Here is a 122,218-nt window from a genome sequence, read left to right on the forward strand (position 1 = left end):
CCAAGAGTTTTGGAAAACAGCTCCTAATGTGAGGCACAACATTTGAAACAATGACTATTACTTATTAATACAATTAATAGGTAGTTTAGATATTTTTACATTAGTTTTGCTAGGTCAAAAATTCATATTCAGCTAAAAATGCAATCATTGCAATGCATGCGCTCAAAAATGTCAAGATACCGTTCTTCAAGTTTCAACACTAATGAGTTGCAAAGGAAAAGTATTTATAGGTAATTTTTCAACAAAACCATAAAAATTATTGGTCAGATTCTCCTGATTGAGTCACATGGAGTCACGCATCACAGCAGATTAGCGATGTTTAGATGCTGAACCTCCACACTCCGCGGCACTACAGCACACACTGACCCTAGTCGCAACTCGCAACTTGCAACTTGCAAGTCGCAACTCGCAATGCCGGACACTCTGAGTCTCAGACTGAGCCTGACAGCTCACGACGTCCCACTAGCTCCACGGCGCATCGCCAGGCGTAACCTTCTTTTAACGTAAGGATTAATACGAGCACCGACGATGAGAATTCTGAATGGAGTCTTCTACATGAAATTCAAAAAGGAATGTTTAAGGGAAACGTTGGAAGTTGTTATAAATACTCATACCGCGAGTCCGAACTGTGCAGTAATTGTAGTATTTTGACTTCATCTACTCCGACCTGACTTCATCTACGCTGCTGACTGTATATTTACTTAGCAGTGTCAATAGGATCCCACAAATATTGACGTCCGCTGTCAATTTGCTACTATACTTTAGATAAATACTATAAAAGCCTAAGTAAGCCACAACTAAGCTATTCCTCGCTAGCAGATCGGACCGGTCCGACACTTCAGCGAACNCCGCCGACTATTAATATTGCAAAACCGATTCATTTCGATCTTCAATTCCAGTAAAATAGGTCGAGAATTCGCATTGACGATCAATTTCAGCCTACAAGCTGCTGGTTCAGGAGTGTAATACAAATTATAAATGCCAACTAAGGGAATATATAAATATAGTATCAATCCGTAAGTTGTCATGTTCATCAACATCTGAGTCGAATTTACTTTCAAGCGTTTCACTCGACAGAGATCCGGGTGACAGATCCCGATGCAATAATAGACCATGACTCACAATCAGTAGTTATTGCGTTTCCATATTCTACTCGAACTACCAGCCAGACTCGCCGAGCTATTTGAAGTGTGCATTATTTTCCACCACATCACAACGAAGCGGAATTTCAAAATTCTCTCTGTTCAAATTGAATCAAAACCATACCTTGAGCCGGAATACACCAGGATGCCAGTTGATCAGGCCGATGCTCTTTATTACGGAGACTAGAGTGAGCTTCACCTATCGGTAAATGTATTATTAAGCATGACATGGTGGTACTCAAGCTCTCAGGCTGACTCCATGCCTGTTTTGGCTGTTGCGTTACCGCTGGCAAGACGCCTTCAACGCGACCCCCTCAGACAACGCTTCCATATCCCGCGTTCAATTTATACCTATAGTTTGCTTTTTCAAGATTTCAATTACCAACCCAGTTCAGATTTCGCCATTTTTATCCCGAAAGTATTAATATCTAGAAGTTCTCAACTTTTCGCATCAACGCACAGAAGATTAAACACATAATTCATTCCTTCACAAATAAACTTTTCCTCCGGCCTTTTTCTAGACTTGGGGTAACTGCACAGAATTTTACTAAAAACTGTGTAAAAATATTCGTAGTTGGAATCAATACAAGATGATTAAACACTAAATAATTTTTTTAAAAATCATTTATTCCTTCCTCAAAACAGTAAAAGTTGACAAAAATAAGAAAGCAGCAACAAGACATAAACGAGCGCAACCATTTGATAAAGACTAACACTACAAACTTCTCAACGTGACAAAACCAGAGATCTACTTAGGAATGTAGGTGTGACAATTTCGTAGATATATTATGAGAGAAGCTTCAAAATGTCCTTTATGACACGTTATAAAAAAAACTGGGATCGATGTTAACAATTTTTGAATGGATTCAAATTTTTCACCTAATGATTGAAGACTTCAAAACAATTCAACATTACCAGAAACCCTCACGAATAAAACCCTGCAACATGTAAAAATTTTTTACCTAATTCTATCTCGTAAATGGATTTCACTATAAAATTAACTAACGAGCCGGCGTTATAAATACTACTGTTTGAACTTGACGTGCATCTTATGAGCTTCAAAAAACTTTAAGACCAAATTACAAAATTTAGGACTTAAAACTAGCGGCAAATAGGACGAACAAATACGTCACCTTTGAACATATATGAATAAGTCGATAATTTGTTCAAACTACTCACAAAACATCATTTTCCTTACTCCTATAAGTTTATTGCATACATTGAAACCACTGCAAAGTTTTACTTGAAAGACTGAGAATACGATGAAATCAATGCATTATAAGATATAAGTAAACAAAATGCTTCCTGTTCAAATTATCGCAAGCGATCTCGCTAAATGTTCTCGGTGACCTGCATCATACCCAGGATACAGCAAGGGGTTAAGAGAGAACAGGTCACCAGCGTGGCACACAAAAAGCACGAGCGTCTGGGAGAATAACACTAAATGTTCTTAATAATTTGCGCTATTCCGTCTTCCAGCAAGACTACAGGTAAGACTTTTCATTTCAGAATACTTGATATAAAAAGTATAAGATGAAGTTACGCAGTCACCACACAGATCATATCAAGCAAAGAAAGCCCAAGGTCGGAGGATGGTACAAAATTCACAGGGTATAAAGTATTACAAACCATCTGCATTGAAAATACTATTATCAAGGGTACTGAAAATCAGATAGTTCGCCGAAAGGTCCAAATGTGAATAATTGCGCGAACTTCATTCATTTGCGTTATTAAAAAAATCTATCATGGCCACGGCTCCAGAGAGAAATGGATACGCATTTTTGAAGTGTGATCATTTATACAGCATTAGTGCATTCAACTTTTCAAAAAAATTTGTTTGGTGGCGCATATCAATTAAAATGTTAGAATCCTTGCCTTTCAAAACATTCTTCAATAACATCGTCTCTCTACAGATTATTCTCTTCAAGCAGTTGAATAACAGCATCTATTCTCGCAGCCCATGACGGCGAAATGTACTAGCCTAAAAAACAGGATTAATAGGGCAAGTATAACCATGAATGCTTAACATCAGGTACAATGTTTTCGTGAATACACAATATGCTAAGGCACTAGGTAAGGTATCAGGTAATGGCTTTTGTACAGCATTATGCACGCCGAGACAGACGTCGGGGCAGCACCGACCAGGCAGGCGAAGCCAGGGCAAACTTCTTATTCTCTGCATCAGTGAGTGGAGGGAACAGCATCAGTAAGTGGAGAGAACAGCATCAGTGAGTGGAGGGAACAGCATCAGTGAGTGGAGGGAACAGCACCAATGAGTGGAGGGAACAGCACCAGTGAGTGGAGGGAACAGCATCAGTGAGTGGAGGGAACAGCATCAGTAAGTGGAGAGAACAGCATCAGTGAGTGGAGGGAACAGCATCAGTGAGTAGAGGGAACAGCATCAGTGAGTGGTGGGAACAGCATCAGTAAGTGGAGGGAACAGCATCAGTGAGTGGAGGGAACAGCATAAGAATGTGATAAAGTAGGATAAATTGTAGGAACAGAAAAAGTATTTCCATTAACTGGTATCAGCATAGAACTGGAAGAAAATCCTTCAAACCAGAATTGCATAAGCGGGTGATCAGGTAGACATATTTGAACTAGTTTGTGCAAACTTGAAAAAAGATGGAAAAAAATAATAACTGACATTTCTTTTGATTGGAATATTTAAAACTTTTAAATCCAGCCGAGCTTTGCATCAATTATTTTTATGATGTTGCATATCACAAAGTTTAAGCAAGTGTTGGCATCAGCAACATTTTGGACAAGCATTGCATTTTGATAATGAAGATTTGAAAGCATTTTCAAAATAAAGCTTCCAGCGATTAAGAGCAGCAATAAAATATTGTTCCCACAAATAACACTTTTTGAGTTTTTGTGCATGACCTTTATTTTCCCATACAAAAGAATTGAATAAAATCATACTAAATGTGTGAGAAAATCAACATTGCCACTTAATACTAAATTAGGGTAGTAGAGGTTTAAAATAAATGGACAGGAATGGAAGAGAGGCGGCATCATTCAGAAAGTAAAAATGTTTGGTAAAATACACTATCTTTACCTTAGAGAACATGCATTACGTTATAAGGGAGATCGAACATGATAGTTATAACCTCCTCAACTGTTTCTTTAAAGCCTTGGACTGTTTGGCTGTAGTCTTAAGAGACTTCACCGGGCTCGCATCGCAGGAGATAATGTGGTCAACTTTGTTCAAAGAAATTACAGAGCCAGCATTCATGAGGTTATTAGTAGACTGTGACCTGTCAACTAGCGTTTTAATAGCATGGTTGAGCATGTTACACTTGCGCAACAGAGGAAATCCACCGCTGTTGTTTGCCGAGTCTTTTTTGTTGTGACTTTCATTGATCTTTGTGACATCGCCACCAGAGACTCCATCGTTTCCCTGTGAAGACAAATTGCACTTTAATATATGGCTCAGCATCCTCAGGCTAAAACAATGTTTTTACAAAATTGAAGTTATAATTTTGTAATAACAAAAAAGTAGTACTTAGTATATAATACTATAGGTACATGATTTCATAGTGAAAAAACAAACAAATTTCACACAGTATGAATTAAAAGTGATATACCCTCAATAATTTGATAAATTTAATACACAGAGAACAGTAAATAAAAGTCAAAGTGATAATTCTGAAATACAACAAAACTATAAAAATTATTTCAAAATAGATGTACATAATTTTTTAAAATTTACCACATTTTTATCAGGAGCAAGTTTATTTGGTGAGCGTTTCTTGGGCGAGACAGCAGCCTGAATAGATGAAACAGCACACTGAATAGCACCCAATATTCTTCGTGGGGGGCTAGTGATGTGCTGCTCAACAACAGCGTTGTCAAGTTGCTCACCTACTGAGCAACTTGCACTCGGACAATTTGTCATTTTAATAGTCAAACTCTCCTCTATGACGTCATCTTTCCTCATTTCGGAATTGTTTCTACTCTGCTGGCATGGCTTTGTTTTGGCAGTAATATGATTGTTGCTTGTAAGTGCACGTTCTTGCCACACAGGCGCCAAATTATCTCGATCAGGATGAGGTTGCACAAGTGGATTAGGCTGCGAGTTTAGTGTGTCTGCGTTGTTGCTGTTATCCTGTAGCAAATTTGATCTTGCAGGTGGAACATAGAGTGACACAAGACTTCTGGCAGGATAATTAACAGCTCCTAAGGCTCGTCGAGACATGCCAGGGTCAGAGAGGAAATTTTTACCACGATGCACAAGATTCTCCTGAAAAATAATAGAAACCCTTTAATCTCTTATAGCATATATTTCATTTGTAAATCACACATAAGTTGGGTAACAAGTTGACAGCACAATTTGACAATAAAGTAATGATTTGAACACATTTTGTTGAAAACTACTAATCAACTATATATCATGAAAACATTTCCTCACCTTCCCAATAGATGAGACAGCAACAAATCGTTTATGTTTAAAATTCTTAACCATGGTTGATAAAATTTGAGACTCGTTAACAATTTTTCGGCATTGCTTGTTGACTTGACTGAATGAAAGGATGTCCTCAGGGGTCAGCTGTAGCAGAACTTGAGGCAGGATGAATGTGGCTTTGTTTAATAGTGATAGTAAAATATTGCTTGTTTGCATTCGGTCAGCTTCAACTCTAGCCAGATGGTGAATGAATTCAAATCCAGACAACCCAGCAGGACCAGATTCTTGGTCATATTGCCACGATGTTTTTGCAGGAGCTGTTATCTTTGAAGATGTTTGGGGTTCATTGAGAACTGGCTTCTGAAGTGATGCAGTGTTTTCACCTTTAAAATTTGTTCCACAATTTTGAGATAATTCAGGAAGGAGTACTTGTTTAGATGATACATTAAGTGCGCTTGGCTGACTTTTTGTTTCAGGTGGAGCAGATACAGCTACCAAGTGCTGTTTCTTTTCATCTGTTTCCTTGATTACAGTATCATCCAATGTAAGTCTTCTTTTTGCTTTTAAAGCCTCAGTCAATGCTTTTTGCACAACAGTGCCATCTGAGATCTTTGCTTCAGTTTCATGAGCAGCAAGTGTAAAAGCTCGAGGAATGTAAGATTTGTCAAAGGGTTTTAGAAAGGAACATAAATCAATCTGCTCCTCAAATTCATTGTTTGGAGACAATTCACTCGAGTCACATTTTTTCTGTTGTCCAACACAATCATCTTTGTATGATGCCACAGACTTTTTCAGAGGCAACACGTCAGGTGAGGATGTAGACAATTTTGCATGTTTAGCGGAACGTTCCACAGGAGAGTCAAACTTAAAAGAATCTTTGTAAGTGATATCAAGAGAATACTTTGATAATACATTGGGAACTTTGCAAGGTTTATCTAAACCGATAGGAACAGAACTGGAAGAAAGTTTCTTCAATCTTAGGGCATTTTCTGTAGCAGTAGATTTCTCCAAGTAATTTAAATTACAATTTATTTTCCCAGAAGTCTTACTATCAGATAAATGATACAAGAACTTTGTGAAAGGAGTTTCAACCTTCCTCATGTCATGGTATATTGGTACCTCATGGCACTGAATCTTGCCTTCTGACAGCTGTGTTGAAGAAACCAAGTCATCATGAGACCATGACCGTGGCATCTGCTGATGCATCAACAGGCTCTCACTTTCACAAGGAATTGCTTCTTTTAAACTCTCATTCTCATGTTCAAGAAGAGCATTCTCAGTGTCTGATGCTGGTTTTATTTCTAACAAACTTGAATTAGAAGCACTATCAAAACTAGTGCCACTTTCATAGCCAGAAGAACTGAGAGATGATTGCCTCTCCCGACTAGAGACAGCAATGTTAAGGGGGGTTGAGGTCCATGTTAAGATTCTTGGTCTGAGACTCATGGTGCTAGAAGGTCTATTGAAATCACTATTATGTGTGGCCAAAGGAGTCCATTGAACAGGATGATTGTTTCTAAGAGTGGATGACATAGGATTTCTTTTGGTGAAAACACCTTGGTGTTTGGGATAAAATTTTTGCCCAATTTGATTCATGGTCTTTTTGAGATCAGTGTTATTTTGATGGTTACAATGTTCAATTGTATTTTTAGAATTGTCTTGAATTGACAAGCATTCCTGAATGGAGCCAGCTGAAGAATCTATTGGTGTGAATAACAATTCACCAAGATTACTTTCATATCCCATGTCAACATTAATCTCAGGAATTTGTAGATGGTTGACATCAGCCAAGTTGTTCCCATAAGCATTTTTACCAGAGCACATTTTGACACAGTAGTCAGGATTTTCAGAGCTCAAGTCAGCCATTTTGTTGATCTTTGATGTGTGGTTTCCTGTTGTACCACATCAGTACAACACACCTGTGAAAGAAAAAGGATTTAAAATTTATCCGATATACTATCACTCGAGTCATCAACAGCTCATTATCATCAATTAAACATTTTGATAATAAAAAATAGCCATATCATATGCTTTCATTAAGATGGAAGACCTCCATCTTCACTACACAATGCACACTACTCAATACATTTTTCAAAAATCATAGATTATATATTTCATCAGTATTTCATTCAATTTTCAATAGAGGCATTCAAGTTAAGTGAATGAGAAAACTAGTGGCAACTTGTGCATCATTCATGGCCACTATAATATATTTGAACAGGTATATATATTGTCACAATATGCAATATGTATATACATGGCATATATACTGGGTCAAAAAATATGAAACTGGATCTTTGTTTATATTGAAAAATCAAACTTTCACTGAAATATTGAAGATATAAAGTCAAATGTTGGTAAATTGAAAATCTTGCAGCCAAGCAGGCAGTTTATTCACAATTAAATAGGAGCTAATTTAAATAGCAGGAATCTTACAGCTCCAAAATGGCAAGAAAGCTTTAACATCAATGCCACTCAAGTTATCTTAGCACTTAAGATAGATTAAGAGATTAAGATTTAAGACAGATATTGATAGAAGTGTTCTATATATTTATTAAACAATACATCAACATCATTCATGTAACATTAAAACAGTTTTATAGTCAAGACCATGTAATTTTTACTTATTGCAGAGATTTAATGGCCTAAGAGGGTCGTATTTTCAATAACTTGGGAATTTTTTGGCTCATTCAGGCATTTTTGTTAAGAAATAGAGAGGAGATAATTCATCTAGCAGGAAATTTGCAGCTCCACAAATGGTAGAATAGTTCTAGTCGCAGCTTGGGAAATAGAAATAATATGCAACCATTCATAATTATTATGGTGTAGTTGAAGACTGCAATTTGTATTTCTGTCCATTATTGTAGTTTTTAGAGACAAGAGGCAAGTGAGGTGCAGTATCTGATACATGGCAATGCAAGTGTCATTGATGGTAGCAAGCGTGAAAAAAATCCTATTTTTACTGAACTTTCACTGCTCTAAAATCATTTAATTCAGGTGGGTACAAAATCTTGTAGCTCAGGATCTATCATACCATGAAATTTCAAACTTCAGACATTTAGTGACATGCTTCAGCCAGAATATCAGGGAGGGCAGCCAAAACTTTTTTTATTGCTGATCTGATAGCCCATAGATGTTATGTAATGGTTGACTCTACAATAAAGAAAAATTGTTTGGTCATTAAGGTGTTGTGTCTGGGAGACTACAGCAGTAGCCAGTAAAAATGAGCATCTTAGGAACAAAGGGAAAGTTGTCATCCATATATTCCAAATTGAATGACAATGATGAATGAATGGATTTGATAGGTTTTTTATAAACCCCCATTTATATATAAGAATGGAATGTAGCTTCTATCTCAGAATCTATTCAATTATTCAAGAATCTGTCCTTCAATACACTTGTTTAAAACTACCATAATAGGGTTAATGCCATACTACTGTAAGTCCGTAACCAAACTGTAATAGTGCACTAAGTGCAGTACTTACACACTGTAATATTATGGTTAGGGTAAACGCGGTATATTCCGACATCGTGGGTCATTCCGTCACCTCTCTAGTTTTTCCTTTATATTAAGCTTTGTTTTAGTTCTATGCATTCGTTGATGGTTGAAATGGTGACGTCATACATTTGCGTGTCGAACTACTGCCAAAACACTAGGTCTTGGCCATTTAGCAGGAAAATATTGAGATCCAAAGAGAGACAATGCATGCTACCCAGTGAGATCATTAAAAAATGTGTCAAATTTGACAGTTGACCTTGCTCTACCAAATAGTGAATAACTGTTTGTATAGGAAGAATATTATGGTTTGAGACTTTTAAATACGTCTGTGAATAAAGCTATGTACAAAAATTTAAATTTGCTTAATTAAAAGCTTAATAGTTGTTAATTAAAAGCGTAATTAAGTAGTGTTCAATATTCATTAGTGTTCTAATTCAAAGCCGTGTTGTATTCCAATACAGCTCACACAGCAAACGGAATTCGAACACGTGGATGACGGCATTACGTATCAGTAGACTTTGAAGCTCGGACGGAATACGCCTCACCACGTGCCGAATATTGCCACACACAGTGTCGGAATATAGGGATTTGGTAGGTTTGCATTCTAAAGGCTTTTAAATAAATATGGCAACATTTTGTGACGTTTCATCGTCGCTGGCGCGTAGTAGTAGTACAGTGTTTTGCAAGTCACATAAAGCAAACAGAACTCAAGTAACGCATACGGTTATTTTTTTATAGTTTTTCATTTCTCGATGCGTCCTTAATGTGTCGTGTCGGAATATACCGCGTTTACCCTAATGATTGGCAATGCTGGACTACCAGCAAATTTCTTAAATAAGAAATGATATAAGCAGCACATTTTTGTCCACAATTTCAAAAATTGCTGAAGAAACAATTGCTTTTACCTATGGCTATTAGAAAATTCAGCTCAGTATTTCAGATTTAGGCAGGATATATGAAATATGAAGAATTTTCTAACCAGTGGCCGTGGGTTATGAATCATAATGAGTAAATTGGGAAATTGAAAATGAACTGATTATAAAAAATATCTGGTTTGGCAGTTGGCACTTAGCTAGCTACAATCTTACAATTGAAACTGTCAATTAATATAACTGAGATTTTTATAGCATCAACTTACAATTTATGAACTACCAGACACCAGTCTTATAATATAATTTTATAGTAAAAAGTTGAGGGTGCACTGACTAAATTCTAAATCTAAGAACAGGAAGAATTTTTTTAGAACGTTTACAGTTTACATGGCGGTTTTTAGCTCGAAACGACTGATAGAACTTGGATCATGATGAATTCAATTTTTACTTTATTTATACACAAACTAGAGATATTACAGTTGAAACTATCAAAAAAGGGATCGTAAAATTTTTCTGATAAGTGGTAAACCGATTAGTCAATAAACCAGTGTATTTACCTCAGTTTTGAAGGAGTAAAATCAACCAAACCTAGCGCCAAAACATTTCGGAAATACCGCCCGAAATTCAAACTGAAGATGCTGATTTCAAAATTACCCCTGTTTTTTGTTTAAAATACCCCAAATTGCGACATGCAAGCAGATGGTTATTCTCTCAAACAAAATATTTTTTAAAGCATTTATTAACCGAATATCTTCACTTCTGATAGCAAATAATAATCATATTGAAACTTAGAATTTATTCAATTTTTGTCTGCCATAACAACAAAATTTCAACGATAAATTAGTCTGCGCCTGGGGCATGCTGGTGTTAACGCTCATCTGGCCAGATTCAAGTACAGTAATTGTCCAGTACGCAATGTAGAGGGCACAATCAGACACCTCATCCTGCACTGTACGCTGTTCATCAACCAACGAAGGGAATTCCGCATAAAACTGGAGGCCATGTGGTTGAACTTTAAACGCTGGTGGCCTAGTGGTTAATTAATTAATTAAAGTTCAGAGTACCAAGATTGGAGCAGAGACGCGCGGGTTTGATCCCAGCTCTGTGCGGTTGTTTATGGTCAGAATCGGCGAGGAGGCCGGGCGGTTAAGCACAGCAGAATTGTAGCAGTGAGTTGCGAGTTCCAGACCTCAAAATGCTGTGAAAGTTCTGTGATGTTAAGAATCGGCGACAGGCCTACGGCCTAATAAACGCTGAAACCGCTATTCTATGTCTCATCCGTGGGAGCTTTCCTCAGCTCTTGGAGGTGGTGATGCCCCAAGGAGAAGACGCACTGCTGCCATCCGTCTTCTTGGTCAATATTTGCTTAGCTACAATATGGTGACCAGGCTGTGAATGTTCTACATTTCCTAATTTTATTTTTTTTTTCTTTTCACAATTTACTGACACACTGGCTGCTGGAAGTGCTAAGAAGTAAAGAGATCTGTAACTGAAGTGAAGTGTCCAGAACCCCAGTTGTGCTCAGGCTGCGAGGTGTGCTACGTACCTGCAATCTGCATACCCGAAGCCTTCAAATCAAATTATAAAAAAGAATGATAAATTAAATGATAGAAACTTGTATTAAACGTTTATATCAACGACAGAACTACTAATCAACGGCACCTGACAGAAGTGCATTTTAATAAGGAGTATAAGAAATTCCAGGCAAATAAACGTAAAATTGACAAGGCTATGTACTGGCGCTTTCGCGCAAAGCACGTTTTTGCGCTGATTAAGCTGCCGAGTCCACCAGTTAGTTTGGAGAAATGTTATATGTTAAAAATGTTATCTATTTTATAAACCGGCGCACGCGAATGCGCAAATAGCACTCTTCAACCAACGTAGGTAATCATGATGCGTAGCTCGCATCTGGGGTGGCCCAGTGGTTGCAGTTCAAGTACCGAAATTGGAGCAGGAGCTGTCGGTTCGATCATAGCTACGTGCGACACGACAGTTCTAGTCAAATCGGTGAGGTGGCAAAAGAACTCACATTAAGCACAGGAGCAGTGAGTTGCGTGGTCGAAATACGCAACAAGCTGTTAATATTCTGCGATGTTAAGAATGAGGCACAGGTCAGAAAGCCCAATCAACGCTGACACCATTTCACAATACTATCAGTTAACTACGTTATGACTTCGCATAAATTCGACATCCGCTTCACATAAATTCAACCTCACTCTGCTTCACGGCTGTACGCCAAAATGCGTTGGATTTCATAATTATAGCTCAGAATTTTTCTGCTTAAAAATGTAGGCTTCAAAATTTCTGAACATTTTTGACAAAAACCTCGACTTTTTTCGATTGAAATTGATTATAAGAGGTATTACTCAACTTTCTCATTCATTATCAAATTTAGGAAACTATTTCATCAAAGTAAATTAATATCAACTTTTAACTATAATTTTATCCATAACGTAAACAACTGATGATAGGATAAAGGGTCTATGGAATCTCCAAATGAAATCTGGTAATTTTTTATTTTACTTATTTTATAAATAAATTAGATTATCATTATTATTACTTTTTTGCTTTCTGAATTCCAGATGCATTTGAAGTTTGCTTGCGCAACGATTTTACGATGTGCGAAATTTACAATGATGTCTTAATGTCTCTAATAATGTCCCAATGTCAACAAAACGTCCAGTCTTTGTGGTTGTGAGGTCTGCACGCCTTCGGACAAGGCACTATACCCTTCTTCTCTTCGTCCCTCAGCACGCCCCAGCTGACGAAGTCTTTGCCTTGTCTTCGACTTGGGAACGCAAGACTCCTGTGGTTCGCCATGAATAACTTCGCCCTGCAGAAATATGAGTCGTGGATAGCCTGTGGAGAAAAATTCATCGAATCAATTTATTTCGAATTCATAGTGAATGCCAACAACAATTTTTATACAAATGTTAAGAGTTCGTTTAATCACATCAATAAAATTGAAAAATTTCATTCATTCAATACACAGTCATCTGGTATAGTTCACCATATGAAATTTTTTTGTCAATGCACGAACATAATCAGGGAGATTGACAATTAAAGAAAAAAGCTAAGCTATCTCAATCAATCGTCAGTTATGGAAAGATCGGGTTCCAAAGGTCGGATCCCTTTTGAATCAAGTCACGAAAAGTTCAAGAATCGGCAACAGGCCATGGGACTATTTCTTCAGTGCAAAGACAACTTCACCTCGAGACATTCCTTGACTCGACTACCCTAGTCTTTTGATTGCCTCACCACAGAATCTTTTATCTCCGGCCACACGACGCGCTGCAGGAGGCGCTGGTCGTAGTCCCAGAGCTGCCGGGGCGGCCAGCGCACCATCTTGACGAACAACTCCTCCAGGAGGTCAGCACCGCGCTCCCTTGACCCGCCCCACATTCCTATTCACCCCGCAAACCATCGTAAAAATAGTGAAATATTATGATGATTATTTTTGTATAGTTCTGATATTTTTATAATGACCGTAAATTTAGTTGAATATCAGTCGATAATTTGACGTTGGCTGGAACAATTTACCTAAAAATTATTTAATGTAGTTCGGTTACGGATCAGGTCACCGTTAAAGTCTGTTGGCAATATTTCAAACTTTTCCGACTAAATTATTACCCGTGAGGCTAGTCTAAACTTATTCTAAAGAATAAACAGACCTGCTAATATGACTCCGTTGTGGCTGGGATGGTCCCGCATGACATGCACCATCGCAGTGGTGTTAAGGAGCCACTGTGTGACGGCGTCGACCTCTCGAGGGAGGATAGTCGAGTCGATGTCCCTCACTAAAAACTCCGACACACTTGGGTCAGCCATTGGTAAAAAACGCCACATTGTTGGCACCAAAAGCTTACCATAGCTAAGCTTGGGCTCTTTGCCTTGATGAATGCGTTCATCCATAATTTTCCCGATTATATTTAGAACCATTGGGGATGTACTTACTTCATGAGGTTTGGTTTGTGTACTTCCATGTACTTCAGCTGAAGCTTGACTAGATTTGGGATCTAATAAAGAGATTTCAGCATCAGCCACTGCAGAGTAAGTTGAGCTCGACTGAACAGCTTCAGTGCTCGAGCCAGCAAGCATTGCCGGCGAGACCAAGAAGCTTTTCTTGACGTAGTTATCGACCTTCTTGTCTACCGGATATATTTTTTCTGCATTACAGAGGTCGAAGTTCGAGTACTGACAATAAAGCCGACATAAAAGTTCATGTTGCTCTTTTTCTGCAGCAGTAATGTTGTGATATAGACGCATGATCCAACCTGTCATGGAATTTAAATGAAATTAATCGCAATGTGTGCATGAATATCATCATTTGAACATTACTTGGCATTAATAATGACAAAATCGATGATGAATTCCATATGCATTTTCATTGATAAGATCTGGATTTCATAATATTTCACGCAACAAAATAAAAGCCATACTCGTGCAGCAGCCATAAAGAATTAAAAAAATAAATAAATAATACAAGCTCGCATGAACTTTGTGCAGTGTTTTATACTGTAGTTTCAATTGACAAAATGTGAAGAACTTGAAAGCGTCAGAGATGCATGAATATTTCTTTGAAAAATTAATAAATATTTTTATTTCAAGCAGCTGAAATTCATTGACGAGATCACTTCTTTGCAAACAACAGTACGAATTTTGTAGCGGGCATTTTTGTTGGTGTTTTTTTTTTTGCAAATTTCTGAAATGCGTTTTATTTAGGGATCCAGACCTAATCTTTTATTAGCGATCTAGACCTAACTCCAGATTGCAGTGGCTAGTCATAACCTATTCTTGACTAGAATAATGCATGTGCACTGGACGTTACAGGTATTTTCTATATAGGTTAGTGTAGTTATGTGTGAAAACTTAAATTAATAAAAATTATTATCTAATGAAGCACATAACAATGCGCTGTTAGACAATGATTGGGTTATGTAATTCTGTGTTGGGCCCGGCATGCTAGGTTCTTTTGAAATCGAAAATTAGGGGCACTATCATGTGCATATATAACCATCTGCATAGCTGCTCGCTAAAATTTCAAACGATTTTTCAACCCATTATTGCAAATGGAAGGGCTTCTTGAAATTTCTTGTCAATTGAAAAATTATTAGAAGCTTAGCTTTCAAATAGAATCTTGATACCTGGATATCTCGTGGAGACGTCTTTGATTCTGTCTTCAATTTGACGCCAGTATTTCTTGTAGTGCAGCTCCGTACGGTACGGACCATACACGCTGAACGAGACCACCTTCTGGCCCCGACCGCGGGCAGACGCTGCGGCACCACACAGCGACGGTGTCCAACGCGAACGTGCGTAAAATCTAATGAAATGATATCATATGGTAATAATCACTACAAATATATGTTGAAATTATCTCTACCGAATATGTTGAAATTATCTCTACCGAATATGTTGAAATATATCTCTTGGCAACCTGCTTTTTGATCTACTAGCTACGAATATCGTTCGACTCGTTGAAAAAGCGAAGTCGAAAATTACTTACTAATTACTCCAAGCATAATAATAATAATAATAGCGGTTTCAGCGTTTATTAGGCCGTGGGCCTGTCGCCGATTCTTAACATCGCAGAACATTCACAGCTTGTTGCGGTCTCGAACTCGCAACGCACTGCTACAATTCTGCTGTGTTTAACCGCCCGGCCTCCTCGCCGATTCTGACCAGAAACTGGCGCACAGAGCTGGGATCGAACCCGCGCCTCTCATCACTGACCTCACTCACTCACAAGAAGCTGTAGCACATGCACCCTTATAGTTCACTGACCTCATACAGCCGCAGCTGAGCTCGTCGTACGGAGTGACAGTTTTAAGTGAGTTAGGCTTGTTGCTATAACGTAACGGAAAGCCAAGTATGACGTAGGTGAGAAGTAGGAACGTCATAGCTGTTAAGTAGAACAGCTTACGACGTCTGTCGTTTTTTGTTAACGTCCAAACGAATTTCTGACGGTTGAATGTTCGTCCGTGAAATAACATTTTGGACAGCATTTTCTTTTAGGATTTTCTGTTTTGCAATTCAGGATTGTCTCTTAACTGGTAAACTGGTGACTGCAACGTTTCCAAGCAATGTTAAATTTTTCAAATTTTCAATGTTAACTGCTTTCAAGTTAACTTTTAACTTGAACGGCTCTTCCTATTATCTTTTGCAATGACAAATTTTTGTCGATTCGAATAAATTTGGAGATTTTTATGCGGTTGCTGCGCGTAAATAAGATAAATCATATTATTAGAATTCGTCGAGATGTGTCAACTGTCTAGGACCTTTTAAGTAGTAACGTTTAATTTCCAGGGATGAAATTTCATCAGTGCTAATACGCTCACACAGTTCCGTGAATCTGCCTCCTTACCGTACACGAACCACTATTCGCGAGTCTCCACCGAGACTCTCACGAACCCATTCTAACAATGACGCTGTAATAGAGAACGAATACTAGGGCGTTGCGGCTGATGAAATTTTCTGAAAAAGACTCCAGAAACCAGAGCTCTATAGTTTTGCGAGGTACAGTTGAAAGCCGTGCTACTTTTCAATTACGGTTTATCGATTACATCTAAGAAAACCTTGCAACTGAACAACTGGCATGAAGCGAGCTTCTGAATTGATTGTGGTTACAATTACGGAGAAAAAAGTTAAATGCAAAATCTTTACAACAATTTTTTTTAGAAAAAGTTGAAGCTAAATCTTTACATTTTTACAGAATTCTTTGTCGCATGCAGAGCGCCGTTTGTCTCAAATACAACGGCGACTCGGACTAAAGTGAGGCCAAAGTAGAGCGCGTCAAATGGGAGGCTACCGCGAGCGGCGCGTGGTGCGAGCGGAACCAATTATTTAAATACCGTTCAACTCGACGCCACACGCCATGCAGCAAGAAGATTCTCTAAGAGATATTCTCACGCAGTTCTTGACGGTAGAAGTTGAGCGCATGCTTTCCTACTAAGATCAATGTCTGATTGGTAAAATCTTACAATAGAAACGTTTCACGACTACATTCTAAATGATTCTTTCGACTGGGAAGTTTTACGATGCAATCTGCCAAATGACGACTATCAGAAGAAACTTTTGTCGATATTAGATTTTTTATATATAATATGCAATTGGATATATTCATCCGATGTAGAATGAAGACGATCATACATATATCGGTCGACGATCTTTCATGCCAGTTATGGGTCTTTTAGTTCCCATTTCATATTGTTTCAATACCGATGAAAGGTAAATTTTAGTAAAGGCAAATAATTCATACAACGGTGCTTTAGTCAGCTATGCCAGTACACCGACCGATCCCTTTAACTCTCATAAAACTACTTACTTGAGCTAACGACTGCACATATAAACCATGGCCCCCTGACCATTAGGTATAACTATTGTAGTTATTAATGCGGGTTTCTCTCACTCAGTGTTCAGAGTCGAAATTATCAATATCTAAATAATTAAAATAGGCTACAATTTTTCCCAAACCGGCACGGATGTCTTAGAAATTATATCTATCAATTTTATCTCATGGATATCAGTTTCACAAACACAAGTATCAGAAGAGCAGCAACTAACGACCTGCCTACCTCATACAACTGTTTCTTGACTACTACTGGCGACTGCTGCTGCAGCCTGCAGTGCGCGTCACTCCCGCTCTTGGTAGTGCAGTCGCAACTGACAGTTCGCTTACATGATGTGTTCCCGTTTTACCTCGGTGCTCACAATGCATTATCGTAGACATACGGTACCGTTAGACGGTACACCTTTAAAGCATAAGTTTTACGACAATGAGATGTCTAACAGTAATAAGTTTGCACAAAGCTATCTAAAGAATATCATGTGATTAGCAGATTATACAACGGTTAAACTGCTCCTTGTTTTGTTGAAATATTATCAAATTATCTTGACTATTGCATTGCGAATGTAGGCATAACTCATAAGATATAAACGCATTTGTAAAATATGTCACTGACCTCCCGGATATTGTTCCTGGAAATGTGTGCAAGATGCTCATGGCAAGGTGGCCAAGTGGGTGAAGCAGATTTGCAATAATCAACGCTGACACCACAATAACTGTTGCAATTACTTCACGGACAATTAAAAGATTTGCAACTAAAGAATGCAATATTCCAGCAATTTGAAACGTATTTAAGTTAGATCTATACACACAATTGTGCTCCCGCGAGTTGTATTTTCACGATTGCTTTCCTCTCTTGCGTTTTTGGTCAATATAATATTTCTGTAGGTATCAGTGTGTAACCTGAGGGTGGCTAGGACCTGAATATAAAAAATTCAACAAATTAGGAGCGTGCATCAAAGCGGTCACACAAACTGACTTGTCTACAATGGGATTCCATCACAACATCTGCTTGCTGTAACTCCACTCGAAATGATGAAATCAGTCAGAAATTTTTAATGCTATTCCAGGGTATGTAATCTTTGTATGACAACTGTTATCGTGAAGGAAAATTTTGCATTCTGATGATCGTGAAGCGTGCGAATTTTATGCAGTTTTCGAGATACGGATTGGTTTTATGATTTATCCTGCACTGATCGTCATGCTTAAAGTGAGATGATGGTCCTACGTGAGTAACAGGATTTAATGGTTGTGGTCGAGTTGAATACGATTATTACGGATACAGGTGGTGAGATGTGCACTAAATTTATTAGTGTCAGGAGTAAACAGCGTGACAGATTACAGCCAATTTCTTGGCGACTGACCACCACGTCATGGCGCACACCAATGAGGAACCCACCACAAATAGCGGTCCCCAGGGTGGCATCAACGCCCTTTAAAAAAAATATGTAGCGTCTTTTGAACGTCATAATTTTTTTTTTTTAAATCTCCTAGCACGTTTAACACCACTTTTGTGGCTTCATGTAACCTTGTTAGCTAAAATTCAACTATTTACTTCAATGTTTAAGAATGGTTGTAGAATTTATTACTGTATGTAATAGCTCCTAATCTCTTTGCAGACAAAATTGCAAATAATTTCAACCTGCGGCATTAGACCGGTGACAATAACTTGAAGTCCGTTTTCGAAACTTTGCTGTAATAAAATATTTTTGTGTTGAATATACATAGTTTCATGCCCTTGTGTGAATTACTGTCAGTAAACGTGAAGACCATTACTAGAATGGTACGTAACCATCTTGGACTGCAAAGCAGCGGTTACAAATACTTTTGCGTTCTTATAGTCATTCAAAAATTGTGAATTCTATTTTGAGCACGCCAGAGGCCGTGCAGAGGCGCAACAATCGGCAACATTAGCCAGGCCAGTCATGCCTTATAGCTATTAGCCACATTAGTCATTAGTTATGTCGCCGTCCTGCAAACGAAACTATTTCGTTAACACAAAGCCACAACTTATTAGCGTGATCGAACGAATAGCTTCATAGTTGTTAGTTGGCAATCGAATCCTACAAATCGTCGTTCTGACATGTATTACACCGTTTTTTATTTACGATTGATGAGTAACTTGCAATTCGCTGCTAGCTGGCGGCTTATGTGGTGGCATTGGCGGTTATTCTGCCGAGAGGTGTTATTCTGCGTAAACTCAGTAAACTTAGTGCGCTTTTTCTTTTCTAGGAGCCTAAAGAGTAAATGTGTACAATGCAAATGATTTAACTACATTGCATTTACTTTTTCTAATCAATTTTAAATTGACCGATTTTGGCTAATTTTTTTTATCTAAGTTGGCCTTTTCTCTAGCCTCCATCTGGCAACTCTGACTGAAGACGATAATAGTTGGCAAGGTGACGAACAACTGAAGTCAGTATTCATACTATTGCAATGCATAAAAATAGTGGCCTCTAGCGGATGAAACTTGAAGCAAAGGAAATCCGTGTTCGGTATTCATTTTTTTATTGATGATTCACTAGAGTGAATAACTATCATTATAACCTACACTGCATTTTAAAAAATTTATCCCAGTATTACATGCAACTACTGACAAACTCAGTATAAAATATAACAGGTAAGCAATTTGAGCGACATGTTGAATGGTAAAAAATGGTACGTCTAAGCGCACGTTGCAATGAAAGTAAACTAAAAAAAATTATAGAGTATAAGTAGAGTGCAAACCCGCTGTATGGTCGCGGTTGTCCTACATCGTTGCAGCTTGGTTGATGCATGCTAGACGTGTCGCCAGCAAAGCGATATAAGTTAGTGGCATTGACGGTAGAAGATTAATACGTACAAGATGAAAATCGATTTATTACAAAAAAATCATTTTGCGGTATAAAGATGATGTTGTGATGTGTAGGACTGTAGGTGATGTAGTTATGTAGTAACTGGATGTGAGTGAAGCATCCCTGAGTGAACAAGGTTGAGCTGAGCCATGGTGCAACCTGCAGCACTCGGCCTGTGTTAGTGTTACTTCCTCATCCGAAGTTTTGACACAGTTACATGTCGAAATTTAATCGTACTCGTCTTGTGTAAAACGAAATTTTGAGCGGAGGACAAAAAAAATTAAAAAAATGGAGAGTAACGTAATTTTTATAAAAGGCCAAAAACGTCACGGCCCAAAAAAAATTTGCCAGGCCAATGCATATGAAAAAAGGCCACATTTATTAAATTTGGCCTGAAAAAGGCCCATCTGGCAATCTTGGAACAGCTGAGACTCTTGGTGCGATTTGACCGTGGACTGTGCTGCTGCGCATGCTGGCGCTGGCTGTGTAAGATTTTTTTCGTGGAATGCTGCTAGTACCTAATCGCTAGGCAACTAAATTGACTTCACCGTCACTTGTAATTTATAATTGCCAATGCACGATGAAACTTTCAGCACAGCAAGCTGAGTTGCAGCGAAGTGAGCGTAGACTGCGTAGTACTTAATTGCAGACTGCAGTAGAGTAGGTAGTCAGTAGACGAAGCCCTGCAGGACCAGGAAGATGCAAAATTATATCTTGTGTCTGACAGTCTGTGTCATGATTGATTGGGTAAACAGATCAAATTTTTACAATAGAGACTGATTGGAAGTAAGAACTGAGAAATTCCATCGAAATGTACATTTTAACTATTTTTAAGTTGATCATAACAGCTTCTTATTTTTCAAGCCATGACTAGTAGAGCTTTCCTGCTCTTTTTGAGCTGTGAAATTCATGCTACATGAATCATAATTCATGAATTATATCCTATTTAATTGTTAATGAAAGTGTACAATTGGGCTGCCACCTGCAAGAATAAAAATGTATTAAAAATTAGTCACTTAGAAGCTGTGAGATTTTATAGGCTACATGATAAGTGAGCTGATAACATAACATGACTATACTTAGTAACTTACTATAGGAAACTAGGAAAGTTCCTATCTACCTGTTCTACCAGTAGGCGGCAGAGTCTCACTACTGACTAGGCTAGTGAGTAGTGACCACTGCCAGAGCTGGACAATGGACTGACGGTGACCGTCAGTCCAGTGAAGTGATGGTCACCATCAGACAGCATATTATTCAATTATTGGTCAGTCACTGACCAATAATTATAATATGCTGTCTTTAATACTGGGCCAATATAAGCCAATTTAGAACTATTAGGCAGATGCCAGATGTGATTTTCAAAAATTGCAGGTAAAAGTAGGCCATTGGATGGATAAATTGGGAGAAATCCACAGAAATGGGTGAAATTGGGCAGATTCACAACCATTCATGTTTAATTCACAGGTGGCTTTTGCCCAATTTTCTTATTAATTAGAGTACTGGGCAGAATTTCCAAAAATTGTGGTTTAAAACTATTGTTTAATGAACGATTTTTGAAGGTTGCAGGCAAAATTATGCATCATTTCTCATATTCTATGAATTAAATTGAGCAAGGGCTATGAAACCTGGTGAAAGTTACTGCAAGTACAGGATTTTGTCTCATTAGAGGTGGGCCCTGGCCTCTGGGCTGGGCATCTGGCATCTGTTTGATTTTCCAGAATAGTGTTTTAATTATAGGGTTTATATCAAGGGCCTGTGGCAAGTCAAGTGTTTGATCTGTTAAGTGGCAACTCATGTGTCCTTCAAGGCAGCTTGCCAATCTGAAATACTAGGCAGAAATTGCCTGTTTAAACTATCATTCTACAGGTAATTGCAAAGAATGGTGCCATTTGCCATTCAACTTATTTTTCATCATAGTTAGCCAAAAGCTAGTAATGGGTGAAATTGACTGCAGCATGGGAGTTTTTATTTAATTTTTGGGTGGCGCAATTTTCCTTAATGGGCCAATATCTTGTAAAAGGCTGGCAGCAGCATGATGCCATCATCTAGTTAAAGGCTCAGAGCACTAGGATGGCATTATCTAGTAAAAGACTGGGAGCAGCAGGAAGCCATTATCTATTAAAAGGCTGGGAGAAGCTGTCAGCCATTATCTAGTAAGAGGCTGGGAGCAGCTGTCAGAGTCAGCCATTATCTAGTAAGAGGCTGGGAGCAGCTGTCAGCCATTATCTAGTAAGAGGCTGGGAGCAGCAGGAAGCCATTATCTAGTAAAAGGAAGGGATCTGTACAAGGCCATTATCTAGTAAGAGGCTGGGAGTTGCAGGAAGCCATTATCTAGTAAGAGGAAGGGAGCAGTAGGATGGCATTATCTAGTAAAAGACTGGGAGCAGCAGTAGGCTATTATCTAGTAAAAGGCTGAGAGCAGGAGGTCATTATCTAACATATACCGTAAAAGGCTTCGAGCAGAAGGTCATTATCTAGTATATAAAAGGCTTGGAGTTACAGGATGCTATTATCTAGTATAAAGAAGGGAACAGCATTAGGTCATGATCTAGCATAAGGCTGGGAGCTGTGGCAGGGCATTTTATACATAGTAAAATGTTCAGAGAAGCTGGAGGCCATCAAATATTTATTTAATCAGCATCATTCTTACTATTTCTATTATAGAACTGGAGTAAATTCACATTTCTGTTGAGAAAATATTTATTTTTTTGTTTTATTAGGTACATTTAAAATGAATACAGCATCAGTATATTTTTTAATCAGCAATAAAATTTGAATATTTCTTCCAAACTTGTTGTAGCTAATACTTGTATATCTACACTGACAGGTTTCTGTGCTTCATTTTCCCAGGAATTATCTTAATGTAATCACATATCATTCTCATATAAAATTATTTGCAATTTGAAGTATTTTATGCATCCATTGGAATAGTTAATTCTTTTTGTATACTGAGGAGAATATTTTGAGTCCATTAGACAAGCTAAGATAAAGATGCTATATTTTTTGAAGTACTTGTGAGGATTTTAGCTTTGTTCATTATTATTGGTAAGAAGAACCTGTGTCATCATGGATATGTCTGGGGACAGTTTCTTCAACCCCAGCAGTCTTCTATGGCCAAGTCCCAGAGATGATGAGGTAGCTAAACTCCGCCGATTGTTCTTTGAGCTTGTTCAGCAAATTAAAGAAATGGGACCAGATCAAGGCCTGAGCCACCTTCTACGGCGCAGAATTGAGAGCTTCTCCAAGCAAAGCAGGCAGGAATTTGTAAATTGGAAATCGTCTGGCTGCACCCCTCTGTTCCTGGCGTGCCAGCGCGGTCTTGCTGAGGTGGTTGAGTACCTCTGCTCTACATGCGGTGCAGATATCGAGCTCAAAGGCATCTACGAAGTTCCTGAAGACCGTTCTAATCATTTTGTGACGCCGTTATGGTGTGCAGCCGTCGCGGGACAGTTGGAAGTAGTCAAAATGCTCATTTCTAAAGGTGCCTATATCAATAGCGAATCTGATACCGGGTCAACTTCAGTGCGCAGCGCTTGTTACATGAGCCACATTTCAGTGGTCAAGTTCCTCGTGGAATCGGGAGCGGACGTTCAAAAATCGAATTTCAATGGAGGAACTTGCCTCATCAACTCTGTGCAGAATGTAGAGTTGTGCAAAATTCTACTCGACCATGGAGCGAACATCAACGCCAAAGATATTAAGAGCAAGACAGCTCTACATTACGCTATAGAAGAGCACAGGCTCGAAACAGTGAAGCTCCTCATCAAACGCGGTGCTGACCCGTTCATCAAGAGCTGCTTCAACGACGACGCCGTGCAAATTGCCTGCATTAAAGGAGCTCTCCCAATTTTTATGTACTTGATTACCGAGCTTGAATTGCCCATAGAACGAATAGCCGACTGCCACGAAGTCCTGGGGTCGACTTATCTCGACGAGCGAAATAACGTTCAAGAAGCCATCAATCACTGGCGTATATCAGCTCAGATCAGAGAGGAGGCTGGTATTGCAAAGAAGATTAGCCCGCCTCATATGGACTTCAATTACGTCGCAGAGTTCGTGTCGCAGGCCGATCTTGATAGCATAATTCTGGACCAAGACTCGCTAAGGATGCAAAGTCTTTTAATTTGCTTGCGGGTGTTGGGCGGCGCTCACAAAGACACGATATACCGACTCATGATACGCGGAGCTGCATATGCTGATACATTGCAATATCAACGCTGCATCCAGCTGTGGTTGCATGCTCTCAATATCAGAATTATCAATGACACAATGCTCAATACAGAAGTGAACTTGAGCTCAAACGCTCTCATGAAGCTCATGCTTGATATCATTGAAGCTTACCCTCCTGCGGAAGTCAAGAGGGTGATCGTGTTCGAAGATGTCTTCCGTGCACTCACCTTGATAGGTGATCAGTTCGAGCAATGCACGGAGTTACTCTCGATAAAGCCTGAATTCCGACGTCAGCAGTGCGATTTTGACCAGTCACTCACTCTTTTCATTTATTTGATTTTCGTTAATTTACTCATTGAGCCCAACAAAGATCAGATGCAGAAGCTTGTCCATTACATTACCAAAATAGTTCGCTTGAACCCTGTCACGACAGACAACCAGTTCAGCTTACTTCATCTGAGCGCGACGAACGGCAAACTTACGTTCATGTCTGGCAGTGCGCCCAATCAGTTCACGAGCTCGCACTTCCCTGATCCTGCGGTGACATCACTCCTGCTCGACTGTGACGCTAACGTCAACGCCAGGTCTCGAGATGGCTGCTCGCCGCTCTTCTTAGCTTCTCACGAGAGGCACTACAAGAAAGAGGTGAGAAACTTGTTGCCAGGTTTCGTTTACTTATATCATGTCATGAGTGTGTACGTTAGCTTTCTGAAGTAGTACGTACGGTCGATATACTATTTGAGTATTTTCTTTGTATCGAGAAAATTGCTTCCCTTTAAATTGAACAATGCTCCTGGACTGTGAATCATTTCTTAAATGCAGCTGTTGTATGCAGATCTTCAAGATATTGCTAGAGCGTGGCGCCCACTTGGACCAGGCCAACTTTTGGGGCGACCACGCAGGCGTTGTGCTCCGCGGTAACCGCGCATGGCTGATCGACCCTCTGGCGCTACCCGTCCCGCCCCTCAAGTGCCTCGCCGCCAGGACGATGCGGCGTCACCGCGTCCCTGTGCTGCCAGGCGACCTTCCGTCCTCGCTTGCCGCCTTCCTCGCCATCCACTAAACACGGCCTTCTCGTTTGTTTTCTCCACGAACAATAATCGTTTTCTTTTTAGCGCATTTTCTCATTTATGGAAAAAAGGAGCTATTGTGCTCGCCATGTCCGTCTACCTGTCCGTCCGTGACTTCATGTTTCGTCGACAAGAAAATGCGCTCTCTGTCACTCACTGCAGTTAGTACTGAGTTATATTTTTTTGCCTGTTTTCCCATGATTTTATATTAACATCTGGTGCTATTTTGCCATTGGCTAAGCGTATTTTGTTACTATTTTTCAAGATTTAATGTTCTATTGATAAAACTTTATGTGTAAACTTGTAAGGTTGCTCTCTCTTCATTGTGGACGTTTGATCTCGGATTGTGTTCATTCTAATTAAAAAGTTTAGATTTCTAATCTATTGCTATTGGCATAGATCATAGATTTTCTGGATTGTTTTGACTGGTTCCATTGAAGCTACGAAATGTTGCCTAGTCTACGCATACCATAGAACTGATAATAAGCTAAAACTCATCCTCGGCTAAATGTTAATTTGTTTAACTAAAAATTAGATTAATGGAATATATTTTAATGTACATCTTGTCGGTGCAATTTAAGCTTCAATTTACTATATAAATTTAGCATAAGATCATTGAAGAAATGGATATGTATTTTAACCCTCGGTTCCTGATCGTACTCTGGTTATAGTTGTTTATATTACCGTTGGTTAAAGCTAATCTCTATTTTTTGATGAATTGGTTTGTTATAAAGCGAAAGAAAATCCTCGCCTTCTACGCGATGGCGAGGACTAAGACCAAGTTTTTAATTCACATTTCGCGGGCTTACGCCCGCGAAATTTGCTCGAGTTCTCCGCATTGAACGAGCATAAGCACAAGAATTGCTCATAGTCGGGCTCATAAAAGATGAAGAAAAAGGCACAAACGAATAAAAAAACGATTTTCGGATAATCATGTGTCCTGTAGTATGGTGAATGTTGCGGTTACGGTAGATGCTTCTCTAAACAAACTGGCCTATGGAACCCCGCTCGCATATGTTAAATTTTGAGGTTAGTGTAATCGTGTTCGATGTAGAGAGATAAAATGTGTGTTGTGTCGTTATCAACACGGGATGAGTGGCAAAACTTCTGGTGCTTTGGAGTTTCGCTCCTCGCATAGTCGACTTGTACAGCAACTTACTTCCTGTGGGAATTACGCAGCTAAACAGTATGTCTTTAGTAGTTTTCCTTGCTTACCACCGTCGAAATTTCAATTCTTTTCCCAGTTTACAATACTTTTCTAACTGTACTGTTTCAACCTGTCCACGTCCATGAACTTGACGCATAAACTCAAGTTTATGTTGTTCCCTTTTTGTTGCATTGAACCCTTGGTATAGTTTGCAACCTCTACTAAGAGGATGCGACGAAGTCGATGAATTCTTAAGAATGTTAACTATATTTGTAAAATCAGTTCTGCATGACGTCAAAACAGAATTTTCAGTTACGCTCAATTTAGCTAAGAACATTCCTTATTGTTCTCGATATAACTTCCAATAAATGTTATGGTTCTTGGTTGAAATATGGGCATGTTTTTAGTATCGGCTACGAAAATTTTCAAGCCTTAGCTTAAATAAATGGAAAATGGCAAATATTTCTAGAGGTAAATTTTAGGCGAGAATCAATCTCGTATGTCGATTTCAATGGCAAATTGCTAGCCGACACAATATTTCTGTTTATTTGAAAAGAATTCGCACTAAACCGTTGATGAATTCTTGTTCTCTAAGTATGTGGGTAATGATTTAATTATCTGAATAAATAGTTGTGCTACAAACCCTCTTCACTCTCCTCGTGATCTCTCCAACACTATCAGATCGTATATCAATGTTTTGTTAACTAGGACTGCGACTGAAAGGAGTGTGTATCACGACCAGTGAGCTGCACTCTAACTGAACGGTAGAAATGGTAGCCAAGATGCCAACAAACAATGCGTGGATAATGGCTAATACTGTAAAGAAAATTCAGACAGAGTGAGCTTAGAAATATTGGTTTGGTATACTACACGGTAATTTCAGCCCTTGCAAGGAAATTTGGCCAAGACTTGCAAGTGCTGAAATTACGCTGATATGTGGCAGCGTTAGGAGTGAGACAACGTCATGCCTGGCCGTCTGTAGCGTACTAAGTTCGGTTGAGTGAAAATACAACCAAGTTAATTATAATCAACCAAGTTGACAAGGGCGATGAACATCGGTTTTGTGACTGAGCGTAAGCAAGTTCGGCTAAGCATAAACGAACAACGAAGTTTGGTAAAATTAATATGAGCAAAAAAGTTTGGTTGAGTGAAAAAGAATAATCAAGTTCGGCTGAATTGTGGAGAGTAACAAAGTCCGCACTTTCGAGTATGTCTTCTGATAAAGTATGAAATTGCAGCGATATAAATGGATTTATATTCAATTTGGAATCCATTCGAATCCATTACGTTAAGATTTGCACTTGTTTCCAAATATAAATTTAGGAGTCAGCAGTATTTCATCGGAACCCTCTCTTTGTACTATATTATTGTAGTATTAGTGCATGTTCCCAATCAGACATATCCCATCAAATAACGATTTATTAAATCAAGTTTCATTGATTCACCTACATCAGCCTCAAAATTCATAATTACGCTGATTACTTCACTCATGGCATGCTTGACAGCGATTGTCTGCCAGACACTAATTCCTGAGAGCGGCCTGAGCGCCTTTGCAGGCACATATCGTGTTGAGAGACTTCAGTAATAACTAATTATCTACCGGCCATCTTCGAATGAATTCCAAATTGCCATCGCTGTGGTGATTAAAAGCATTTGTTAATCGTTTCCAATTATATAATTGTCGACCAATCATCGGCCAGTGCCACTAAGCTGTTTGGTAAACGACCCGTGCTCGCCTGTCAAATCTGAGGTATTAGCACTCCACCTGAAGTCATTTTCAGCGTAACTGGTGCCTCCTTTTTTGTCGTTAAAATCACCAACGAACCCAAGTAAAACGAGCTGAACTTTGGTTAGAGTTGATATTTTTCAACTCAATCGAACTTTCTTAATTAGGTTTAGGTTTATTTGCTTTAATACAATTTTTGCAGACACGCGTGTAACAAATCTGCAAGTTCTGACTTGCTGATCATTGGAGAACAGTGAAACTCAGGGACACCTCGAACACTCAACATCGAATATTTGCTAGTGCATACTTTTCCATAACCGCTGTACGAGTATAAGTTCCAATCATGTTAGGATATTGTTGAGCACATCTGATAGCATTTCAGAATTGTCAAAAAACAAATGCATCAGACGAATTCCTAACCGCTTTAAGAAGGTTCAGTCACGACACACCAAATAATACTCCACTTTATTGAAAAATTAAATTAGTATCACATCGCATATAGAAACACGATCCGAGGAATGACGAATGGAATGAATTATATACAGCAGAATTAACCACTAATATAACGTATGATGATGATAATCATGAAAAATTATAAAAAAAACGGCTACTATTCAACATAAGCTTAGTCTACTTCCTCCATACGCGAGTCATCGGGTTCATCTCCCTCGAGAGGCGGCATCTCTTCGCTCGCTGGCGCCTCGCCCTCGACAGCCTCGTCCTCATCCTCGACTCCGAGTCCAAGCTTGATCATCCTGTAGATACGAGAGGCGTGCACCGTAGGATCCTCGAGGGAGAAGCCAGATGACAGCAGCGAGGTCTCGAAGAGCAGCATTACGAGATCCTTAACAGACTTGTCGTTCTTGTCGGCATCTGCTTTGACACGCAGAGCTTCGACAATGCTGTGATCAGGGTTGATTTCGAGGTGCTTCTTAGCTGCCATGTAACCCATGGTTGAGGTGTCACGCAAGGCTTGAGCCTTCATGATGCGCTCCATATTAGCCGTCCAACCGTACTGAGAGGTAACGATGCAACACGGTGACGACACAAGACGGTTAGACACGACCACCTTCTCTACTTTCTTGTCCAGGACATCCTTCATTACCTTGCACAGGTTCTCAAGCTTGCTCTTCTTCTCCTCAAATGCCTTCTTCTCATCGTCATCCTCAGGAAGCTCAAGACCTTCCTTGGTCACAGACACCAGCTGCTTGCCGTCGTACTCCTTCAGCTGCTGTACGCAGTACTCATCGATGGGATCCACCATGTAGATCACCTCGAGACCGCGTTTCTTCACGCGCTCCACGAAAGCAGAGTTCGCCACGCTGTCCTTGCTCTCGCCTGTGATGTAATAAATGTGCTTCTGCTTCTCTGGCATTCGGGACACGTAGTCCTTCAGACTGCATGCTTCTTCACCGCTGGCAGATGTGTGATAACGCAGGAATTCAGACAGCTTCTTGCGGTTGGTCGAGTCCTCGTGAATACCAAGCTTCAGATTCTTCGAGAAGTGTGTGTAGAATGTCTTATAACTCTCATTATCCTCTGTGAGCTCGTCGAGAAGTTCCAAGACTTTCTTGACAATATTCTTACGGATGACTTTCAAGATTTTGTTCTGTTGCAACATTTCACGAGAAATGTTCAGTGGTAGATCCTCAGAGTCAACAACGCCGTTGACGAAGTTCAGGTACTCGGGAATAAGATCCTCACAGTTCTCCATGATAAACACGCGTCGCACGTAAAGCTTAATCTTATTCTTCTGTTTCTTATTCTCGAAGAGATCAAAAGGCGCTCGCTTGGGCACGAAGAGAAGGGCACGGAACTCGAGCTGACCCTCGACACTGAAGTGCTTCACGGCCAAATGATCTTCCCAGTCGTTGGTAAGGCTCTTGTAAAACTCGCCATATTCTTCCTTGGAAATATCATCGGCGTTGCGCGTCCACAGAGGCTTGGTCTTGTTCAGTTCCTCCTCGTCAGTGTACTTTTCCTTAATCTTTTTCTTCTTCTTCTCGTTCTTCTTTTCGGCGTCTTCATCTTCACCCACATCCTCTACTTCAGGCTTCTCCTCATCCTTCTCTTCGTCTTCCTTTTTCTCATCTTTCTTCTCATCTTCCTCCTCATCATCAGACACTTCCTTGTCACGCTCCTTCTCCACCAACAGTCGGATGGGGTACCCAATAAACTGCGAGTGCTTCTTAACAATTTCCTTGAGGCGACGCTCCTCGAGGTATTCAGTTTGATCCTCCTTCAGGTGCAGGATAATCTTGGTACCGCGACCAATAGGCTCGCCGTTGTCTGTCTTCACTGTGAACGAGCCTCCTGCTGACGACTCCCAGATGTATTGTTCGTCGTCGTTATGCTTCGAGACGACGGTGACCTTGTCAGCGATGAGATATGCGGAGTAGAAGCCCACACCAAACTGACCGATCATGGAGATGTCGGCGCCAGCGTTGAGGGCCTCCATGAAGGCCTTGGTGCCGGACTTAGCAATGGTACCCAGGTTGTTGATGAGGTCGGCCTTCGTCATGCCGATGCCACTGTGGATAAAGAGGATATTAGTACAAACACCTGAGTGACATGACACTGTTTCAAAACCGCCAGCGACTATAATACAATTATTAGCACAATGATCAAGATCGCCATTCATTAAATCGAATACTCGATAGAATCGGAGCGATGGAAAACAGACTTACGTTCATAACCAAGATCTTAATTAATTCAATCCACACTTGATAAATAATTGATAAGAGTAGTAAATTACCTGTCGTAAATTGTGAGCGTGCGATCGTTCTTGTTTGGCTCGAGTTTGATGAAAAGATCTTTTCCCGATTCAAGCTTGCTGGGATCCGTGAGAGACTCGTATCTGATCTTGTCCAAGGCATCAGAGGAATTAGAAATCAATTCACGGAGGAAAATTTCTTTGTTGCTGTAGAACGTATTGATGATGAGCGACATAAGCTGGGCGATCTCCGCCTGGAAGGCGAACGTCTCGACGCCCTCCGTCTCCATTTGGGTTTCTTCAGGCATCTGAAATGTAAAAAAAAAATGGAAATATGTTTAACGTGTAACAATGCAGATAACAACAGTAGCTATTCATTACCTCATTCAAACCAATTCTAAAAGCAATTCTACAGCGGGGCGTAAGAATAGTTAGAAATAATTAGAATACCTTTATGAACTGCACAAGCACATGACCAATATAGTATTGGCAAAATATGTGCATATTTAAAAATACATTTAAGATATAACGATACAGAAAACTACACCTACTACATGTAAGTGGTGATTTTTCAACAAACTGGTTTCTAGATTGCAATGAGATATTTGCGTCAGCACTCAGCAGTCAGAAAAAATAAGGACTGCTATTACCCACCCTCTCGTAGGCAATGGGCCTATTTCTTCAGTGCCGAAACTTCTATTCTATTCAATAGTCAACATTTATACATTGGCATTGCTCATTGCTGCAACCTGCAAACAAATATTTACCGCATTATATTGCAAATGCAAAACAATACGACGTTTAAAAAATAATTTGGTATTTTTTCTCAAGATCGCAAGCCATCATTCTCATTGGCCTACTATCAAAGTATTAGTATTTAGTACTGTAATTCTCATTAGCGTACTTTCTGATTGGAATTTATAATTTTGCCAATCAAGTTTCCTTGACGTGAGTTAAGTAATAAGTATTAACTGCGTTATCAACATAAGGCATAAGACATAAGTGATAATCGCATTATTGATTATAGATGATCAATTGAAACTTGAAAGAATTGATTATAATACTCAATAGCGTACATTCAATTTCAAATAATGATTCAATATTATATACTAATACTAGTAATAGAACATAAAAAGGCATGTAGAATTTTAAATTGCGCAAACATCTAATAAGATGAATAAATACCTTTGCGAAACTCAGTTGGCTGTCTGAATAAAATTACAGGAACGCTAGATCACAGGAGCAGAGCAATGCAGCGCACACCGTTCTTCGAGGTTACTCAGACGTGTCTGGTGGTGGTGGTGGTCGGTCAGCTTATATACTGGCAGACGAATGCCTTCCAGATCATTCGAGAAACTTCTATGGGCGTGGAATTTCCACGAATGCTTCTTATGAATATTAGGGATACATATAGACTGTATATCTTGTTATTGTCCGTTTGTGCTCATTGAAGCACTAGCTATGATTCTTCCAACTTCAAAATTACGGGACGAAAATTTAGATGGTTAAATTATTTAGTTAGTTTAGTGGATATTCCAGATTTATATGCTGGATTACCATGAAGCTGGGACTTGAGTCGGTGCTACTGCTAGTACAATAAGTGCATCATGCCCATGGCGTGGACCCTGTCATGAGGAAAAGGCAAAGTTGCAGTAGATCGCATTAGGTTTAATTATATTACTATTTGAATTTATGATATGCTCCTGAATAATTTCTTAGTAAATAATTAGATAAATGCTCAATTTCAGAATAATCACTTTCTACAGGTATTTCACTTCAAGATGCAATTTGATTTCAATATACCCATTCGGTTCAAATGTGGACTTCATTATTTTATTATTGTTAAATTTATTACCTTTTTTTAATTTAACGAGGCATTCAATCAAACTTTTTGTTGAATTATCAATGTTTTCCTAACACTGCATTCATATCTGCCCCATGGGACATTATTGTATTTAAAAATTTGCCCTTCTATCCAAAATAGAATTTAAAATGTTCAAACAGTGTTCTATTTTTAAGACTATTCAAACCTTGATTTTTAAGAAAATTCTCGACCAAGAAACTTCGTGAACGCGGATAAGCTCTCCGTGTCGTGGCGTGTCGTGGCGGGAAGCGTATCGAGCTGCAAGACGGCCATGCGGTGGTGGCATGTATAGTGAATTATAATGGACGTTTCTTATGCAGGGCTGCGTCCTCAATCACTTTAATATTTTTATCAACTCATTAACATAATATAGCTGATAGAAATTTATCGACCGTTTCACTAGACATCCAAGTACTACACTGTGAAAGCTCATCAGTTCGAATATTCATAGACAGAGGTACAAATATTCATGAATATTCGACTCCTGTTCCGCGGTAAATTTTTTTATGTTGAAAACAACATTCGAGATTAATCAAAATATGTAAAATAAAACAGAAACGACCCTCTCTTTGCTTTGTAATGCTATGTTCAAGTAGGTATAATGGAATAAATTCGTATTTGAAAGCTCTCATTTGCATATAAACATCATTATTGATTTTTTAAGCACAATTGGCGATGAAAAATTCTTTTTTTGTATTTTGTTAGCTTTTAAGCACTTGCAACACCATTGAACGCCGACAGAACTGAAAGTCTGTTTCATGCATTTTATTCTAAAAAAGATTATTCTTTTTTCCAGTTGAAACATTATTGACTTGTTAATTGTCACCCACTGATTCATTATTTCTTATTAGATAAAATATTGCAAACAATGAGGCGTGCACACACACGCGGATGTTCTAAGCGGCAGTACATTGGTACGGTACTTACTCATTTTACATTTCAGGCATTGAAGAAATCGGCGCTCCCAGATCTGCCCTGCAATTCTTCTGACTTCTTACTTTAAATTACTGAATATCACCACAGTGCGTTATCACATTAACGTCTATCGAAATTAGTGTAATGATTGAACGAAACATACAAATTTGATTAATTCATAATAAATGAGTGAGTGCATGCATAAGAATTCGATGAAATAGTTGTTGTTGTTGTGATCGTGGAATGAAAAGTAGGCATCGATTAAGAATGTTAGAAAATGTTGATAGAGTTTGTGATATTTGGAAGTGCAGGAACAGAGACGAGTCAGCAAGCGTCAGTTTACACGCTGTGCGGCCGGCCATTTTGATTGCACGAGGTATTGTATAGTTTTACACCACCACGTCACACTTACAAGCAATACAAGCCTTTAATTACATTAATTTTGCTGAAAATAAGCTTAAAAATCGAGCAAGTTGGAAAATTTCGTTTGTATCATTTATTTTGGTTTCTTCGAGTTCGAGGAATGAACACAAGAAGGATCTTCAATGGATGCTCGAATAATTATGGATAATTTAGCAGTTTTTCTATGCGGATCACCACTCATTCGACCGGGTAAACTTTCAGTCGCGCAGACTCACGGACTTTATAAAAAAATTTGTCATGCTACAATAAATTCTCCACCTCCGTTGCAGAATAGACTTCCAACAAACATGCAACAAACCGGTGAATCAATCCAATGTATTCTATTTCTATTTAACGCTGGAATCAGACACTACTTGATCCGATACATGAGTGAATATTGCATTCTAAATTCTAATACGCGAGTATATGAGAGATTTTTGTTTTAACACCAGCACAAACATTGTGTTGGGAGGCCAGTGAGAGAGAATAATCGATACCAGCCAAGCAGAAGATACCAGAACGTTCTAGAAGGTCTGCCGCCGAATGTATAAAAGCTCTCCGGATCGCGAGCCGGGTTATTGAAGCCGCAACAGGCAGTCGCAGTGTACGAGTGTAACGCCAGCTGCGCAGCGAAGAGCAAGTCCGAACTTGAACTTGAATTGCGTTTGTTTTTACTTGATCAAAAAAGGTAAGACACTAATATTTGTAGCGACATGATTTAACTAAATGTTTGGTGGAAGGTTCCATGGTCGGTTTGCACACGTTTTTCATCATCGATATACTTTTATAATCTAAATAAAATTCGGTCATTATGCAGGTTCGATCATGATTAGTATGTTTTCTAACCCTCGCGCATTTTAATGTGACTTTTAGCTTATTTCTAATTGTATTTAAATGGGCGAAAATTATTTTAGTTATAATAATGAAATGACATGATTAATTTTCATGTTATTTTTTTCGCTAGTTTCCTATGGCGATTTCACGAGTTGGGGGTTGTCGGATTTTTCAATGATTTTGCTGCTAACACTCATAAGGGGAATATTTGTCCGAACACATCGATAAGTCAATTTCTATGCTACTAAATTTTCATTAGGTAATTTATCTAGAAACATTATTGAAGTGGATTCTAGTCTAGTATCTACAGTTGAGTGCTGAGAAATCAAAATTTCTTGTAATTAATGAATTTCTCTAATTGATAAAACATATACGTATTCACTATTTAAGTAGTTGACCAGTTGCCTGATGAGCAAAGTGGGTCGTTTTCTTATGAAATTTATAGCTGCCTCAAAGGCTCAAAGTTTGTCTACTTATGTGTTCCTATGTAGTAAACGTGCATGGTAATTAATTTAAATATCTGTCAGGCTGCTCAGGCATTCGCAATTTTTCAAGGTAGCTAATCCTACAACACGCTTAAGTCTTGGTTTTTAGAAACTGAATTAATTGATGTACCAAATGTTACTGTAGTTCTCCCACTCGTGTCACGTTTACCATAATGTCTCCTTTCCACTTTACAGATGCCTGAAGAAACCCAAATGGAGACTGAGGGCGTCGAGACGTTCGCCTTCCAGGCGGAGATCGCCCAGCTTATGTCGCTCATCATCAATACGTTCTACAGCAACAAAGAAATTTTCCTCCGTGAATTGATTTCTAATTCCTCTGATGCCTTGGACAAGATCAGATACGAGTCTCTAACGGATCCCAGCAAGCTTGAATCGGGAAAAGATCTTTTCATCAAACTCGAGCCAAACAAGAACGATCGCACGCTCACAATTTACGACAGGTAATTTACTACTCTTATCAATTATTTATCTAAGTGTGGATTGAATTAATAAAGACATTGGTTATGAACGTAGGTCTGTTTTCCATCGCTCCGATTCTATCGAGTATTCGATTTAATGTATGGTGATCTTGATCATTGTGCTAATAGATGTATTATAGTCGCTGGCTTTGAACCAGCGTCATTTCATTCAAGTATTTGCACTAATATCCGCTTTATCCACAGTGGCATCGGCATGACGAAGGCCGACCTCATCAACAACCTGGGCACCATCGCCAAGTCCGGCACCAAGGCCTTCATGGAGGCCCTCAACGCTGGCGCCGACATCTCCATGATCGGTCAGTTTGGTGTGGGCTTCTACTCCGCATATCTCATCGCTGACAAGGTCACCGTCGTCTCGAAGCATAACGACGACGAACAATACATCTGGGAGTCGTCAGCTGGAGGCTCGTTCACAGTGAAGACAGACAACGGCGAGCCTATTGGTCGCGGTACCAAGATTATCCTGCACCTGAAGGAGGATCAAACTGAATACCTCGAGGAGCGTCGCCTCAAGGAAATTGTTAAGAAGCACTCGCAGTTTATTGGGTACCCCATCCGACTGTTGGTGGAGAAGGAGCGTGACAAGGAAGTGTCTGATGATGAGGAAGAAGATGAGAAGAAAGATGAGAAAAAGGAAGACGAAGAGAAGGATGAGGAGAAGCCTGAAGTAGAGGATGTGGGTGAAGATGAAGACGCCGAAAAGAAGAACGAGAAGAAGAAGAAAAAGATTAAGGAAAAGTACACCGACGAGGAGGAACTGAACAAGACCAAGCCTCTGTGGACGCGCAACGCCGATGATATTTCCAAGGAAGAATATGGCGAGTTTTACAAGAGCCTTACCAACGACTGGGAAGATCATCTGGCCGTGAAGCACTTCAGTGTCGAGGGTCAGCTCGAGTTCCGTGCCCTTCTTTTCGTGCCCAAGCGAGCGCCTTTTGATCTCTTCGAGAATAAGAAACAGAAGAATAAGATTAAGCTTTACGTGCGACGCGTGTTTATCATGGAGAACTGCGAAGATCTTATTCCAGAGTACCTGAACTTCGTCAACGGCGTTGTTGACTCCGAGGATCTACCACTGAACATTTCTCGTGAAATGTTGCAACAGAACAAAATCTTGAAAGTCATCCGTAAGAATATTGTCAAGAAAGTCTTGGAACTTCTCGACGAGCTCACAGAGGATAATGAGAGCTATAAGACATTCTACACACACTTCTCGAAGAATCTGAAGCTTGGTATTCACGAGGACTCGACCAACCGCAAGAAGCTGTCTGAATTCCTGCGTTATCACACATCTGCCAGCGGTGAAGAAGCATGCAGTCTGAAGGACTACGTGTCCCGAATGCCAGAGAAGCAGAAGCACATTTATTACATCACAGGCGAGAGCAAGGACAGTGTGGCGAACTCTGCTTTCGTGGAGCGCGTGAAGAAACGCGGTCTCGAGGTGATCTACATGGTGGATCCCATCGATGAGTACTGCGTACAGCAGCTGAAGGAGTACGACGGCAAGCAGCTGGTGTCGGTGACCAAGGAAGGTCTTGAGCTTCCTGAAGATGACGATGAGAAGAAGGCATTTGAGGAGAAGAAGAGCAAGCTTGAGAACCTTTGCAAGGTAATGAAGGATGTCCTGGACAAGAAAGTAGAGAAGGTGGTCGTGTCTAACCGTCTTGTGTCGTCACCGTGTTGCATCGTTACCTCTCAGTACGGTTGGACGGCTAATATGGAGCGCATCATGAAGGCTCAAGCCTTGCGTGACACCTCAACCATGGGTTACATGGCAGCTAAGAAGCACCTCGAAATCAACCCTGATCACAGCATTGTCGAAGCTCTGCGTGTCAAAGCAGATGCCGACAAGAACGACAAGTCTGTTAAGGATCTCGTAATGCTGCTCTTCGAGACCTCGCTGCTGTCATCTGGCTTCTCCCTCGAGGATCCTACGGTGCACGCCTCTCGTATCTACAGGATGATCAAGCTTGGCCTCGGAGTCGAGGATGAGGACGAGGCTGTCGAGGGCGAGGCGCCAGCGAGCGAAGAGATGCCGCCTCTTGAGGGAGATGAACCCGATGACTCGCGTATGGAGGAAGTCGATTAAATATAGAAATCGCTAGTCTTTTTTTTAATTAGTTACAAATTTGCGTCAATATCTCTCGGTGATGTATATATTACATTCCATTTTTCATTAGTTATAAGCATTCTTGGATCAATCGTTGAATGTATTTATTTTTATACATAAAGTTGTCGGAAATTAATTCCGCTTCTTCATTTCCTTGTATCGTCTTCGTCGTTACAGGTCGCGCTAATTATTGTTTTTGCTGAATCTTATAGAGTGAAATTCAGTTCTCCTGATTCCTTTTCAATGACATGTGTTGTAAATATAAAATTAATTCGGCAGTGGCTCCAAAGCTTCGAGTTACGTTACTCGCCCACATTAAATTTGAATAATTTTCCGCGATCAGCCCCCCCCTCCTTGGCAGCAATGGATCAATACATTTCAAAGTTGAAGAAGATATTCAGTGAACCTTGATATTTTGAAAGGAATTCACTTATCTGAGTCAAACGTGAATAAAATTTTGATTGTGCCAACAGAATTCTTTAGCCTTTAACATGAGTCAAAAAACTAAGTTGAAAGGACCGAGTAAATGTGCTTTCTTCGAGACGGAGAAAAAAAATTGTATAATCGAATTTGAAAGTTGCAATGAGCATGTCTTGCACAGAAAATTGCTCCAGACTCGATTAATGCCCTCAAACTGTAATTCTTACAATTATTCGTAAATCATTGAGTGAATTAACCTGAGGACGTTTGAACGCAACAGAGAAGATTTTTAAATTGGGCGTGGCGGCAACCATCTGTGCAAGTCATTTTGCGCTCACTAGAACGTATCTTTTTTTCGGGAAGTAGGCTTGTGACAATATTGCTCCGGTTACTCATGTCAAGCGGCAGAGGGGACCTAGTCCTGAGTTAGTAGTATCACGCTGAGAAGCCTTTATTGCATTTAAACGTCAAGAGATATCGGTCATACAAAGCTCTCGTATACAAACTTGTAGAGCATTGAAGCCATAGTTTCGCTGTGTATTAACAGCAAACCTCAGACTCAAGGGAGTCAGATGCCGTTACTAAAAATTGGACCGTCATCTCTTCTCTCTTTCTATGCCCAGAGGTGGCCAGTAGCGCGGTACATGTAGCCGCCGCTACATTTTCAGTAGCGGTAGCGGCGTTACATTTAAGCAATTGTAGCGGTAGCGTCCGCTGCATATTTAAGTAGCGATACGAGGTTTTGCCGCTACAGCGCTACCGCTACATTTATGGATAAAGCCTTTAGATTTTACTTAATAGTACTTTTTAGCTTTTACTTTATTTAATTTTTAGAATCCTAGATTTTACTTGATAGATTTTACGAATCTAAACTGAGAGAGGTCAGGCAGAAAATGATCTCTCTGGTTGATGGGAAGCTTTCTGACACAATTACACAAGCTACCAGCAGCAGCAGCGATGAGGAGAATGCTGATTCGTTCTTTAATGAACTCCAGACAACACGAAATCACAGTCACGTCAATGAAGGAGATCGACTAGTGAACAATTAGTCGACTAGTGAACAATTAGTCAACTAGTGAACAATTAGTCGACTAGTGAACAATTAGTCGACTAGTGAACAAAGTCCGCTAAGCACCGCTTTACCTGCTCCTGAATCATTTCCCTGTAACCCGTTCCGTGAGATTTTTGTAGAGTACAATACTCCACTCCCTTCTAGTGCTGCGGTGGAGAGGATGTTTTCCTTGGGATAGGATATCCTAAAGCCAATGCGTTTAATCTTGTCGGATGTTCATTTGAAATGCTGGCATTTTTTAAAGAAAAAATTTAATTAAATGGAAATATTTTTCCGTGTTGTTTGCTTGCGAGTCAATGTTAGTTATTTTTATATTTCACTTTGCTTACGACTTGCGAGTAAATGTTACAGGTATTTATTCATGTTTCAGTTTGCTTACAGTTATTTTTACACAGTTATTTTTATGTTTCATCTTCCCTACATGGATGTCTACTTAATCTACCAATCTCAAAAATTATACAGACAGATTTTTTATATGTATGTTTATGAGATTGGTAGATTAAAGTAGACATCCATGTAGGGAAGGTAAAACATAAAAATAAGTAAATAACTAACTTTTATTTACTGTATCTATCCAGTACTAAATTGGTTAGGTTAATTGCAATAAAGTTGCATTGATATGTTTTGAAAATGTTTTATTATCATTAAATGTTTATGAGTAAATCCCAATAGCAGAACAATAAATATTTAGAGATTTCCAATAATTTTGGCAATTGTAGCGGCGCTACATTTTACTGTAGCGGTAGCGCCCGCTACAATCTAGTGGGTGTAGCGGTAGCGCTCGCTACATATAGAGCATGTAGCTGTAGCGGCGCTACATTTCAAAGTAGCGCTGCCCGGCTCTGTATATGCCTTATAATTTTCTAATCAGCATCGCGCATTTCAAAGCATTCCCTTATTATTTGCTAATTAATATTCGTGTCTATTTGCTCAGACTTGGCAGTTAAATAATCTGTTCTGATTGAAAATATTTTCTGTTTTGTGCATTAGCTCTATTATTTGATATCTAGAAACAAAGTTGAACTTGATCGCTGAGGTAAGCTCTATCATAAAGAACTAATATGTACCTAGTGAATTATTTGGTAAAAATTAAATCGCATTAATTATATTTCTAAATTTAAATTATTAGTTACTTCTTGTTTTATTCAGGTTTAGTATTTGAGGAATAAATCGCTCACCAAACATATTATTCCTGCTATGCAAGCTTCACCAGTAATCCAATTTCGGTTGTTGAAACTCGCTCGCTAAATTTGAGAATATAAGCGGTGATAGGAGATGTAACTCTGTATAGTAATTCACCAATAGCAATGGACGAATGTTGATAACGGAGTTGGCAGTGATGAAACACACGTCTGATGTTTACAAGTTTAACCTATGATTAATGTCAATAGCGTAGTTATGGCTAACATTTTTTTATGTTCAGTAAATGCGATTATATTACACAAATCAGTATAATATTTTTTAAATGATGTTATGACTCGCCGGTTTTCGCAATTTTTTGTTAGTCGCCATCGCGGCGCCCCCTGTGGAGTAAGCATATATTTCGTTTATATCGTCTATACGTATGTGTTCTGATTATTTGTTAACATTATCTGCCGAGGTGACCGATATGTTTCGTCTGTATAATACACAGCACAAATCATATTTTATCTTCATTTTTAGATAGAGAGGGTGTTTTTTCCTGGATAATTATCATTCAGGAACCTCTGTCGACTCGGTCGTCACATCAGCTAGGCTCATATGGATAAGCACACCTATACAAGTCCAGGCTTGGATTTGGTTTTCAGTTAATCATAAACGGAATATTGGTATTATTTGAAAACATTTATTTTATATAAATGTTGTATTAAATTTTATTTTTACTAGTGAAACTACTCTTAAAGGTACAACTGAGATTGATTTCATTTTACCCATATATTCAACTGCTGTAATTTTTTTTTATTATCTGAGCATTGCGCTCTAGCAAGAGTATGAACACTAGAGTTTGTAAGGCTACTTCTGTGATCATATGTATTACGAATCAACGATAAAACACTTGTACATAATGGTTTTAATAACGGTTACTACAAGTTAGCTACAGACGCTCAAGTGAGGCGTATCCAAACTCAATTGATAGTAAAAGGAAGGTTAATCACCGTAGGTGTAAATAAATTATATTGGCCGACAATACATACTATTCAAAAATAATATATCTTTAATATTTTGCAATTTAGAGAGAGTGAAACGTTAGCACGGAGAAGGTTCTTCGCCGGTTTAATTTTGATCACAACTTCAAAAACTTTTTGGCTACAGCGAGGCTGGATTTAATATACTATAGAGGTCAGGAACAGACGCAGAAGAAATTACAACACCGCGCTCCATTTATTTTTTCGATTCATAAAACATCACATTTTTAAGTTAGAAAAATCAAGGACCTCTAGTAAGGTTCCATCACACGGAATAATTGCATCTTAGAGCGTCTTGGATATTATTGTAATTGACTCAACCATAACAGAATGACGTGTCGTATAAACGAGTAAGGTTTATAGCTACAAAATTCAAAGTTTGAGAAGGACACAAAACTTAAAAGAAACTTTACAGGATCAACGGTTCGTCTTTCCGTTGGAATCTCTTTCCAGAAACGCTTGTCTACTATAGAAAAACTTTTATCACATGGATCCACTATGCAGTGGATACATGCATAAATGTGTCTAAATCAAATTTTCAACGTTGCTACAATCGAAATATTAATATATATTTCGATAATATACAATCGAAATATATATATATAGTTATTTTACGTTCTAGAACTTTAAATTCAGAACTGTGGTCGCAAGAAGCAGTCATACATGTTTCATTCTGAAATATTGTCTTTATTTTCAGTAAGATAAGAGACGTATTACGCATACAATGATATGCAACTGAGAAGATATTTATACTCTCTTTGAATACAATGAAACCGATGTTTTAACAAGATGAATCATAGTCCTAACGAGTAAAACTTGGAATTAAATTTTATACTTATCACGTAAAACGAAACATTTGATAAATAATTCTTTCCTTCGGTCAGTCTGTCTTTTTCTTCTGCACTGTTAAAACACCACATCCGGTGCACGAATAGGAAGAGAGGCAGACAGACTGCCAGCCGCCAGACAAAGTTGAGAATTTTAAATAAGAAAAAACATAGCCCGTAAATTTTTCCATCATCTCCCTGGGAAGAAGAGAATATTGTTGGTACAGACTAAAATCCGGACCCGGACATATTCTGGTTATGTTTTTTTTTAGTCAGTACAACAATATCTATTTCGTTTCATATGTTCCGGGAAATCCTGAGCACCTGTCAGCTCTGTGCTGCTCAGCTGCTGTGGGGTTACAGCCACGGTTGAAGACAGGCGTAAGTTATTTTGCGCCATGCCCGACTGTGCAAATCACAAATCTGTATATATAGTTGATAATTTGATATTGATAGAATAGATAGGTGTGTGAACTTATTAAGCAGAAGCTTGTGGCTAGACTGCCTAGAATCTCCTCATCTTAACTTTCAAGGATGCTGGTGAGCGCGGGCGTTGCGTCGGCGTCGCCAGAAGCAGGACGGCATGAGCGGCGTAAGGGGGGGGGGCACCGAGACCGGGGCAGTTTGTCAATTTCTGATTCAGACTGGGACACCGCCCACTAGCCACCGGCTGTCCGGCTCTTCTGCGACCGCAGAAGAGCCGCTTCAAAGAACTTATCTAAAACAACCAGAGCATTCACAGGCTGACTCACATGCCATGCCCATGCCCATCCCCATGGCACATCTGACGCACATGCAACATACACATAGAAAATCAATCATTTACAATTGCTTATAGTGATGGGTCACACCGTCACTGCCTTTGCTAAACTGACCATACCCAGGATGGTGCCGTTTTCCGCGGATTAATCTGGCGTAAACGAGGCTCCAAGCCCTTCTACTGGCGTACAAAGAGCTAAAATAACGTTATTGGCGCACACGCAAATTAGTTTTTATGCATCTAAAACCATCTCTTAACTTCTATTAATTTTTTTACCACTTGAAATCAGCAAATACAAGTGTACTGAAAGGATTCCTAATACATTCACAGACGTATTTAAAAGTCTCAAACCATAATATTCTTTCTACACAAACAGTTTATCACTATTTGGTAGAGCAAGGTCAACTATCAACTTTGACACATTTTTCAATGTTCTCACTGAGTGACGGGCACTGCCTCTTTTTGGATCTCAACATTTTCCTGCCAAACGGCCCAGACCTAGTGTTTTGGCAATAGTATGGTGTGCAAAAGTATGATGTCACTATTTCAACCATCAACAAATGCATGGAACTAAGAAAAAGTCTAATATATAGGAAAAAAGTCGAGAAGTGTCGGAATTACGGTACCCACAATGTCGGAATATACTGCGTTTACCCTATCCATTATTAGACACGTTCAAAAATGAAAATTCAGTGCACATTTTACAACTATAACTTTGTTAATTAATATAATGGTTCTGGGTTCACCATCACAAATTCCCATTCCTGTGACCTGTTAGGCTGTTTCGAAATTTGAATTAATTCAATTACAACTACAACAATATGTTGTGTTGGCTCTCATATTTTCTATTATTCAGTTATGATTTGGTATCAAGTTGGTAGCATCTTTTTACACTGAGACCTTTGATTTTTTTAAAGGCGCTGTAAATTATTTCATTCGGGTTCTTTGTCATATCTGGGGAAGTTCTGAATCTGAACACAGAAAATGTTTGGCGATTGACAATTGTCAATTCAATTGGCAGTCTTGGCCACTACTGATTAGCCAGATTAGCTATTAGAAATCTGCGTTTCATGCAATGCAGACGCAGAAGGGGCCATGTACTAAATTGATGCTTAGCAAGAAGAAAATTAAACTTCAAAATTTTCATTTAGCTTCATTTCCTAAAATACAGATTTTTATTGTGTGACAAAATCAAAATGGTGCTAGACTGAAAAGGTTGATCTCAAACTTCAGTAGTGATTTATTTACAAATATTTTATTTATTGTGTGCTCCACAAATGTTTACGTCTTTTTGGCCTCTAGCAGGGTAATCTACCTTTTATCTGGGTAATCTACCTTTTAGCAAAAGTTTAATTCTAGGCAGTTGTACATACCCTGCAACAGAGCAATGCACAATCTTTTGCATCAAAAACTGTTAATAGTACATACCTTTTAGTACCTTCTTATATCAGTATAATAAAACCAAAATTAAGTCTGTATTTATAATAACTAATATTCTTATCAATATAATTGTTCTTTCAGGTACATAATTTTCATCAGGTACATAATTTCATTAAAAGCTATCAAAACCCATTTTATGATAAAACCCAACCATTGTGATTCTAAAAAGCAATGCAATGAAAGGCTTCTTAACATAGTCTCTATAGTATAACTATAGAGGTATTCTAGTACTATTTCTATTCCTGTCTTATTCCAATGGTTAAGGTCACAGCACCCATCATTGTAGTTGCATGCATAATTTACTGTCAAACAGGGTAATAAGGGACGGTTTTAACTTTTGAGCATTTCGTTAATAACTTCTTACCATTGAACATTTCATAAACAAGTTTAAACTCATTTTAAAGCTCTTTCCATGGGCTATTGAATGGCATCTCCAAAAAAATTCCATAGGCTATTTGTAAGGTGCCACATGCAAAATAAAAGTGTCCCAAATTACCCCTGGGAACGGGGTAGTCTGGGACACTTAGAATAAAACTCTATTTTAAAACATTTGACGCATGCTAAGTGTACTCCTCCATTACTAACAGTACTCTGAAGTCCTCCTCTTCCTTTGTAGATGTAGAATAAATTATATTTTTTTGTGTTTTTTTACTCGTTTTTCCATTATTGATATGATTTTACCATATCTATATATTATCGTATTATTGATATGATATTACTGTATTCATGGACAAGCCATTGTGCATTTACAACAACCCTGAAACTGGATGGAATATTTTAATGACAACCATAATATTTCTTGGAGAAATAAATCATTGTTTAGGTAAATTACTCTTCATTCAATGTTGCCCTGTGCACAATTCTATCTATGATGTTCTATGCACAATTTTGTGACGACTGATTATGCATTAATTTTTTGTTGAATGAAATTTTTTTCCCTGAGCAAGGTAAATGTAATCATAATTATTTGTTGTTAATTGATTTTTTGATTGACTGGAGCCTTTGCTAATCAAGGTTCTACTGTAAATGGGTTTTTAGGGGTGTCCTTTATTACCCGTTGCTCAGAAATGGCCACCATTTTTTTTGGAATGAGATACGCAAATTCCGTCAATCACGTTTTTAAGCCAACTCCTGTATGTAACTTTTATGTAAGCAACATTTTTTAATATGGCAATATTTTTTTTTTTGCTGCAGACCTTAGCAGAGGTACTTTTCCAAAATCTCACTTTTCTCACATTTTTCAGGGATTTTTTAGAGGTAGTAAATGTATGATTTCTTAATTTGCTTTATGCTACATAGATAGTAATAATGTTGAACTTTATACCACTATTTTTAGTTTTGCAATATTTTGATTAGTTCAGCTGCCACAACACTTCTACAAAATGTGGGACGACTGTCTCTATTTACCCCCCTGTCCCTATTTACCCCGCCCATCCCTTATTACCCATTTGACAGTATTTACCCTGTCTGCTTAACAGGTTAAATGAATGGTTTTGATATGAGAGATCCCATGCAGCGCTATATTAGCCTATCAGCAACGACTTAGATTAGGTTTATTCCAATAATCTTGCTAATATTTTCTGCAAAACTTGTTATTGTTCAAATATGGTCTTCCTTGCTTAAAAACAAAACTTGAGGCTCAGAATGTTTGTTTCACAACTGTAAATTAATATATTCAGTGCTACAACAGTCCAGTCATGGCTCAAAGTAAGGATATTTTACACGCTATAGTGCAGCTCCATTCAATTGAAAAATTAGGTTTTCTGTTTAAAAGTATAAATTTCAATGTATAATGTATTTTTTCAGGTCTAAATCTATCAGTTTTATCTATAAATTCATAATCATAATGGGGAAGAAAGATAAAAAGAAAGGAAAAGGAGCAGAGAAAACAGCAGCGAAGACACAAAAGAAAACCAATCTAAAGATAAAGAAAACTTTGCAATCAAAGGGAGAGGTGAGTCCAACAGCAGATGGCCAGAGCTGTGTGCATTTATGAGGTGCACAATTTATTGTTATTTTATTTACTTATACATCTATTTTTTTTGACTGAGCAATTAAATAGCTCAATACTACAATGCAGTAATTAAAAAACATATTTGTGCTTTTGGTAAGTAAAATTTAACAGTGTTAACTATTAGTGTTTACTATTAATTGAACTTAACTTCTGTTATTTTTATTCTGATTCTTATGTTGATTTTTCTATTAACTGTTGAATTCACAAATGGGCTTACAATAAATTGTGTAAGTTCTAAGAATCTCTGTCATATCTGTGAGCTTTGAGACTGGTTGTACTTATTTCTAAGCATTTTTTCACTAAGTTCATGAAATGATATTCCAGCAATTTATTTGGCTAGGGTAATATTTGTCATCATTTTTTAATAGCAAAAAAATTATAACAGCTTGGGAATTATTATTTACTGCAGTGGAAATTCATGATGTTGATGCAGTGTCTTTTACAAATTTTTGATGCCTAAAGGTGGTAGCAATATTTTTCTAAAATAATTACCAAAGCTGTTGTTCCATGATCAACATTGTCTTAGTAGTTTTGAACTGAAAAACAATTTATCCTAAACTTGGGGGCAAACTTTATTTGACATGAAATTTCTGGTAAGAGATTTCTGTCAAGAAATGTGTTTATAGACAACTTATCTAAAATACTTGGCAGTTGGCCAAAGACTGATTTATTGGGGCGAGTGAGAGTATATAGTAAAAGATGGTGTGCAGACAGTCAGAGCCAATAATCTCCAACCAACTGCTGACCTGTCACTGGCCATATGAAAACCACCTGTTTCCTGTAACCACCTGCAAAGTAACTTAAACTTGGTTTTTGTCTAGATGAGATTGAGGAAAGATAATAAATATACAATTCAGCTGAGTGTCTGATTCAACAGCATTGCCCTGTTTGTTGGGTCTCAGTTTATGTGCTACTCTGATGCCAACTCTTAATACTGATTAGAAATTAAAATGATCATGATTGGATGTGTTGTCTGACCTCATTTTATCTTTTTTCAGGAAGATATAGACACACTGCTTGCACAGTTTGCAGAGGCAGATCAGAAGAAGCTGCAAGTTGTCGTGGAACTCTGCAAAGCTCCACCTTCTAAACGATCTGCTTTCTCATTCACTATGCATCCTGAGAAGGATCAGCTCTTCATGCTGGCTGGAGAGTACTTCAATGGAATAAATGTAAGTGCAATTACGTATATCATGTTATGCTTTGAAGGACTCTGGTTATGCAATATCTAACACTGTTTGTGTACTGTATATTTTTGTGAGGAAAACTGTAAACTGTACGTTTTTATGAGGAATAATCAATGCTTTCAACCATGTTACCTATTTGCTCCTACAACAATATTTACAATGGATAATTTTTTTATTTTGTTCACAAGTAACTTATTGTTATGAGCTTCCAGACAATGGTGCACAATGAACTGTACAGCTACACAGTCAAGCAAGATCGTTGGCATGACATACGATGTCCTGGTGGGCCACCTCCGAGATGTGCTCATCAGACAGTGGCTGTTCAACAGGTCTGTTATTGGTATCAATAACACGAAGCTCCACAGAATTAGCCATTCAAAACTTACACTCCTGTAGTGACATCTGTCAATGTTTCTTTGATACTATCTTCTTTGTTACAATACAAATATATTATATGATAAAATGTGGTCAAGTCTCAAGTGAAGTGATTGAAGAGAGTATGAGAGTCCTTTTTTGCCTGAGCAAAGAAGTGTGAAGCAATATTCATTAGAACATTCAAATAGTACCTGCTGCAAACCGTGTATTAGATATTTTAGGATGTAAATTGTTCATTTATTGCAATTATAGCTCATATTTATTCAACTTTCTCAATTTTGTCTTGCATTTAATATTTCCTGGATCCACATCCATGCCTAATTTTAATATATTATATATTATATTAATATATAACTATGTATGTAATTATAATTTCAATATAATTCATGTAGAATGGTGGAGAGCTGTGGGTGTTTGGCGGCGAGTTCACATCCAAGTCCCAGTCACAGTTCTACCACTACAAGGATCTCTGGGTCTATTCCATTGCCAACAAAACTTGGAGGAAAATCACGTATGTTTTCAAGTTCATAATTTTACTTTTTCTCTGAATGATAAAATCAAATAAATACAGTAGAATAAAAAATTTGTTGATTGCTGAAGCTTTTTGTTTCAAATTTTTAGTTCTTAGATTAATGCTGCATTCATGTATTTATGAACAAGGTAATGTAATATTTTGTTCTAATTTTATTTCAGATAGTATTGTAGATTTCATAGAAGAGATAAGAAGAGTTTTTATGGAGATTATTTTTCAAAACTTTATTTTATGGCCTATTATACTGTCATAAATTAGATAATGTAAAGCTATTACGAAATCATCATCTTATTTTATGTTACAGAGCAAAGGATGGTCCTTCGGCCCGCAGTGGCCACCGTATGGTGCTGTCTCAGAAAAAACTCTTCCTTTTTGGTGGCTTCCATGACAATGGTTTCGACTACAAATACTTCAATGACGTACATGCCTTCGACTTAGAAAATTATCAGTGGTTAAAACTGGAAATTTCAGGTGTGTTGGTCATTGTTATTTGCTCCTGTCATTTATGTGCAAAGGGAATAATGTAACATCACTTATTTCGCACCGAGCTCACTAACTTCAGTATAATAGTATTTCGTTTCATTCGCCTGTATTTGTGTTCTTACTTATCTCATTTCGCTGTTCATCTTTTTGTTTACTTTGCTACTGTGTTGTTCCTGAATATTTTGCTCTGGAAAATGTTTGAATATCTCATAATGTTTTATTCGCCTGTATTTGTATGCTTACATATTCCATATCACTGTTCATCTTGTTTACTTTGCTACTGCGTGATTTCTTCAATATTTTGTTGTATAAAATGTTTGAATGTGTCATAATGTTTGCATATATTTGGTGTGGCAGGTAAATTGCCGGATGCGAGGTCTGCATGTGGCATGGCAGCTCTCAATGATGGCCGCCTGCTGGTGTATGGGGGCTACAGCAGACAAAAGCTGCAGGGAGCCAAAGACGACTCAGGCGTCATCCACACGGATATGTTCCACTTGGTGCCTAACAGTCAGTATTATATTTTAAATTGTTTGAGCCCTTCAACACAACCACGTTGATGTTTTGCTAGTATTCTTATCTGTTCGTGCTCAAATATGATAACGCAGAAGGAGATATTTACGTACAAGTCAATAGCACAGGTGCGCGCATTGCAGCTAAGAATATAGTCCATTGATATGTTTAAACAGTGTATTGTTGATTTGTTGTATCTTAGATTCATGTTACTCTCTGTTAATTATATTCACAATGAAATTCATGTACCTCTGTTTCTTATCCGTCAAATTTCAGACAACACGAATTTTTTAAGTTATGAACATTAGCATGACTACGAATTGAGCTTCCCTGGGCAAATTTTTACTCTCCTGCTCTTTGTTGAAGTGTTTGTCACATCTGAGCAGAGATCACGGAATAAAAATTTAATACCGATATATTCTACCACCTAATTGAAATGCCATGTTTATAGAATTTAAATAATTGTTTAAGAGAACTAAAAATGCGAACATGAAATGTTTGTATTTTTATCAAGAAATGTTTATCTGAGCAGAGCATGACACCACGGGACTGCAGTACAAGTGGGTGCTGGTGAAGCAGAGTGGGGACGTTCCCAACCCTCCTCGCTGTTCCTTCTCGTTCAGTGCGTGCTGCTCCCTCGGCCAAGCCGGCACCTGGCAAGATAAAGCTGTTCTTTTTGGTGGCGTCAATGACATTCAACCTCCTGATGAAGATGAGAAGCTCGAAGGAGAGTTTTTTAATGACCTCTTTTTACTTGACATGACCAGAGGCTCGTGGGTCGAGTGTGAGTTGTTCCTTCTTGACACAAACTCTACGCAGTCACGATGAAGTACATCATTTCTATACCATTCTATGATCATTAATGTGAAAAATTCGCTGCATTTATTACTTCGCATCTTGCTGCTCAAAGTCAAACAACAATACATATATACGTTAGCAAGAGCAGCAACATAACCATATATTTCTAGCCTGTGTTGGTGCTTGTTCCGATGGGGAGACGCGGCAGCGAAATATTAGGGGTTTTTGATCTCTTAGAATAGTGTTGATGGACTAAAAATTCAGAATAGAAATGATCGTTTGTACTAAGCATTTACAATTCAATGTTTCCATGTCAAGTATTGGCACTGAAAGTGCTGACATTTATAATGTTGCAATAATCAAAATTTATAATCAATTTTATTAAATTTATAATTTATTTAATTTTTTTTTAATTAATAAAATCAATTCTTTTTTTTTTGGTGGAATGGTGAGTGTGCGAGGCCTTTTTAAAAAAAAAATTTTTTATTGTATCAAAATTTCTGTTATTTGAATAGCTTCGTTTCATTTCATATTCAGTGAAGTATGTTGATAAACTTGGATTATCGTTCAGTGCAATTGAGTGGCAAACGAAGCGCAGCGGACGAAGAGAAGAAGAGGAGAAGAGCCGAGGAAGATAAGGACGACGTCGAGATGCCGGTCAGTGTTTTACGCACACTGAATCATGCATCAATGTGCCCAGTGGCTTTTATTTGATCAAATAATAGATGGAAATTAAATATCTGTCTTTTTAAAACTTATCTCGTGTTCTATAAATTTTTTTAAATGATTATAGAGTATGAATGCATTTTAGATTGTTTTATGTAAGGGGTATTGACAGCTTATTAGATATCATTTATTATGAGCGTGCATCACAGCGGCTAGCTGCCACGCAGTCCAAGTTGTCACCTACGGGAATTCTTTGACCAAGTCTGTTGGCTAAAATTCAACTCGTAAATAAGATATCAGGCTGAAAATTTGAATGGCATCCTGTCTATTCATTTCCAAACATTGGTCTTTAAGATAACTTGTATGAACGTTGTATTACTAACGTTATCTTAAAGGATAGAAAGCACTGCAGAGATCGAAATGTGGTCGTGGCGGTTACGAGATTTAATGAAGATAGCGACTCACTCCACCTCGTGCCTTGTTGATGGTTATACAGCTTTGTCATTCTCTTGTGTCTCACTGAGTTTACGCCTAGCTCATGCTCGCTCTTACGTTAATTTCGAAAGCAATACAGAAAAACTTAAAATTTGGAACTTTTGATGATAGAGTAATGAGGAAGAATAACAAATAAGCGCTCCTGTTGACCTACTTAGACCATGCATTCAAAAATTAATATGCCCGGGAAACCAAGTTAGTAAAGATACTGTCACTGATGTCCCAAAAGTTAGGAAAAAACAAACTAGTAAAATAAATAATTTGAATTAAACATCCACGAGGACCAGCTAAATTCATCAAGACTAAGTATTGACGATCTCTGGCACATTAATTCCTGTAGAAGCTCTTGTTATACTGTAGAAGCATTAATGTTATATATTAATTCTCTTGTTATACTCGCCAGGAATTTGCATCAGTTGACTGAGAATTCATACTTCTGAAATTATGTTCGGAATTGTACTCTTCTAAACTGTTATTTTTAACAAGATGATTGTTTTCCATAGGACGTCCAAGAAGCTGATGATGCTGCAGCAGAGCTTACAAAAGCATCTTTGGAACCACAAGTGCACACGGTTGTCACGGATGGAATATTTACGGTAAGATGGTACTTAATGTTACTTGCAGCTTATCCATTTTACTCATTAAAACGGCGATAACATAAAGACGTTGGCTATCATTGTGTTATCTTCGTGACTGCAATCATTTATTCCTATTTCTTTGGCGTGATGCTGTATTCACTAAGAATAAATTCACATGTCATAAATTAAGTATAAAAGTTGTGGTAAAATTATGTTTCTTTTCATGAGAGCCTCTTGAATGCAATCGAGAGTTCACTCGCTACTGTCGAATTTATGTTTTCAGTTGACAGTTGACATGAGAAGCAGCACAAGTGCTGCAGCCAGCAACGAGCTGGGCTCGTCTCTCGTGGCTCGTGCGGCCGATAAGAACGTCTTCTGGCCTCCGCCGAGAATTTCTGGCGGCCTGTCGGTGAGGAGCGGCGTGCTGTACCTCTACGGCGGACTCTACGAGGAGGGCGACAAGCAACTCACGCTCAACGACTTCTATTCTTTAGGTTAGCTAATACGAGATTGTTTCGAACTTTGTTTTCACATGATTGTCAGAACTAATGACTTCTGCTCAAACCCTTCGTCTATTTACATTAACTTGGGGCTTGTAGATGAGAACAGCATTGACGTGGTCTTAAGTGTTGAAATTCTTATCACGCGATAATTATCTCTTTTCATGAGCTAACTGCGTGACCGAAATGAACAATTAGTCTTTAAATCAGACCCCAGGATGCCTAATTCTTCCAAGAATAATTATATTAAGCCTAGTAGCTACGATTACTGAACTCTTGATCTCTCTTATCAGCGACATGAGTGTGTATTGAAGTATTGAAGATATTCAATGAGTATTGAAGCTATTATGTAGGGCTAAATTGACCACACTCATGCCGCACAAGCCAACCGCCTGCTCACCTCATATTCTTTCTTTATTAGTCTCAGGTTTGGCCCTGAGATTGTGTGTAGTCTATAGTGAGTTTTACGTAGGATGAAAATGTGATTTGTACTTCACCATTTATTCATTCGTGTGCACAGATCTGAACAAGCTGGAAGAATGGCGTGTCATCAAACCTCTCGATCCTAAAGACTTGGAATGGTTTGACTCTGAAGATGATGAAGATGACGATGATGATGATGACTCAGATTCAGAAGATGGTAGCGAAGATGATCATTAATGCTTCCTCTTCAAATTAAATCTACTGAAGAAGAAAGTATTTTAATGCCCTTCAATTCTGATACGGAATCTTTTAGGCAACTTGTCCTTGTCATACTCAGTTACAGATTTGATCTTAGATTCAGGCATCTGGCCTAACTCAAATTCTAAATTTTTCCATGGTATGGCACTCCAGACGAGAGACGTTAATTTTCTTTTGCTATCTATGATATATTTATAGTTTCTCGAGCTTGACAAGTTCAAATTATAAAAGAAAAAGCAAGTGGTTTATTTTAAATTAGCAGGTTAGACCGATATTGCCCAGGATCGATAATTCTTGCAGTTTAGAATCTCGTCATCACGAATCCGTTGATATAAAAACTATTTACTATTGTATGCTAATGGAAGAAGAATTCCTGTGGAAGATATAACTTACATTTGATAAAATAAGAAGTGAATAATATAAGAACAATTAAGGACTGTGTACAAGCTTGGAGTTCATCATACCAGAAATCCCGGAAGATGGAGGTAGTACTGTGCAGGCTAAGGTCGTAAGGATCGGCCACACGCGCCTCACTCACAGCTACCTGATCGAACGCCGTCCAATGCCGTATTGCAATGATTGTTTGGTCCATGGTTGAACTAGTAGAATATAGTTCAACCATGGTTTGGTCAACCATGCCCCTGACGGTCTTGCATATTATGGTGGCTTTCAACCAGATTACGATCGAGAAACTACTCATATTTCTTCCGACGCATGGTTGAACTATATATACAGTGTACTAACAAGTTCCCAAAAACAACTAATTCTATCGTGTTGGAAGGAAGGAGAAAGTTATAGGAAGATTGCTAGCCACTTGAATGTTCCTTTTAGTACAGTTGATTGAATACTATGCGTCTCTATACATAATTTAAATCACTTTTCCTGTTAAGTTTGTGTACTTACATACATTAAAATACGATTTTTCAAGTGTACGAATATTTATTTCCCCCCACTCAGCCACTGTACTTGTTCAACCACGTTCCGACGATCTAGCTGTAAAATTCTAAAATCGAAGGAAGTACAAAAATTCTATCAACAAAGGATTTGTCATATTATTATCAATTATTTGTAAGCATTTACGAAAAGATCATGCGACAATACAGTTCTGAAAAAAAACGCTCATTAACCGCGGCCGATGCCGGAAAATTATGGAGACCTGCAAGCGCTGAGCTTGCACAGGTGTTGCCAACACCTGCGCCTCCTGTACCACATCCCTGCTAACATGCCGTTGGAAATTTAGCATTATTCGCAAGTTTTAATTAACTATCTCGAAAAAATCACTGTGTATTAAAAAAAATACTTAATCACTGTGAAAGTAATAAAAAAAATAACTAGCTAATCCCTGTGGGAGTACTAAAGGAAGCTGTTCGTAATGAAACTGCCTAAATAAACGCAATAAAGAGGTTTTTCACTTCTCTTTAGATTAAAATTTTTACAAGGTCATCATTTAGTTAGTGGAATACATTACAAATAATGGTTCCTTATTACATTTGTTTCTGTCATATGAAATCTAAAGTTTTTGATAAGAATTTATAACAAGTTACTCACATTTATAGTAATAAATATCGCAAATTTTGCTAATATGGTGCTTCAAAGTAAACGCAAGGGTTCATTCTACATATTGAACAATTCGCCTTCGGTAGATAGATGGGCATATCGGTCTTTGATGAAGACATATACAAATATTTAACCAATATAATTTTGAGGAAGGCAAAAGCGGCCTCCTAAATGCAAGAGCCTTTTTTAAGATGTTATCGCCTCATAGAAGCAAGGCGTGGAGTCACTGGAGCGGCCTCTTAAATCAGTTTTTTTTAACTTACGCTTAGAACTACTACGGAGGACCGATTGTTAATGTCATGTTATTATCTACTTATATTTCAAATTTGAATGAAATCCGTTCATAATTGAAGGAGTTATGAGTGCCACAGTTGAAAATGAAGTTAGGTTTTCCGTATTAACAAAAAATTTATTGATATTGATGAAGTTAGGTTTTGCATGCGAGCTCGCAGGCGAGTTCGCAGGCGAGTTCGCTGAAGTGTCGAATCGGTCTACGGAGGGCTTCAAATATAAACGTGAGAAACATAGTGAGAACCTTTAAACTCACACAAGTAAAATACAATCCGTGCAATGCTGTAATGAATTTAAATGGAAAAGATGCGAATCTAATATTGTTTAACTAAAACTTATGGTCGTTTTTTTCTATTTTTTTGCCAAGACTGGCAAACACTAAGTAAGCCACCTCATTGCAACACGACTCGTGTAGCAGAAGTTGAGACGTCTTTTCAGTATCGAGGCGACATGAGGTACGCGGTCTAGAACTCGTTCAATGGGTTAGTATTGCTGCGGCGTCTGACGAGTGTGGTTGTGAGCGAATTATCGGATGCTACTTCTCAATGTTAGGCTGCCATTGGACGTATTGAGAATGCGCGAAACATGCCTTATTTTCTTTTCCGATTTATTTGTTGTATGATAATATGTTCCAATTGTTACGTTGCGACAGTAGAAATATTGTCGATTGGGTACAGAACGAATGCCACCAGTGAAGTTAGCGGTGGCGAGCTGTTATGACAACTGAATATATCTCTCTCTTTGCAATGCTTCTACATATTCGTGTATTTCTTTGTTACTTTGTATGTTGCTGACGCCATAGTCTCGGTGCAATCCAACAACTTAGTACGTGAAGTTGTGTTTTTTTATAGGTGTCTACAAAGCTTGCATTCAAGCTGTCTCCAGTTGTACGTAGAACATGATTACGACTCCGTTGACTCGCACCTAGACTTGTACGCATGCAATCGCGCAAGGTGCCCTACCGGTTATGATTCAACATCCATTTGCTCTCATGGCGGGAAAGATCGCCGATTTAAATTAACGCTCCTGAATTATCAACACGAAAACTGAAAGCACGCTTGGCCATTATTGTATGTATATCTATTATTATGGTAATTGTGGCACTGTTAAATTGTTAATTAGGAGGAAGCATAAACGAGCGAGTTTATTCCGACTAGATTTCTAGTCAAGTGCGACATTAGACGATTTGTATTCTATTGACAATCATCAGCTCCACAGCAAGATTGTAGAGGCGATGCATTGTCCATTAATAAGATGAGAACTGCCAGACAAATGCGTAGTATTGCACATTCATTTAATAAATGATCACATATATCCTCAAATCAAAATGCTGAAAGTGGATGTTTTCCAACTTTTAAACGCTAAATTGTGCATGCTATTATTTTAACCAATATACCATGTTGCAGAATTATTGATTTCTTTGTTGGGAAAAGTAGAATCCTTTTGACATTTTCCCTTCAATTTGCCTACATAAACGTTTGTTTGAGTTAAGTCTTAAGTTGTTGTTTAGTAACATGTAACGTGACCTTGCCGAGAGGAAACATTGCACAAACGTACGTAAGTTTCGGTGCTGCAAGCACAACATTTTTGCTATAATGAATTCATGTTTTGCAATAAGGCGCCAAGCCCGTTCGTGTATTGGCGCGGATAGTCGCTCTTTCTTGACTGAGTTTTGTTGGACCGAAAAATTGCTGTTTTGAGCCGAGAAAGTTCGATATCCCGCTTTGACGTTGATTTAACAGTTTAGTTTACAATGTTTCCGCCAGTGTTTAACTCTGTTCTTCCTAATTCTTCAATAGCGTGCACGTACAAAAGTTAAGTTAGTTTACCGTGAGTGCTGCTATTTTCGAAAAGAAGTTTCCAAGAATACAAGTTTTTGCTCGTTTGCTAAGTTTATTGCAGCATCACGATTCCTGGGAAGTGTATGGAAACTTGATATACCTACTAGTGTGCGTTCAGGCATCTATCAGATCCTCACGTCTATGTTTCGCTTAACACAGATTATATGTTTTTTTCATTTTCACTACAATAAAATAGCAGATGTTTTAAATTGAACTATCGGGAAGTAGAAAGCCGTTCAACTTTTTATTTATATCCCTTGTTCACCGTGCTAATAGATGCGGTCGCAGTTGGAGACAAGAATTGAATGAGTTGTTTAATGTTTGACATTTATTTACATGAAGTTTGCAACTTGGTTTGCCCGGATTGGAGAGAAATTGTATTTTTTGAGGTGAAGGCCGACGAAGGCGAAATTATTTACTAACCAGGATCTGAGTTACTGGCGCCGGAGAGACTTCATTTAGCCGTGACCTTCCTAACACGAGCTCGCAGCTATACAAGAGCGAGAGTGTGTGGGGACATGTGCATTTCGATAACTGACACTGCGGAGTGAGGCATAGTAATGATTCACTTATTGTGCAAGTCTAGATTATCTTTAGCTTTACTTTGCTTAACTAGCTTTATTATGACCTAACTAAATTCTTAGTCATGATGTTGTTCAGTCTTCTTTCAAAAATTCTGCTCAAGTAACCAACGTTGTTAGTGAAGACTGTAAAGCATTAGCCTCGTAATGGCCGCCTTTCCACTCACGAATGAAGTCGAGATCATCTGTAATCTGTATTGTGTATTTTAAAAGTTCGTTCTTAAGACTGAATTAAAAATATTAATTACCGAAACGCGTCATAAATTGTCATGAAAATCACTGCATTGCAGATACTTTCTAATCCTCATCGGAATTATCGAAGAGTGGCACGTTTACACGTTGTAATAATGTTTCTCGTTACATCGGTCATGTTTAGTTCCTGAAATGCGATGTATTGCATTTTATTCATTCCGTTGTCAGCCGTACTAAAAGATGCATTGACAATAGCTGTTGTGGATACCTACCGAACATTGAAAATACATACAGGTAAAAATAATCGTAAAATTTAATTGTCTATCTCATCTTCATTAATTGAAGAAAAGGTTATGTGTGAAACATTCCTAGTAATAAGTAAAAAGGCTTTGGTCAAATGTGTAATTTTTCTAGGTAATCATAAATATTATATGATTGAGATTCTTTCCCCTTACGATGTATCAACACCTCACTTAGAATATTTTCTTTGTATCGCCTATTTGAAGAAACGCTTTAAGCAAGCATAAACTCCGCAGGAATTTCACTTATTCCTCCTTTAGTACGAGAGTTTAGACTCACACTTGCCATTTTTCTTTTCATCACAGAGGTCATGGAAATCTCTGTACAAGATCCATGTTGTTGATAATTTTTTTTATCGTAACAGGGTACAATCACCATCATTATTGACTATTCCTCTGCAATGTGCCACTTTGGTTATATTAATTTTCTTGTAAACTAACGGACTGTATGCTAAATATTTCATTACGTTGCAAGAATTGTTTGTTGGTGCAGCGATCTCACATCCGAGGTACTGCCAGCCTATCGAGGCCATGCTGAGGTCACTGACCTTAGCCTCTGGCTGAGCGCGTACGTACGAACGCACGCCGCGTGCCCTACATCGTCCCGACCCAGACCGTCCCCGCCGCCATCACACTCTTGACTCTTCCAAGCTTACGAATAATACTTTCACTAAGTCTGCTAATCCACGTAAAATTTATATTATGATTTGATTTAATTTCTATTAATTATATAATTTACTGTTCGTGTAGTTTCTTAAGTTTTTAACATTTCTTTATTTTCTCCAGTCGGCGAGTCTGCTTGACTCGTTTTTAAGCATCGCGAGCACGTGTATGTAACTTGGTTTGATTAACATTATTTATTATTCATCATGTTAGATTTCATCTGTCAAACGACTCTAGATTATTTCGTTAATTTTCAAGGGATAAATATATTAGCATTGATATTTTTTTCAACATTTGCACAACTGTAGTCGCTTGTGTCTAGCTGGAGATGGCGTGCAATGTGAGCTCGTTGAACTTCCATGGCCGGCTTGCCGTGTGCTTGATATTCTCCGGCCCGTTCATTTCCGCGAACTCAAGCCCACTTACGCACCTCACAGCAGAGGTTGCATTAACACGTTGACTCCGAAGTGGTACATATGCGTACCACGAAATGTATTTCTCTAGGAAGTAGTGGTACATAATTCAGGTTGCCTAAAATAAAGTAAAATTGGCCAAATCCGAGAACAAAAAAGGCCAAAAAAGGCCGATAACTCAAAGTATACTAGTTTATTTGTAGGTTGCACTATAAAAATTCCATTTATTTTCTTTTTGCAGTATTTAAAATTTCATTAGGAAGTACCCCTATCATAAATTTCAGCCGGCCAACGCAATTGAGAAAAACTAAATCACGGAATTTGTCCGGAAAAAATGACCGTCTGGCAACCCTGCTTAAAAACAGTACAAAAAATGAAATAATAGTACAATATGAAGCAATCGTAGTCAACGTGTTAAGGGTACATTAATTGAAGTAAAATAATACCTATAATAATTATATGATTATATATAATAATAATAAGTAAATTCAGTGAGAACAAATGGTTCTCACTGAACTGATAATATGGCTCAAACATACAACTATAATAATTATAGTATGAATCGTTCTGTATACCGACAGCAAGATAAGAAGAATGTGCACTTGTTTTGAAGTTGCGAACTTCGTGTTGATTATGTAAAACTGATAATAAACTCAACAACAGCAGGATTAATTTGATCCAAAAAGCGGGGATAAAGTAAAACACATTATATAGGTTAATGAACTTGGATGTGTTGTTCTTACCTTCTTACCACCGCAACTTTTCGTTCTCATCGAAACGTCGCCTCACTCTCTTGTATATTAGTGTGCAGTGTTTTCCATTGTTTCAAAATATCCATTGTCTGTGCGAGACTGTAAGAAATTATCCAATATCTGAGAGAAGTTATCTTACCTGAGCCAGATTGTTGAGCAAGCCTTCGTTTGTTCACATGATATGTGTCCTGAGTTATCGCTGCGCTGGAAATGTATTTCGGTCTCCCAAATTTATTCAGATGGACTCCGATAGCTGACATGTGACGAGTGGCCGAGTTTGTGCTCATTACCATACAATGCGGCTTCTTGTTACAGGTCATTTGCAAAATATCTCGCGAGAAAAAGCCGATCAGGGAGAGAATGACGCAGAAAAAATTGTTATTTGCATTCTGGCGAGATTACAAGTCGAGATGTTGGCTTGAGCATTATTTGTTGTAATACGAGACGATTGGACTCGGTTACTTGGAACCCGAGATTTACATCCAGATTCATCAAACATCCCAATAAACATGCTGTGACCTGGAGTATATAATAAGCTTGTCTGATGCTTACGGTTATCATTTCTGTAGTTCGTTTTGTTTATTTTAACATCTTCGTATTTATGTATGAGATAGCATCTTCCTAATATACCTGCGAGATTTTTCATCGGGTTATCAAAAGTACTCGCGCAGCAAGTGTTATACATATTGAAATTCATGCCCACTATAATTGTCTTTGTTTCAGATTATTATTTTTAGAGACGATGAAGGTACTATGATGAAGACTTGTGAAGATGGTCGTATTGAAGGAGTTGCTAGGACATGAAGCCGTTGGACCAAGAATGTAACCTTTGAGATTCTTAGTATTGCACATTCACTTCCAGCAATTATTTTAATTCCCAGAGAGTTCTTTCGTGAATGTTTCCCAAACGCTGTTTTAATATCACAATCGCTGTTTGAAAATATATTATAATGGAGAACCCTCAGCAAGTGCCCGTGCCCATCTATAATCCTGTACCAAAGACGCGAGAGAGGAAAAACAATGAGTGCGTCAACAGAAAATTGATCGTCCCTAAATTGCTGCTGATGACATTTTATGGAGGTAAGTCTCGTTCTGTGCAGCTGCTTAATTTAATACTTTGCATCGGAGCTTCATTTGGCTCCGGTGATAAAATTAGTGATTTTGTATTCTTGTGGACGATCGCTTGTGTTGTTTTGAACAGAAATATTTTTCGTTGTAAACAATGTTAGGTTATTCATCGTATATTGCAACATATTTTATTAACGGTATTTTCAAGTTTTCGAGATTTTATTTCCCAAAGCACGCCGGATTAAGCTGGTACGAGGCAATAAAATTGTTACGTGTTATATATACTGGTTGCATTTAATCACTTCATAATATTTCATCTCACGTAACGAAATAACCGAGGAGAGCGGAATCAAGCTCATTATTCATCGTACGTGCATGATATAGTAGCGTGCTTGGAATGCAGCGTGGGTGACTATATAATGCTGGCTGAGGATTGGACTGGAATGGATTCGACAAAAAGACGACCGGTTCATCATGTATTGAGCAACTTGTCACAATTCAACAGTTTTTATGAAGAATTTCGATTGTTGTTTTTGCCGCGCTAGTCAGCGCAGTAATATATACATGATGTCCATATAAGTTAGGAGCCCCTTTTTGGGACTAACCAGAAGCAAATCCAGATCGAGATATGTAATGTGGGAGGTACGAAACGTCTTTCAAAAAGTGTGAGCTAAATCATGGCAAAGGAGTTTTTTGCGTCGTCTTCAATTTCATCTCTCGATATTATATAGAAACAAAAGTTCGTCTGGTTTTCGATTGCAGTTAAAAATGCAAAATCGAACAAAAATTATTTTCAGTTCTACAAATATCGGTAATGAAATCACGAATGTCGTCTTGATAAACCGTCTGTATTTGGCGCGGCAGCCTTGGGTTGCCTGCTGCCATTCCTGACGCTGCACATGAAGCACCTCGGCCTGACGCACGATGAGATCACCTGGATTAACTCTGTACTCCCCCTCACCTCCATCTGGGGTCCCCCCCTTGCCGGCTTCCTGGCGGACCGCAGCGGACGCCATAAAGCCATCACTATCCTCGCCATGCTGCTCGGTCAGTTCTTTACTAGACTTGTCTCATTATTCGAGAAAATGTCATTTTCTCGTGGAATAATTGCATGCAAGTTAGCTTTGATGTTGTATCATTGCGAGTGTTTTTCATTTCAACTTATATAAATTTGAAATTTATGTCCAGTTTCTTAAGATATGTAGTTCAGAATCAGAGCTTTCCGTTATCGGTGTTGCTTTATTATCGTTAATTTGCAAGTCTGAAATCTAATACGCACCTCTCTAACTACTATATAATTAAATGATTTTACTCAATATTCGTTTGAATATGCTCTTCGTTGTTTCTAAATAAAAAAAATATTTGATTTTACACGCCGCAGCGGCGCTATTCCACATGCTGCTGCTGTTCGTGCCGCCGTGCGACCGCGTGGCGCCTCATCCGCCGCCGCTGCAGTTCTGGTGTAACAACGAGCGCTCTCATCTCTCCCTAGTGCCTTGTGACGCGCCCTTCTTCGGCAACCCCTGTGATAAATACTCCGGCCATCTCAGAATGCTGGCAAACTTTAGGTCTGGTCCATTATTATTCTTCGGCAACATGATTGATAATAGTCGAAAAATTATGGTAGAAGTAAATCATTATCTTGGCTTAAATATTATGCTGTCATTGTTTAGTCAATTATCAAACGCGTAGGTATTCTGGCAGAACATTTCGCAGCACCAATTTCAGCTTTTTTCGTTACAGATTAAACTTTTTTCATTAAAGATTTGACTTTTTTTGTTACAAATCAGATTTTTTTCGTTACAGATTAGACAACTGTCGTTATCACTGCAGCAATGCAACGACAGCCTTTTTGTTCGACAATCCTGAGGATGACATGACCATGGATAGCGAGGACTCCTTACAAGGCTTACAGCTGCCCACCATCGAACAGTCGCTACCAGCATCCCTGCCGATGGTTTGCTTCGTGGACGCGTCTGGTCGCCAGGAGTGCCGTACGATGGCCACCTCCGAACACTCGTTGACCTTCCGACGGCCGCTTGTGCTCGAGGATGTGACGCGCGTAGCAGACGCCAGGATACAAACGTGTCAGTTCGAGCAGGGGGAGTCAACGTATGAAGGCAGTGCGTTTCATAACGTCGTGTGTCCCACCGACAGTCAGTGCAGCGTCGTGTGTGATGCTGCCGAACAGGTGAGCATGCTTGTATGTTTTGAATTTGTAATGTCATTTAGATTGTGAACGTCAATTTAATGCTACCTCGTAGCCAACCAAAATACACATGTTTATACTGCACGTCAAAAAACACAGTAAATTTGAGGCGGAGAGAAGACGATTAAGATTTTTAAATTTGAATACCATTTCATAATTCTCTGAGGAAGCCTATGATGAATTCACTCAAGGACAGGTTACTGTAACGTAGGATCAACGGTGTTTTTATTTAATTTTCTCGCTCTGTAGTTTGATATAAATGGTTATCACCATTTCCATTGCTCACCGTGAGCATTTTTTTTACGCTAGGAACACCGTCAGCTGGCGCTCCTAGCGTAAAAAACTCATGTAAATCGTAAACATTGAACTGTTCTCTATAATGTTTTTACGTGAACCTGGTAAAATTGCATTGTGAAACTTTTTTTTCTGCTTTGTTAAAAATTGTGTTACTATATGTATCATATTCATTATTTCATTGGTACCAATGGCTTTTATTACAATGAAGTAATAAAAATATTTGGCTGCAATGTCTTCACATCATTATACACTAGATGTTACTTGGATGTCTTCCAAAAATGTCTCAATTTAGTGTAGTTTGATAAATGCGCCCGTTAGAAATTTGCTTGATCAACATACGACGTCGAAGTTTTTGGCGCTGTCAATGAAATATGATAGTACCTTTGAATCTAAACCAGAACTATAGATTACTTTCTCTTACATGAATAGATGACTATCGGTTACTCCTACTTACTACATATGACTCTCAATCCCATTGATATACGACTATATTACTGATATACGACTAAAGTTGACTATACTACTACTACTAATAATAATAAACTATAGAGTACTTTTATCTATTGATGAGAGAGCATGAGTAATACAGCCCTTGTAATGATGTGCTTGGACTGGCCGGTATTACAGAGCAACGGGACGATGTTCCTACAAACGGGCGTGTGCGAGAGCGTGGAAGGCAACCCGCAGGTGACGTTTTGGGTGTACTTCGTGGTGAGAGCTCTGGCCGACCTCTTCCCTACGGTGCTCATCTCGCTGCTCGACGCCATGGTGCTCACTATGGTCACGCAATACAATGGAGACTTCGGCCGCCAGAAGATGTTTGGTCTCGTCTCTGTGGGTGCGTTGCTCGGATCTTAAGCTCTGGATATTGTGGTGGCGGTCATTCTGTAGTATTGATGTGGTATATACAGAACATAGAGTTGTTCAAGAGTTGGTTTCACCGCTCAGTTTTATTTCTTGAGGACTAGTATATATTTTTGCGTATATATATGACTATATACACAAGAAAAATCGATAGAATTATACTTAGCTTACCTTCATAAATACCCGAAAATTACTTAATCCTTGTCTACTTGATGTATCAGTATTCTTATTAAAGATGTATATCATATTCTTCATCAGTACCTAATTTTTTATTGTATTTTAGTCATACATGTTATGTCTTAATGCAATTCCACTAATTAGACGCTTGATTTGAGTTTTAGTTTGCTGTGTGGGAGTAACGAGTATTCACATGTCCTCCGTGGCATCGCTTGTTCTATAAATAAATTGAATCCGCAACGTATTCCCCGAAAGATGCACATGTCATCTCTGATATGCTCTACTTCAAATCTAAATAAAGTGGTGAACTTCGTCATCATATAAATTATTTCATGCATGATTCTGAAAGTATTTTCGATTTGAAATTATGGAAATCAGTGTTTGACAGACATGGTTGTGCACAAGAATTTAGTTGACACTTTCTACCTGACAATAATATATTAACAAGTCCTTCATCGGTGAATTTATTCACAGAAGTGAATAATTTCCCTAATATTTGTCAGGCATAACTGCCCCTCTGGTGGGTATCCTGATGGACGGACGCTTTGGGTCGTACGGTAACCTGAAGTACGGTCCTGTGTTCTACGTCTTCACGGCCCTCATGCTCGTGTCGGCCGTCATCACGCTCTTCCTGCCCTTCCAAGTCGAGCTCCGCACCAACAGCCTGGTGGGGATAACTATTGCTCTATTATATCACTATTACTATTAGAAATTTAAAAGCGAAGAAAACGCCACAAAAATTCAGCATTTCTCTATTGAAAACGTTGACACTTTACCATCAGAAATGCTGAATTTTTGTGGCGTTTTCTTCGCTTTTAAATTTCTAGTGAATTTGCGTATCAAGCAATCTAGTGACATTACTATTACTATTACATTACCATTTATTGGCATATTAAAGCAGTATTTCAATATTATAAATTATGCAAACCATTTACATCCTTATGATGAGTATAGGACTTCTTAGTCCACGGTCACGCTGATGCGCCGCCTTCGTCGTATACTCTTCAATTCAGAATCAGTCGCGTATTATTGGCAGCTTTTTGTAGGTATCGATAGTTGAAATAGAATTTCATCAGAATGCCTAACTTAATAATGAAGCCGGACTTAATTGCGCAATCAACACTTCCGTGACTTCTTCAGCTTCAAGTCATTATATTCTACGGTAGTTTCACTGCATAACCGACTGAGTGTTTGATGCTCAGGTGTACACACTATTGACGGATTGAAATACTAATGATGGACTCGTCCAATTTGATTTGGTAAGCTAATTTGTGTACCTTTGATTTAATTTTTTCCAGTTGAAAAGCTTGTCGCTGCTCTTCAGAAACGGAGAACTCGTCGTGCTCTTCTTGATCATGTTTGTTCTGGGGTCATTCTGGAGTTACTTGGAGACTTTCTTCTACATTTACCTGGAATCTCTGCACGCTCCTAAACTGCTCATCGGCCTCACCATAACCATCGGCATAGTGCCATCAATACCGTTCTTGTTCAAGAGTGAAAGAATAGTCAACTATTGCGGCCATCACCACCTACTCATGCTCGCTTTTGTGATGTATTGCATCAGGTTCTTGGGTGCGTTGCTATCACTCAACTGATTGTATTAGTTGATAACCATCTGACAATATATTTAATCGAGGACTTCAAGTTATCGTATTTGGCTTGGTTTTCGGCATCCATTTGACGAATATTTCATTCAGCTACGTCAACCTGTTTTAATTTTTACCAATGCTGACTAAGTGATTCTCTTTTGCTTACTCTTCCTGGAGATAAAAACCTATACCCTCAGAATGTTTTTTGCACCGACGCCGTACATACCAAATTGTAGTGTTCGGCCATCACAATTGAAGAGAGTGAGCAGGGTTTTGAACGAAATTGTGTTGCCAACGTGAGTGTGTCAGTGGCTCTGATGTGTGTCAGTGGCTCTGATGTGTGTCAGTGGCTCTGATGTGTGTCAGTGGCTCTGATGTATGTCAGTGGCTCTGATGTATGTCAGTGGCTTTGCCTGTGTGGTGGAGAGCTCGTGTCAGTGGCTCTGATGTGTGTCAGTGGCTTTGCCTGTGTGGTGGAGAGCTCGTGTCAGTGGCTCTGATGTGGCTCGCGAATGTGTCAGTGACGTGTGCCTGTGTGGTGGAGAGCTCTGATGTTCACGCTTTTCCCGATTAGGTTTCGCGTACATGAGGAACCCTTGGTGGAGCATGCCGCTGGAGGTGCTGGAGCTGTTCACGCTAAACATGCTACAGGTCGCAGCCTCCACTCTAGCCTTCGTGCTCGCACCCAAGAGTCTCGTCGCTACGGCTCAAGCTTTCGTCTTTATTGCCCACTTCACTTTTGGTGAGCCTGGTGTCCGTAGTTCGTTGGACAAATAATAATTAACTGTTAACGGTATGCATATTGGCTTGAGTCAATCAGGTCTTGAGAAAATCCATCACACTGCATAGAATAACAATAAAAAAATGAATACCGTATTTAGTTAAGTCATATTCACCTGTTTTATACGTTTCTTGTATAGTTGAATTATGGTGCTGTGGACAATTAATTGACGTTTTTGTTTAACTCACTCGAGTCTTGATTTTACCCAACGCTCGATACTTGCAATCGTCTCTCAACGTATAAATAAATTTTTTTCTCCTCAAATCCTGGCTTCATCGTACGCATTGCATGCATGGTCACGTTTGCCGTTTTTCATCTCGTGCTATTTTGGTTCGCGAACGGAAACAATTGAACCCAAATAAAAAATATAAGATTTTTGCAATTACTGTTTCTACGGTAAATGTTATCATTTATTTCTTATTTGCACTTATTATTGTATATCTTTAGTTCGACTTGCTCCCACCGATATTTTTCAGAATTTTTTTATTAATTTTTTAGATTTTATATATTTATATTTTAGGAATTATTTATATTTCTAGAGTTAGCCCTGACGTCAAGCTCGTTAAAAAAAAATAAGAAAAAACGTCAAGCTCGTGTGTGCAGGTCGCTGTGTCAGTGCGCTCGTATCAGGCGTTTTATTAATTTTTTATTAGTATGAATTTTTAGAATTAATATTTTTCTATTGTTGAAATTATTTATATTTTAATGTTTAACCCTGACGTGAAGCTCGTGTGCGCAGGTCGCTGTGTCGGTGCGCTCGTATCAGGCGTCCTCATCGACGCCTACGGGATGATCAAAGTATTCCTGGGGGCGAGTGCGGTGTCCGGGTTACTGGGCGCCGTGTACTTCATCTCTTATTACTGCATACGCTGGCGCAACAAGAAGACTGGCAGGAGCTCCAGACAAGCCGGCAAACAAAACAACAGTCAGCTCACGCAGCACAATGCCAACGGTGATCAGACTGCGCTCATAGGTCTTATCTATAATATACTTTAAGTATGGCATCTTCTTTGCAATGACGCCGGCAAACAAAACAACAGTCAGCTCACGCAGCACAATGCCAACGGTGATCAGACAGCGCACAGAGCTCTTATCAATTATATACTTTAAGTATCGCATTTTCTTTGCAATGACGACGGCAAACAAAACAACAGTCAGCTCACGCAGCACAATGCCAACGGTGATCAGACAGCGCTCATAAATCTTATCTATAATATACTTTAAATATGGCATCTTCTTTGCAATGACGCCGGCAAACAAAACAACAGTCAGCTCACGCAGCACAATGCCAACGGTGATCAGACAGCGCTCATAGCTCTGATCAATTATATACTTTAAGTATGGCATTTTCTTTGCAAAGACTACGATTGATTGGTATAAATTACATAGGCGTTAACAACGCATATTTTTTAGAGGATAATCAGTATTCTTGTTATTTTGCTGTTGGAATCTTTCATTTGTTCGAAAATTGGGAAGGTTTATTTGAAAAATCGTCAACTCTTGTTGACATTTTAATGCCAAGACACATGCTATCTTTTATTGGAGTTAAAATGAAATTTTGATGACCGCAACTTGGGGCAAAATTAGTGAAAAAGGATCAAGTTTGTCAAAATTCACTTTCACAAATAGCTTATTCCGTACATTTTATTTCTTTTGTTGATTCCATCATTTACTATACTATTATTTCAGGGACTGTCTATTCTACATTATTTTCAAAGATATTGTAAATTACACGCAAGGTGCATCTTATGTATAATTCACTAACCTATTATCATTCATTTCAAATTAGGTTATTGCGAAATATTCACGATTTTTCCTTAGATGTTGCTAACGTTATCGTACTCCTCATGAAGCCGTTGTTTTGTGTTTCCGCAGGCAACGTGGCTAACGGCACCTACAGGCCCATCCCTCTGAACGACAGAGTATGACCCTTCACTTCTCGTGGATCTCATCCTGTGCACGCTTCTTATCCTCAGAGCCGTGATGCCCAGCGATCAACATCGCAGGATGTTGACAACAATGTGCAATATATGCCCGTCCTCACTCCAAGCCTAAATGATTTACTGGAAGAAAGATTTCTTCCTGATGGGCATTTAGTTTCAAGTAGAAAAAAGGCAGCTCCAGAAAATATTACCGATCGAACGTTAGAAGAACAGGAGGGAGAGGTAGCTTCCCTTGCGACAGACGCTCCTGTGTTCTTCATCAAATGGCTAGATAGAAATTTGGCTGTTGAAGAACAGTTCACTCCTCCACTTTTGAGGTCCAATAACAGCAATTGAGAATCAAATAAGTGGAAATATTGATCATGCTAGAACAGGGGTCTCAAACTCATATTAGCATGGGGTCAGCGGCCGCGCCATTAAATTTCACGATTTTTATTAAGCCTGATTATTTTAATTACGAATTTTAATTTTTTAATTTTTCACGCACAGGCAGTCTAAATTATTAGCTTACTCTTTCAGGCACTGTTGTTCAAACTTTGTGCTCTTTACAAAAGAGAAGTGAGCCAGGTTTCCATTTTTCAGCTGAGTGGCCCATTAATTCAGCTTGCATCAGAATGATTTGATGCGGTCAAACGGTAATTAGCTGCTTTGAACCTTGTAGTTGTGAATATAGTGTTGAGATGTTGTGTGATGTCAGTAAAAATAGCAAGATATGGCAATAACAATGGGCCTCTGAGCTGAGGTATGTCTCTGCCTTCCTTTGCCATGAACAATTATATTTCCCGTCTCTGTTCAAAAATCTCTGCAGCGCTTTTTTTACGACTCAACCATCTCTCGTCCGTACGATTTAAGAACTCCCCATATTCCTTTTCCCAGTGCAGTGAAATATGCTACAAAGTCTTTTGCAGCGGTAATCAGTTCTTGTTGAACATTTGTCGCTGACTTGGTGATCCTGCTTGGCTTGCAACTGTCTTCCCAGACAAACTTATGCCTTCGAAGAGCTTCGTTTTCTCGAGGCTGATAATGTCACACGCCTGTCCTTAGCAAACTGGCCTTCAGTGAATGGTCGTGATGCCTTTGCTACCATCTCGTTAACAAGAAAGCTTGTCTTCATTGGCTGTGTTGATGCTTGAAAAAAGGTTTTTTGTTTACTTAAAAATACTTTCAAGTGATGGACGCTTTCCCCGCACCGTTTGGCGGACGGACAGCCCATCATAATGTTCTCGATGCAATGTTTCGTAATGTCTATGTACGTTGTATGACTTGAGAACAGACATGCACTGCAATCATACAGCCTAGTTTTTTTCCTCACATCATTGACAAATTTTAAATTTTCCAAATTCTCCTGGAACACTTTTTTTTTCATCTGCTATTTTTCGCTTTTGGAAAGACGATGACATTTTTAAGGCTACTACACTACTACAGTAAAGTTGAGTAAACAAAAAACTCTCCTCCGTAACTGGAAAACCTGATGACAAAGCAAAAACAAGAATATCATATGTATGTTTAATCACCAAGCACAACATATATATTTATACATTTACACCCCGGCCGTGGCCGCGTGTTTGAGACCCCTGTACTAGAATAAGATATTTTTCAGTGGGACCAATCTGCTGTTTAAACGTCTTGTAGCTGCTCTTTATTACCCTTTTGTTGTGCTGTCAGATAATCCTTATGCTCGCCATTTCACAAAAAAAAATCATCAAAACGACCAATGAAGATGTAATCTCTTCTGGAAAGTGATTGAATCGGACGTTTAATAATTGACCAAAACCACCTGTAGCCTTAACTTACAGACAAAATTTTCCTTCTTACGATTACGTCTTTTACCCGATCTCGTGTCGAATGTTTATGCCCTGTAGCTGTGACCAACTTGTGTTCTTCACAATCAAAGGGAGTGAGAATTAAAAACGAAACTTTCCGGTGCTCTCCTAATGAACCAGTCATGTTTGGGAGCTGTGCTCCACTGTTCATGGTGCTTGCTGCTAGTGAGTCGTGCCCTCGGCCCGCCAGCTCTTGATTCGGTTTGAATGAGAATTTGAACACCGACGTGATTACCAAATAAGGCTCTTTGTACTGTACGTTTTATATCAAGTATATTCAACCATATTTTTACAAAGTTAAATGTAGAAATCTTAGAGAGTAAGTTGTTTGAATGAGTTGTGAAGTTTGATCTTGCGCAAAACAGGGAAGGATGGTGCAGCTTTTTTTGACAATGCCTGTGTTTTGAGTTTAATTTAAAAGAAGGTGCAATTGCAGCTTAGATTTTAATGAGGCCATAACCTTGTCAATAATGTTATTGTTAAGCGTTTGGATGTTAAAGGGTGTACATTTAAAGTGCTTCTGTACATTTTACGTAGAGTTCAATTGCGGACCAAGTGTCAGTTTAATCAAAACTTGTTATTTTAGCTTTGAGATAGTGAAATTTTATTAGCAGAATTTTTATTACTAATTAGAATTCCTTGTTATCCCTCCATAGATGTTGTTCGTAGATAATATCCCTGAGGATTAATCCTAAATTGATTAGATTTAAGTCTGCTGAGCTATTTCTTTGCTTGATGTCGCTCCTTTCCCAAACCGTCCACGAGGCTGCGTACAGCTTAACGCATTCTTCCGTTTTTAGGCACAAGAGTAAAAAATATATATTTGCTCGTTTCTTAGAGATCTCTTCTGACTTCTAACTGAATGTGCTTACAATTTGATAGTTTCTATTTTCGATTATGGTTAGCGCAGAGTGTACAAAAAAATGTAAGAATTGCTTACGTTATGGAATTATAACCGTAAAACGAGTTTCGAAACTTACTGTTCTAATTAATTACTGGTCGAGTAACTTGACCAGTTCCGGTTTTTTTTTGCCTGTGAGTCCAGCACAACTTTATTTGGTCACAACCCTACAGCGTGGGTGGCGAAAAAAAATATTGCGCTATGAATCGAAGATGGTATGTCCTCGATTGTGCAGATTCGTCCGAAATCTTGTAGCAGGTTCGGCATAACACTCAAGATATGGAATATTTTCTTGTATTAACTTGCGTTAACAAATTCAAATTCAGCAAACGCATCACAATTTTCTACACATGGTGTTCTTCGTTGCATTCGTCACGATGTCTCATTTCAATGCCGGCAACAGGGTTCAAGTATCTTATAAGTAGAGCATCGACAGCGATTCTTCCGGTTGTTGTTTATGAATGGTTACCATTAAATGAATTAAAAGAATTCATTATATTATTATCAAGTCTCAGAGTATTGGAGATGAAATACATGTCCTACGTCGACGACTCGTTTGTATGTGCATGCCTGATGGAATTAATTAACACGGCTACTTCTCGACAATTTTATAATACCGACCATTCAAAAATTAAGTTTAGCATCGTAATACTACGAATAGAAGTTGCCGACACCTGTCGAGGCGAACGTCGGTAAAACCAGTTCATATATTTGAAATTCAAGAACTTGCCAGGAGTCATGGCTACACTTGGTGTGTTTTCGTTGCTGTTCTATCACCCATCGCAGCAATTTTCTACTGCGACGCTTTAAACCAACATTGAAGCTAGAGCTCCATATTTAGGATTCGTCGTCCTATCGAACTCTGCCGCTCAGCAGACAATTTTGACTTCGGTCTAGCCCAATTTGATAGGCATGGCAGCTTGAGAGCGTGAAACTTGAGCATTAAATGAAGCTTTTAGGAGTGATGTTCTCAGTTACAAATTAACGATGTGGTATAAAAGATCTATCTTACGTTAATTTTAATTGTGATACGTAATGTATATGTTCATGGCTTAATATATAGAATTTAATGATGGTAATCTTTTCTCTCCTGCAACTTTTCCGTTTCAAGCACATTGAAATTTATACGAATGTTGGTACTGATTCGAATTAAATTTCCAATTCCTTTGTTAATTCGTGTAAATGTCAGGCCTTATTTTGCAACAGAAGGCACCAAGAAACGTATCTTTATGTTACTAGAACAATTTCACTCGTTTGACCATCCAATACTATTTCCCTGGCCCTGTTACATGCAAATTTCCGAAGTGCTAACCCAATTAGTTTTTCAACTAAAATGACAATATAAGACGTTCACGTCGAAAACAAGGAGGTGAATGAAAAGTCGCGTGCACCAACGCCTTTACGTGAGCAAACTTCCTTTAGACAGAACTAGTCGACTGTCTGCGCGAAGACTTGCGTCGCTTGCTATCTGCTTTGCGTTCCTGCAACTCCTTGTATCGCAGAGCAAGCATCTTCTCGTAGTCCTCCTTGAGACTGCGTGCTGTCTCCCTCCTCTTCTTCTTGAGCGCGAGCCTACGGCGCTTATGCTGCAGCACGGCGGGGGTTACAAGACGCTGAATCTTGGGGCAAGCAAACTTCTGCTTCTTGCCTTCCTTGAGAGGCAGCGGGCGCTTCACCACAAACTGACGAACGTCGTCTTCCTTGCGCAAGTTGAAAAGCTTGCGGATTTTTGACGCTCTCTTGGGTCCGAGTCGGCGAGGCACATTCGTGTCTGTGAGGCCAGGAATTTCCTGTAAAAAAGGCAGAAAATTATAGAAGTGATTACACACCCAATGAATCTCGGCATCTCTACCCTATTGGGAAACGTTTTCTAGCCCTTAGTTCATCAATCATTATTAACTTGTCCGATAATATTTATACTAATGAGTAATGACAATCCTTGAGCTAATAATTAAATTATATAACTTCATATGGACGAGAATAATTTATCAACAGTTTTCGGAAGAATTCAATTGCAATAAAATAATTCACATGAAAATGAAGTAAAGAATGTGAAGGAATATTCACCACCGTCTTACTAAGCATGCATTTAGCCATCAGAGGCGAAGCTAAACCTTCAAGCACTCACTCCTTCTACCTTCTCAACACGTAGGGGATCAAGGGATGAATATCAAAATAATAATCATCGGTCCCTAAGAGAAAGCATTGAGCTGTAAGAAGCAAAGCAAAGACTTCGAGTACTCACTCCTACCTTCTAAACAAGTATAGCATGAAGGGATTAATATCAAATAATAATCATCAGTCCCCACGAGAAAGAAAGAGCAGTAAGAACTAAGAAGCACAGCAAAGACTTCGAGTACTCACTCCTACCTTCTTAACAAGTATGGGATCAAGGGATGAATATCAAATAATAATCATCAGTCCCAAAGAGAAAGAAAGAGCCGTAAGAAGCACAGCAAAGACTTAGAGCACTCACTCCTTCTCTCTTAACAAGTATGGGATCAAGGGATTAATACCAAAAATAATCATCAGTCCCCACGAGAAAGAAAGAGCCGTAAGAAGCAAAGCAAAGACAGAGTACTCACTCCTTCTCCCTTCTTGACGACGACGAGGGCGAGCACAGAGAGGTTGTTGTCAACAATGCAGCCCCTGACTGACTTGCGGCGACGCTCACCGTCGCGTCGTGGTCTGTAGCACGAGTGACCCTTCGACAAAAGCAAACGGACGCGATCTGAAAAATACAACATTGTTATCGCCAGTTAATGGAAAGGTGAATGAAAGACAATTTAGGTCAAAATTGTCTTTAGTATTCATGACAAAATTGTCATAAATACTTCTCAGAACCAGCCTTTTGCAACACACGAGGATCGACAACATATTAGATAACATTACATTTGTTCCCCAGAAAACACAGGCTACTCTGGTTGAAAGAAAGGAGAGTAAACCCATGACACTCGGTACCAAGAAATTAAGTATTCTAGAATATTTGATTACTATTTTTTAATATTGGTCCAAAATAATGTTCTGGATAAACACTCACTTGTAAAATCATTACTAAACTCGTTCAATTAAATTGCTGGAATTTCACACACAAATAAGTATTCAATTCTAACATGAAGTTCTCGTGACAATACAATATAATTCTGAAACCGAAGAATGTAGGATTCCACAATTTGCAGGATTTGTCAGCCAGTCTCAGCAAAAATAATTGAACCAATGCACATAGCCAAATGATTACAGAATGAAACGAGGTGTGCGCATCACTTGTCAGAATTGCTTTGAAAGGTTTCACGGAAGAATTATCAACTTTCAAAATGTGAAAAATGTTTGCAAAAAATAATTACAAACTTACTGTTAGTGAGGACTCCCTGCTTCATTGGGAAGCCTTGTTTATCATTTCCACCAGAGATGCGCACAACATAGCCCTTCCATTCATCACCAAGGGAGTCAACTTCAACCTCTTGACCCATGCGCTTTTCATAAAAAATGCGCATCTTCTTCTCATCTTCAATTTCAATGAGCTTCTGACAGCCCGTGGCAGGGAATGACACGTTCAACTGTAAAATAAAATTACTCATGAGTATTTCCAGAATAAAATTCATAATAGGGATGGACACAGAATACAAACAACGTATCGTTGAACATTTCTCTAACACATTTAATATTGTCTTAACCTGGAGACCAAGAGTTCCAAACCATTTTTCTACCATGCACCCAGAAGTAAGATTCCAAGTCATGTTATTCCGAGGAACAAATTTCAAGTGAAAGAGAAAAATTCAACAAAAATTTTCTAGTAATAAAACAATAGGAAAATATTAGATGTAAAAACACCACAATAAACCATGAACTTTATAAACTTCAATTCTGCCAAAAATACATGCCCACTACTATTTTTAACAAGAGCAGTACTTTTTATTATAGTGTACATGAAAAATGCCCATATTTGTATCAGCAATTTGATGAATAAAATTAAAGAATGAATAGTTTTCTATAAAAAGTCATGAATTGTTTTCTAAAAAAGCCATGAATTGGCAATGATAAAACAGAAAATGAGAACAAGGTGAAGAGGCAATGTTGTTCATCACGATTGTAATAAAGGATGTTAAATAAATGCATTTCTGGATTTTCAGTGAATAAAATAACAATTGAGAAGGAGCAGAGACAGTAAAAGTTAAGAGTACAGAGTTTGCATGTTTGGTTAATGCTGTATTCCACTAATACTATTGAACTTGGAGAAATTCAGTTACAAGCCTATAATTATTGCATATTCAACAATTCAGCTGTCTTGTTTAAGTGTTAGAAATCATAAAATATACATTTTTTCCATTGCAAGTTTCTTTTTGCAAATCTTAGCAAGACTAAATAGATGAGGTGAAGACCAATTTCTTTACGAGTGCAGCTTGTGTGAATCTACTGCAGTGCCAGCACTCTAAAACAGCACAGGCAGATTACATTTACTATTTATATTGAGCAATAAAATTTTTTTTTCCAAGTGTCACAGGAATAAATTTTTATTAGTCGTTTGACCCCAAATTAGAGTAAATTCATCCTTTGATTTTTGATACTTCCTTCTAGCGACTCCCAGAAATTCAAATTAATACACATTTCTATGCTTGCTGTGATGAAAGTTACTTCATTCTATTAACAATTTAACATGATATTGATACGTAGATACATAAAAAAGCCCTACTTAATACAGACATCTCCAGGCACTCAAGTGATATTTAAAAAAAAATTGGGAATATTGTAGTATGATCATATACTTTCATTAACAATTTGATAGTGAACATTTCATCTAGCAGGAATTTCGTGTCTCCATAAATGGCAAGTAAATAACCTAGTTGTGGTCAGGTGTGGAATATTTCTACCTTCCGAGCAGCAACTAGAACAATCTTGGCATTTTTGGAGCAGTTCAATTCCCGCAACTCACAAGATGAATTACCTATTTTATTGTTGACAAAAGTACAAGATAGGGCAGCAAGATTCTATCTAATTATTTAACTGTACTGAATATTTATCACTTTAGAGCTGTGAGATTTCAGTAATAAGTAGGATAATTCCAACCCTTGTTGTAGTTAGGAATGGAAAATTCCCGTTTATTTCAATTTTATGGCTCAAATATCATATACATAATTTTGATGGGTACAAAATTTTGTGACTCTAAAGCAGTGTACTAAGATTTGATCAGAAATATCACTGTCCACAAACCTGTCATTCCACAACATCTCTACTCATTGGTCTTGGAAAAATTTACAGTCATCAATGCTATTTGAACCTATTGGCATAGGGTCAAAAAGTCCCATCAGTTACAAAAGAGTCCAGCTAAAACATCCTGCAATACAACCATTGTAGAATTCCAGGAAGTGTTTGGTCATTTAGGTACACTGTACAACTGCACACATTTTGTTGCATACATAGTTGCAGTCCTATCATGGCTATAAACCTGCATTAAATTCTAAAAATTTAAAAAATGTACCACATGCAGCTTACTAAATGCCTCTAGTGAAGAAAACTGCTCTTGTTGCTACTTCAAGTAAAATGTGATATTTACAATATACAGATCACATTTTATTGGAAAATGAAAAATCTTGCATTTTGGCAAACAAGTTTGTGGCTCAAAATTGGCTTTACACAGCTTAGAATAGGAATTACCAGCTCAAAAAATTAAATCACAGCTCAGAAATACAAGAGTTCAGGGTTACAGCTTAGAGAGTAAAAATTGTTACTCTAAAATCCAGTTACAGCTTAGAGAGTAAAAATTGTTACTCTCTAGCCTGCATTTCAAGTCAATCTCCCTTGTTCCTATATAAACTAGAATTTACACAAATTTTCTCATATCAAGGGTAAAATTGATTGTTTCAGGTAATTTAAAAAATACAGGTGAAAATAAGCAGTTTTTTTGGTAATACTTTAGATTAAGTGCATCCAAAAAAAGGGTGTTTTTATTTTTTAATTATATTTTTTTTGGGGGTGTAGATCAAGAATCTGAAATCCATTTCTGGCAGTTGGCATCGGAAATTTTCAATGGAACCTAACTGGCCCTAACCTGCGAGGTTTTTCTTGATTGGCTAGGTTTTTCCGGCTGCCGGACGGACTCCAAACATAGAAAAAACCTAGCCGATCAACGAAAACCTCACAGGTTAGGTCCAGTTAGGGACAGGTTCCATTAAAAATTTCCGATGCCGACCGCCAAAAATGGATTTCAGATTCTTAATCTACACCCTAAAAAACATAATTAAAGAAAAAAAAAAACACTTTTTCTTGGATGCACTTAATCTAAAGTAATACCGTTTTTTTTTTTACTGGGGAAATAACATATACTGGAACTGGGGCAGTTCATTTTATTTGGAAAGAACCAAATGCAGGATTGAAATTTTCCTACTTTTTTTCTGCAATCACTCAGCTCTGACATGACAAATTTTTAGTATATTTGGAAACGCACAGCCTGATTGTGCCCTTTTGTTAACAATTAGATAGGAGGCAATTCATCTGGCAGGTATCTCATGGCTCAGGAAATGGCAGCAGGATGGAATTCTAATATTGACGGTTCATATATTATTCCCGATACACCTACACCAGGTTTTCGATACAACATTATTCGAGGCAAAAAAATGAACTTCTTATAGGCTTAGAACATGTATGGGTATGCTAAGTTTCTATAAGGTAATTCACTTGGAAATGTTGCGTGCCAGCAAGGCTGCAGGCACAGCTTTCACTCAACAATTAAAATTATACAAAGTATTAGTTCGTTAAAGATTTGTCTCTTAATATGACTGCAAAGAAGTATTAAGTAATTACAGCTACCGTGACTACGCTGTCAAGCAGACTTTTTGATGATGCACACACTAAACATGCAATTCATGGGAGCAAGAATACATAGAACAACAAAAGCAGTCGCCCGGAATGCAACTGCAAAAACAAATGACGATCGTGGCAGCGGCAGCACGGATCATAACGTTAATATAGTCAATGCAAGAGAATGATTAATTATGATATTTCTGATAGAGATTTGAAATATTTTTGGAAGCCTAAAACTATAACAAATTATTTCGTTACTTTGACATAGTTGATTTTAAAATAAATATTTTAATGCGAATTCATGAAAAGCGTTTAAAATAAATTGAATAATGTTCATTTATATCTATAGGCCACTATGCAGAGAGTGGATGAATATTGCAAGATCTTTGGCGACGCTTCAGTAGCCAAATTTTCGCCTTCAGAAGATCTTGCCAACACATTTAGATTGAAATTCTTGCATTTAATATATTTCTCAGTCTTTGGCCAACTATTTAGAAAAAAAGATATCTAATCAATTTCCTTGTAGTGTACTAGGCTAAGTACAGAATCATTATGCGATGATTATGCTATTAGTATCTCCTTATCTAGCTTTGCAGTGATGAAATTTACAGCCTAGGCTAAGTCTGGTCCACACTCTGTCTCTGGCTTGTCTAGTGGATACCTACAATCGCCAATACATAACACAAGCTTTTCATGAACATCACGTACCAGATTCGAAATACCATGACATTTCATTACATATGAACATACGCAATGTTTGATTATTATTAGATTAGTAATTGAGAATAAAAACACATGTATAATTGCTTCATAAAATAGCTAGATGCTGAAATTGAAGCAAGACAAGTTTCGTTTTGAAAACATCAATACAATAGCCTAATCAATCATAAACGTGCCCAGTCATCATCAAAATCAAGTAAATCCATAGCAACTCCAAAATAATATAAAGAACTAACCTTCATGTTGATGATTAATTAAATATTTACGCACTCATTCCAACACTATCCCACATACACGAAAAGTTACAAGGCCCGCAACCAACACAGAGTGTTGCAGTCGGGTTCTTCAGAGAAGTTTGATTCAGAGAAAACTCAGTGAATTTAAATTTTTGCAAGCTGAAATATCAAATTTACTTGCATGTAACGTATATAATGATTCCAATTCGGTTATAAAAATTTAAGAATTTTCTGTTTCATGTTTAAATAAGTTATTCGAAAACAATGTTTCGTTATGGATCAAACATTTCCGCCAGTCGATTCTTCACGAGCTACTAAGATTTAAAATTTGTCTGAGAAATCTTTGTATATCACGCTATATTAATATATTTTTTATTATTATATTAGCATCTGCGTGTTTTTTTCCGTTTCGACTTCATTCACATGTCACGGCCATGAAAGCTGAAATTCCCGATGGCGAAGAAATTTCGGCTGAAAACCTTCATTTCAGAGTTATAGAGAGGAATGATCGAGTAGTAATAGTTATAATCCTATGATTAATGCCGGTAATTCTGAGTTTGACCCCAAGTACAAATGAAAATTACCACCGAAATCAGCTAGGTTGCCGGGTCGTACGTCTGGGACAAATTTACGGCCGAACCCGCGTCCCAAATTCAAATCTCAAGCTAACTGTTGAAATTTGGCCATCCCCAGAATTGGCGTCTAGCCAGAGTTGGGCTAATACATAACTGAAACATGGTTTTAATTGTCGTTGACCGCGTACACTACTAGTTTTAAAGTTCTTGACCGGCAACTGAATTTGGAGTGAGTCGACCTAAAACGACATGCACTATCAGTACTTTGAACCGCACAGCGGCATACCCATAATCATTTGATGTTGACGACTGAAGAGAAAGACAGGGTTGTGGTTGAAAAATGTTACAAAAGAAAATATTAGGAAGCTAAGTATTTACTTGTAGAAAGTGATGTGCGCCCATTCGCACAATGGGCATAAGCTCTTGAGGTCCCACATACCATGCGTTCCCACTCTTACAACCATCATACATGCACGTATACTTGGACATTTCTTTCATGTGATATAGTTTTTGACTACCATTTTTCGAATTTCATGCACTCAGGAGAAACTCTTGCACTCTCATTTCCATTGATCTCTTCCATTTTCATATAACACACTCATTGCACAGCAACATGAGTCAACATAAACATGAGTCATTTTATGTGCTTCAGCCTCCTGAAATCGCATTTAATTAGATAAGATAAGCATTAATATTACTGACGTAATATGAGATCACGGAAATGATGGGCTTTGGTATTTCAGGATTCCGAAATTGCAGCCATTACCAAGCCTTACCGACGTCAGGCTAACATGCTACCCTACGTTATAAATATAACGGTGTCAGTATTCATTATCCCTTAAGAAGTTAAGACATACCACCGATTTTTAACACCGCAGAATATTTTCAGCGTTATGTGGTCTCCTACACGCAACGCACTGCTTCAACTTCGCGTTGTTTAATTAAACGCCCGGCTTCCTATAGTTGATTTGATCAGAACTGTTACAGGTAGGTGGGATCGAACCCCTAGCTCACCGCCCCAATAAAAAAAGTCTGTAACTCTGATCTGTAGCCACTGGGCCACATTGCCATCGTATTAGTTCACCCATATTAAGTGACAGCATTCGTACTCCATCCGTGGCGTATAGCTCAGCATAACTCTCATGAAAAAACTATCTGTTCACTACAAGTAAATAACCAAGCAAGTCAGGTGTTCAATACTCAGTTTATTGTCAATAAAATAAACGAATGTATTATCATACTTATTTTTTCTAAAGTATTTTGCGCATTCATGAAATCATGTCTGAGCTCACCGTTAAGCCTGCTTCCTTAGCGATGTCTTCAAATTTGGTTTTGAACACCAATTTGAACAGTTTTGGTGAATTTCGTCTACATTACGCGCAGAATTTACGCACTGTCATGATTTTTAATGTAGAACGCCTTCATTCATTTAGTGTCAGAAATTTTGTGAGAAAATTTGAATTCAATGTATTAAAATAAATTTATTTAGATGATGAATTTATGTATAGGAGTTGTTTTCATTGTTCTGTCGCATGAGGATTGAATTTCTATCTTATTAGTTAATGTACTTAAATAAAAACGAATACACGACCGATGTATAGATGCATTTTATAGGTTTTTGTTTGCTAAATCTGATTATATGAAGGAACACAACAACATATAAAATTCGTTTTCAAGCGAAAACGTAAAATGATATAGTTCGTATCCGAGAAGTCATACTATGCTTGAGGCACATTTTTCTTATTTTAAAGCCTCTGAATGTCCGCTCGGATACTTTCATTTAAATATTTCATACATATTAAGTAGCTGTTCTAATTCTGCAATGTCTAGAGTCGGCGATTAATATTATATAGTCAAAAGAGTTGGATCTTCAGTAATAGTTTGGTCCATGGTTGAATTAATGAATACATGTATTAATTCAACCATGGTTTGGTCATTGCGAAATCGGAAACCGGCCGTATGACCGGTTGACAGCAAAATGTCCGGTGTGTGATTCAGTCGCAGTCTGATATATTGTTTAGAAATTTTCTATTCTAAACTATACTAAAATTACTCGACGTAAAAATGCCTTATTTACGTTTAATATTTTTGAAAGTGTTAAAAAAATCCTGGGTTGAGATCAAATTTAAGGCAGGTGTCGCGCATTGTTGAAGTGTCACTTACAAGTTGCACTGTTATGCCTTGCACATGTTGTGATGTTGAGTGTTGACATAATTTTTGAACGGTGATGGCGGGTTGCGGCCTGCGAGTGTCACGACTCTCGATTCTCGAACATTGCGGCGATTGCGCAACGTTAGAGAATAGAGTTTAGACTAATTTTTAAACTATAATCAGCAAGTGCTCAGCATAACGGGCTATGTTCTTAGATTTCTTCATCGATTGATTTCCCTATCCTGAAAGCGTGTCAATAACAATACCTATGTTGATAATAGTTGATTTACTTGATTAGCTTCATTATTTTCACCAACATTTTAGACATTCAGAGATTATGAGAGATATTCATACTCCTAAAGTCCTAAAAGTAGTCAGTTGTCTTGTCACTGTCTTAGCCTCTTAGGTACTCTTAGTGGAGTCTATGGCTTTGACTACGAATAAGACAATGACTCAATCTCAATGAGACTAAATGAGTCAATGCCTCATGGTTCCCTTCACAGCTGATGAGTTATCTCTAGCAATTAAAGCACTGAAAACACAGCAATGACTCAATGTCTCAAATCTCAATTATTAACATTTTCTTTGCTTCAACATTTTTTTCTATCTATGTTAGACTATGTAGCATAAAGGAAGTTGAGAAATCATACATTTACATATTTACTAGCTCTAAAATATCCCCCCTGCCCCCAAAAAAGTTTAAAAAGTGATATTTCAAAAATGTACTTCTGTCTTATGTTAAGATCTGTAGTAAAAAAAAGTATTTACTGTATTAAAAAAATGTGCTTGAAAAAAAGGTGCAGAAAGGGAAAGATGTTGGCTTTAAAACTTCATTGATGAAATTTTTGAACCTCAGTCCAAAACAGAATGGCAGCCATTTCTGCACAATGGGCTGGGGTATTAAGGAAAACCCCCCAGGCAGGCTGGAATTCTAAGAATGGAAGTTCACTTATAAAAATGCTTTCCACCCAAGGTGAAAAGCTTTCCTTGGATACAGTGCCCTGCCAGCCTGCCCGGAGACTGACTATAAATTTAAAGGAGGATCAAAAGTGGACAAAATGTTACAATTGTATAGTACATTAGATTTGTAATAGAATTATTTGGACGTCTCTTGTTTGATTTATATTTTTTATTTGTCTTGTATTGTCTTGTATTTAATGGATTTTTAAAAAATTTCCAGGCCTTTTGTTTGTAATGATCAAGTTTCAGTTAAGTATTTAGTTAACCAGTACTGTAGTACATATGCCATACTTGGGGGTGGGGCNTCACTTATAAAAATGCTTTCCACCCAAGGTGAAAAGCTTTCCTTGGATACAGTGCCCTGCCAGCCTGCCCGGAGACTGACTATAAATTTAAAGGAGGATCAAAAGTGGACAAAATGTTACAATTGTATAGTACATTAGATTTGTAATAGAATTATTTGGACGTCTCTTGTTTGATTTATATTTTTTATTTGTCTTGTATTGTCTTGTATTTAATGGATTTTTAAAAAATTTCCAGGCCTTTTGTTTGTAATGATCAAGTTTCAGTTAAGTATTTAGTTAACCAGTACTGTAGTACATATACCATACTTGGGGGCGGGGCTTATGGGCACAACCAATCACAGCATGAAAGCATCCCCATCAACCAATGGTTGATGAAATAATGGACTGAAAGTGTAAAGTTCCTGGCCTTTCCAAGCTTACAGGTCCTGCTTTCCAATATGCTATGTGTACTGGTTAATTTATTATCCCTCTAGAATTCCACACTGCCCCCAGGGGCCAGGGCCAGTCTGCCTGGCCAGAGCCCAGGGTAATACAGGACACCCCTTAAAATGTATCAACAGTGGTCAGTACTCAGTGTCAGTGGAACCATGGTTAGGAAAGGCTGCAGTTAAATCAATAACAAAGTTTTTAACTACATTTATGATGCTCAGTGAAAAAAAAAATTCACTCAACAGTCAACATTAACAAAAAATGAATGCATCATTGCTTCATTAGTCATCACAAAATTATGCATAGTATATATATATGTCAAAGATAGAATTGTGCACTGGGCAAGGGGCAACAGAATGAAAAAAAATTCATCTAAACTAAGATTTATTTCTGCAAAAAATATGATGGTTTTCACTAAAATATTCCTTTTTTAGGTATATTTTTTACAATCTTTTTTATTATTATAATGAATTTGCTTGACCCATTTAAATGGTACAAAATTACAAGCCAGTCCTGTAGGCTGTAAGCTTACAGTCTTAAGATATACCATAAAATGGGGTAACTTAGACTCCTTTTTTTTAAACAATGATGCCATTTTTTTACTCGCTAAATTTAACTTAAATTGAAACATGCAAAATACAGGTCTAGCCTAGGTATACTCTAGGTTCACTCACCAATAAAAAGTCACCATAAATTGCTGGCTCCTGCCACTCATAGTTTTTATGTAATTTCAAAAAAAGTGATGTCTTTGTTTCCCCAGCTCATGGGGTATCTTAGACTGGGTGGTAAAATCAATCATATTTTTTGGTAAAATAACTCCAAATAACTCCAGGTTTTGGTACATTGTAGTAGAACTCTTCTAGTTACATATGCAAATGACAAATTTGAGGAAAGTGTCATAGCTAGCAAATTATACAAATCTGTATCTATTAAACTTTTACATTTTAAGATCTGATCGAAGCGGCGAGCGTCCCTAACAATATGAGGATGTATATAAAAACATTAATGATCTAGGAGCAGGCTTCAAAAAAAAAAAACATTTCAACATGGCTATAATTAAATAAAGATCATTAATTGTAGTATAATAAAGTTTAATAAACATGAAGTTTCCCTATTAAAATGTTATATTTCGTTGGTCATCAAAGTTTATATCAACTACGCGAGTCGAACTAACAATAATAAAATCTAAGAAATGTCCGGGACTCTGGGTTACTTTCGCTTGTCGGATACGGAACATACGGTAATTGTAAACTGCGGCTATTAAACATACAAAATGTAAAAATACGGTGTTCAGTGTTGCCATATGATTTTGGAAATAATTTCTTTCACAATAAAGTTCTAGATTTCTCATTAACCAAATTTCCGTATCAAGAAAAATCATATATTATTGAAGGATAATTAAAGGCATACTGTACTGAGTATTGCGTCTGTTCCTCCACAAACTGCTCTTGTGCGGCGTAGAATTGATGGCCGGGATTGTGCGAACTGCAGAAGTCAAGATTAAAGAACCACATCACAAATCATTTATTCACTAATAAGTGCTAATTGCATAAAAAACACAGGCACCGGAAGAAATCTATCTTAATTATAAATTTTCATTTTTATTGCAACAATCATAACGATGAAGGTTAATTATAGAGGCGAACAACAAACATTAATAAAAATGAGAATAGCTTCAGAGGGGCACATCACACTCAAAGTCAAAGATTGTTCAGCGTTACTTGAAAAGTTGAAATCTACAGACGATGTTGCCATTCCATTTAGATGAAAACTGTGTCTAAATCAGAACTGTGTCGGTCCTGTTGCCCGCGCCGAGTGCTGCGCCGCATGGAATCAATGACCGTGATTTGCACGAACGCGTGCGTGAAGAAAATATAAAAAACTATATATGCGCGGGAATTTTCACCGTTTATATACATCTTCCTGAGTGTGGATGTCAGCCATGAAGATGTAATATTGACCGGCTTGGAAATTAAGTTAAAATTACCATATATAAGACTTTAGAGTCTGAAACATAAAGAAAAAACATTAATAGGTGTCTCAAACATGAAATATGTTATATATGGTAATTTTAAATTAATTTCCAAGCTGGTCTATGTTACCCTGTCAGGACCGACATTAGGTGGTCTAAGTTCCCCCATTTGGGGGCGGCGCCCCCCATTTGCAAACTATGACACTTTCCTCAAATTTGTCATTTGCATATGTAACTAGAAGAGTTCTTCTACAATGCAGCAAAATCTGGAGTATTTTTACCAAAAAAATAAAAAAAATTGGAGGGGGTTCTATGACGGGCTTTCAATAATAGCTCTTTTTTGTGGGTCACCTTTTTCATTTTTTAACCTATTAGATATGCATAATTTTTTTTATCTTTCTATTGTTTTCAGTAGCCTCAGTATTAGGCCTTTAATGCCCATTGACTAAATTTTTCTATGTCAAATAGTTTTTGAGTTTTGAGGGTTTTTGTTAAAAAAACTAAAAGTGGTCTAAGTTACCCTGGGAGTCTAAGTTACCCCATTTTACAGTAGTAAAAATGCTATACGGCTGCTGATATGAAGTTTGCAGTGGACAAGGTTGTTGTCAGAGCACAATGGCATGTCCATGAATACGGTAATATCACATCAATAATACGGCAATGTATGGATATTATAATATGTCAATATAGAAAAAACAAGTACGAATCACAGAAAATGTCATTTATTCAATATCTAAATCATCTACAAAGGAAAAATTGGACATCAGAGGACTGTTAGTAATGGAGGAGTACACTCTGTGTGCTTCAAATTGTTTAAAATTAAGTTTAATTTCAAGTGTCCTGAATTACCCCTTTCCCAGGGGTAATTTGGGTTGCTTTTTTTCTGTCTGGCACCTTACAAATAGCATATGTAATTTTTTGGAGATGCCATACAATATCCCTCAAGAAGATCTCCAAAATGAGCCCAAACTTGTTTATGAAATGTTTCATGGTAAGAAGTTGTAAAGAAAAAAGGGCAAAATTGTCCCTTATTACTCCCTTTGATGGTATGCCAGAAGAAATTAAAAAATTTTGAATTAATTAATTCAAGTACAAAGGAAAATTATGTAGCTGCAATGTGATATAATTTTCTCAAGCTAATTTAAATTACCGTAAACTGGGGTAACTTTGACTCCCGGGGTAACTTTGACCACTTTTGGTTTTTTAACAAAAACCCCCAAAACTCAAAAACTATGTGACATAGAAAAATTTTGTTAAAGGGCATTAAAGGCCTAATACTGAGGCTACATAACACAATAGAAAGATTTAAAAAGTTTGCATATCTAATAGGTTAAAAAATTATAAATGTGACCCACGAAAAAGAGCTATTATTTAAAGCCTGTCGGAGTACCCCCTCCAATTTTTTTATTTTTTTGGTTAAATAACTCCAGGTTTTGATTAAAAAATGTGGAAAAAGCATCAATTTCATTGTCTGGGTCAAAATTTCATGTAAATGCTCATATTTTGATTCTTGGGCATGACAAGGGATGTTACTATTTGTGGATGAATGGGCAGATGATTGAAGATTAGCAGATGCATAACAGCATAGCCTCAAACACTAACCAGGGGATGAACTGGACTTTTTGGAAGGAAATTTTAAGTGACCATGTATGATAACTTGCTGACTAAAGAGTTTTATTGCTCATATTTTAATTATTGGGCATGATGGGAGGTGATGCGCTGTACAAAATGATAATCGGATGATTGGCATAGGCATGATAACATAAACCAGGGGAGGAGATAAAAGAGATAAGGAGAAAATAAATGTGAGAAGAAAAGATAAAAAAGATTAAATGGAGTAAAGAAGGCAATAGTTGCATTATTGTTGATGAGAGGGCTAGAAGAGGATCTCTTGAATAATAGGGCAACAGGTCCTGTGGCACTGGTGGTCAGGTCACAGTGACATGGCAGGCCCCAGTGGGGGGGACTTGATCTGTATATCCATCCTCCAGAGAGACAGTGCAGGGCACAACCAATGATTTAAATTAAGGTTTCAATGCCCATACTTTAGAGGCAAGAGGGGGGGGATGACCAATATCATATTAAGAGTAGTTAGTTAAGGGCCAGCCTTATCATGACACTTTGAATTGAAATGACTTTTATTCTTTTAGGAATAATGGTAACATATTGAACTATTTGAAATGCATTTTTTTTTGTTTTGTGAACCAATTCCGATTACAGCAACCATGAATGATCAATCACTTGATGGAGTAGTACTTATAAATATCGCACATTCTAAGATATTGCTCAACAGTTCATTCAACTCTATTGATAATATATTCTATCAATTGTAAGATGATTGTTGTATTGTACTACAATGGCAGTTCAGGTTATTTGCCTTACATTAAATATGGCTTTAACAAATGATGATTTTGCCAATTTTACATTCAGCTATTATCACAGCCCTAAAATTTTATGCGGGCATTAAATTTAATTTTTTTTTGGCCTATTAAACAATGTTAGGAATTATTTCTCATGTTTTGCATCTGTAAATTAATCAACTGATCTTTACACAAATAATTATCATGCCATTTTGAAATACTTTTATCATCTAGATCTAAAATGAATAATTTTCGATTCTAAGTGAAAATCATTATGATCAATCTAAATGTACAGGATTATTGCATGATCATTATTATATAAACTGAAGTAGTGTTATCCATTTTGCTGCATTTTAGTATCTGGTTTAAAAGTGAAGATATTTTCCCATTAAATTTTCTGTCATTTCAGTGATAATTTTGTGATAAGTGTTCTCTATGATCAATTGAAATGAACAGGATTATTGCTGGATCATTTATATATAAACTGAAGTAGTATTATCCATTTTGCTGCATTTTAGTATCTGGTTTAAAAGTGAAGATATTTTCCCATTAAATTTTCTGTCATTTCAGTGATAATTTTGTGATAAGTGTTCTCTATTTACAGATGAACTTGACTCCTTTATCTTCTGCTGTCATTACAAAACATTGATATTTCTGTTATAAAAATTTCTAGAGATGAGTATCTCAGAACCTCAAGGTAGTGTTGTCAGTAACGTCAAAGATAAGAACTTGGAGAAAGTGTGTTCTTTGGTCCGTGGTAGGTCCAGATCTTCCTCCAGATGCCGAGTACTCCCTGGTAGAAGGCTAACTGACAACATCACGCGCTCCGTGTCTGCATTGGAATGTGATGGCAAAGATGATATTATTGAGCCCTTGCGCAAACGTATCAAGTATGAAGTTACAGATTCACCAACAAAAATGATGCCTGCTTCTACCAGTTCTTTGAGTGTTAGAATATGCAGTTTTTTCTTCAGTATGCTGTGCTTCATAGCTGCACTGATGGCTGTGCTCCTGTTGATAATATTCCTTCTGTCGTTCAGCTTTCTATGGATGCAATCACGTTGCGAGTTTTTACACCATTTAAAATATGACTTGGAAGCTATAAGACATTCTTATGATGATGCAATCATCAGTCAGCCTCTTGCTATTAATGAAATTATGTCTATTTTGAGTAGTTTCCATTCAGAGGCTTTTGAGGAGCCGCGCGTTGTGTGGTTTGTTGGCTGGACTGGTGTGGGTAAGTCGAAGTCATTGCGCCTACTGGAGCATCTCGTAAAAGTCCAATCTTCGGTGCATTATTTAATACCTACTTTGCTGCCAACTGGTGATGAAGCACAGGAAAAATTCATAGCTCAGACGGTGTCGGAGTTAAATTCATGTCTTAGGAATATAGTGATAGTTGATGGCTGGGATGAAAAGGAAGACGAGCGAGTTATTAGCTTCGTTTCAGGGCTTCTAGCTCGAGTGAAGGAAGAAGCTAAAGAGATGCCGTACCTGAACCAGCTTTTGGTTATCATCGCAGGTACGAGGGGTGGAAATGTTCTTAACCGCGAGTATTTATCTCTCAGAACTACCGGTCAAAAGAGGAGTGAGATAACCCTGCAGGTGCTGAGTGAAGTCTTGTCACAAACACAAGAATATAAAAATATTGAGACTCTTGGCTCGGCCACTGTCGTCCCTTACCTGCCACTAGAGGTGGAGCATGTAACCGAGTGTGTGCGCCGAGAGTTAATGTCTGCAGTCGAGAACAATCCCTACATTATAACTAATGAAGGAAAGGGGTTTCATGAGGGGGCACACGAATCTATTGTGCGTGGTGTCTTGGAACATCTTCCGTTTGTGCCAAGCAAAAATCCTCTTCTATCATCAACTGGATGCAAGAAAGTGTTTCCTTTGCTTAAACTTGTATTAGGTGGAGTATGATTTAGATAGCTGAAATTTACTGTTGAAGATGTCCACGAGTATTTTAGCATTTGACTTGTTCGTTTATAGTTGCGAAACATAATTTTTGAGTGTGGCTGTTCTCAAACTGATGTCTTATCATAACTACCTTATGTATGTTGTAAGTATGAGAGAACATTTAAGAAGCTGTGATATGTTGCATACATTGTATAATATGTTGCAGCTGCTACTGTTGCCGCACCAGTAGCAGCTAGCTTGCTACTGTGCCTTTTCATCAAACAAAGAACTGTTATATGTACTTTCAGGTAAGGAAATATTCATTGGACGCATCAAGTTTCCTTGTCGGCTAAAAAAGTTGCTAGTGCCTATTTTATTATTTACGACCATTGCTCAGAATACGTGTGATCGTCAGGTGTTAGCATTATTGAATCGCCCTCACCCAAATAATGTCGACTTAAATATATGTCGTTGTGCGAGTAGTTTATATATCATCAAAATAACGAACCTCAAGATTTTATGTGCTGAAACGGGCCCTCGGCTGCACTGCAAGTCAAGATTCTGGTCTTTAAATCGAATCTGTAATATATGTTAGGAAATCTCGTTTCGATGCGCCAATTAGTTATAAGAGCTGAAATTTATCTAGCCAAGACTGAATATTAGTCACCAAATTGATGTACATGATGAAAATTCAGTACTGAAAAAGTTATATTTATCCAATAGTTGATTGTATTGTGCAATGCCTCTGCGACGTGGCTACCTTGTATTTAATGGATTTTTAAAAAATTTCCAGGCCTTTTGTTTGTAATGATCAAGTTTCAGTTAAGTATTTAGTTAACCAGTACTGTAGTACATATGCCATACTTGGGGGTGGGGCTTATGGGCACATTCAATCACAGCATGAAAGCATCCCCATCAACCAATGGTTGATGAAATAGGGTAAACGCGGTATATTCCGACACATTAAGGACGCATCGAGAAATGAAAAACTATAAAAAAAACCGTATGTGTTAGGTAAGTTCTGTTGCCTTCACGTGACTCTCAAAACACTTCACTACACGTCAGCAATGATGAAACGTCACAAAATGTTGCCATATTTATTAAAAAGCCTTTAGAATGGAAACCTACCAACATTTGACTTGTTCGTTTTTAGTTGCCAAACATAATGTTTGAGCGTGGCTGTTCTCAAACTGATGTCTTATCATAACTACCTTATGTATGTTGTAGGTGTGAGAAAACATTTAAGCTGTGATATGTTGTATGAGTGATGATAATTAATCTTAGCTGCTACTGTTGCCGCACTAGTAGCAGCTAGCTTGCTTCTGTACCTTTTCATCGAACATAGAACTGTTATACTAATCTCCATCGGACGCAGTAGTCTATAGTAGGGAAATATAGTAGTAGTCTATGTAGGGAAAGTTGGAAATCTCCATCGGACGCATCACGTTTTCTTTGTTGTCTAATAAAGTTGATACCGGTAGTGCCTATTTACGACCATTGCTCAGAATGTGTGATCGTCAGCTGTCTGCATTATTGAATCTCCTCCTCTCAAATGATGTCGACCTAAGTATATGTTGTTCCGTGAGTAGTTTATAATCATCAAAATAATAAACCTCTTTATTTTATGTGCCGAGACGGGCTCTTGGCTGCACTGCAATTCGAGATTCTGGTCTCTAAATAGAATCTGTAATATATGTTAGAAAATCTCGTTTTGATGCGCAAATTAGTTGCAAGAGCTAAAATTTATCTAGCCAAGACTGAATATTAGTCACCAAATTGATGTACATGATGAGAATTCAGTACTGAAAAAGTTATTTATCCAATAGTTAATTGTATTGTGCAATGCCGCGGCGACATGGCTACATGTTGTGGCGGCCTCAATGTGAACTTGATTACCGTGACAGTTGATGATATACATCGGTTTTTATATTAGTTGTACTGTAGCAGTCTATACGGCCATTACGCCTGATGTTTTTGTACATTTATGATCAACTTTGAACGATGCTTTTCTATTAAATCTTTTAGAAGACAATTTTTCATTTCCTTCAACTAATTTCCGGTTCCATTGAGTCTATTGTCTATTTTAAATTATTTGGATGGTTTATTTGTTCAGTTACAATGATCCCGAAATTTTGCCATTCAATTTGCTCTAGAGGTGTTGTGCTAGCCCCAACTAAGCAAGATTTTTTTTTGCGAGCCGTCATGTAACTGCAATGAACGCTTCTATGTTGTGCAAATGCTCACTGACATCATTTTACAGTTCAAGAATTGTAGGTTGAAGCTTCCTCACTGTTAGGCTTTCAGTTTTGTCACCTCAAGACGGGACGTCGCCCCCATGCGTTGCAGCAGACTTCATTTGTCGTCTTCATTGACTGAACAATCAGCCAGAAAAATAAGCTTTACACAAAAATACGGTCTACCATCCTGCATGGGTTCCAGTTTACTTGCAATTCAAATTAAACTTAACAAGGCATAATTAAAACAAAAATGAGATATTCATACGTTTGGAAGAGTTTCACGGAAAATTACTGAAGGCGAAACTGAAGTTGTACCAATGCTCGCCGTTGATGACCTATGACGTTGAAATTTTGTTTTGATACTATGGAAATTGCGCTAGTGCTAAATGCAGAGTTAGGTCGTATTTCTGTTAGAGTTAGGTCGTATGCAGAGTTAGGTCGTATTATCAAAGCCATTCCACCAAACGTCAGATACTTGAACAAAATATAAAGAAAACATCACGATGGAAGCTAATTCCAGTTAGATGGTCCTATCGAATACCACGTCCTCAGTTGGAAAGATCAAGTATGCAAAAAGTTTAAGCTTATGATAAAAATGTTTTAAATTATATAATTATTCCACTATCATGCCTCGAGGGAGGTTCCAGCACCTACTTTCTCCGGGTGTTATTTCTCAGCTTCTCTCCTGCTGAGGAAGAAGCTAAATTTTTTCATTGCACAGAACTAGGCACTTTTTGATCATGTATTTAAAAAGGTAATAACACAACGTTGAAGTAAAAGAGTAAACTTGAAGATAAAAATCGCAGTTAGTAATATGAGACATGAGAAATATCCTGGTGATGCTTAAAGTAGAGAACGGTGGTCGGTGAACAACAAAAAATTATGTGTACGTTTTCATAGATGGAAGTCACCGAAGGCGAGATAAATGAATATGTCATAATTTTATTGTCCACGTGGTACACGACTCACAATATCTGTTGATACGTCGCACCAACTGATGGCGTGTGGCTGTACAAACACGACTGGTCGTGGCAGTACAGACACGACTGGTCGTGACAGTACAGATAGGACTGATCGTGGCAGTTGACGCGTCGCACCTCCTCTTGGCTTGGTTGTTCTTCGTAACGATTGTACGCGCGTTGAACAGAAGCCTTAAACAATAGATTAAACCTACAGCAACCAGCGACCCAGAAGCTTGGAATGAAATAAATGCTTGTATCCTCATGTGCGTCTTATTTGTCCACCTACTTCGTAATGACGTCATGTGTAAGACGTGATAATGAATCCAAATATGTCTAAATAAAGTCTAATTGAGTCCCGTAAACATTTATGCGGCAATATAATAGTCTTTAGCAGTGCAGGCTTGATGAATGTCATCAATTACAATATTTGCACCCAAACAATCATTCTGATAGAACCTCAAGTCTCAACACAGAATCACACAAATATTGAACAATATTTGTTCGTTGGAACGACATAACAAAACCAACATATGAAAATGTACAATAACTTTCCTTACCATGACCAGTAGCCACGAAACAAGAACTTGTAGCCATCACCAACACGATAGTCTTGTTTTATTGTTGCCATGAAAACAAAGTTATATATAGTACTTTAAAAATTGTTTCATAAACTTTGATAAATATTTTTACTTAATTTCCCTGCAACTACTAGGTATGTATACCGTACACATCAATGGAACGAAATGTTAAGGCACGGAGGAAATTCAGAAGCGTTGTTTAGCATAATAAAATGACAAGTACGACAAGATTAAAAATATATTGTTTTTAATTCTGTGCAATTCTTGCTCAGTGTTGCCATCTTGAAATAACTAATTTTTGAATTTCACTGTGAGCATGTGTCAATCTTTCATCGTGGCGATGAACTTGTGTGAATTTAACAATCATGATGAGAGAATAGAATGACGAAGCTATGAAGTTTAAATCCCAATGGAGGATGAACCAACAGCAAACCAAAATGAGTTTCGCCTGATTATAGATTTGCAAAGCTGACCGAAAAGTTCACCGTTTCCCTCACAACAAGTTAGTCACGCAAGTTAGTAACGAAAATGATCAGTCTGTCGCTCTACTCTCGCTTTTTATCGTTCATTCGCTTGGCATATTCTTTTCTGACGATGTGGTCGAAGTTAAGCAGGAAGAATGATGATATGAAGCGGAACACTCCAGTTAGGAAAACCTGAAAGAACCAACAAACAAATACATTACTTTCATTTCCACTTTTAATAGAGAAATTAAACTATTTTCACAATTTTAATGATTTATCAGCTGATAAATATTACTTTCACTTGAAAAATCCTGTCTTGTATTTCTTTGGATACATCCTTGAACGAACGTAAAAGATTAATACAAGCTGAAAAATAAAAGGATAACGTTATGAATTGACAATTTTAATATCATCAAAATAAGCGACATAACACACCTGAGCAAAGAAATCCCAGAAGTAGGTGATGGGTCCCATGCCCGCACACAGAGTCGTGAGCATGAAGCCTTCGATGCCTACAGTTGTGTAGAACCTTCCCGCGAGGGCGTCACGCACCAGGGACTTGGCAACGACTTCCGCCTGCACAAGTGTTGCAGTTTAAATTTCACCTTAGTGGTACGTGTTATTATCATCGGATAAGTCAACGCAGGGAATGATATGACACCGCGCAATATTATCATCCTGTGCAAACAATTATGTAAAATAATCTACAGTTTCACGGGTGATGAAGCATACGCTCATCACGAAAGTTGTGAAATAAACAAAAATTAAACCAGAAAAACATGATGAATCGGTCCTGAAGTTCTTCATAAGCAGTAACTGCACTAACAGAGAAGAGGCCGGCAGTCTCGGACACCAGTCTGGTCTCGGTGGGCTTGGACACGTTCTCCTTCTCGAAGCCGGGGGTGTCTGTGTCCGGAGGAACACTCACGGTCACACTCAGCCCACTTGTCTGCACCTGAGCAGGTATGAAAGCAAAATAATGGGGATGTGAAAGGCAAAATAATGGAGATGTGAAAGAACCCACAGTATTTACAAATGAAAGTACTCATTAATTCTATACATTTCATTTAAAGGAGTTCGATGTACCTTTTTTCTGTCACAAGTAACAAAATTTTACATTAAACTTAGGAAATTCAAGGAAACTTCCCCATTTGAAAAACTAGAAAAGATATTATTACTATATAAATTTAATTGAAAAAGATGTTACCTGAATTTTTGTATCACTAAGTTTAAAGGGGAAATTGGACAAATGATGGTCCCTATTGTCGGTACAATCAGCTAGCCAATTTTTTGAAGTCCCGTTCAACTCGCTGAAGCACATTGACGGCCAGGTTGGCGATGGCTTGACGTATGTTGTTCTTCAAATGGGGGTTAGGGTCCTCGGACAGTCTTTGTGAATAATTAATTTAAGATAAATTCATAAAAAAATTACACTGAGCCAAATCAGGGCGTCAAGCCGGCCAAAGAAGGTCACCTGCTAGGGAGATGAGGTTAATACCTGCCAATAAGCTCCAGTAAATTGAACGGAACTTTAAAAATTGACCAATTGAATGCCTAGAGAATGAGGGCTGTCATTTGTCCGCTGTCATCTTCTAAACTAAGTGATACAAAAATTCAGGTAATGTCTTTTTCAATAACATTAATATTGTAATGATATGTTTCCTAGATTTTAATGAGCTTGCAAATCAGGAAAGTTCTTTTAATCACCCTGTATGCTAACAAGCAAACTGCTATGTCCCAAAATCACTCTAAAACTATGGCGCACACTTGATTTGTTGCAAACAATTGTCAATTGAATAATGACAAACCTCCATATGCAACGCCTCGGCAAATTTGATGAGAGCAGCTTTAGCAGCAGCATAAGCAGTGAAGCCATAGATGCCAAGCATGCCGCCCTGAGACGACGTGAGCACCACGATGCCCTGCCGCTCACGGCTGTCAGAGACGCTTCGCTGCTTCATGCGGCGCACCACAGCTTGCGTCACCGCGAACGTTCCAAAAAAGTTAACGTCCATCATTCGCTGCTCAAATAATTATTCATTTCATTTTTGTAGTATTCTATTTTATCAGTGAGTTGCTGCCTTGATATGAAGGCTATTAACTAAAGTAATATTAACGTGTGAATTAACTTGATTGATACATCCTGATACACGAGTTGTTTTATGACTCATGCCCGATTCTTATACATTTGCAGTATTTTTATGACACTTCAGGGGCTGCCTGTTGTTGAAATAAACCACCAATTGAGACTTATTTATGAAAAGTTTATTTGATTTTGTATTTCACGGTTCTCAATAAATCACCATAAAAATCAAGTTCGGAGATGTTGCATGCAGAGAATATTATAATATTTTATAGGTATCTTTAGTTATATTAAAAAACCAGTTTTATCTTATTAACACGTTGACTACGTATTGGTACATATGCGTACCACGAAATGAATTTCTCCAGGAGTTAGTGGTACAAAATTCAGGTTGCCTAAAATCGAATCCGAGAAGAAAAAAGGCCAATAATTCAATGTATACTAGTCTTTTGCAGTATTTAAAATTTAATTAGGGTGTACCCTTATCATAAATTTTAGCCGGCCAACGCAATTGAGAAAAACTAAATCACGGAATTTGTCTGGAAAAAATGACCGTCTGGCAACCCTGCTTAAAATAAGTAGAAAAAATGAAATAATAGTACCGTACAAGATGAAGCAATCGTAGTCAACGTGTTAAATGAAATGGATTTGAAATGGATACGGTGCTATGCAAATATGCTTATAAATATATCCTAATTAATCAAGAAAGTTACTTCTCAATTGCTTGTTTTTTTCGGCCGGTGTCTCAAACATATGCCATGTTTCATGAATCATTCAGAAAAAATCTGAGAAATTGCCCTTTTCCACCTAAAACCTGATATCCTGAACTCTAATTAATCCTAAAAATACAACCTGAAATCTTACAAATACAGGATACAAGGTATGCTGCTTGTAAGACAGTACAGAGTTAAATTGGAATACTAATTATATTTTCCATGGAGTCAACTGCCTGAGGTATTTCACCTTCACTTCCTGCATGGAGAGGTCCTCAAAGCGAGCAGGTGTGGAGTATCCAGCACAGTTTACAAGCATGAAAATAGGACCCAGCGCTGTCTCAGCATCTGCAACCATCCCTTCCACCCCATCACTGCAAACATCAACTGAAAAAAAAGTTTTCAAAAAGTCTTAAAAGTCTTCAACTGAAAAAAATAGTTTCATGAATACAAGGCTGAGAATAAGCTATATATATACTTGTCAAGTGAGCACTTGCATTGTTTATTGTCATCTGAACATGAATAAAATATGCGTTTTAAAATTACTTTTTAAAGACAACACTTCTAAAGAATCCAGTGTCTTTGATTTTAGACATGTACAATGAATTTCTAATTTTATATTCAAATATTTAAACAAATTAGTTCTCAAATTTTTTTTAATATTAAAAATTTTTGTAAATTTTCAAAGTTATTTATTCTGATAACTGATTAGTACATTGTCTCTGACTTTATGCTAGTGTGCAAAATTTTAGATCGATTGGACAGGTAAAAGTGTGTTAAATACGGATTAGAAGATTTCTAGCAGACAAAATTATTTTTAATTCTTTTTAATGAAAAATTTGTTTTTATTTGTAAAATTATTTATTATCATTTGATTCATGAATTGTCTCCAATTTAGGCAAGTGTGTGAAATTTCAGATCGATTGGACAGGTAGAAGTGTGTTAAATATCGATTATGGGATTTGTAGCAGACAGACAAACAAGAAGTGAAGTTAAAGAGAAGTGTTGTAAATACACTAGTAAACAATGAAGCTTCCATCAACTTGGACATTAAGCTGGAGCTCTACTGCTGGATAATAAGTCGCGAGCAAGCTTGAAAATCCTTACTCCCAGCAAGGAAAGCAAGAGATACAAATGATAGTAATACATGAATTTGAAATGAATGAGCATAAAAAATAGGTTATTAAAGCCCATAAGATATTTTTTTACTTAAAACGAACAATTTTTGTCAATTAAGAAGGAAGCCGCGTCCGCGGGTGCTGCTTCACGCCATTGAGCACCCTAACTTCACTATAATGTAGAAGTCTAAAACACTGAATACAGTTAGAAATCTGACACAGTTTAATTGAACATTAGACAATTACTTGTATGTGCAGGATAGTTCAGCGTAGGGGAACTATCATAGAGCAAACACATGCAGCAAGTTAAAAGTGCCTGGGCAGGGTGGCCCAGTGGTTAAAGTTCAGAGTACCAAGATTGTCGCAGAGAGGCGCGGGTTCGATCCCAGCTCTCTGCGCCAGTTTCTGGTCAGAATCGGCAAGGAGGCCGGGCGGTTAAGCAAAATTGGAATAATAATTATGTTTTCCATGCAATAAACTGCCTGAAGTATTTCACCTTCACTTCCTGCATGGAGAGGTCCTCGAAGCGAGCAGGTGTGGAGAATCCAGCACAGTTTACAAGCATGAAAATAGGACCCAGCGCCGTTTCAGCATCTGCAACCATCCCTTCCACCCCATCACTGCAAACATCAACTGAAAAAAAAAAAATTTCAAAATGTCTTCAAGTGAAAAAAATAGTTTCATATATATAAGGCTGAGAATAAGCTATACTTGTCAAGTTGTTGTTGTTGTTCGCTCTCCCCGTCCCGCGACAAATGCGGGACGGGGCCTACACCCATTCCTGCGGCCAGCCCAACCTCTCTCCCCAGCGCGCTAACAGCCCCGCCGCCTCGATGGGAGAGCTCCACAAAACCAGGGGCGACAAGGGCATGACCAGATCCGAGCAGCCGAATAGGTGGTTGGTTTTGTATTCATGTCTGTGACAGAGTGGACACAGAGGGGACGGATGTGTGACTGGATCTATCTTGTGTAGGTATTGGTGTAGTAGGGGGGACTTGTTTGTACGGAGTTGTGCTAGTGCTCGGCGTGTGTGTCTGGGTAATTGGGTTTCTGATTAAGTCTATGGCTGGTGCTGGTGCAGAAAGTACATCATTGTCAAGTGAGCACTTGCATCGTTTATTGCCATCTGAACATGAAATAGACTAGTAAACGATGAAGCTTCCATCAACTTGGACATTGAGCTCAACTCTACTGCTGGATAATAAGTCGTGAACGAGGTTCAAAATCCTGGCAAGGAAAGCAAGACAAGAGGTGGCTTAGCTTAGCCAGGATACAAGCACTGTTCACTGCATATGTATATATCAAAGTATTGCATATTCTTTAATGAGAAAAAAGTCTGCCCTTAAACGTTGCTATTGTATATTTTCCGCGGCCCATATTCATCTTCATACAAATGATAGTAATGCATGAATTCGAAATGAATGAGCATAAAAATAGGTTATTAAAGCCCATGAGATATTTTTTATTTTCTTAAAATGAACGATTTTAGTAACTTAAAAAGGGAGCCGCGTCCACGGGTGCTGCTTCACGCCATTGTGCACCCTAACTTCACTATAATGTAGAAGACTCCAACAATGAATACAGTTAGAAATCTGGCACAGTTAAATTGAACATTAAGAAATTACTCGTATGAGCAGAATAGTTCAGTGTAGGGGAACTATAATAAAGCAAACACATGCAGCGAGTTAAAAGTGCCTAATACATTTTGAGAATTGGAGTTATTTAGATTTGCTCTCACCCAGTAATGCTTATGAGACCAATAAATATAGCTGAATAGCCCTTATATAACTATTGATGAATATTCATTACATAATCAATTTCATTTGAATAAACTGTAATTAAAATGTGAAATTCAAATTTAGATATAATAGATGGAAATGGGAATGTGATTTGGATACATTTATATGAAAATTATTTACAATTTACATTTTAATGAATCAATTTATTGTTGGTTTCATATTTCTTATACTATTCCGCTTTATCGCTTTACCAGAATGCACGGTGACACCATAATCACCACATGTGAAATATATTGTACTCCACACACATAATAATTTTGGGACGATTTCCTAGACTAAAAAAATTTAGATTTATTTCTTCTTTAGAAGATTACTCAGAATGTGAGCTTCACAGTCTTATGATCAAAGTGCTTGGTTTGGAGCATTTTCATGTCAAAAGATATTAATGATAAACAAACATTTACCAAGTTATTTTCAATAACATAGCCTGCTTTCAATAGTGAAATTAGAGTTATTGGATTCAAATAATAGCTTAGACTATTAATCTACGTATTTTGAAGCCTGCAGGTGTAGCCTTCAATCACAATCTTTCAATGCGTCATGTTATTCAGAATGTGCTTGTGATCCATCAGGAATACATCTCCACATTAAATTATGTAAAAATCTATGAGAATTCAATCATTACACCTGCTCATTGGTTCACATAAAATTACCACCTCCTAGTTTCCTCTACGTACTCTCTTACAATAATCACGTTCCTTAAAATCAATTGAAACCTTCACTGCAATTGATAATCTTTTTCTGCTTTGGAAGTACAAATGGCCAATAAAATTGGTAGTTTCATCCAGTCCTTTTTGGATTTGTTGAACGTTATTGGTGCAAGCATCAAGGGACAAGATGATACAGTTACTAATTTAAATCAGTGTCCTAGATGATTAGTCGCAAAAATTTCTTAGAACAATTATTCAAAAGCTGAGGCAGGTAATAGTGCCACTTGTGTTCAAGTCTCACTCACAACAACAAGAAGACTCCTGTGCAAACATTTGTCCAACTTTGCCTTCAAATATATTGCCCCATGAGATTCTGAGCCACAAAATTGAAGCAATTTGCTCAGTTAATAGACAATCAGCTGATCCCAAAGCCTTCATGAAAAAAATAATATCTAGTCTGTTTTAAAAGTGTGAATTTTTTGAGGATTAATCATTTGAGAAATATCGTAAAGAAATAATTAAGTATAGATATTCATGTAAGATCTTGGAGCAGGTTAGAACAGGGCTGTGGCTGGTACAGAATGCCAATCATAAAGAATGCTGTAGGCAAAAAATTTTGAACATTATGTTAGCCATAGTAACCTTTTGTGATCTTTTACTAACATCAAACAATTAGACGTATAACATCTAAGTGGGATCCATTATCTTGAACAAGAATCAAGAGAAAAAAAGCTGAGACCAATTAGAAAGCATGCATGTCAGAGTACAACACTGACTACCTACTCATGTCGTCATTGTTGAATATTTTTTGACAAGAAACACAATGACCATTACAATCTTGATCAAATATTGAGTCTGCATGTCTTGTCTATAGATGTCAGTAGGATGAAGATAGAATGCTTTTAGAAAACCTAATGACAAACAACTATGAACAAAGAGCATCAAAAGAATAATACACTTCTAATCATGTGTTCAATTTCAACAAGTGTAAAATGATGCCACAAGCTCTTAAGCTTGACAGCAAGACCTTACTAAGGTCTGAATGACAATTAAGTGTGGACATCCATTCCATAGAAATAAGATACAATATTCGAAGTTGCTTGAAGCTGAAAATTACTTAGTATAAATAAAATGAAAAAACACAGGAAAAATATGCTATAAGATAAACATAAAACAAAGAATAAATAATTTTAATGGTGATGTATAAAGCATCTGTAACAATTATAGGCAAAATTACATTACAGTGAAATACACCTACTCACATGGCCTGATTAGCACCTTGGCCTTATTTGCAGTAGCTTGAACAGTTTGCTGCGCTTCAACCAACTTCTCTTGGTTCCGAGCTACTAAAGTCACATGAGCTCCCAAGCGAGCAACTTCCTGGGCCACAGCAAGTCCAATACCACTTGAACCTCCGGTTACCTGCAAACAAGAAGACATTAGTCTATAAAGTTGTGTCAACATAACATGAGATAATGGGAGGAAATGCCTGCAATTTAATGATTTAATGTCTTTGAAATCAAAAGAGTGAATATACATGTCTATTATTTTGCTGAACGAGATATAATATTTTATCAAACTGAAAGCCAAATATGACTTAGCCACTAAAAACACGTTGATATACGTTATCAAGAATGTAAGCAATTAATATGCATGAATACTTTGAATAAAAAGTTGGTGGCTGTAAGGCTTAGTTTGATCTATTCAACAGATATATATAAATAGACCATGGATTCACTACTCCTGAATCCACTAAGGAGGGAACTATTAATTAAAAACCTATTAGTTATTTTCAATTGCCTCTGCAAAGACATTTCTTGATAAGTTGAAGAAACATTCCAGGCTTAACTTTAAACTTAAATTTTGCTCCTGTGAGGCTAAATGCCATTAGAAAGAGAAGTAGTTTTCTGGTAGAGGAGATTTTTAAAGAAAATGATAAGAAAATATTATATTCATCTAGAAGTAACTTTATACCAATTGATGTCAATGACACATGATTTCTAACTTGCCATGTACCACTAATTGAAGAAAAACATTCTGATATGATTCAAACACATATCAGTCATGTATATATATATACTTAAGCAAGTTTTGTTAAAGACCAGAGAATTAGTTTTATTTATAAGCTTCTTGTTAGTTTTTTCAATAAGTCGTACTAAATTATTTGTACATTTTCTTCGTACATTTTATTTTGTAAATTCTTTAACAAAACTTGCTTAAGAGAAGAAATTCTGCCAGCCTATACTAATATACATACGGTACTTCTAGAGCTAAAATATACAAAATGTATTTTGACCAGAATACCAATATATTGCACAAATTTTTGTTAATGGTGGATAATGTTGTCTGAAAACTTCAACTAACCCATACCTGAGTGCTATTGGCTTTCAAGTTGTACTCATAATTATAATAATATTTATCATGATTTATGTTTTGTAATTCTCACCATGACATGTTTCCCAAGAAGATTTGGAGATTGGCCAGGAGCAAACAATTTGTTGAAAATTAGATAGCTCAAGAAAACCAATACTGGGGAAGCACTTAACACATACCAAAAGCAACAACAATCCATAATTGGATGACTGCAAATGCTAGATATTTAATTAGCTCCAACAAAAAAGCAGTGAACTTGCTGCCTAATCAATTCACATAAATCTGAATGAAGAGAATTACCCAAACAAAATTATGTATGAATTAACATCCAGGAATACAAATAAAAAAAGAAATATTTGTGTGCAACATACCAAGGATGCAATTGCCTTCAAACAATTCCCTTAGCCAATATTTACTATGAGATAGGTGGGATAGGGATCATTCAGTGTCACAGTGTCAGCAGTTACAGTAATATATAAATTTTTTCCTTTAACACGTTGCCGCGATTGCTGATTTGGCCCGAATGCCGTACGGGCGATAGGTTCAAACTTGTATATCTTCAGTTACCCGGCAGATAGCAAGGAGAAAAGTTGTGTGCAGCTCTGCAGGGGTATGTTCTGTCATTGTGTCACATAAAATTCGTGGCCGCATTTGGTGCACATCGCTCAGGGTTGAAAATCTTCATTATTCCTGGCGATGTGTACCAAATGAAGCCACGCCTATTGTGGCTCATATTGGCTCACGCCGCCTATCGTAATCACTTCTAATACTATGGGTGATGTGTACCAAGCAAAGACATGCATCTATGGCTCATATTGCGGAAAAAACGCCTAAACTTATCACTCTTATCACTGTGAGTGATGCGCGCAAGAAATTTACATTAGTTTTGAGTCATAATTGCACACATTATAACTACCGGTATCTCTTAGCTTTTTGTGAATGATGTATATTACGCATGGAAATTACTATGGACCATATGAGTATGGAAAGAGATTGGTGTCCAGCTTTTCATAATCCTGAATAAAATTGAGGGTATTTACATTGTTAGTTCAGTTATATATACCTTATAGAGATCATTCATCATATATATTGTCTTGAACTTCTGTTACAAGCAGCATTTCAGAGAAAGAGTAAAATCAGGACGTATATCTCAAATTAATGAGTGGGACAGAGGACAGCCCACTTTCATTAAACCAACTGGAACTAAAGCCAGGATGCACTGCCATGAATGCTACAACATACTCTCAGCAAATGAGGGAAGTGCCGTAGCAAAGGTGAAACGCAAAGGGTACAAAAATATTTTGACGACTGTGAAGGAAAACCATACATGTGCGATAATTGTTTTTCAATCGCGTATTGCCAACATTGGGTGATGTTGGCAACACCCAATGTTGTAGTTTCAGATCAATAAAAAAATATTTTATTTTGTTTTCATGCAAAGATAGATATATATATTGCTTTCATCAATGGACACAAATTTCGTAATTTTGGTATTACTTGCATTTGAAAATAAAACTATTTCTCTAAGCAGTAGTTGACTTCAACGCATTCCCTAATATGCCTATTTAATTGCATCATTGAAATTTTAAATTTGAAAGAGTAATAAGATTTTACAAAAATATGTATTTTTCATATGAATGTACCACATGTGTACACATCGCGATTCTGAGAAGTACAGCGTGTACATATATGGCGCACATCGCGGCCAAGGTGTTAAGGAAGCCGGGACTGCTCTAGTATAAATTTATTCATTTTTATAGGTTTCATTGAAAAGCACAGAATGGGTTTTATTAATAATTCTCCTATTGGTTTCATCAATATGCCAGATGATTTTTTGGGGTTTGTATAGTTAGATGGCAATACCAGAGCCTCAATTCATTGAAATAATCCATTAGGTGGTCAAAGTATAGCTGTGTCCCATGGTTGTAATCATCACCATGATTGTCATGTTGTGTTGTGTCATTGTTTTATTTGGATTTTAGTTTAAAAGTAACTTCCAATAAAATATAATTATAATTCATCCATCTCAAAATGTAAGGATAGTTCTAGAAAGTGGGTCAAAGGTATACCAAACTTAGTCAAATGCATTTGTTGAGCAAATAGGCCACAGAATACTACCACTTCACCTGACTTGGTATCAAGCAGCAAGACAGTGTCAGATTTTCTCATTCACTCAAGATTTAAACCAAAGTCTTATGTCTGATGAATGGATGATGCTGCTATATCCATGATACTTTGTTGATCTAGGATGCAGAAAGTGGATAAATATCAAAAGATCTTTGGCGGAGAATGAGCAGTAAAATTTATGCCTTCAGAAGATCTTGCAAACACATGTGGATTGAAATTATTGCATTTTAGAAATTACTTTGAAATTTTTGCAAATCTGAAAGACCTCAAGCGCACACAGTAACTGAGTGAGGTTTCCGGTACGTTGGATGGATCAGGATGCAGTGAAGCTTGTCCGGAAATAATCAGTTGCGATTAGTGTACTGCAAGTGATGCAGTGCAGAGTAACACTGCAGTGTTGCTGAGTAAGCTCAGTAAGGGATATACTATCAAAGTTGCTTGCAGCACTTTCTTATTAAAAATTACTCAGTGACGCTTCTTGAAAATGGCTGGCAATGCTTTGGGCTAAAAATCCATATCTTGGCGATGTTGCTTGCTAACTCTGCACTCTGCACTGCACACTGGTTGCTGATCTAGGTACTTTGTACTTGTAGGACTCAAAAATTAACTTGAGGAATGTCCAAAAAACTTGCTGTTTTACCACTAATCAGCTGCTACTGCACTTAACTTGCCAGTTGCGCTTGGCAATAAAATTTGTATAATATTAGTAAATAGTAATAGTTACTGATCAGAATTACAAAATTTTCAAGTTGGATTGGCAGGATTGCCATGTAGTAACTATAAACTCAGAAGCTTTTTAGAATGCGTTATTGCACTAGAAAGTTTTGACTTTTTTTTTTACAGAATAGATGGTTTATTGTAAAAGCAGGCAGCATAAGTGTTGTGGTACCAGTAAACTGACAAAAAGACCATAAAGTTAGCTAGTTGTATTGTCAGTCAATATATTCATTGCCTCATGCTGACAGTCATGCATGCAATGATGCAAGTGATGCATGAGGCATGAAATATATCAACCGATAATACAACTAGCTAACTTCATGGTCTTTTTGTCAGTTTACTGGTACCACAACACTTATGCTGCCTGCTTTTAAAAGAAACCATCTATTCTGTAAACAAAAAAAAAGATCAAAACTTTCTAGTGCAATGACGCATTCTAAAAAGCTTCTGAGTTTATAGTTACTACATGACTTAGAGACTTGAGTTGAGTATGTAGTCAACAAAAGAAGGCAGACATTTTTTGATCAAATATCAATAATCAATTCATGTGGGATACCTTAGTGAAAGGAATGAACAACTTAAGGAATGTATGAATGAGGCTGCCAGGAGCACATGCACAAGAACCAATAAGAATGTATGCAAAAACCAAGAAAAGAATGAAAAATGGTGGGATATGATGTGAAATTGGCAAGGAATGAATGAAAAAGACTTAACCAAATCTGTAGGCAACTGCGGAAAAAGAGACATGAGAGTGAAGAATGTGAACTGAAATATCAGGAAGCATGGCTGAAGTATGAAGAACAACAGAGAAGAACAAAAGTGATCATTAGAAAGCACATTGTGGAGCATGAGCAAAATACCATGAATGAATTTATTTTGAATGGACAGACAGGTGGATGGGAATGGTATGCATTCCTAAGAGGTGACAATAGGGAAAAAGGTCTGAGAGTGGATGGGCTGAACATAGGAGGAGTGTATGTGACTGAGAGAACAAGAATGGCTGAAGCTGTGAAAGAGCTTTGGGAAGACATAGATGGAGTGAATGAGGAATTTATGCCTGGCGAAAATGTCATATCTCTAGAACATAAAGATCTGAGTGGTATAGATGGGGAAATTAAAAATGTGGAAGCAAAACGGGTGGTAGAGTGACTGAAGAATAATAAGGCAACTGGAATGGATGAGATACCATATGAGATGTATAAGTATGGAGGTGTGAGTGCAATTGGTAGACTGACTGATCTATTCAATGTTGTTTGGATGAATGAATGTGTACCTGAGGCATGGAATGAAAGCCGGGTGACCTTGTTGCACAGGGGACGTCACAAGAGCAAAAAGGAACTGAAAAACTACAGGCCAATTGCTCTTGCTGACACCTGTAGCAAGGTTTTCTGTGCAGTTTTGAATGAGAGAATGCAAATATGTATGGAGCATGAAAGAGTACTTGGTGAGGAACAGAATGGTTTCAGGTGTGACAGAAGAGCAGAAGATAACATATTTGTTGTGAATGAATTGATTGAAAGAATGAAGAGAGATGGAAAGAGAGTGTACTTGGCATTCATAGACATAGATTGGTGAATTGGATAAATTGGAGGTTGTACAGAATAGGATAGCTAGACTGGCTCTTGGAGCCCCTAGATGGACTGCAGTGGAGGCTTTAAGAGGAGTTATGGGTTGGAGTACGTTTAGAGAGAAGAATGAAAGCAGCATTGAGATATAAAGTATGAGTGGAAAGAATGGATGATGTACATTGGGCATGCAAGATGTACCTGTGGAATTTGAGAGTGAGCAAATGGGAACGGAAGTGTCATGCAATAGTACAAAAGTGTAAACTACATGAAATATTGGCTTGCCCTAGGAATAATAGACCAAGAGAGGAATGAATGATAACAGTACAGGGCGCAACAGGTATTGAATGGGATGTCAAAGAATGGAAGAAAGTAATAGAAAAGAGAGTGAAATTGTGTGGTCTAAGAGTATGGAAGCAAGGAATGGAAAGAAAGGACAGCCTGAGATTGTACAAGATGAAAGAGATGCCAAGGTATGAGTATATATATGATGGAAGTAGAGGTGGAGACTTAATGTTCTGTGTGAGAGCAAATGCATTGAGTGTGAATGCACGGACATAGATAGAAGAGAAGATATTTGTTTTATGTGTGACAGAGGTGAGAGGGAAACTGTGGAACATCTGATGATGGAGTGTGATGCATATGAGCAGGAGAGGCTGGAAATGATGAGAGTGATACTGGATGAGAGGAATGAGGGTGATGGTGTGATCTAGGAGCCATGAGCAAACATGAGATGATGGATTGCAAATTTGCAATGATTGTGGAATGTGGGACTGTCAATGGGGGTAACTGCTGCTATGATTGAGAGTGGGAAGCGATTTTTGGAGAGTGCATGGAGGGTGAGGGAGACTGGGAGAGGAAGAGGTTGACTAGAGTGGAGGCTGGGAGGGTGTAAGAAAAAAAGCAATAATAATAAAATTGGAATAACCAAACCATAATAATATAATATAATGCAAATAGTTACTCAGGGCCTAAGAGGCCCCATAGCTAATATAATTATCAAATACACAGTGCAATAATTGACAAATAGCAATAATAAACCAATGAATTTCCTCTTAAATTTCTCTTCCCCTTGATTACCTACATCTCACCCTTAACACAAACTTTCACACCTTTTCTAGCCTCTTCTCTTTAATGTTGCTCCCACGTCCCACCTGGCTTGATCTCCCTTTCATCGTTCTTCTCCCTGGCTAACAAATGAAAATGTGATGCGTGGCTGATGGCCGTTGCAAAGGCCTGAGCCGCCTAAGTTAAAAGCTAGGCCTATGCAATTCAGAATAAAGCTGGAGAAAGGAAAAGATGAAAGAGCAATTTATGATGATTTCTTATTATTTTACCACATTTTTCTTGACTTCATTTTGTGTCTGTCTGTCAAATAAACTAGTCTGGAAAAGTCCTATTTTTGTCTGAAATATTGCGGCTCTAATATCATATTATTTCAGTAGGTATGAAATCTCGCGGCTCGAATGTCATAAATTTTTGTTTGATTAAAAAATCGCGGTTTCATTTCATAAAATTTTCAACTTCCGCAATCCGCATTGCTTTACCGTTTCCGCCAAAAACATCTTGCAGAAAAAACATAAACATCGTAATGTAAACAAATAAACAAAACGTTTGTTGAAGATCACGCATAGTTGCGGTCATGTCAAAGCGGTCAGACTGTATATTAACACGTGCTGAACTTACAGTAGGGACAAATTTTATTGTTGCCATTTGACTGTTTAAGGGTAAAATTAGAGATTTGGGGTAACACGTGGTGACGTGCATAAACTTTGTAAATAAATTCGCACCTCATAAATGGCTTTTCATGGCCGAGATATGGAATTCACGGCTCGGTGAAATAGAATCACGGCTCGTAGAAATGGAATCACGGCTGGCAAATCCATAAAACCACGGCTCGAAAAATTCAGTCGCGGCTCGCCAAGTAGATATATTCCATACTAGTTCAGACTGTCATCAAAAATTCAAACCTTGATTTAGAGCACTTCTGATTCTGAATATCCTAGAAACTTGAAATTTGGCATGCATGCTTATGCTGCCTAACAATTCAAGATTTAATCATCAGAAATAATAATTAAAATTTTTCTTTTTAATTAAAAAAAAATAATAAAAGAAACAATTAAAATTCATGGTTTGGAATTGAGTTTTTTCTCAAACATCCACACTTGCCAACTCTGGAAATTGATTTGAATTGCTAAAATTTCTAACTAAAAAGTAGAAAATAAATAAATAGTAAAATAATTTTAAAAACCAAGTTTTTCTGAATTTTACAAAACTTTAAATAGTGAAATGAAAAAAAAAAAAATTTTAAAAACCATGTTTTCTTAACGGACAAAAAAAGAAAACCATTTAGGTACCCTACTAGGCTACTCTTACATAGCTAACGCCTAACATTACATAACATTTTACATAACTTAAATGTTACCTAAGAGTAAATGTTTTTCTTTTTTGTCCGTTAAGAAAACGTGGTTTTAAAAAGTTTTTTATTTATTTTTTTTTTTTTGTTGGACTGCTCTATTAGTTTAGTACAGTGGTTCCCAAAGTGGGCGATATCGCCCCCCTAGGGGCGGTAGAAAGATTTTTGGGGGCGGTACGGAAGAAAAGTGCGTTTGGGGGGCGATATGGGGGGCGGCAGTCCGAAGTCAAAGTCAGAAGTTCCAACGTTTGTTTGACAATTTGTAAACAACACGCGCAGCACATCATGACTCCCAGCGATGGTTTTTTTTCACCCAGATCAGTTTTTTTAACCTCTCCTGGGTTTACGTCTCGGACAAATTAATGGCCGGACTCACGGCCAATTTCCAAATTCAATGATCAAGGAATATCTCTCAAACTTCTGAACTTAACTCGATGAAACTTGGTTTACATATTCATTAGGACCTAACGGTAATGTTTAGTTCGTGAATTTTTTTTTGAATTTTGCCTTCATTTGTTTTTGCCATAGTTATATGGCAATACGGGCCGAAATTCACAGTGAACAAGGAATTTCTTAACTATTGAACAGATTCGAACGAAATTTTGAATTTCCAGTCTAACTACCGAACGGTAATGTTTAGCTCGTGAAAATTTATTCGATTGTGCCTTTGTTCGTGATTTTTTTTTTCATTTCACCTTCATTCGTGATTTAAACAGCAATACCGTACGTACTTAAATTCGCAGTAATCAAGAAATTTCCTCCAAAACTACTGAATAGATTTGAAGGAAACTTAGTATTTAAATACCTAACCTCAGCAACGGTGATGTTTAGCTCGCTTCAATTTTTTCGTTTTGCTTTTGTTTGCGAGTTATACGGCTATAAGTATACGGATATTCGTAAACGGTTCGTAGTTAAACCGGCCGGTAGAAAAGCCGGTTGTTCCTCCTATATCTGTATAACTAGCGAGCGAAAGCAAAATATAAAATTGTCACGAGCTAAACATCACCGTTGGGAGGTTAGGTATTTATATTCAAAGTTTCGTTGAAATCTATTGAGTACGGTAGTTTAGAAGAAATTTCTTGATCGCCGCGAATTTACGCGACAAATTATCCGGCGATACAGGCCGAATATGAGGGAGTGTGAAATCAAGAATGACGGTGAAATGAAAAAAAAAACTCGCAAACGAAGGTAAAATCGAAAATTTTTTGAAGCTAAAAATCACCGTTTGGTAGTTAGGAATGTATATTCAAAATTTCGTTCAATTTCAAATTTTCATTCAAATTATTTGATCACTGCAAATTTCGGCCTTTATCGCAATATAACTCACGAATGGAGGTCAAATTTAAAATTTTTACGAGCTAAAAATCACTGTTAGGTTCTGATGAATACATGTTCCAAGTTCAACTGAGCTGCTTTCATTAGTTTGGGAGATATTACTTGATAATTGAATTTGGAGATTGGTCGTGCGACCGGCCACGAGTCCGGCCGTAAATTTGCCCAAGACGTCCTATGTTTCTAGTGCTCAAACAGTTAAAACAGCATAAAAACATATTGGTTCACTAAATGGGGTTCTAATTGTAAAAGACACATTTGTGTTTAACCGTTATCTTCTAAAATTGCAGCGTACTAAATTTCAAGAAAGAGGCGTATAATTTTTTATGTGTCTATGGGGGCGATAGAAATTCACTAGGGAGCCAAAGGGGGCGCCAGCCTGAAAAAGTTTGGGAACCACTGGTTTAGTAGCTAGACAGTGCAGCAGTGCCACTTTGGACTTCTGGTGAGTGGTGGTGGCAACTAAGGGTAAAGCTAGAAAGCTGAAGAGACTTGGCAGGGTGGCCCCCAGGACCAGTGATTAAAGTTCAGACTTCAGAGTAGCATGATTGGAGCAGAGAGGTGCGGGTTCGATCCCACCTCTGTGCGCCAGTTTCTGCTCAGAATCGGCAAGGAGGCCGGACGGTTATTCAAAGCAAAATTGAAGCAGTGAGTTGCGAGTTCAAGCCCGCAACAAGCTGTGAATTTTCTGCAATATTAAGAATCGTCGACAGGCCTCCTAATAAACGCTGAAACCGCTATATTTTTATTAAATTTAGACGCCGAAGACGCTGAGGGCGCTGACCGCTGAAGGGGTGAACGATTGATGATCATTGATCAATGGAATGCGCGGCTGAACGAATTCCGTTAATTTGGCAAGGCTGACCCACCGCGATGACGATTTTTTTCCGTTCTGTGCATCTCTAGAGTGACGTCACAGTGGGCACATAATGTAAATAGTTTAGATCAACACATTGTTTCCATGTCCTGAAAGCATTGTTTCCTGAAAGCATTTTAAAAATTTGACCTCATAAAATGGTCCAAAACATTTATTTACTGTAATGTACGAAGTTACGCGCGTGAATGGTGGGAAGAACACGGCAACTCGGAACAGGCTTTATGTGAACCAACAGAGTGAACACGAAACAGAAACGAAGGCTTACGGAGCACGACTTCTAAAACGTGTTTCTTCTCTGTGGCTAATAATTAAGCATACAGGAAAGTTGATATGCTACACTCACTGCATGCAACTAGTCTTATTTTAAGCAAAACCGGTGTTACAAATCAGTTTGACGTCACTAGGTGACATCAAATAAGCCAAGCCCAAAGTGACGCCACAGTTGGTACAACAAATGACATTCACAACGCAAGGCGCAGCTGCACTAGGGAAAACCTTGTATTAGTTCAACCATAAAAATTGACCTCATTATAATGGCCCAAAAAATTGTATTTATGTACCTCAACAGTCTTATTTTAAGCAAAACATGTGTTACAAATCAGTTTGAATTACACTGTGCCCGTGTGACGTCACAAGGTGACGTCACATTGACCAAGGTGACATCATGGGTGAAATAACAAATGACATTTGCAAGGCGCACATGCGCGTGGGTTAACCTTGCATTCTTACAACCATGTAATTAAACTATCTTGAAAAATCAAGCATGGAAACTACATAAGTCTCTTCTCTGTGTTCTACAAAACAATAAAATATCACTCAGTACCCACTGCAGTGAGTGACAGAGGGCACATTTTCTCGTTGACGAAAATCACTGCATGCAACTAGTCTTATTTTAAGCAAAACCGGTGTTACAAATCAGTTTGACGTCACGAGGTGACATCACATAAACCAAGCCCAGGCCAAGGTGACGCCACAGTTGGTATAACAAATGACATTCGCAACGCAAGGCGCAGCTGCACTAGGGAAAACCTTGTATTAGTTCAATCATATAAATTGACCTCATTATAATGGCCCAAAAATTTTATTTATATAACTCAACTAGTCTTATTTTAAACAAAACATGTGTTACAAATCAGTTTGAATTACACTGTGCCCATGTGACGTCACAAGGTGACGTCACAACGACCAAGGGGACATCATGGGTGAAATAACAAATGACATTCGCAAGGCGCACATACGCGTGGGTCAACCTTGCATTCTTACAACCATGTAATTAAACTATCTTGAAAAATCAAGCATGGAAACTACGTAAGTCTCTTCTCTGTGTTCTACAAAACAAAAAATATCACTCAGTACCCACTGCAGTGAGTGACAGAGAGCACATTTTCTCGTTGACGAAAACGTGAAGTCACGGACGGACAGGCAGACGGACATGGCGAGCGCAATAGTGCATTTTTTTAATGAGAAAATGCGCTAAAATAAATAAAAGGATAAATAACAAATGCTAGAAATGAAACTATACTCATTTACATGAATAAGCTTATCGCGTTATCTTGGTTTGAATATTCGAATCTTATACCTACAAAGGCATCTTATATAGATACTGTGGAAATCTATAAGTCATATTTTATTTTAAACCACCACACATCACTCGTTGGAGCATCAGCTTGACCATGGACTGAGAAGTCCTAAACTCATCATGAGGTCAATAAAACGTAGCACTCGCCAATATTGCTGGAAGCCGCAATGACTGCGTACGATTTAACTGGTTAAACGCAGATATATTTGAAAATATTCAACCCAGAGAGTACAGAGTGATGAAATAACGTGAATGAATCGCTTATTCAAAGTAAATCGCCACTCCGCACTCGTCATTACTTTTGGCACTCGCTAATAATGCTTAAAGCAAAACGACCTGTTACAGTTTAACTAGTTCAACGCTTATATCTCTGGAAATATTCAACCCAGAGGGTGAGGAGTGATGAAATACAGCAAATCAATCACTCATTCAATGAAAAATCACAACTTCGCACTCTTTTGAATGATAGTGTAACCGGAAACTCCGCCGCGAAATCGAAATAGTTACGGGTAGCGTGCCGACATGACGGTGACTTGCGTATTGGTTTTGACACAAGGGCTAAAGAGTCGCTCTTTGGTCCGGCTCTAAATTCCCTTGCGTTGGAGAGAGGAGGAATAAACACGAGGAACTGTTCGTAATATATTGGTGATCTTCGGACGATACACAATTCCTCTATACAAGGCACACAATTTATTAGATCCTGAAGCTCCGGGAATCAGGGTCTCAGCCTCAGGGATACAACGTCGAGGAACCCTAATAAACTACTGAGGACCACAAAAGCGGACAGCAAGGATACGGGTACGTGCCGCACCACAAAACTGACAACCTCACAGGAGTGGACAGCAAGAATACGGGTACGAGCCGCACCACGATGCCGACAACCGACGCAATGATCAGGGGTTCGAGCCCTAATGCACTGCCCAGAACATAGAACCGTTAGCTCCACAACAGTTGTTTAAATTGTTAAATGGGCCTTGCACGACCGATAATTTCCAATTGTCCGGATGCCGTTAGAAGAATTGTAGGATTATCTCATAGAAATTAGTTCCCTACTGTCTGATCAACCACCTAGGCATTGTTCAATATTATATTTTTACATATCCAGGTTTTGAATTTAAAATACTCAATGCTCCATAATGCCATTAAAATGGTTAATATAGTAATTTGAAAAAGAAAAATTTTTGTATACCTCTTTATTAAAAATTGACACAATCATAATTATATCAGTTAGGTTTAATACACTATTAATTAAAAGTTTGAATCCCTTTCTTCACTCATCAAGTTTGTTCGCCGTAAAATAATAGCATTTCATTCATATTGCTACTTTCTAATTATTATCTCATCTACACGGTCTGTATAAACACTCACATTATCGTCCATATTTAAGCGGACTTTTACAAAAAGATATGTATCGTTATTTTTACAGTAAACTGTAAAACTTATACTGTGATTTCATTACCAAATAAAGCACACGAAAATATCGCAATATATAAATGTTAATCGAAATGTCTCCTCGCATGCCCTTAATTATTTTGCAACGTAATTTGAATTTGATGAATAATCCATTCAATATTTAAAATAGTAGTATACGAATTGCATTCTGGAATAACTATCATTGCATTTTGGCGAAATTAATTGCGTTCTTATAAACAATGACACTTATAGGTGCTTGTAATTTATCAAATAAAAATGAATAGTTCAGCCACATATCTTTTAATTACCCACTTGGCAGGGTAGATATTTTTTGCGTGACTTCTACAACTCATATGACTGCTATAAATTTTTACATTATATGAATTTAGTGATAATCTTAATTGCTATAGTATCTACGCGCTCAGTTATTATTATTATTATTATTAGTCAGTTAAAAAAATATCTGGAAAAGTTAATTACAATAGCTTGCTTATGTTTTTTTTTACTTCTTTTAGAATGCCATAGGCATTTAATACGTATGTGAACAATATTGGTTTATAACCATCACACTAAATTCAATAATGATGTTCACATATCCGTTATAAATACTTTCGCTCCAACTATGCAAATTCTACAAGAGAAGCGTAATGACTTCGACTATTTGACATTGGTCCTCGGTCGGATCAAAATTGATAACCAGTTTCAGACCCATTCAGTATGATTTACTTCCAGTTCAAGTTCAGAGATTCTTAATACGAATAACATATAACTTATAAGATACCTTTAGTTACAAGTTGCATAATTTGCTCCAAAATCCTGGTTAAAGGTTATTTGACCTAAATCGCTTCTCTGCTCAAATTTCCCGTAGATATTGTCCCCCGCTCATTCATTGCATCGAAAAGTGTCATTACAACTACGTTGTCATTGACGGATAATCCATGAAATTTTAGTATTATATCGTCCCGCCCTAATGCCTTAAGTGGCGCTGCCCAGCTCTGCGAGAAAAGTGCCATATTTTGGGGCCTTGGTGGCTCAGCGTATACAAACCTATCAAACGTATACAAACCTATACATGAGTCGCAGAATGATATACGCGACTAAAAGCTTGCAAGCACTTCATCACTTCAGTTCAAGACTACACTGTGCAGCACTCTACTGCGCAAGTACATCGAATCAACTGCAATGGAAAGTGTAAGTATTAAATAATATGAAAAATATAGATATGTATAGTTGTAATAGTCTGCGTGTTAGTAAATTTGGTGCGTGGTAGTCAGGTTTGGATATAAAATCAGACATTTAGGGGACCGATTTGTTGAAAAATCACAACAAACCGCATGTATGTGCGTGTTATACTTTTTGTGTAAATTAATTATAAAAATATATGAAATGAACATTTATAACAATATGTACGAAGATTTCTTTGAAATAAATCTAGGTATAGATCCTTATTCTCGTTAATTGCAAAGTGTTATCACTCGTTTGAAAGCTACAAACAAGACACGTTCATCAAAGCTACTAATATACATGTAATAATATTTACTTAATGCAGTTTTTGAATTTTATAAAATGAACATTTTAATAACAATATTTACAACTTTTCGTTTAATAATGGTATTCATAGATCATTATTTGAGTTAATTGCAACGTGTTTGCACTCGTTTGAAAGGTACTAACGATGCGCGTTCAAAAAATCAAATTTCACGGATGTACATGCAATACTTTCTGCGCAACGCAGTTTTGAAATTATATAAAATAAATATATGATACATCTATATATATATATATAACAAAGTATCATTTATAGCTTACTATTTACGTTAAACTAGACAAGATGAGTCTATAAACGCGTGCGGTACCCTAAATGCAGATAATTGTCAATGGAAATGCTTGGGTATAACATCAAGAATTTTTCAGGCATATTACTATTTTTAAAATAAATTTTACTTTATTTAGCTACCCTGAAAATTTAAATATTGGAGTGGAGGTGGGGAGGTTTAATAATGCGAAAAATGGAAAACGCGCATAAAAGAAAAACGATGACCATAATCGGAAATTGGAGCTCTGTAGCCGCTAGATAATTTTGATAAAAATCGAATGAAATGGGTCTCGATATTGCAGCGTGTGATTTGCAAAAGTTATAAAATTTTTAGAGTACCCCATTTTTAGCCCTTTTCTATTACTTGAACGTTTTCTTTTATTCTATTCGAAAAATCCATATGAGCAATTTTTTTTACCTTTAACGTATTAGTGTGAAATTTCAGAAAGATCGGTTGGTAAATATAGAAGTTTTTCCGGGACCAAGCCAGTCCCCTTTACCAGTCGTTACCCCCTTGTACAAAGTTCAACAATTCGGAAAGAAAAAATAAACCAAAATAGCAAAATTCGTTTTCGGAATCACTATTTGCTGAAGTCCACCATTCACTTAAATTTCGTTAACATTTTCAATAACTTGACATTTTTTAACACGAATTTTTTTTGTTAAATACTCGTATATATTGGACAATTTGACGAACTTTGTCCAAACGTTGTCCATTCATAGACCTGAAAATGGTCCGAAATTTTAAAACAATATTCCGAAAATTTCATTACAAATGATGAATGATTCTTTGAGATCCAGAATATAAAAATCTCTACGCTTATACTTTCGAAGATGCTCACTGTATATCCCGTCTTCGAAAGTAATACCTTTCTGAATCCACACATCCCGCGAAACCGTGATAAGGAATCTCGTTATCCCGAGTCCCGTCATGTTGAATAACATATTTTTTCTGAAATATCCCGTAATAGTAAAATATTCTCCCCGTTATAATAAAATTTTGGGCATTGTCGATACACGATATGTACCCTAGATACGCGCCCCCTATAACCCCTTAAATAATCCTGTATACGTGGGGTAACAGCGCCCGCTTCTTGTCTGTAGGGAAACTAGCAATAATTGTTTTAAGAAATGTCTAAATTTAAATAATAGTTTTTAATGTAGTGGCCTTCAATAATGGTAGGGAAGATGTTAAATATAATTAAAAAAAACATTTCATTCGCTAATGTTTCATTTATTTTCATTTATATATTTCCTTATACAATTGAAAAAAAAATACTGACATATCTAATTTGCAAGACAATTTAATATTTTGTGTCAGTTTTATGGCGAACCTTTCATGATATGTATTCATAAATAAAGAAAAAAATTGTTTTAATTTTTAAATAATACTCCTTGCAGCGAGTGGCCCACTTGACGCTCGAAGATATATTCTCAGGGCCCTGGCGGAGCAAGGTGACTCGTCCCGCAGCTCAGACTGCGATATAATTCGTCTGCTATTGCTTAAATTTAATATCAATGCAAGGAATATTGATTCAATGCAGCGTATATTTTATGCGTACAAGAGAGTGTCGCAACAACTCAGAGATGAAATTCGCCGAATCCTCAACCATGTAAGTCAGACATCAAGTTAGTTCCTTCTATGTTATATTTCATTAACTACATTACAACAGCTGCTATGTACTTAAATACAACTAAATCTTTGCAAAATTGATACTCAGTATTTCATACTTTTGAAAAATATCACATAGCCATTTGCTTTGCTATAGTCCGCCTGTTATACTAATAATTATTGTAAAATTCTATATTTATTATATTGTAGGTCAATATAAGTTTTCGGGGTAAATTTTGAAATTTTTATCGGCATTTATTAAATGCTAAAAGTCTTCTGTACTAATTTTTAGATATTTTATTACCCATAGTATACGTGAACTGCATGTTTTAGAAGTAATCTTTTATAACATAGAATGCGCTGGGATGAAACGCATCTTATCTCGACTATGTTATTAATGTGCTGACAAAGACGCAAATTTTGAAATTGTTTAATAAAATTATTGTTATACTGCTACAAGCCTTATATTTATTTATTAGGCATTCACGTGAATATACTATCGGCATTTATATACTTGGAAATTATCATATCATTCGTCTTCCCCCAAAACCATGATATTTTCATGTGTATTTTCATATTTCTCATAACGTTCTGCAAGTACATATATAATCATCCATAGAGCAACTACTTATCGGCTCTTATTAATGTTTTTATTTCCATATCTAACAGCTTCTCGTTCTATAAATAATTTCTTAGTGCAAAACTGAACACCCCATGGGAATTGTAGACACATTTTAATTGATTCAAATAATATGGTATCATCGATATTGCAGGGAGTACTGTGCTCTATTTCAACTCAAGTAGTGGTCATGCATCACAACACGACTTCATTGTGCGTTTGTAAATATGGTGGCGCTGACTAGGCGATTCTCTCGCGAGCTTGCCATAACACATAAGAATTACATCACTGATAATTCGCTACTTTAAATTGGGGTTATTGAATCGCAGATTATCCTATTAGCAGATATCTATTTTATGTTGAGGAATTTTAAAAAATGAATGGAAAGTAATAGAGCTATGTTATTATATAATTGCAGTTAAGATTAGCCTTGTTCGTAATTCCCACATCTAATTTTCGACTTACGCATTCCATACTTCCATTTTTGGAGCACATCTTGCTCTTTATTTACTTTAGGGATTTTTTATAACATTAAATACTAAAATTATTGCAAAAATGTTACAGCGTCCAAGGGGCAGATTGATCCGACAACTGCCCATCCCAGCACCGTTTGATGCACGAACGGTGCTGAAGTTTGAGTGGTCCTGCTCGGCAGCAGACGGTTGCTGTCGCGTCCCAACAAAACGGCGACCTCCGCTCTGGGGTCTAGGGGCAAGAAGTTTTTGGCGTAGCGGGAGATGCTCGGATGACGCTCTACTATTGCCCTAGTAGCTACTTCTTCTTTCAGATCTGGGATATAGTCATTCTCAAGTAGACGAGGTAGCTTGAAGCTCTTCTTCTCGGAGACACCCCTGATCTTGAGCTTACTCACGGAGCGTCCTAACATTGGCGTACTGTGACCGGCTAGGGTAGTCAGCGAGTAGGGATGCTGGGGACCGGTTACCCCGAATTCGTCCAGGAGCGCGGGAGAGCAGAAAGAATTGTTGGAGTGTTCGTCAATTATGACGTACACGCGACGGCAGCGTTTCGTGCGTGGGTCGTAAATATCTGCAAGCAGTGTTTTGCTGCAGCTACGGCCTCCCAGTTTACCGCACGTAGAGACACACAGGACGCCAGTTGTCGATGTCTCGTCCACTTCTGAGCTTGATGTAGCGTATGAGTCATCCCGCCGAATGTGAGCTAGCGTGTGATGACTTCTGCTGTCGCAAGTGTCACACTTGACGGTGCTCTTGCATACGGCGGCGCGGTGCGGACCTAGGCAGCGGTAGCACAATCTGTTGTTTTGAAGGAATTGTCGCCGCTGAAGGCAATCCATGTTTTTCACGGCAGTGCAGTCTGTTGTCTCGTGAGCGCTGCCGGGATGGAAGGCGCATGTGGTCCGTGCTTCGGAGCTCCCAAGCAAAACACGTGTATTTTTCGTGTTCGAACGAGATGGGGGCGTAGGTGTAGCGACAGGGTTGCCTGATAGATCGTCGCATAAGGCGTTAGCTGTTTTGGCAACAAACTCACAAAATGTGCTGAATTTAGGATGCTGCTGGAAAGTGGCTTCGTAGTCGGAACACTTGCGGCGCCAGGCGTTGTAGGCAAAGACCGGCAGTTTCTTCTTCACGGGGTCTAGCCCGATGAATAGATCCAATAGGCTCAAATCTGGAGCCGATCCCATAGCATTGCATGCAGACTGGCAAAGGTCGCTGAACTCCCGTAACTTAAGGGCAACGTCGGGATCCGACTCTTGACCTCGTATTTCAGGCGTCTGAAGAAGTCGCTGATAAAAACAGCTAGCTACTTTACGGCTGGAGCCGAATCTTCTCTTGAGTTCGGAGAAGATGTGTAGAAGTTGCTCATGTTGGTCTGGGTGATGCGCAGCTGACAGATTTTTAATCAGCTCGTGTGGTTTGCCGGTCGAATGGCTGGCTAATATGAGCATAGCATCGCTGGGCCGAATCTGCAGTTCTTCTATGTCTCGCCTCAGGCCTTGAAACCAGCTGTTAAAATCCTTTGGGTCGCCTGCATACAAATTTTTTGGACCTCTCTTCAGCTCGGCAATAAGCAAGAACTTCGAGGCGGGATCCATGGCGGCTGAGCTGGCGTTGTTGGACTCGCTGGACGTTGTAGATTTATATCCCGGCGATCGTATGTCGACAAGTGGCACGCTTTTGAGTTTCTCTGCTGGCACATCTTGTGTGATGGAAGGGGTGTCGCTGAAAGCACTTGCACTAGTCTTATTTGTGCATATGCTCCGCACGGATCCCTGACTGGCAACCCATTCTTGCACTCGAGAATGAGCCGAGCGAGAAGCAACGCTACCGCTGCTAGAGTTGCCCGATTCACTGCGGGCCTGAGCTCTGCTCAAACCGATGTCAAGTTGGGAACGAGCAATATCCATTTTTTTACGTTCGGCCTCAAGTTGGGCGCGTTCCAACGCGATTCGAGCCAGGGTTACTTGAGGATCTTCTTGGTCTGTAGCTGACTCGAAAATCTTCCTAGGAGAACCCTGGATGCGGGCAGACCGAAGGCTTCCCTCTGTCGACGCAGCGTGCATCGGAGAGGCGCGGTCTATCATATGGCATAGTTTTTGCTCCAGGGATGCCTGCAAAATATTTTCTCTTGCTAGAAGATCATCGGTTCGATTGCGACATGTAGAAGCCTCGGCTCTGGAGCCGATCTTCTCTGCAGCTGCGGTGAACGCTGCGCTAGCCTCAACAAGCAACTGATGTTGTGAGGTTAGCGCTTTCATGGCTGCCATCGTTTCTCTGGCCGTTTTCATGACCTCAGGCTTTATGGAGCTTAGAAGACTATTCATTCCGGTGGCAACGGTTTCAAAACCGTCATCTAACTGTGGCAGCGGGGGAACCCCCGTTCTTCTCCCTGGGTCCGACGTTGACATCCTGTTGTCGCCAAGACTCACGTTTTGACTATTCCGCTCTCAGAGTAGTTATGTTAGTCCGGGAGCTTTGTGACGCACGAGTTAATAAGGGGG

General features: G+C 37.9%; 10 protein-coding genes and 1 long non-coding RNA gene across 12 annotated transcripts; 6 read left to right on the forward strand and 5 right to left on the reverse strand.

The window, feature by feature from the left end:
- Positions 1-1,748: 1,748 nt before the first annotated feature.
- LOC108678732 lies at positions 1,749-7,465 on the reverse strand. Its single transcript, XM_018167197.2, has 3 exons — positions 5,557-7,465; positions 4,858-5,388; positions 1,749-4,545 (listed from the first exon to the last, which is right to left on the reverse strand). Exons 1-3 carry the CDS (start codon positions 7,414-7,416, stop codon positions 4,249-4,251), a joined length of 2,688 nt encoding a protein of 895 aa, XP_018022686.1. The 5' UTR covers positions 7,417-7,465; the 3' UTR covers positions 1,749-4,248.
- A 4,985-nt stretch (positions 7,466-12,450) lies between these two features.
- LOC108678725 lies at positions 12,451-16,392 on the reverse strand. Its single transcript, XM_018167190.2, has 5 exons — positions 15,706-16,392; positions 15,066-15,244; positions 13,593-14,195; positions 13,180-13,325; positions 12,451-12,780 (listed from the first exon to the last, which is right to left on the reverse strand). The coding sequence occupies exons 1-5, from the start codon at positions 15,924-15,926 to the stop codon at positions 12,589-12,591; spliced, it is 1,341 nt and encodes a 446-aa protein (XP_018022679.2). The 5' UTR covers positions 15,927-16,392; the 3' UTR covers positions 12,451-12,588.
- A 6,499-nt stretch (positions 16,393-22,891) lies between these two features.
- On the forward strand, positions 22,892-25,423 carry LOC108678734 (protein fem-1 homolog C). Its single transcript, XM_018167200.2, has 2 exons — positions 22,892-24,915; positions 25,106-25,423. The coding sequence occupies exons 1-2, from the start codon at positions 23,167-23,169 to the stop codon at positions 25,331-25,333; spliced, it is 1,977 nt and encodes a 658-aa protein (XP_018022689.1). The 5' UTR covers positions 22,892-23,166; the 3' UTR covers positions 25,334-25,423.
- A 3,241-nt stretch (positions 25,424-28,664) lies between these two features.
- Positions 28,665-32,231, reverse strand: LOC108678731 (heat shock protein HSP 90-alpha). Its single transcript, XM_018167196.2, has 3 exons — positions 32,112-32,231; positions 30,969-31,234; positions 28,665-30,744 (listed from the first exon to the last, which is right to left on the reverse strand). Exons 2-3 carry the CDS (start codon positions 31,232-31,234, stop codon positions 28,839-28,841), a joined length of 2,172 nt encoding a protein of 723 aa, XP_018022685.1. The 5' UTR covers positions 32,112-32,231; the 3' UTR covers positions 28,665-28,838.
- A 2,474-nt stretch (positions 32,232-34,705) lies between these two features.
- LOC108678730 (heat shock protein HSP 90-alpha) lies at positions 34,706-38,172 on the forward strand. The gene is made up of 3 exons (XM_018167194.2): positions 34,706-34,795; positions 35,622-35,887; positions 36,110-38,172. Exons 2-3 carry the CDS (start codon positions 35,622-35,624, stop codon positions 38,013-38,015), a joined length of 2,172 nt encoding a protein of 723 aa, XP_018022683.1. The 5' UTR covers positions 34,706-34,795; the 3' UTR covers positions 38,016-38,172.
- A 4,627-nt stretch (positions 38,173-42,799) lies between these two features.
- Positions 42,800-53,578, forward strand: LOC108678726 (kelch domain-containing protein 4). Its single transcript, XM_018167191.2, has 12 exons — positions 42,800-42,901; positions 46,527-46,674; positions 47,733-47,906; positions 48,134-48,250; positions 48,689-48,807; positions 49,133-49,299; positions 49,669-49,821; positions 50,357-50,608; positions 51,194-51,279; positions 52,287-52,379; positions 52,645-52,855; positions 53,382-53,578. Exons 2-12 carry the CDS (start codon positions 46,567-46,569, stop codon positions 53,519-53,521), a joined length of 1,620 nt encoding a protein of 539 aa, XP_018022680.1. The 5' UTR covers positions 42,800-42,901; positions 46,527-46,566; the 3' UTR covers positions 53,522-53,578.
- Positions 53,579-60,854: 7,276 nt separating this feature from the next.
- On the forward strand, positions 60,855-68,168 carry LOC108678728 (major facilitator superfamily domain-containing protein 6). The gene is made up of 9 exons (XM_018167192.2): positions 60,855-61,211; positions 62,064-62,246; positions 62,581-62,767; positions 63,006-63,390; positions 64,333-64,543; positions 65,250-65,413; positions 66,045-66,318; positions 66,910-67,077; positions 67,856-68,168. The coding sequence occupies exons 1-9, from the start codon at positions 61,082-61,084 to the stop codon at positions 68,110-68,112; spliced, it is 1,959 nt and encodes a 652-aa protein (XP_018022681.2). The 5' UTR covers positions 60,855-61,081; the 3' UTR covers positions 68,113-68,168.
- Positions 68,169-68,359: 191 nt separating this feature from the next.
- LOC125178379 lies at positions 68,360-72,857 on the forward strand. The gene is made up of 2 exons (XR_007156876.1): positions 68,360-68,410; positions 68,992-72,857. It is a non-coding gene; the product is annotated as an uncharacterized LOC125178379 (long non-coding RNA).
- A 312-nt stretch (positions 72,858-73,169) lies between these two features.
- On the reverse strand, positions 73,170-79,637 carry LOC108678729 (40S ribosomal protein S6). The gene is made up of 4 exons (XM_018167193.2): positions 79,538-79,637; positions 75,136-75,340; positions 74,369-74,514; positions 73,170-73,573 (listed from the first exon to the last, which is right to left on the reverse strand). The coding sequence occupies exons 1-4, from the start codon at positions 79,541-79,543 to the stop codon at positions 73,202-73,204; spliced, it is 729 nt and encodes a 242-aa protein (XP_018022682.1). The 5' UTR covers positions 79,544-79,637; the 3' UTR covers positions 73,170-73,201.
- A 9,232-nt stretch (positions 79,638-88,869) lies between these two features.
- Positions 88,870-90,944, forward strand: LOC125178378 (torsin-1A-like). The gene has a single exon (XM_047881971.1). It carries the CDS (start codon positions 88,965-88,967, stop codon positions 90,210-90,212), a length of 1,248 nt encoding a protein of 415 aa, XP_047737927.1. The 5' UTR covers positions 88,870-88,964; the 3' UTR covers positions 90,213-90,944.
- Positions 90,945-93,193: 2,249 nt separating this feature from the next.
- On the reverse strand, positions 93,194-103,451 carry LOC108678733 (3-ketodihydrosphingosine reductase-like). Of its 2 annotated transcripts, none has more exons than XM_018167199.2 (7): positions 103,239-103,451; positions 102,055-102,214; positions 97,476-97,612; positions 96,238-96,450; positions 95,256-95,384; positions 94,865-95,005; positions 93,194-94,621 (listed from the first exon to the last, which is right to left on the reverse strand). In XM_018167199.2, the coding sequence occupies exons 1-7, from the start codon at positions 103,362-103,364 to the stop codon at positions 94,511-94,513; spliced, it is 1,017 nt and encodes a 338-aa protein (XP_018022688.1). In that variant the 5' UTR covers positions 103,365-103,451; the 3' UTR covers positions 93,194-94,510. The 2 variants fall into 2 exon arrangements, with proteins under 2 accessions (XP_018022688.1, XP_018022687.1); XM_018167198.2 differs by lacking the exon at positions 97,476-97,612 and adding an exon at positions 98,840-98,976.
- Between the last annotated feature and the right edge of the window lie 18,767 nt (positions 103,452-122,218).

The sequence above is a fragment of the Hyalella azteca genome, unplaced genomic scaffold (genome assembly GCF_000764305.2).
Source record: "Hyalella azteca isolate HAZT.00-mixed unplaced genomic scaffold, Hazt_2.0.2 contig9283, whole genome shotgun sequence".
Taxonomy (NCBI): Eukaryota; Metazoa; Arthropoda; class Malacostraca; order Amphipoda; family Hyalellidae; genus Hyalella; species Hyalella azteca.

Bases quoted from the DNA above. Each gene is read 5' to 3' on its own strand.
- LOC108678732 (XM_018167197.2), bottom strand. From the start codon at position 7,416: ATGGCTGACTTGAGCTCTGAAAATCCTGACTACTGTGTCAAAATGTGC. The intron at 5,389-5,556 runs GTGAGGAAATGT...ATTATTTTTCAG, and splicing joins CTGTCTCATCTATTGGGAAG to GAGAATCTTGTGCATCGTGG. The intron at 4,546-4,857 runs GTAAATTTTAAA...TTGTCTTCACAG, and splicing joins TTGCTCCTGATAAAAATGTG to GGAAACGATGGAGTCTCTGG.
- LOC108678725 (XM_018167190.2), bottom strand. From the start codon at position 15,926: ATGCTGTCCAAAATGTTATTTCACGGACGAACATTCAACCGTCAGAAA. The intron at 15,245-15,705 runs GTCAGTGAACTA...TCATTTCATTAG, and splicing joins CTCAGCTGCGGCTGTATGAG to ATTTTACGCACGTTCGCGTT. The intron at 14,196-15,065 runs GTATCAAGATTC...ATTCCATGACAG, and splicing joins CGTCTCCACGAGATATCCAG to GTTGGATCATGCGTCTATAT.
- LOC108678734 (XM_018167200.2), top strand. From the start codon at position 23,167: ATGGATATGTCTGGGGACAGTTTCTTCAACCCCAGCAGTCTTCTATGG. The intron at 24,916-25,105 runs GTGAGAAACTTG...TGTTGTATGCAG, and splicing joins AGAGGCACTACAAGAAAGAG to ATCTTCAAGATATTGCTAGA.
- LOC108678731 (XM_018167196.2), bottom strand. From the start codon at position 31,234: ATGCCTGAAGAAACCCAAATGGAGACGGAGGGCGTCGAGACGTTCGCC. The intron at 30,745-30,968 runs GTAATTTACTAC...CTTTATCCACAG, and splicing joins ACGCTCACAATTTACGACAG to TGGCATCGGCATGACGAAGG.
- LOC108678730 (XM_018167194.2), top strand. From the start codon at position 35,622: ATGCCTGAAGAAACCCAAATGGAGACTGAGGGCGTCGAGACGTTCGCC. The intron at 35,888-36,109 runs GTAATTTACTAC...CTTTATCCACAG, and splicing joins ACGCTCACAATTTACGACAG to TGGCATCGGCATGACGAAGG.
- LOC108678726 (XM_018167191.2), top strand. From the start codon at position 46,567: ATGGGGAAGAAAGATAAAAAGAAAGGAAAAGGAGCAGAGAAAACAGCA. The intron at 48,808-49,132 runs GTATGTTTTCAA...TTTATGTTACAG, and splicing joins AAAACTTGGAGGAAAATCAC to AGCAAAGGATGGTCCTTCGG. The intron at 50,609-51,193 runs GTGAGTTGTTCC...ATTATCGTTCAG, and splicing joins CAGAGGCTCGTGGGTCGAGT to TGCAATTGAGTGGCAAACGA.
- LOC108678728 (XM_018167192.2), top strand. From the start codon at position 61,082: ATGGAGAACCCTCAGCAAGTGCCCGTGCCCATCTATAATCCTGTACCA. The intron at 63,391-64,332 runs GTGAGCATGCTT...CCGGTATTACAG, and splicing joins TGTGTGATGCTGCCGAACAG to AGCAACGGGACGATGTTCCT. The intron at 66,319-66,909 runs GTGCGTTGCTAT...TTTCCCGATTAG, and splicing joins GTATTGCATCAGGTTCTTGG to GTTTCGCGTACATGAGGAAC.
- LOC108678729 (XM_018167193.2), bottom strand. The intron at 74,515-75,135 runs GTAAGTTTGTAA...TGTATTTTTCAG, and splicing joins GCAGGGAGTCCTCACTAACA to ATCGCGTCCGTTTGCTTTTG. The intron at 73,574-74,368 runs GTGAGTACTCTG...CCTTTTTTACAG, and splicing joins TCGTCAAGAAGGGAGAAGGA to GAAATTCCTGGCCTCACAGA.
- LOC125178378 (XM_047881971.1), top strand. From the start codon at position 88,965: ATGAGTATCTCAGAACCTCAAGGTAGTGTTGTCAGTAACGTCAAAGAT.
- LOC108678733 (XM_018167199.2), bottom strand. From the start codon at position 103,364: ATGGATTGTTGTTGCTTTTGGTATGTGTTAAGTGCTTCCCCAGTATTG. The intron at 102,215-103,238 runs GTGAGAATTACA...TCTTGTTTGCAG, and splicing joins TTCTTGGGAAACATGTCATG to GTAACCGGAGGTTCAAGTGG. The intron at 95,006-95,255 runs GTTAGTGCAGTT...ACACTTGTGCAG, and splicing joins AGACTGCCGGCCTCTTCTCT to GCGGAAGTCGTTGCCAAGTC.